General features: G+C 32.2%; 4 protein-coding genes and 1 long non-coding RNA gene across 7 annotated transcripts; 1 reads left to right on the forward strand and 4 right to left on the reverse strand.

Moving 5' to 3' along the window:
* Positions 1-3,563: 3,563 nt before the first annotated feature.
* LOC134721513 (SNF-related serine/threonine-protein kinase-like) lies at positions 3,564-41,429 on the reverse strand. 3 transcript variants are annotated; one of them, XM_063584588.1, is made up of 6 exons: positions 40,700-41,429; positions 34,741-34,882; positions 26,911-27,120; positions 26,160-26,330; positions 22,125-22,190; positions 3,564-10,972 (listed from the first exon to the last, which is right to left on the reverse strand). In XM_063584588.1, the coding sequence occupies exons 1-6, from the start codon at positions 41,292-41,294 to the stop codon at positions 9,712-9,714; spliced, it is 2,445 nt and encodes an 814-aa protein (XP_063440658.1). In that variant the 5' UTR covers positions 41,295-41,429; the 3' UTR covers positions 3,564-9,711. The 3 variants fall into 3 exon arrangements, with proteins under 3 accessions (XP_063440658.1, XP_063440657.1, XP_063440659.1); XM_063584587.1 differs by lacking the exon at positions 22,125-22,190 and adding an exon at positions 23,514-23,969; XM_063584589.1 differs by lacking the exon at positions 22,125-22,190.
* A 1,365-nt stretch (positions 41,430-42,794) lies between these two features.
* On the forward strand, positions 42,795-51,532 carry LOC134722796 (zinc finger SWIM domain-containing protein 3-like). Its single transcript, XM_063586422.1, has 11 exons — positions 42,795-43,076; positions 44,135-44,243; positions 44,910-45,141; positions 45,394-46,725; positions 47,037-47,183; positions 47,577-47,750; positions 48,043-48,252; positions 48,936-49,358; positions 49,601-49,684; positions 50,181-50,327; positions 50,761-51,532. Exons 1-11 carry the CDS (start codon positions 42,829-42,831, stop codon positions 51,126-51,128), a joined length of 3,474 nt encoding a protein of 1,157 aa, XP_063442492.1. The 5' UTR covers positions 42,795-42,828; the 3' UTR covers positions 51,129-51,532.
* A 12,748-nt stretch (positions 51,533-64,280) lies between these two features.
* Positions 64,281-75,972, reverse strand: LOC134722797 (linear primary-alkylsulfatase-like). Its single transcript, XM_063586423.1, has 7 exons — positions 75,856-75,972; positions 73,358-73,542; positions 71,208-71,414; positions 70,538-70,701; positions 69,350-69,354; positions 68,027-68,128; positions 64,281-65,604 (listed from the first exon to the last, which is right to left on the reverse strand). Coding segments are annotated over exons 1-7 (1,803 nt in total). The 5' UTR covers positions 75,857-75,972; the 3' UTR covers positions 64,281-64,465.
* Positions 68,239-70,543, reverse strand: LOC134721514 (uncharacterized). The gene is made up of 3 exons (XR_010107870.1): positions 69,859-70,543; positions 69,249-69,354; positions 68,239-69,016 (listed from the first exon to the last, which is right to left on the reverse strand). It is a non-coding gene; the product is annotated as an uncharacterized LOC134721514 (long non-coding RNA).
* A 3,160-nt stretch (positions 75,973-79,132) lies between the features above and the next one.
* LOC134721515 (DNA repair-scaffolding protein-like) lies at positions 79,133-121,569 on the reverse strand. Its single transcript, XM_063584591.1, has 20 exons — positions 121,448-121,569; positions 118,325-118,571; positions 117,048-117,271; positions 116,434-116,511; positions 115,432-115,640; positions 114,929-115,020; positions 114,235-114,433; positions 101,634-101,776; positions 98,965-99,032; positions 97,330-97,553; positions 95,995-96,150; positions 95,615-95,708; positions 87,188-87,325; positions 85,611-85,670; positions 84,864-85,029; positions 84,180-84,332; positions 82,261-82,354; positions 80,488-80,599; positions 79,868-79,921; positions 79,133-79,478 (listed from the first exon to the last, which is right to left on the reverse strand). Exons 1-20 carry the CDS (start codon positions 121,487-121,489, stop codon positions 79,371-79,373), a joined length of 2,661 nt encoding a protein of 886 aa, XP_063440661.1. The 5' UTR covers positions 121,490-121,569; the 3' UTR covers positions 79,133-79,370.
* Between the last annotated feature and the right edge of the window lie 22,610 nt (positions 121,570-144,179).

Below are 144,179 nucleotides of genomic sequence, written 5' to 3' on the forward strand. Positions count from 1 at the left end.
GGGCTTGAACTATTATTGTCCAATATCAAAATTAGGACAAGGCTAGGAGGATACATCTATAAAAGTCAGTCCAATAAACGTTTTGATTGCATTTCATACAATTGTAATGCCATATAAAAACAAAAAATCAAGCACATTCTCAAACATTTTATTCTGATCACCTCTCACACACAAATAGAGCACTGAGGTTGGTATAGACAAAGCAATCTAAGCTAAACAAGAACCACATTGTGGTTACATGTCCATTATATATATATACACTAATATCTTTGTACATATGTGTACCTCGTGTATGATGATGTGACAATTTTTAACCTTGAGTTAACTCCCTTTACAGTAACAAATTGTAGTAATATGTCTTAAAAATGTCTCAATAGTATGATTACATGATTATCTTTTTAAATTGCAAAGTTGCCAATTTCAATCATTATTTCATAAGGGAATTAAAGGTTGGCAGTATTTTTATTGATATCTAAAACAATCCAAAAGCAAAAATGGGAATTTTGATTCTCGTAAAAAATGATAGTGTATTAATGCATTACATGTTTGTTTTTTCTTCTTTAAGAAACATTTTTAAGACAAACTACATACATCAGTTACTTGTGTTTCAAAACCCTTTTGGAAAATATTCATTCACACTTATAAACAGATGTAAATAAATGTATATAGTTACTACATCCAAGTCCCCACACAATTTAAAATTTTATATATAGCATTTATTAAACACTACTGTCTGTTTATCTTTAGTCAAGTGTGAATGGAGAAATAAAAATGCTCCATATTTTTCTTATTTTTATACACTTCTGCTGTAAATTTGATACACAAACAAAAATATAAATGCTTAAGTGCCAGTTTGTCTAAGAATCAGGCAGTGGTGAAAACATGACCAAACCAGATGCTCCGCAGGGCGCAGCTTTATACGACCGCAGAGGTTGAACCCTGAACGGTTGGGGCAAGTATGGACACAACATTCAAGCTGGATTCCGCTCTAAATTTGGATTGTGATTAAATAGTTGACACAGCATAGGTTTCTGACACAGAATGAATGTATTCAAATGAACTTAAAATTTTTGTTTTCTCTTAGAGCAATTCACTATGCTGTTGAATATTAATCCTCTCAAAAAAATGTTTGAAGAAATTTTCTTTTTATTTATGAAATTTCAAATGAGAAAAATTTAATCCAATTTTTTATTCACATCCCCCTTTCCCTTATTCCAAAACTAATTTCAATTAAAATATTCTAATGGAGTTTGCAACAATTACTACTCATTTAAATACATGATGTAAAAAAACTGCTTGTTATCACTGAATGGTAAAGATTATTTAAATTTATCAGTTGGTAGTAAAAAGTGAATATACATTGTATATTGTATATAACAAAGATTTAAGTTGATTCTGGACAAAGAAAGATAACTCCAATTAAAAAAAAATTCTTGCAGATATTTCTTGCTTACTATACTGGACAAAGAAAGATAACTCTTAATTAAAAAAAAATTTGCTATTTCACAATATTGTGAAATTAGATATTTCTTGCCATTGCACAATACTGTGCAATTGAAAAGACTTGCTATTGCACAATACTTAATATAATAATTTTAGATCCTGATTTGGACCAACTTGAAAACTGGGCCCATAATCAAAAATCTAAGTACATGTTTAGATTCAGCATATCAAAGAGGCCCAAGAATTTATTTTTTGTTAAAATCAAACTTAGTTTAATTTTGGACCCTTTGCACTTTAATTTAGACCAATTTTAAAACTGGACCAAAAATTAAGAATCTGCATACACAGTTAGATTTGGCATATCAAAGAACCCCAATTATTCAATTTTTGATGAAATCAAACAATGTTTAATTTTGGACCCCGATTTGGGCCAACTTGAAAACTGGGCCAATAATCAAAAATCTAAGTACATTTTTAGATTCAGCATATCAAAGAACCCCAAGGTTTCAATTTTTGTTAAAATCAAACTAAGTTTAATTTTGGACCCTTTGGACCTTAATGTAGACCAATTTGAAAACGGGACCAAAAATTAAGAATCTACATACACAGTTAGATTCGGCATATTAAAGAACCCCAATTATTCAATTTTGATGAAATCAAACAAAGTTTAATTTTGGACCCTTTGGGCCCCTTTTTCCTTAACTGTTTAGACCAAAACTTCCAAAATCAATACCAACCTTCCTTTTATAGTCATAAACCTTGTGTTTAAATTTCATAGATTTCTATTTACTTATACTAACGCTATGGTGCGAAAACCAAGAAAAATGCTTATTTGGGTCCCTTTTTGGCCCCTAATTCATAAACTGTTGGGACCAAAACTCCCAAAATCAATACCAACCTTCCTTTTGTGGTCATAAACATTGTGTTTAAATTTCATTGATTTCTATTTACTTTAACTAAAGTTAATGTGCGAAAACCAAGAATAATGCTTATTTGGGCCCTTTTTTGGCCCCTAATTCCTAAACTGTTGAAAATAAAACTCCCAAAATCAATCCCAACCTTTATTTTGTGGTTATAAACCTTGTGTCAAAATTTCATAGATTTCTATTAACTTAAACTAAAGTTATAGTGCGAAAACCAAGAAAATGCTTATTTGGGCCCTTTTTGGCCCCTAATTCCTAAAATGTTGGGACCAAAACTCCCAAAATCAATACCAGCCTTCCTTTTATGGTCATAAACCTTGTGTTAAAATTTCATAGATTTCTATTCACTTTTACTAAAGTTAGAGTGCGAAAACTAAAAGTATTCGGACGACGACGACGACGACGACGACGCCAACGTGATAGCAATATACGACGAAAATTTTTTCAAAATTTGCGGTCGTATAAAAACCAACCCAATTTGACATTGATTTCAGTTCATAATATGTAGCTATGCACGAAAATAACATTCATTTTCGTTTTCTGTTCTGGTAATAGAAGATACAACTTGGTTGAAATGCACTAGAAATTAACGTTTTTTATTTATCTAAATTGCCTGATTCTTACAAAGACTGGCACTTAATTGTAACATGATCTCTATATTCTAAGATAATATTCCACCATATAACAGACAGAATAAAATAATATTCAAAGAAATACTTAATCATTATCAGTTAAAGTATAAAGTGAAAATCCCACTACTATAATTAAATACATATAAACTGTTATTGCTATGCATAAATACTTCTGGCTACTGACATATTTTGAGAACTTAAAAAAGAAATGAAAGAACCTGGAACATTTTAAGGCATACTTTAATACAGAATATATCTAAATAAGATTTTGAAAAAACTTTTTTTGAAATAACAAAAAAAAAAAAAAAAAAAACAATAATTTTTTTTTGAGATATGATTTTTTTTTGGATAAAAGCCTACTTTTGATCATGTCTAAAAGAAAAATTGAGTGTTTTAAACAATTTGAAAGCAAAAACTCATAGTAAAGTTAATTTGACTCTATAACTCAATACATTTGACCTAAATGTGCTTAGCACTTTAACTGGATGATGCTTCAGAAAAATAAAGGAAACTTTTATCCCTTGCTAAAACTTATTTCAAATTAACTTTTTATAATCTACATATAACAGAAGTGAATCAGTGTTTTCTTTATATTTAGGTGGTATTCAACACTTTGACTAAAATATATTTGACTCATTTGATTTGCCTAAAATTTTGAACAATATAATTTCAAGAAATTTGAAATTAACAGGATAATTTTATCCCTTATATAGAAGTTTGACATCTTATTTTTTTTCACTGTGAACCTTGATTTCTCTTTACTTATATAATGAATATAAAAATTTAAGCGTTTTTTTTAAAGAGTTAACTCCCTTAGGTGTTCTGTACCCATTTAAATAGAATACCTTTATTACAGAGTCATTCATTCCACTCACAGCCAGGTAAAAGTAATTAAGTAATACTAAGATGAAGATGAACAATTAAGTGATGATACATATTTTACATAAAGCTAACTATCTATTTACACCAAAAATCATACAACTGTTCAGCCATTTTCTAAAAACTGGTCAATTCAGTTTAATTACCGAGAGCTGTAAAAAAAAATATTGATTGGAAAATCTATTGCTTATGTAAATACAAAATTTAGTTTGCTACTTGTGCAACATAAAAATTTACATGAATTACAAACACTTGTGGTCAAAAAATTTAATTTAAGTAGTCTGATGTTGCCCAACTACACTCCTCAAAAGAAGTCTTCCTGAAATATTTTATGACACAAAACATTTAATTTTTTTTCTGTAGATTTTCCCCGTTCTAAATGTATTCTTATTCTTTTGGCATTTGTCACTTATATTTTTGACACTCCCTGTTTAAAAAAAATTCTTTTCAACAACAACAAAGATCTTTTTAAGGGTAACAAGCTTATGATGAAATTAAAACAAAATTGACCACTTGTAAGAAAATGTGCTTACAGCTGTACAGTTCTGGTTGTAATGGATGTTTTTTTTAAATATAGATACATCTTGAAGAGACCAGCTCTAAACATCCAATAATCCCTTACTATAACATTTACATATGATGCATACTCCATAGACAAAACTGTACACAGAATCTTTAGATTTGTTACTCTCCAAAAAAAGCTCTGCCTAACAAAAACACCAATGACTTCAAGCTTTGATAAGCTCTTTCCTAAATTGGAGTTATAACCTTATCTTGGGGGGAAAATAATGGGAAGAAATTCATTTACTTTATACTGTACTGGAATATTTATGGTAATCTTTGGAGAGCTTATAAACAGGAAACACAAAACTTTGTCCATTTTTTGCTGAAGAACTGCAATTGCTGTAATTTTCATTTATCTGTTCTGTTCGATTAGTATGATTATCAGAGAACCACATCTAGTCAGGTTTAATAAAAATAAATATATCAGAATATTCTTAAGGGAGAATTTGTTCACAATAAAAAAGGGCAACATGGAAAGGAAATATTTCTGGGTTATATAAATGTTTATTGATATAAACTTACAGAAGAGTGGGTCGAACCATTAGGAAATTCACAAGTAAAATTGAAACACTGTTTTATAGAGTATCTGAAATCACTTGAGTTCTGTATGATATATACAATGTCAATGTTTTATCTTACAATGAAATGATATAATCCCTGAATAACTCAAAAATGATTGATATATCACTGTTAAGCATAGAATTGTCATGGCATGGGTTTGAGGTCTCTTATTTAGTGCTAATTTTGTCAACAACTTTGTAATGTGTCACAAAATTCACTTCATTCACAAGACATGCAAAAAGTATTGTTGTAAGATGTGAATAAAAGACATTTGTACATAAAAAGTTTTCATTTTTTTTCTTAATCCAACAAGATTTTTTTTTAAACTATGGAATAGGGAACTTGTTTACATGACACAGACAAGTTGCCTTCATGATTACTCAAAAATCAATACTGTGGATTCATTATTATCCGTTGGATACCAATTTTCGTGGGTTTCGTGGGTGCATGTGAACCAGGAAATCAAATGTTCAACGAAAAACATATTTTGAATAGGCTTTGTATACAGAGATTGTTAAAACCATGAAATCAAATATCTATGAATATGCAAGTTTTTAGCAATCCATGGAAATTGATACCCACGAAAATAAATGAATCCACAGTAAGTTTCTAGTACAGCACTTTGTAAAAGTAGGTCATGGTGATCTAGATAATGTGTTGACAAATCATTCCGTAACTATTTATCTATTTAAAACTGGTATAACAATAAAATTTGAATAAGTACCAAAAAATAGGCAATAATTGCTAACTATTCCAGAAATAATTCTGAAACATCAGTTATTGTGGTAAAATATCAATGATACCTTAATTGGTTTAAGAAATATATGCACAAAACGTTTATCAGTGAAAGGTTGAATTACTGAAATATCTTACCAGATATCATATAAGAAAATTAGGCATTTTCATAAATTAAAAGTGAAGGGGTTTGGAAGACTTTTTTAGCCAAGACCCCAAAAACATACAATTTTAATTTGAAATTAAATATGTTTTAGTGTGAAAACTTGTTTTGAACCCCTATATTGAAATTCTGGAATAGCCTTTGCCAAATTGCAAATTATTATTTTAACAAAAGATACTGATGAGCATAAAAATTGTAAATCATTCATAAAATGATTTTTTTGTACTTTGATTATAATAATTTGACATCTTTAAAAAATGACATATTCAGATGCCAATGGTATGCTAAGACAATAGTTAGTAAAATGTTTTTTAAGATACATGTTATATAACAAAGTGCTACTAATAATAATGAACCGGATTAACAAAAAAGCTAAATTTTACATTGTACAATGTTGTATATGAACATATATATGACTACTGGCAGTAAAAATAGACTAAAATTCTATCAACATAAAAAAAATCATATGTACAGTCCAAAAAAATATAAAACAATAAAAACAGTGAGTCATTTTGTCCGTCAAATACAAACAAGTAAAAATAAATAAAATGGGGTTTTATACATACTGTGGGAACATAAATACTCCTCTAATTATAGTATATATGTATATATGTACAATAAAATTTAAATTTCTCATGATGTACAAGATATATTTTCTGTTCTATCTCCACAACCAGTTATATCTTAACAAAAAGATCATAATGTATATTCAATACGATAAATTCAATAATATCCACAAAATCCATTTATAACATAGGCGAAACCAATTTATTCATAGAATTTTAGGATTTTGGAAAATATACATAAAAGATGTCCTTTTAAAGACACATTGATTATTTTCTAGATTAACTTATATCTGTAACCATGCCTTCTTACATGGTTTGTTCTCCTCAAATAACAAAATGACTCATTCACATCAAATAAGATTCTTATTTTTGGTTACAGCTACAAGGACGAGTATCAATTTAATATATGATCTATTTTATATGAAGTAACAAACATGTATGTAGTATTATTATGCCATGACAGAGGGGTTACTAGTCTATTCAGTCCCTCAACTCTCATTGATAATATATATATATTTATATATAGATTATATATTAAGAATATAGATTGAACTAAATTTAGTACCATGGAATAAAGTAGCACTTTCCATGAACAATCAGAATTTGAAATCAGATGGCAGATATCTTTTTCAATATCTGACTTTTAAATCAATAATCAAATAAATCTATATTCTGCCATTGGTATCACTTTGGATTGTCAAAGCAATAATGAAGAAAATCATTACTTAAGATTTTTAAAAGTGTGTTGGTGATATGCAAAGACAATTCAATAAGCACTATCATGTAAAACATGTTCCATAAAATATTTTTAAGTATAAATTATTTCAATTATCAAGTTTTCCACAGATAGTGTAAAATATTAGCTGTGAGTCACAATGTAAAGCTTATTAGAGAGTGAACGAGATAAACAATTTCAGATTGTGACATACAGCTAATATTTCCTATTACCCATATAATAAAGAATTATTTATTTGTTTTTCTTTGTTTTCTGTCATTTAAATGCCACTGATAATAACAGTTTTTGTTGGTCGTAGAAGCAATAGTAATATCCCACCCTTCAAAAATTGTGATAAGTGTCAAATCTGATTGGTAAATAAATTTCTCTAACATCTTTGAGTTATCTTTCTTGCCCCTATAATAAAACTATGAAAGTCTGCTTATTCAGACTACTAAGTTTTTTTAAAATTTTTATCTTAATAACCTCCAAAAAATGTCTTTTAAACAATACAATTAATTCTTTCCCCATGAACAGTACTTTAAAAATCATTAGAATGGTAAAATGAAATTAATGAACTATTTTCCTTATCAATCATTTGAATTATGTCTCTAAAGTTCTTTTTGTTCATCATATATAGACTTTATATAAAGAGCTCTTAGTGTCTTACAATGTACAATGTATATGTAATTTATTTAAGTAAATTGCCTTATGTGAAGAACATCAAGAGTTTATGTAAAGTTGATCATGTTGATTTGATAAAAACCATTATTACAAAAATTTAATTATTTCAAAGATGGAAAGTACAAACTTGTATGCATTGTGGTTCTTCCACACAAACTTAAGGGACAACACCAATTCATATTTTCTTATAAGGATTACTTCCAAATTAACCTTTAAATTACACAGATCTGTATACAAATATTATTATTGGGGAAAAAAATTATCTTATAAGAGAAGTGACCTGACAAAACAGGTTTTTAGGCTTAATAAAGGTAACTTTAAAAGCAGGTTTGACTGAAAAATAGGCATTATAAATTCTAAAGAATATATCCAAATTAAAAAGAAGAAAAAAAAAAAAATTATAAGGAAACTTGCAGATTTTTTTCTTCAAACCAAACACTGAAATACTTTGTTTACAATTAAATGGTAACAGCCTGACAGACAAATCCCATACCCCCAACTTTTTGGCAAAATTTGTCAATTAAAAAATATGTGATTAATATTAGTGTGTTTTATAAGTTTCTATTTGATCATCAAGAAGTCAGACGATGATGTTTTGATTGTGTTGAACTTTTCTATAAAAACGAATTGATTTTTGTTCATACTTAGTCATTAAACACATGCTGTTACAATCTATTTTTAGTTAAATGTCAATGATGTTTTATTTCTGTAATCAAAGTGAAAATTATTGTCAGTCGTTACCTGCCGTTTAAATATCAAAAGGAGTGAAACAGGAAGTTAAATTCCATGGCAACAACATTAATTAATGTTATGTTTAAGGATGTAAAAGTATATATGTCAACTAAAACTAGTGAAATCGGTAAGGGAAATATGAAATGTTTTGATTGATATTAAAGAAATAATAAAACCATGTATTAGTTGTTTGAAAAAATAAAATTTCAATAAAAAAATCTCCGACCAAAAATAACTTGAAAAGTAACAATGCAATAGTATTGGAACATTTAGAGAGAAAAATGTCCTAATAAGGTTTGTGAAAATCACAGTTATATATTTTGGTAATTATATAATATGCAGTAAAACTGTTTAACTGTTTAACTATAACAATCATATATAACTGGAAGTACATCTTGGTATTCAAAAAGTGTCAAATTGATCACTTAAATGCTTTGAATTAAGATAACAGGTTAAATATCGTTAAATCTCATTATTAAAAATCTAACTTTTTGGTAATGGTGCAGTCACAATCTGTTTGAAGATGTACAATGTAGAAAGATCTTGTAAAAAAAATAAATCAGCGAAAACTTTCATAAACATTCAAAGTGCATATCTTACAGTAAATCAATAGAATGTTATTAGCTTCAGACTACAGAAACAGCCTTTATAAACAGGCTTACATAACAGGCTCACATTTATGTGTTCAATTTTAATCAGCAAATATGTTACCAATTTAGCCAAGTTTTCTACTGAAAAAAATATTTAGATGTCATCAAATGTACCCTCTAATATACTAGCTTAAAACAATTGTTTAGTACAAAGTTACAGAAAGCACAATTCAAGGTTTTAAATCATAAACATAAATACTGAATCTTAGTACAATTTAACAGAAAGCAACACAAATAGAAATCTTCCATTTTATATGTTTAACAGAGGAAAAGAAAATGTATGAAAAGACTAACAAACATTTTGGGAGTCTTAAAAAATAGAGTAAAATTCTCACTAAAACATTTTTCTTAAATATTGCCTAAAAATTCGACTTTTTATGTAATTTTCACAATGAAAAACAAGAGTTTAATCTACAAATCATAAAAAGCAATCAAAGTAGTGAGTATACTAGAATGATTGTTCATTAAACAACAGAACAACATTTAGTATCAGCTTTGACCGTTGGAACTTGCTGACTATGGTGTACATGACAGTAGCCATTACGATTTATATCCACTTTCATGTTGTTTAATTTACGACTTTTGACCTTCGGTGAACAGACGGAGGATGATATCAGAGTATTAGACTGAGACAAGTTCTCTTTATCAGCTAACCTAAAGAAGTCTTTATGAGGAGAATTGGTTAACGAATGAAAATCACATATTACAGGATTCTGACTACTCTGCCGTGAGCTTCCAGAATATGAACAATAGTCATTAGAACTACAGTTGTCCTCTATATCACTTTCGTTCTTCTCAACGATGTATTTTAGACTATTTTTACTACCTACACTCAAGTTAGATATTGCTGACGATATACTTAATTCACTCGTTCTCCCATTGATGATTCGTCCATTCAAGTCATTATTGACTAAATGATTCTGCTGGCGAGTTTTTCCACTTTTATTGTCCTTTGACCCGCTTCCCTTTCCACTTCCTCCTCCATCGTCTTTGTGATCTCTGTCTTTTCTCTCTTTAGGTGGCCGACCATGTCCACCATCAAATCCACTTCCTCCTCCTAGATTACCTCCCCCTGGTCCCGAGGGTCCACCATCAGTATCACTGGAATGATCACTACTGTCTCTACGACGATGCATGAACTTATGTTTCAATTTGTCCTTTCTTGATCGTCCTTCTGTGTCATCAGTGTCACTAGCATCAGAACTACTACAACTATGACCTCTTGACCCTGCACCTTTTCTTCTACGCTGTTCATATTTTCTTATCATTTCGGGAGATGCACATCGAGATCTATTTTTCATTCGTGGTGAATGAATCTTGGATGGAACGAAATCATCTTCTTCGTCCGACTCATTTTCTTCACAGATCTGTTTTAATAACTGAGGTGAACTAGCAACAGAGATCAGTGGTCTCTTTAGGTTCATATTCTCATAACCAACAGGTGATAATATCTCTGGACGATAGCTTGAATCATCAAGTAAGTTTTCAGCTGATCGAGCGTGATGTATATCTACTTCTTCAACTTCCATATCATCATCGTCATAATCTTCGGATTCCTCCTGAATGAGGCTGTATTTACGTGGTAACAGTCTATCTCGGTCAGGGGTGAAGGACATGGACTGACCTGGAGATGGATGTGTACCGGGAGGTGACACGAGGGACTGTACTATACTAATCTTTGGCATTGTCAGTTCATCTTTCTGGTCATTGTCCTTTGTCTGGATACTGAAAAGAGACAGAGAAAAGTTATTGTCTAAAACCCATATACAGAATCAGGAATGTACAATTGATCTCAAAGTGATTAGATTAAATATATCTGTTGTAATTCCCTGTTCAAAGGTTATACATGGAAGCTAATCGGTCATGGATTACAGGTCTAAACTGAAATCTCTTTTATAATTAAAACATGAATGAAATCACAAAATACAAAATACATAGTCAATAGCCCTACAATATTGTGCATTGTGTTTATTGTTGTATGTAAATTCCTTGCTTTTCAATTAATGTTTTTTTACAATGAGATTTTTAACAATAGGATAGACAACATATCTGCATGCCCATTTGCTACAATAAATCATCAAATAAATTCAGCATTTACTAATATCAGTTTTATTACAGCATGATTCTGTAGTACAAAATATTCATATTAGCCTGAAAACAACATTCATTCGTACTCTGTGTGGGATGAAAATTGGTGAAATTTTATCTAGACAATGTCATTGACAAGATCTGACATTCTAACATCATATCGATAGAGTACAGCAAATTTAAAATTGTTATCTGATCCTGCACAGCATATGGTCTGACATCTAATCCAGGAAGTTCAATACAAACCAATAGTAATCGAATAAAAACATCCAATAGATCACAAAATGACACAACAAAAACATGGACTCTTGAAATTAGAAATGGTTACAAATGCTAATGTGATTTTTCCCTGGAAGAAATATCCATTACCTGTCAAAGCTGTAACAAATGACAAAGTCCATGTTTCATATTCGGGTAAATGAAAAACATATACTTTTGTTTCCTGCGTTAACCCGAATAATTCAGTCGTTATATTCCCCTGATCTATGATAACTTCATGAACATGGCAAGTCATGCAAGTAGGTGAGATTGATAACTGGGAGGGACTGAATTATTGGAGTTAGTTTCTTGCCTCCATATCTACCCTAAATGTGAAATGCCTTCCCTATCACATATCATTTGCAATCTTGGTTAAGGACCATTTAATACTGTTCTTTCCTCAATAAAGTCTAAAAAAAATAATTGAATAAAAAAAAATCATTAACTATCTATCTACCCTACTTTTTGCTGCCTGAGAAACCTGAGGTATATATTTTGTTTTCCCTAATGATATGTATAAAATTATGGTGAACTTGAAAATGATGTGCAAATAGCTCCTGTCATTAACAGTTAATTCTAATTCTGGACAAGAGCTGAGAATATAGACTGTATAAGGCTTGCATTAAACCATACGTTATCACTGTTGGATATGAAAACCACTCAAAACTTGAGTGATTTATAAATGAAATAGGAAGTGGAACTCTATACTTCCTTTAGAAAAATCTATCCATACTGATACACAATTGGTTTTTAAAAAGTTGTTTCAAGAGATAGACATCTCTATTAAAAAAAGTCTACATCCTTGATGCACTTGTCCCTTGTTTTATGTGACAAACATGAGCGAAATTTTTGACAGGTTGCTGTTTATGAACACAGGGCCATATGATCCCCAACCATAACAAGAAAATTAATTAGAGAGTCAATCATAATATTCCAACTTGATTGCATCAACTTTGAGACATCTCATCTTGAGTGGCCAAAATTGTACAATTTTTCATCATTTTTCACAAAACTATATTAAGGTAACCTTTATCAAACCTTATTATCTGTCATCTAATAAACAGAATCACACAAAGTTTTTCCCCATTAAACATCAATCTCAGGAACTAATATCCCTTTCCATACCACAAACTTCACACATAATTGATTTACTTTACTGATTAACACAATCAAGTAGACCTAATTTGAAAGTATACATTATTTATATCAGACAACCAGAAATAGTTAATACTCCCACCATAGAATCCATATAGTTATTACTTTGACCAGAATATGAAAAGTACATTTTTTTGTAAATAAAAAGTTATTAGTTCCAGGAGAAATTTAATTGTCAAAACGATTCATATTCATTTTTGTGTTAGGGTCATTCCTTAAACCCTTAATCAGTCAAACACCATGCACCTCACCCACATCTGACAGAATTATTTTAGTTAAATGTACTTGCAGCAAGGTATCGCATGTGACAGTAAGAGGACAGGTGTTAATCATATACTCTTGGGTTAACATACTGTAAAAGCAGAAATTTTTCGTGGAGGATTTAATTTCGTTTATTTCGTGGAAAGAATATAATATATCCACAAATTTAAAACCTCCACAAAAATTTAACCTACATGTGCATATCATATCACTGCCATTTACTGGAAACCACGAAATAAAATTCCAATGAAATCTTATAGAGAGACAAAACCATAAAATTTTAACCCCACGATAATTAATGTTTCTACAGTAATAGAAATAATTGAGGCTTGCTTTTATTTCCAGTGTCACTATTTCATTCATATACAGGACCATTAAGGTGCCTATTTACTAATGCTTTTATGTTCCAGACTGTCCCTGTATCTTAATAGTTGTTAGTGCTCTTGCTTTACCTCTTAATTGTTATACTCCTATCGAATCATTTCTAAAATAAACTATTCATCACAACACATCAATAGCAGTTTAACCTTACTTTCTAAGAAATTAATTGAAAAACACAATAATGCTGATGCCGTCTGCATAATAAACATGGAGTCTGACAGAGAAACAAACTTTTATACTTGATTATCTAAATGTAAATAAGTTGTCTGAATCAATACTCTATTCAAGGTCTCAACATTTTAAGGGCTATCGTCCATTAAAACAGTTAAAGGAAGGTTGGAAGAGAATTCTTAAATCTTCTGTAAAGCAATGTTCTTCCTTTGAGTAATTAAGCATACATGAAACATACATTTGTACAAGAAATCTTTAAAACCAATGACCTACGTATGAAAAATGAAACTTTCCCAATTCGTATCCCCTTACTTTCATTTCAAAACAATATCCCTTATCTGAACTGAATCTGAACTCCCCATATAGAGAAAGAAATTTGATTATATCTTCTGCTTTTAAGCTTGCAATGACAAAAATTAGAATTACATTAACTTCATTTGATTCAAAGCATTTCTTGATAAGATCTATAGAAAATTTATATACTATACAGTCAATAGAATATTATAACCTTAGTATATTGGTTATGATATACTTCCTAGCAGATTTTAAATGACTTTTTAACCATTCCTCCATTTGATTTCAATCAATATCGTTTTAATTACCAAGAATACTAGAAGTTTAACTAGTGTCATCATCTGAAACAGTAAGAACCAAGGTAATTTTTCAATCAAATTGACCACAAGTACTTTACAACCAATTAGATGCACCGAAAAATGCTAAGATGGTGTAATGACCAAGTAAAATACAGGACACAACAGGAATTTAAGCTGTCAAAGGTCACATCCAAGTTCATTTTTTTTTTAAGTTTCTCAACACTAAATTAGTTTCTATTTTAAAACCTTGATCAAAACTTGGAATTATTAAGGATTCTGCAAAAAAACTGATTGGGGGTCAAAAGATTTTGAAAAGTTTAAACATGGCTTTTTGTGTCCATTTTTTTTTTTAACTGGAATAAGCCTGAATGAATGGTTTAGTTTGGATTTATACATCATAATAGCATTTTGTTAACAGTTCAGTATGTAATCTGAAGAAATTTTAAACATTTAAAACTACATGTAGTTTAATACTTTACTTTCAGTTTCACACTGCTTACAAATCAGCTTGTATATTATTATTGATGATCCTTTTTTAAAAGACCATGCACAGCAGTAGCAACTTTCAAAATTATATCTAAGACCAGGAACAAACTTTTATTATTTTTCAAAAAAAGTCGCTGTCAATAATGAACTTTCATTTACAAAATGTAGCTCCTCTCTCAATAAAATATCTAAATAAAGCTACCTATGAACACACTGCATGTCATAAATCCTTGTTTTTTATGATCTGACATTAATGTGCAATCAGAAACCTAATCAGGAATTCTCATTGAATTATTGACATTCTCCAATACACAATTATCAGGTAATTAATTGAATATCACTAAGGGCATAAAAGGTATTAAATGTGATGTAACCTCATTTTAAAAATAGTTACTTCAATCAATTAATAATTAAATCTGATTATATCATGGTGTGTTAACATGAGCAAGGTTCAATTACATAGAAAAATCTGTTAATCGAATCTGAAGCTAATTGGTGAAGGAAATGTTTTGGCAGAATATCGTTATGATATATTAACGCATTTTTCGCTGTGTTAGAGTGATCTTTTTGGTTTCTTTGACCTTTAATTTTCATTCAAAAACTTTACAATTCAATTATTACCTATCTGGAAATCTTTTCAAGATAAATTTGATAAAATAGAAGTCCTTTTCAACTCCCCCTCTTTGTTCTTATTTACGGAATAGACATAGACCTACATGATAGAATTCAAAAAGAAGTCTTGTCCTTTCCTCAAAAATGCTAGTTGAAAAGTTTGAAACCCTTAAATTTATGATTTCTAGCTTTTTCAAGGTCCACAGCAAAGAAGTAATAAAACTGAACAAATAGTCACTACCTATATAACTTACAAGGACACTTCAATATTGATTGGGGAATCCTACTAATAGAGGTCGGTCATTTAAAGACGTATCAACCGTATCATATACGTTGACGTATCCGCATCTGCAGATATACCAAAAAATAGTATATGATCCCGAGCTTTAATTTTATGTACTTTCAATAATCCAAATGGGCGACTGAATAATTTCTAATGCAGAAATTTACAAAACAATTAGGAAATGTCGCGATTTTGTGGAATATGGAACCCGACTTTTAAAGATAGTCCGGATAGTTGGAACAGGTTGCAAGTTTGTGTATGAACTTGTTCTCACGTATAACCAAATTGTTAGTTGACAAATAGAGTGATACTCAGTACATTTTGTACTTTTCTATTACCTTTTATGACAAAATCACAAATGAACAATATTCAAAGTTCCTTACGTGTATATAAGAAGTAGATTTGTTAATTGACAAATAGAGTGATACTCAGTACTTTTCTATTACCTTTTATGACAAAATCACAAATGAACAATATTCAAGTTCCTTACGTGTGTATAAGAAGTAGATTTGAGTTTTTTGGTGTTTATTCATATAAGATCTTGAAATATTTGTTTAACTAGATTATCAAGGGTTTATGTACGATATTCATGTACCTGCCCTTACATTGGCTCCTTTTGAAGGACAGGTAAAAGTAGTTGATAAATCTCATTATTTATTTTTTAAAACACCACTATCACAAAGATTTAAAGTGTATGTTTGATTGTTTCGAAGAGATTCTAATTAGGTGAGTTTTTTTAAATGTAGCATGTCTTATTAATAAGCTCGGGATCACATAATATTTTTTGATATATCTGCAGATGCGGATTCGTTAACGTATACGATATGGTTGATACGTTTGTAAATGACCGACCTCTATTAAAGATATAAATATTATAGCTATGTGATGGACTTAAAGTTTTATTTCCCTTGCTGTACATAATGAATCATCTCTTTCATTTACATTACAATGCTAATTCACTAAATATAATTCTCTTTGAAATATACAACTCCTATCTTATACCTATCAGAAATCTATTATATGATAACAGAATTTTATTTTTAGTCAAGGTTAATGCTGTTTTAAGCCTAAGTTATATTGTTTTGATTTGTTTTACAAGCCAATAATTATTCCATTAAATCCTCAACACAGCAAGGCATGTGAAAGAGGCTCTACTTCATTATAAAGTGCTATAAGAAACATGCAATTTTGAATCAAAACTATTGCAATCTTTTTTCCTATATAAAAATCTGTAATATGCAACTCTCAGTTTTCTCGCAGCAACTGAACATCCAGATTTGCACTGACCAAATGAGAGTCTAGCAACATCTTATCTCTTATCAAAGGTTATCAAGTGGGTGTAATTATAAAAACACAATTTATCTCTTGAAAGGTATGTACTTAACACATGAAAATTCCTTCCAACCATAGTAAACAACAGCTTCTCTTTTTTCCAAAAAATGCAAAGACTAAAAAAAATGATTTCTCAGATTATTCTTTCACATGTCACAGAGATCTTTAAGTTATGAAATAAAACGTAAAAGTTTTCAATTTATTTAATCTTACACATGTTACTGTGAACTTTTAGTTCATTCTTACACATGTAACTCAGTGATCTTTTAGTTTATTCATACACATTTCCATTCTCAATTTTACATGTGTTAATTGCATTTATTCTTATATATATAGTATAATCTTTCAATTTATTCTTAGACTACTGTTACTTTAACATGCATTTAACTGTGATCTCTCAGTTTATTTTTTACCATAGATGTTTATACATCTATGTTCTTACACATGTAAAGGGTTACCTTTAAGGTCATTCAGTTAATTTCTACTTACAAATAAATCATTATAATGAGGAAATATTTCTCAACCTAAATTAAAATATTGTATAATTGATTTTCCTTTCAAGTCAAAAACTGATAATTTTCTAATAATAAACTTGATTTTTTTCAAATTCTTTTTCTACATGGATGGGAATCTTAGAACAGACATAGTGTATTTGTTTTGGACACTCAATTCCTACAAGAATTTGACCAGAACATTAGCAAAAAGCAGCATTTAACTCCACATAGTATTAAAGCTGTGACAACTGACTGCAAGATAAGCATCAATCCTACCACTGGTTTGAGAAAAATGATCTATATATTTGAATAACATTACAGTTGCAATCTTAATCAATTGTTCATGAAAAACACTGATACAAGGTCGGGAAATTGTGAAATATTAAAAGAGAGAAAATACACAATTATGTATGCATTTTGAATATATTAAGTCTTTGATACAATTAGGCCTGGCTTTCTTCTGCATAATTAATGCAAGGAGATAAACTAGTATGTCAAAGGAACAGCAATAAACCTATTCTTCATCTGAATGGTCTTTAATCATAAAGAGCTAACCCCTTTCATGCACATCAAGTTCCCCCCAGGTTCTAGTTTTAAAAAAGTGTTTGCAATCAAGCTGTTATATCCTACAAAATTCCATTTTTCTCCAATTCAACTAAAAAATTGAAATTGAAATCTTTTTCCAAAAAATAAAATCTTAAGTTAACAACTGAACAATATAGTTTCTGTACATTCTGGACAGACATGCTGGTAAAAGCTCACAAATTGCAGGGTTGTTTTAGTCATCTCAATGTTTATAGTTTAAAACTACACTTTAATGTAACATTTTTAAAAGTGAAAGTAAACAAGTTGTTTACATTTTGGCAAATAATTGCGTCAGTTGCAATCATACCCCATCTTCCTATCATTATAAATTCTGCAAGCAGTTAAATTTTGTTTTGGGTAAACAGTTAGGTCTAACCCAAAGTGTTGAATTCAATGATACAGACTGGTTACATGGTGTGATAATTCGCCCTTTCCTAGTTTTATGACGTAAAATATCATATTACTACATCTTGTGGTGTTACATCTCATTTCCAATCATTAGTTTATAAGTGGCACAGACAGCATAATAAGCAATACAATTCCAATGAATTTCCTCAACAACAAATAAATAATACCTTGGAGATTAATGACACAATATTAGTGTTATCATGGATAAAGCTAGTTCATCAACTTAGTAACCACAAGATATCTTTCAGGATTTTTAAATTTGAAATGTATCAATATTAGTTGACAAGCTTGAATAGCAATAAAATAAGGATTTCTGGTCTTTCATATTGTGGATAAAGAGGAGGTTGGGGTGGGGAGGGGGAGGGGGACAAAACCCATACTGCTTGGAGCTGAGATATAAAGGACCTCAAATTGTTATTATCAAATTACTAAGATTCAAATACTAATTTAAAAAAAATATATTTCTCTGGATGACCACTGCAATATATAATCTCACCTAACTTTTACTTCTTGAGGGCCTTTAGCAAAATGTTTAGGTTTTAGTATTAAAAGGTGAAAGAAGTATTACATCTAGTCTTGTACAATGTAGTTACATTGATGTACAGTTATAAAATACCATACAGTGAATAGAAAACCCAAAACATTCCTGTGTACATGTGAATATGCATTCTTTAGATCTTTGTTGTCACATCACATTAGCTTCCTGTCCTGGCATGGCTTTCTATAGCATTGATTTATCAATATCTGACAAACTACTGCTTGCAACAGGTTTCTATATTGTATACAAATTTCTGTCAATTATGTGAGGAATACAAAAGACTTATCAGATTAAGCCTGTCTAAAGAAATCAAGCTTATATACTTGTCCATTGTAAAAATAAAAAATCAAATATCAAACTTGCAGTACATTTGTAGGTTGCCCTCTTTTCCTAAACATTTGAACACCCAGGGTTTCATGAACTTTCATGTTGACTGATATTTATCCTATCTGTAGGAGGTTACTGTTTACAACCTTTCAAATATATTCCATGGATACATTTAAATATTAAAATTCCTAAATACAAGCAGCACTTATTTGAATAGGGTAAAAGTATCAGTTACCACCTGAACTTATCAATATGATTTGCCTGTACACCCCTAAGGAACACATTTTATATCCATTGTCTTTTACATGTATGATAGCTAATAGAAGTGACATTTAGGGAGCATGTATTTTTTCTCAAACATAACACTACAGATTTTTTCCTCTCTTACTTTTCTCATTTCATTATCAGTCTCCCCCTCCCTAACCCCACTCTCTTTACTATTGTCTTTCATGACCTAAACTTAACCATTTATCAGGTATAAACTTCTTTTTTATGCTTAACAAATAACAATTCATTGATGTTATTGTGAATGTCAAACTCACAGAAACAAGACAATCTATTTTTAACTTTTCCTCCTTTTTTTCAGCTAGAAATCATAATAAAAAGTTAACTTCCTACATAGGAATCTTATTTATGAATACAAATTTATGTATACAAAAAGAATGTATGAGGATCCTAGTGGAGGAGCTATTGACACATCTAATGGTTTTACAAAGATCTCTCTCAGTATATTATAAGTTGCTATTTACCCTCTTGCATTATTTCAACTTGCCCCTTTGCCTATGGCAAATCAAATTTGGCAATGGCAAAACAAATTTGGCAATGGCAAATCAAATTTGGCAATGGCAACTCTTCAGACATTTCAATTGACAAAAGAAGGTTTAAAGTTTAAACACCAATCCTCATTTGTAAAAGCTAATTCAATAATTAAGTCCTCTTATTATTTTATAAGAGTACACCATCATTATAGCTGAATCATTTTCTGTAGAGAAAAATCGTGACAGAAAAAATAGCAAATTCTTTTTACACGAATCAAAGATCAATAATATATAGCCAAATATAGCTTCACAGTTCCATTATAACAATTTGATACCATAATGACATGCAGCTTACAGACAGAAATTTGATCTAACTACTGACAATAATGACACATATTATAATCTTCACAATTACTGTTTTAAACATAATTTCATTTTATTGGGAAAAGGGCAAGGGGGGTATTTCCAAGAAGTAGCTTGGTTCTTGAGAGAACAAATCAAATTTCTTTATGCTATTTTCAATACTAGTACTAGCCAAAATCTTTTGAAAGGCTATAAAATTATGCACAACATGTGTCAAGGCCATAATAAATAATAGGTTTGTTTGCCCAAACGCTACCTACCCAGAAAAAAGCTGCCTACTCAAATTCTTTTATTGTCCTAATTTTAAGAAGTTTTTTTTAATCAAATAGGCATGAAGACTAATAAACATTTGATACTTCAATTTCTTTTTTTTTTCAAAAAAAGAAATTGAAGTATCTACCTACCCACTGTCTCAACCTTTGGGTAGGGTTTGGGCAAACCAAAATTTTTTTAAGTGTGGCCCAATCAAGAACAGATTTTTTTCTATCTTGAAGATAACTTTCTGGTCAACATTGTAAGGAACAATAAGAGGCAATTTGCTGCAAATTTAAGAATTAAACTCAGGAAAATAAGAAATTATATGTTTGCTGATAAGTTGTTGATTCTGTGACTTCTAAGCATCAATAAAACCTACAACTCCTACATGATCCTGAACTTTTCACTTGGCTAATATAATTTTATATTTACAACAATTTCTACTTAATATTTACTATTATCAATAATTATGTCAATAAACATAGATGCTCCTGATGTAGTTTTCACTCAATTAATCACCATAACTCTGTTATTATCAGACTGGACAAATCGTTACGCAAAGAGGTTGATCATTAGAGGTCGTCTGATCAATTTTATCCAAAGTCACATGTATCAAATTGCCATGTGTACGATTTTAATAATTACCTTTATAACAATGTGATAAATAATAGAAATTATGAGTCAAATTAAGAATATTTTTAGTTTATAAACGAGGAAAGGTTTTCGCTCATATTTTTAACATTAGATTTTAACTTGTACAAATAAACAGACAAAGTGAACCTTCAATCCTATCTATTCAATCAAATGTTTCTTTAGTGCTGGCATCAGTATACTGAAGAGTACTTTTGGCAGTCTAAACAGTCTTCCAGAAATAACAAACAATCATTTATCACGAAAAACACATAAATACCAGTACATGTAATTCTCAAAAATTCTTCACAAAATTTTGTTTTCAGTTAAAATGATAAAAGAAGCATTTTGTTTGTTTAGTTTGATCCCAGACATTGTAGGTTAAAATTCAAACAATGTTTACCCTTAAAGGTTAGAGCTTGATAATGTAAGCCAACCAAGAGGATTTTTTCATGAAGGAGCTCAAAGAATCTTTATATGGAAACCAAGCATTTTCACATCCTGAGCTGCAGTAGGCAACAATATTTAGTGCACCTTGTGTGTACTGTGGACTTTCATTTTTTCCAATTATAATAGTATCATGTTAAACATTTTATATATATTAAAAACATGAACATGTAGTATGTATTAGTATATTCTATCTACAGCACTGCACAAACTATAATTACAGGGTACATCTTTAGTGAGGACATGACATTAAATACGTTTAAAATTACATTTCCAATGGACACAACTAAGCTTATGAAAATGTGCTGAAAGCAGTTAATACTATTTGTTCTTTCTTCTTGCATAATGTCAACAAATGAAGCAACATTAGTGGTGAGACATGAAAACCCTCAACCAATTCTACTTCCTTTTTAAGCAACATGACAAGGAAAGCTACATGAAGTTGTCATTACCAATCATATTTGATATTTCCACAAGCTGAATGATTTTCTTGGCAACTAACACTACGTGCTTTGGTCCTTTAAGAATAATAGAATAGGAAAAAAAGAGCCATTATATCCAAATGTATAACAAATTTAAAGAAGTATATATATATACAATACTGAAAGAGAAATGCTGAAAAGGAGTTCTATTCAATTATCTTCTCGAAAAAATATGAACTGAAAACTAAAATAAAAGACAATTAGCATAACCTTTTTATGAGTTCTGAGAGCTTCTTCTTACCCAATTTGACCAAAAATACTGAAATATCAAAATTAATAATAAGTTTTTTAATGGCATTCTGGAGATTAGGTTTCCCCTTTTTCAGTCACTGCTGAAAGAGAAAATTTTAGGTCAGTTTCTGTTTTGCCTTGAAAACGAATGAATATAATTTATTAGTAACATTGCTCAGTTAATACTTGGAACAAAATCCTACAATTGCATATTTATGAGATGTATTTACATGTCTAGATTTAACCAGGTTTGTTTTTTGTCAGGGTAAAAATTCACTGAACATCATTGATCAGTATTGGGTATGAAATCCAACAGCAAGAAATATGTTTTAAAGCTTGTCTACAAAACCAAATAACACATTTATAGCTTAGCAAATTGTTAATTGTATAAATATGCATTGGAATCTTATTCAAAGTTACACATACCAGATCATCTTTGAAATTGAAAATTGTATTCAGCTTTTTTTTTCTACTTCATTATAAGCGATGAATTTTAATTTACAAAAATGTTTAAGTTGCATGAGTACATCTTTTTGTTATTTTAAAAAAGTCATGCCTTCATGAAAAATTGCTAAATATTAGAAAACAAATTTCACTCGACAATGCATCATTAATTTGCAACATTTGCAAATTACTACTTCTTCTTTCATTTCAATTGATTAACAGACACAGTCATGACAGTAACAATTTTATGTTTTTTTATTCTTTCTGTAGGTGTAATTGTAGAAGACTTTGACAAATAAGCCATACCCTATTAGCAAGAACAACGTAATTTTAGTAAAAACACTTGATTACCAATGATGAAGTCAACTGTGATCAAATGATCCATGCAAACGAAGCAGGCAGGTTGAGGAAGAAATAAAAGCCATTCCTTGTTATCTAGAGCCATAACAAGATTGATATCTGATTCAGTAGGAAGTAAACAAAGCTATTAAATCATGCTTTAATCATTCACCTAAACACGATGGAGAGGCTTAATCTCAAAATAATAATCTTCCTTCCAAAAATAAACCAAATACACTGACCCATGACATGCTGGTTATTGTGAAAAGCCTTAAAATAAAACCCAAAAATGAATCGCAATCAATTTTGACACTAAAAAAACGTAGCATGCCAAAAGATATTTACTCTGAACTTGGCTTCTTTGAAGAGGTGACCTGTTTAAACAGATTCGTCCTTTTTTCAGCAGTGGACGTTTTTCCAACAAGTTCGGCCACCTTTCTCTCAAAGAAATGCTTAAGAATCTGAATTTTCGTCAATGGTTGCTGACCCTTTTTTCCAACTCCTTTAGTGACTAGGGATTCCTCAGACTGAGAAAGTCCTGCATCATGAATAGTTCCCAAGGTTGGCTGGAAGTTGCGAAAAATACTCCTGGGACTTGGGCTCCTTTGTGATCGATTAGATCCTTGAGGCTTAATTTTAATCTTTCTTTTAGAGGACTTTCTATCAAGAGTCATAGTTCCTGACAAACTTTTGACGAAAGGATTTTGATTTGAATCTGACTGGGGTGAACTACATGGCTCTTCAAAGGTTGGACTTAAAAGACAGTTCAACAGTCTATTCCCTGGTACATGTATCTCCGGTCTTTGAAAAAGTGGAAAAAGTAAAAAAAAATATAAAGCAAGTATGAAAATGAGATACAATATGAATGAGTGTGAAAATCTGAATGAAATAGAAACATGTCAAATTCACATTATCGAAAGAAGCCTGTAAAGGCAACTAATTTATTTTTTTATTTATCGTTGTCTGTTTTAAACTAAATATAGATTGAGTTACTGCACTGCATGAAACATTAGCAAAAAGTTCTTTAATAACTGGAAGTTTTTCTAAAAAGTAATTAATTGCAAAACCAAAATTCTATTTGTAACAGTTTTAATCAACTTTGACATAATTCAACAACCAAGAGAATATATAAATTTTGTCTGACTGAAGTAATTTGATTTATAACATGTATAATGTATTGGGGTTTCAGTGTCAGTCACAACAAGATTATGTGATTTGCATACGTCTATTTCATTGAATGGTGATAAACAAACAGAATTCCTAGCACCAAAGTCATACCAAAGCTAGAAGAAAACTGAAATAATTAATAGCACTGCTAAATGGCTCAAAAATTATAATAAAAATATGTAAATAGTTTATACTTTGTGCAATCGTGACTATTTGTGCAAAATAAAAAAAATCTTACAAGATAAAATACCTAAGTCATCTATTAAAAGGTGGTAAAAATTATTTCATAAGATGCAAATATCCACCAAAACAATAAACATTACTTAATTATTTAGTTGTTTTTTGTTTTAATTTTTTTTATGTGTATACATTTAGCCAGTGTTGAAAGATATACAGTATATGTAATATTAATACTTGTAATAATATCTGGAATAATAATTGTCAGACCAAAGGTAGTTCCATTAACACATACATGGGACCCTGAAAGACCACTTAAATTGTCCACACATTTTATATGTGTGTGTGAAAAATCATGTTGTACAAGCTTAAAATGTATGCAGGTCTCAAAAATTGATTCAATATAAGTGGTGACCCTATTTTAACAGTCGTTTCCTAGGTAACATGTATGTTTTAATGGAAACTCCCAAGAACAATATATATGTATATAATATGGTTGGCTATATGGGTATTCCATCAAGCAGATACCTTAAGAAAGAAAGGAACAATATTGTCTGCAGTCCTACAAACACAAAATGCACAGAACGATGTTTGAAAGGACAATGGTCATATGTTGGTTAATTATTGACTTTATTGAAAACTTTGGACTATTTGCATGGTCAACCTCCTATTTAAATATAATCATCGTTTATTGACTTGTCAGCGCCTTAAATGGATATTTTCTTATTAGTCAACATCTGCAGATATTTTCCAATCATTTGCTCTTCTACTATAAGAATTACTATGTATTGTAAAATGTCTGTGTCAGCAGTATAGATGAAAGTCTTAATAATATTCTAGCCACAATTTCAATCAAATTATTTTCTTCAGACCAAGGACACTAGTTATTGAATTCTCATTTTCCCTCATGATACAAGAGAACTAGAATTGCACTAGATTTAAATGTCAATATTTCTCAATATTGAGTATTTACATCCTTCTTAAAGACAAATTGTCTTATTCCAGCTTTATCTATTACTAAATACTCATACGCAGAAAGATTATTCCAAATGTAAAATGAGTTCTAAGTTATCAAAACAGAAAACAGCAGATGTATTATATTTACAAACCATGTTATACTACACATTCATATTAAAATGAAGCAATCGCATATACTTTGAGCTTACATGTTATTTAAGCGTCTTCTAATACTTTGCTGATTTGACGTGGCATAAATTTTGATTTACCTCTGAAATTCAACAAATTTTCCAATTAAAAGTGTTCGGTTTTTGTTAAAATCTGTTGGATACACTGAAAAAGAGTGACCAATAATCTCACTCAAAAATTGCTGTGGCAAAGGTTCAAAATTCAGCAGGACATACAATATTTGGCAATGCATTTTCATTAAACTAAAACCAAAGGATATTTCTTTTTCCATGACATTTTGTGTTTGCAGACCGATTTATTTATGACAGACACAAAAATTTATAGTGTTTATCTACTGGTATTCAATATAAACATATTTCTTTTACTATATAGCCTTATTGATTTGGTCACTAAGAAAGAGAAACTACTTTAAAACTAGCTTTTCTACAGAAAAGTAAGGATAAAACAACATTTCACAATATAAAACCAAAGAAATCACGAACTATATGCAAATACACATACCGAGGTGAAAGAGCAAGGGGTTCCAAATGTGGTTTACCACTAGATGGAGCTGAGTGTTTCCTTATTTGTGACAGCGAGTTCTGTAGTTCTTGACGATGTTGTTTTAACTTTCTCTCCGCCAACAGGTAGTATGTTGCTGTTATATGACTATACTCATCTTTTTCTATAGACCTACAAAGAGAAATTTGATTTTACTCATACTATAATTCCTTAAGCGTCTCCATTAACTAATTCAACCTCCTTCTAAACTGCAGCTACTCTCTGTACTTAAAAAGTAGATCAAATACTAGTTACATAATCTTTTATAACTATCAATATATATGGTGCAAATTTTGGTAGGTATAAAGTTGTCCAAGTGAAGTGAATTTAAGCGCTAAGCAAAAATATAAATTTCCTAAGGCTTGTATGTAGAAATTGTTGATACCAAATCATTAAATGCAACGTTAACAGGTGCCCATTTTTCCATGGAAAGTCAAACAATGCACATGTATTATAGAATCTTTTAATTCTAGATTATCTTATGTTGTAAAATTACAAGGACAATTTACAATATTTACAATTTAGTTGGAACTAAAAACATTTGGAAAGCAATTTATACTTCTAACATGTCTAATCAATTCTCATTTTCTATCATACATGTATGAATGACTGATCGGTATATAGACAAGATTATTTTTTTTGAGCAAAGAACCTGATTTTTTACAATCTTTTACATTATATTTCTAAAATACCACGATACAATGTAGCATACTTTAATATTTCCTCTTTTGTTCCTATTTCTCCCTCCACCATTTTTTCCACTAAATAATTATGATCTTCTTCCGACAGATGTTCACGTGATATGAGTGGCAATGCAGGTGGTGGCATATCCTCCATTTGCATGTGTAACCAATCATGACATAAAATCTCTTCTAAACTTGCTCTTTCTGATGGCTCTCTTTTTAACATAATGCTAACCAAACTGAAATAGAATTAAAAAGAAATAATCAATTTGTACTCAATATATTATAAAAGTGGCTGTAGTTACCTTAAAGAAAATATTTTAAACTCTTAGTTTTAAGTTTTAATTTCTGTAAAATTGATTGATTGCTACTGACATGACTGAACGTCCAGTGACAAATATTTTTATCACAGCAAACATATTTTGATTGAATTCAATGTCACAGATACCACTGGCGGATCCAGAACTTTTCATAAGGGGGGGACCGCTCACTGACCTAAAGAGGGTGGCGGCTCCAGTCATGCTTCCTATTTTACACATTTTGGTAAGGTAAAATGGATCAAGCAACTACAGTCAATTGAACAAAGTGTGCAAGTGTATGAAAAGATGATTTGAATTAATATTATATCAAATAAGATGGGAGTTTGTATCTGACAGCATCAATTACAAATGATCACCAATACACAACCACTAGAACAGCTTGACCTATAAAATTTGTTGAATATTTATCCGAATTTGTTGGACTGAAAAATAGGACTTTATCAAAAAATGTTAAAGTATCAGTTAGGTGTTGAATGTTAAAATTAGAATTTCAAATAAACTTTCATTTAAACCCATTGAAATACTTAATCGATCAACTCTTACATTTAATAATTGTAGATCTCTATCACATTAAAACTGCCTACAACGTTTGACAAAAGCTTACACACTGTAAATAATGAAACGAACGAACTATGACCACTTCGTTAAAATCAGATATGACATTCTATGTAACAACTGAAGACATCCTGCCATTCAATTCAAACAAATAATCGATTTATAACATTCATTTCTGAAATGTACTGTTCCACTACAGAAAACTTAATTTCTCATCTTCAAAAACTGCAGGAACTCAGGCCAGGAAAGCACTGGATTAAACATATCAAACAGTCCAATGTACTAGTATGAATGACATATTTATTTGAACTGTACTAACAGTCACATTCAATAGTAAATCAATTCGATGTATATTTCATTTGGATTTATATATATAATAAATGAACAGTTTCAAACTCATCAGAATTCTTCTAAAAAAAAAAAAAAAAAACATCTTTTGCATTTAAAGCATTAATTTGCATAACAAATAAAATATTAAGAGCAAAAAAGTCCCATTAATTCCAGATCTAATATTCTCAAGTTGTAAATTTCAATAAAATTGGATTGACAAATTTTATTTCAAATTAAAAACCCAATCTGACAGAAAGAATTGATCACTTAAAACAATTGGTGTGATATTGAATTTTGCAACTTGCATCCATTAGAGAAAATCCATGCAAACCTCTATCTTAAAAGTCTTTTTAATTAAGCTGCATCCAATTGAAAATTACAATGAGTTATGGAAACATGTCTGAAACATTTTCCTTTTAATCTATATCTTTCACCGGAAAATACATATTGATTTTGGAAAATATGTCTTCAGTTTCAAAGACTTATTCTTCTATAAATCTCCCAGCATTTAAGTGTTGCAGCCATAAAAGTGTTAAATTATGATTACGTGAAAGTTTAAAAGGTTGTTCTTTATGAATCCATGACATGAACATGTACATCTCAATCAAACATATATTGTACAACAAAGTTATATATATATATCAAGTGTCTATAAGACATGAATGCTTCATCTTTAACCAACTATTTCAACTACATTGATATCAGATATACATGTAGGAAGATGTGGTATGAGTGCAAATGAATCAACTTTCCATCCAAATAACATTTTATAAAAGTATTAACCATTATAGGTCAAGTTATGGCCTTCAACATGGGGCCTTGGTGTTACATGATTGATTGTTGGTGTTTATCATGGCCTTCAACATGGAGCCTTGGTTGATGGTGTTTAAAATCACTTTTTTAAAACTTGGCAATATCATTGACATTGTGATCAGCTTTTATTAATTGAGGAAGCCACAGTACTAGTACTCTGCAGGAAAATTGGTAAATCTTAAGTCAATAAAAATCATAAGGGGGTTCAGACTCACAACTTCATGCTGTGTTGACATGTAAGTAGTAGATCATTGTAGATGAACGTCTTAGACTACGTAATAAACCATTGAGGTCCAGTCTACTTGATAAACTTTCAAATCTACAGATTCAGACCTCAGTAGATTTAAACAGAGTAAGACCCGTAAGAAATTTTAGAAACATCGGCTGCGGGGCCATAATATATGGCTTAGAATAAAGACTGGCAGTTCCTTCACTGCATTAAAATGATGTTAAATTACACAGGAAAACAGTAATTGTGAAGAAATATCATCAATTATATACAATTACAGAAATTAAATAGTAAGTCCCTGACAAGCATTGTCTAGTTTGAAAAGTAGTCTCAGAAGCAGTTAAATGTGTTGTTGCACAATGTTATTTGACACACAAAAAATCAAGTGTTCTTATACATGTAGGTTCTGATCAGAGCACCATATGCATCAGCTTTCAGTTGTTACTTTATACTATAAAGTTATAAATTATAGATTTTATAAGATAATTTGTATTATGATAAAAGTGTTGAAATTCTATGGTGACATTTCATATCAGAAGAACCCCCAATTCATGGTGACGGATATATGACCACTTTTTGACCTATCCCCAGTAAAACTTATAAACACAGGTCCTACCAATCTAAATCTGAAATGTAGGTCAAAGTGATCCAAAATTTGGTAAATTAAGTTTTATGTTGACACTAACAGTGAATAATGTAACATAAACATGTATAAAGTGTGAAGACAGCTATCAAATCATTACATTTAGTACCTAGAGTTCTTACAAATAAGGTATTCAATGAATAGTTTGTATAATGAGAAAAATTATTTTGCCTTTCTAAGTAAAATGTCTGGGAAAATCTTTGCAGAATGATTGATATGTTGTCGAACATAAAATCAACCTAAGTAAACTATTACTATTCCCAACTTGCATTACTAGTTTCTTTTGAGCAAACTTTGTGAATCAATAACTGTAGATTATCATACTATCCTAGTAACAGTTTGTCTGCTTGTCTCAAATCAATTATCAGTCACCAGGAAATGTCTTTTGTCCCTATCATTAGTAATGGAAATCAACAATAAATAGGAAAGAGCTTCTAGGTAAATGTCAAACTACTGACCATATATTACCAAGTTCCCAAGACAGCAGAACAAACACAATTAGGTTTTTATTGAATCATTGTCAATCAAAAATACATCAGGAAGTCTCATTAGTAGTACTTCAATAGTAACATTTCTCTTGGAAAAAAAAGAAAGAAGAATAAAGTTTCTTACATTCACTTCATTTAGACTCTGGTGGATAGTTCTATCATTGGCAATACATACCACATCTTCTTATTTTTATTTTCGTATAGACATGATAGAAATCATTGACTCAAAGTTGTCATATCAGGAATTCAAGGTCAATTGAAAATGACACATTTTTACGAATCAAATATTTTGTTTCAAGCCATACCCGTAGCCAGGGGAGTTCGGACGAAACCCCCATTGAAAACAAATAAGCACTGTTAAAGTCAATGTTCTGTTGGAATTGTGACTGTTAAAGTCGAGTTTGTGAGTCCAACAAACCCCCCTGTGGAAAATCCTGGCTACAGGCCTGTTTCAAGCACTTATATTATCAGGCTGATCTTACATGTACATTTGTACAAGAACAAGGATTTCATATAAGTGCCTGTAACTACTGAGTGTGCTAGTGTTATGCAATGAAGGGGTTTGCAAATTAGTTTGCCAGAGCTAGATATAATTATGCATTTTTCGAATGTTTAGGAGACATATATTGAACTGTCACCTATTGATGATCTTTATTGTGTGACAAAATTTCTGCATGTCAGTCTGTCATAAACTTTTAATGTTGCACCACTTATAATGCTTATAGAGGGATATAGACATGTCTCCATGAAAACCACTTTAGTTGTTTACCTCTCATAGATTAGGAAATTGTAAGAGCTTTTCACATGCTTTTTATTATCACAATGTTAACTTAGTTCTGATTCACTGCTTTAATTTGAACAACATCATAAAAAATATTTTGTCTTATTATTACATGCAAGTTGTCTGCAAATAAATTGTTAAAATGATTGCATAACAAAAAGATTATATTTGCCAATTTTCCACAAGATAAGAATCATGATATTAACTGAGAATTTCAATTCTAGTTTTATTTCATTCATTCATCAGGTATCATGGTTGATATCAATGATATGAACATTATGTATGAACTAGAGGGAGATGTGTAGAGTCTGTTCACCTGGGTTTCAATCTGTTGGTAGATGCTAAGCATCAAGTGACACATCTTTATTACATGTATATGATTGATTGATTGTTGGTTGCTTAAAATCCAGTGGCAAATATTTCATGCATATTCAGGACGACATGTATATGAAGGAGGACAATTTCGTAACGACATAACCACCTTGTTGGGCTTAAGTACCATTTCACCTCCACTGCAGGAAGTTGAGGGTTTGATGTCTTTGATCCCCAGTGGGTGTCATTAATCAAAGATTTTAACATCAATGTTTAGTACTTTCCACTAAGCATGCATGGGCAACATATAAAGAAGTAAGAGCAAAGAACATGGTGCTGAGTCCTGACTCCTTATATATATAAAAAGTTTATACATATTTACACACACTTCAGGTGTTTATAATCTAAATGCGGATGTCATTCTACGCACTCTAAAAGTAATACTACCAATGAAAGAATGAATAACAATCTAAAAACTAAGTTATCAAGAATATAAAATTTGTACTCAAGATATAATAATCCCTGAAGTACAACTGAACATAATCTCCAAGTACCGGCTATATCAATAGGAATCACTCCATGTCAGGACAGAGATCAGTTTTGATCTGAATCAACTATTAGGAGAGAGATCACATATCAGCTTAAATTTCTGAAATTCATCATCAAATTGATGTTGTACTATTATCCTGGGAATTATCATGATTATTGTTTAGATGGAAAATAATTTGATCTTTGAAAAGTTGTTACAGTGTTTGGCCTGAATAATTATGTAAATAGCAGTATACATGTACTGAAAATAACTGTGTCAGTTCATGCAATTATATATAATGTTTGTTGTCATTGAATTTATAAATATACAATATCTGTTAATGATCTGGAAAATTAAACCCTTTAAATTCATAATCAATTTCATATATACATGATATATATCCATATATACATGTATGGGTAACTCCCTTCATCTTGGACTTTATACATTTGTTATTTATCGAAATATATCGTTTTTTCAGTCAAAGCTGGGAAATAATTTTATGATCATATACATACATTATACATATATGTAGTGAAAACTGGGTAAAATTTGGTTCAATGAAATACAAAAAAAACCTCATAAAACTGTTGATGGTGACTGTAACATCATGCACTCTTTAAAAATGTATGCCATTGAATTGATTTACCATGAGGGGTTGTCTCAAAATGACCTAATCACAATTGCAAAGGTTAACAAATTGTTGACACTGCCACCATGAATTTTGTTGTGAATGGTCATCATGGTGACAGGTCATTGGCTAGATATGAAACATTTGAATTTCTCTTCAAAATTCAGATTTGAGTTTCTGACATTTATGTTCATTCCAAAGTTCAAATATTTTTTTTCATGTTTAGTACGTATACATATAATCAAAAGGGATGGGGACTTTTTAATATGTCCTATTCCAATCTTCACTCGTCACAGCTATATCTAAAACATCAGTGGTAGATATATGTATACATGTAGGTGTGACATAAAAATATACCGATCTATTTGTCTAATTGAAAATACATGTATAAAATGAAAGGCATGTCAGTTACTTCCAATGTTAGATCATGAAGTGACTAAATGATACATGTACATGTACAACATTGAAATGTCCTGGACATGTTTTAACACCAGTCTATTTCAGGCTTTCAATGATTCATCCAGTATAGTTCTGTACATATACTACATGTAAATGATATATTACATACTGAGGGCAACGGAATATTCAACTAATTCAAAATTTTCAATTAGAACAAGCATTCTGAGAGTATCACATGGCAAAACCTTTAACTTAGTTTAAGTCCCCAACCAGTTAAAATTCATTATACTGGAACAAATTGCTAACATTATTATATATAATCTATAACTTGTCATGACGTAAACTACATATACATGTAACAAATATCAAGTCAATATTTCCAAGCGTGGCAAAAAAGTGTGAAAAACTGATTATTTGTGTGATTTTTTTTTCTAATATATAGGACCATTATAACCCTGCACAAAATCATCAGACCAGATTGTCATCAGAACAAAAATTTGAACTTGTCCTGTAATTACTTGTCATGGTAAAACTATGTACCAAATATCAAATTAACATCTTCAAGCATGAAGAAACAAGTGTGGAAACTGATTTGCCAGACTGGGGTATGAACAGTCAGACAGATGGATGGATTGCCTATCTAAAGCCCCCTTCATCAGTGTAGGGGACAAATAACATGAATAAGATAAGATACAGAGAACAAATGTATAGAAGTAAATGAAACAGCAATCCTAATAGACTTATCAATGGCCAAAAGAAATCTAGTGAGTAACACAGTCTTTCTTTAAAAAAAAAACAATCAGTAGTTGATATTTAGTGGTAATTATGCCATGTGTCACAAACTTCATGAAAACTTATTTTTCAAATACTTTATTTATAGGTTGAAATTTATATTCATTAAATCGTCAATCAAACAAAACAAGTTCGGGTACTGCCAACAATGACCAAAGTGCAAAACAACTGTTGAAGATAAACAAGTATACACATAATTAGTATATATTACAAATAGTCCTGAAAGCATTCATAGTTGAACAATGTTGTAACATGTGTAATTGAATTCCTATATCAAATTTATAATAATATGTATCTAGTTTATCATTGGATTTGAATACATATAACAATTCATTCTCAAAATAGCCCTGTAAATAGCATGACACATTCACTATCAAATGGTTTCAGTATGCATACATTGTACATGTACTGGATAAATTTTCTGTACAGGATTGTTCGCAGAATTTTGAAAAACCAATATCAAATATGCACAAAAATACCAATTTTCCACAATCCACAAAAATTGGTAACCCATCAGAATACATTAGTCCAGATATATAATATTTGTATGCAATTAAAGAGTACTTTTGTGAGCAAAACCCATATGGAGTACAGCACTTAATTTGATCCCTACACTTCATACAGTACAGTATATATCTACATGTTGTCGACTTATTACATCACAGCAAGTTTTATTGTTCAGTGGTGACCCCCCTTTAAAGTTGTATGGAGTTAGTATATTGCATAGCCATAGGTAGTTCATGACATCATGTCTAACATTCATGGGTACATGTATGTCATCTGTTTATATTATTGTATTTCATTATTTATTTTTTTACAAAAGTTGGCAGGAAAAGTCCTCCGTGCAATAAATGTATTAAACAGTTCACTATTAACCCTCCATGAATGGATCAGTTGGGCTCAGTAGCAAACCATATAACTTATATTATGACCTTGGTTGACAAAGGTTTCTACCCTTTTCAAAATCTAAACCTTCACTTAGAACAGACAGACAAAATAGAGAATAGACCAATAGTATGAGTGTTTTTGTGACTTACTCTTTACATTCTTGTGATACATGTGCTGGCATTTTGTATTTACAATCCAGTATCATGGTTAATGTTTCACTATCATTGGCTTCTTGGAATGGTGGCTCTCCACAACACAACATAAACAGAATTACTCCTAAACTCCATACATCTGAAAAAAAAATAATATGAATGTATAAAACATACTTATATCTTACTCCATGAGTGAGCACACGCTAGTTGCATTATATTGTGTCAGGTATGTCAATATGAGGGAAAAGTGAAAATAGGAATATGAAATGTACAAATGTATATATACAATGTAGCAATTACAACATCAAACATGTCCCCCCCTTAAAAAAATAAAGAACACCTGCATGTTCACACTCGGGATTAAAATAAATGTAAATTGCAAATGTTAAAATTTATGTGTTCTAGTTTATCAGTAAATGTTGTGAGTGCAATTCCAAAGGTTATTCACTTATTGCACATTTATTATAAATGATTTATTAGTTTGACCTGACTAACTTTTGTTGGATGTATCAGATTTTATTATAGAAAGTGTCAGATCTTAGTAAAAGCGCTTTCACACATATTTTGGTATTTATACATGTACATGTATCATTTTCCACATGCCATTAACCTGCAGTCTACAATGTACATGTAACTCCATCTGATGATCAGTTAAGGTGCAGATCTGACATTAAAGACTCTTGCTGCATAAAGATTTTAATGGAATGCAGAGATCTGTCAGTTCACCATGTAAACCAAGTTTATTTATAATATTTTATACAATGTAAATGATTGCAGCGGAAGTAAACCTTGTGCAACTTATCAGTTATCAACAAATCCAACTCATCCGATTGGCAAACCAGAATCTTCATCAAAACAAAAGCATAACAAGATCTTAATCATGTTGATAATCTAGAAAAATTTCAATCCTGTAATCGTAGTTATGTAGATCATTTGGTTTGTCTATTAACCACACAGCTTACAGTTGATATATTTTTATACTTTTCATTCTCAAAATAACAAAATGTTGGACAGGTTTCAAACAAGGCTTCTGTAAGACTATGAATGTTTTTCTATGTTTATTTTTAAAGTGCATACACATTTATTGTTGCATTTTGTAATACAATAAGATTAGGATTAGTTTTATTTAATCTGTACATGAACTTAAAAGAACTCCCATGAAGACATATCAATTATTATTTGAAGTGTCTTTATATAAATGTTAACATGACTCCTCCAGGGTCTAAATAAAATAGACAGATTTTAAATGATGTTATTATTTATAAGCTACATGTACATTTGAAACCCTGGTTTTTAGTTAATCATGAATTTGAAGGTTCCTTTTAATTTAAAGTTCCTTTTTTAATGTACATGTCCATCCATTCATTTCTGTAACTCTAGATCTGTACTCTGTACATACTGTCAGGGTTCTCGCTAAGGATTTTTGAAGGCGAGTCCAGGGACTCGTCATTAAAAAAAAGAAAATATTATATTGCATTATAATGTAATATTTTAGTCTCCATTTCCTAAAAGAGTAATGAAATGACATTATTAAAATTAGACCACTTTTAAACTTTTGCTATAAAATGCTGATATTTGTGTTTAACTGTGTTCAGTTTATACAAAATATTTCAATCTTGATGCATCTGTGGACTCCACAGTTTTGAAAATGGTAAGTCCAGACAGATTTTGATGAGTCCAGGACTCATGGACTCGCCTTAGTGAGAACCCTGACTGTTGAAGTACATGTACCATATATACATTGTAGATGTACATGTAGCTCCATAAGAGTGGCTAGCTGTCCCTTCCCCATCTACGGTAGACTGTGCCAACTTTAAAGTAAAACTGTATACATACCAAGGGATAGATGGAGGTATACAAAGGGATAGACAGAGAAGATATTTACATGATTGAACATTTACTTTTACAATGTACATGTATATCATATTTCAAATATAGTTAAAAGACAGATTGACAAACACTTATTCTTCTTTAGGATAAAATGTGCATGCATTATCATATTATGATTTCATGTACTAATATTACATGTATTAATTAAATTTAACATGTGTACATGTGACTTTAAGTATGAGATTTCTTTGAAGTTACCATCTTGCATAAGTTGACATATTTGGGTCAAAGCATGTAATTACATTGCACATGTAATGTACTTATGACCATGACATCTGAAAACTAAATGCTTAAGGTGAATTAAGAGGTTCATGTTTATATATGGTATGTGTACATTGTACATGTATGTATACTTACTTATTCTATATGGATTAACAAGATTAACCTGCTGTAATTGATTAACCTGGGGCAATCACCAGGTGTCATAAATATGTAATTAAACTTTCTGATAAAAAATGAATTACACAGAAGGCAACATTACAAGTACATGTACAATGTACATTGCCAAAATTGAACAGGGCAGAAGATGCAGCGACTGAGGGCACTCTGACTCAGGACACCATACCCTTCTACATTTTGTATTTTGGGCTAACGAAACCACTGTACATAGCTGTCGCATTTAAAAAAAAATTAAATAGATTTTAAATATTAACATGAAGCAAGAAACACCAGTAATGGTGTTCATTTATGTCTTTTGAAATATATTGTGCAAAATAAAGAAAATAACAATTGGTTTCCTGTTAAGTTTCTTGTCACGTAAACGGTGAATCAAAATGTATTATTTTTTTCTCGAAAAACTCAATTGTTCCATTAATACTACTCTAACACCAACACAACCCACAGAATAAAAGTTAAAGTTTAAGAACTTATAAAAAAGGATACAAAAAGAAACCAAAGGCCGAATACCAAATTATGGTCCTTTATGCATCTTGTTATACAAGTACAAACAAATGTTTCCTTTTCATTCAACTGTAAAAACAGGAAAGCAAAAGTTTAAAAGATATTTACTCTTTTAAATGACATTTGTGAAGCTGAAGTTTTGTTTTAACCCAAATAATAAATAATGCAACTTTAATGTTACCCTTACATTTATCATGTTCATACATGTCAGTGGCCTGGTGGATCCAGAACTTTCCATACATGCCATAAGGGGGAGCCCACTCCAGTCATGTTTCAGTGATTCCCTACGTGTACATTTTGTATATAACCAACCAACTATTTCCCCACAAAAGGGGGGGGGGGGGGGGGGGGGGATCCAGGCCCCAGGAACCGCCTATGCATGTATCGTTTTTTTTGTGTGTTTTAAAATTTGGTTTGAATTAGATTTAAACTTACAAAAATATGTTCATAGAAACAATGAAAAATACATGATAATTAACTATCCTTTTATTTACAATTATGTAAAAATAAACATTTGATAAAGAGAATAATAAACATGTCATGAATGTTGCTAAAAACATGATGTGATGAATTAAGTTATTAAAGGCTGAAAGTCATAGGATAGTTAACAGGGAAATTTTGGATGCTGGTGTAAAACGCTACAATATATTTCTAGCTACAATGTACATGTACATGATGATGTAGAATAATACACAGAAGTAATAAAGGAAGCACACTACTTTCTACAAAAGTCACTCCATGATTTACAGCAATCAAGTTAAATGGTACTGTATGTACCATTGTGAAGTTTTAACATTGCAAACAGTACCAACTTGCTCCATAATTTAAAAGCAGACATGAGTTACAAACGTTATTCCTGCTGAAATTAGACCTGCCATACTACATGTACTAGTGATCATTTTGATTGGGAATAGTGCATAAATTGCGAGCTGGTTTAAGCTTCAATATAATGTAAATGTATCTTTAACTCATGGCAAATTAAATTGGTGACCGTGTGATGTCTTGGCATTTCTTTTATACATGTAGGTATTAGATGACTGAACTAAGTCTTTGATCATGACAATGACAATATCTTAATTTTTCATTTTATCAAATTAATCCTCAAAACACTTATTAAGAAAACCCTTTAAGCTTTTAGAATGTATGTACAAAATGTAGGTCTATCTTTCTCTTTTTTATAGTTCTTTGAAAGGTTGCTAACTTGTACATGTGTAGGGTGTCATGGTTGTGAATGTGGTTTTTGGTGAACAGAGTTTGGAATTAAACTCCTATTCACCATGTTCACTAGTGGGGGGTGTTCATATTAATGGTGTTGGTGGGCCTTCTTTCATATTGATTTAATAACATGATTAAGCTAGGATTTTGAGGGCTTTATTCACTTTTGCGCGCTATGAAAATCAACATGTTTTTGTGTAATAGCAAGGGACCAAGGATGTATGTTACTACATGTAGCTTCATATTTGACCGTGTCAGAATTTAAAGAACTTGTAGGCATGATTGGCAGTCAGTATTGTATGATCATGGTGATTAAACTGGAATTATAGTTATCCCGTACCATTGTAAACTCGTACCAACGTCAACTCGTACCACTTTACAAAAACTCGTACCAATGCAAACTCGTACCACTGCTAACTCGTACCAACTGATTTAAATGGTGTTTAATGATGTATATAATTTACTTTCACTCAATACCTCTCAAGTCTGTAAAATGTATATAATTTGAAAGTACAGTGACCAATTTGTAGCTTATCTTCCCTGTCTGTTAGATCGAAAATACTGTGGCAGATTTGATTTGTTGTCTCCCGCCTTTGAATAAACTTCTTTTTAAACTTTTACTGATAATTATTGAATTTAATTTTTAATCATTGCAAATTAATTTTCCATGAATAAATCCTAACAGTTAATCAAAATGATTTCCAAAATCAAATTCTTACTTTTTAGAAATAACAAGTTACAATGAAATGTAACTGTTTCCTGTTCCCGAATTTTCCCGCCAAAAAAGCACATGGCTTTCAACAATTGTAAACATAGCATTTAATTTGTGATCATGGATTACAGCATTAATTAATTTAATTTGGATATAGATATTCAACTTAAGGTACAGTTAAAACAATGTTTTTACTTTCTTCTGGATTATACCTACTTTGAAAGATCAGCTTAAAAAATAAAGCTTTTAGAAAAACATTCGTATTTTTGTCTATTAAAATCCAGTATAAAATTCAAGTAATTCAACATTAGTTTTTAAGTTTACCAAAAAATACTATAAAATATTCGTAAGTTTTAATATATTTTTGATGGTACGAGTTTACAGAGGTACGACTTCCCAGTGGTACGAGTTAACTTTTTTGGTACGAGTTAACATGGTACGAGTTTTCGTTGGTACGAGTTAACTTGCTTCCATTAAACTGTATTGGCCCTTATAACATGTATAATGAAAGATTCTGACATGGGATGTGGAAACTTTAATTCACAATTTCTCTTCAGATAAAGATAGTTTATTCCAGAGGACATTCCTGATCAACAAAAGATAGATTCATTTTTTTAAACATGGAATCACAGCAGAAATTAACTTGCAATGATTATACAATGTATCACTGCATAATCATTATCCTTAATAGAGGTCTAAATAGATTTCTGGAAATCATTTCTATTAAGTTGGAACTGTAAAAAATCCTTTTTGAGCGAGTATAACGACTGAAAGGAGGTTGTAAACAAATCAAGAATAGACAATGTTTAATTACTACTTTCCGTTTTAAAATGAAACGAAACCGGAAGTGATACATGTACGTGGATAGTGAATTCAAAATGAGTTCGTATTCATTAGGAAATCATAATTTTTCTGTTTTAATTCCTTTAGTAAGCATGGGATTTTGGAATCAGGACACCCCCCCCCCCCCCCCCCAACACCCCTAATGTAAATGTATGAGAACAATTAGGACCTTTATCAGGTCTATACAGGATTGGGTGTTTTAACCTCTGGATTTCAGGATTGACCCTTTCGCGATCAGGGAATGCTTTTTTTGAATTTCTAGATTTAAATTCATTTAAAATCGGGACCTCAGGATTCGTGTTTGTAAGCACGGGATTTGGGGATCAGAACAGCTCCTACCCCCCTCATTTACGCATGCTGATTTGCAACATAATCATGTTCATTGTTAATACTCACCTACTGCTGGGGGGTCATAAGAATCTCCTAGTAAAATCTCTGGTGCTGAGTATGCTAAAGATCCACAGGCAGTTTCAAGTTTTTCACTTGGCTTAAACATATTACTGAAACCAAAATCTGTCAATTTTACTATTCCTTGTTTCTCGAAGAACACAACATTTTCAGGTTTCAAATCTCTGTGTACAACATGTAATTTATGACAGTAAGAAATTGCTTCTACAATTTGCCTAAAATATTTCCGTGCTGAATCTTCGCCTAGACCTTGTTCATGTTTCATAATATAATCATACAAATCTCCCCCATCTCCAAGTTCTAAAATTAGGTACAGTTTAGTTTGAGTATCTATCACTTCGTAAAGACGTACTACATTTGGGTGCTGAACTAATTTCATACACCGAACCTCCTGAAATAAATGTGATTTAGATATTTCATCAAGTTTCGTCTTATCGATAACTTTGACTGCAACCCTTTCACCAGTAAAAACATGTCTTGCAAGTTTGACAACTGCAAAATGCCCCTTGCCTATCGTCTTATCCAGATCATATAGACCAGCGATCTTTCCATCTAATGTTCCTTTCGATTTCCTCTGTGCCATGTCTGCTTTCTTAACTTATAAAATATTATTATGGAGGCCTAGATAACTCCAAAAGTTTACACATTTCGTCGTTTCAATGACAATATCAACACTCCATTACAATATGTAAACAGTGCGCATAACTTTGCGCAAGACGTCACACGAAGAAATATGAATGAAAATGGATATGAAGAAAATTCCGGATTTGCATACTATATGTACAAAGGGGAATAAACTGGAATCGGCTTGTATTACGCTACACTCAAAGAATACACAATTAGCTTCACTTTGAAGCAGAAAAAAGTGTAGTAGTCAGCCGAAAACCAGCTTAAGTAAAATATAATATGACAACGCTATATAAAAGAAAAATACAAACAACAGTACAAAAAAAACATGATATAGAAAACTAAAGACTGAGCAGCACGACTCGAAACCACCTGAAAAACTTGGGGTAGTCTTAAATGCTCCGAAAAAAAGCAGATCCTCATGCCATCCTTGTTTTGCTTATTTTAATACAAACCCGATAAAGTTTAATTCCGGTACCGCACATTAATGCATTAATGGAAAGGGGGACCCGTCAATGTGGATTGTAGTTAACATATAAATCATACGGTCAATTTCGTTCGATGATGGCGACCGCAGACTAACCAAGGGATGACTTAATTCAACTTCACCACTTCTTTAAATAGCTTCGTTGTGAGGAAAAGTCCTCTAGCAAGGAAATCATGACGACGGAAATGCAACTGCCGCCTGGGAGATATATCATACTCCGTATCGGCAGTGGCTGCTAGTTTAGAAATGGAAAGTTCACAATTTCACAAAATATTTTGGCCACGCCGAGCATCACTGAAGAGACATGTATTGTCGAAATGCGCATCTGGAGCAAGCAAATTGGTACCGTTAATTTTATTACTACCACTGGGTCGATGCCTCTGCTGGTGGACTATTAGTCCCCGAGGTTATCACCAGCCCAGTAGCCAGTACTCCGGTACTGGCATGAATATACGGATTTTTTTGTTTTATTAAAATTTGCTTTTACAAAATGATAGAAATTATTATAAATTAAGGAATGTATTCCCTCATGCAAAGCTATGATTCCTTTGACGAATTTGGCTATACTTTTTGGAACTTTTGGATTATAGCTCTTCATCTTTTATATAAGCTTTGGATTTCAAACATTTTGGCCACGAGCATCACTGAAGAGACATGTATTGTCGAAATGCGCATCTGGTGCAAAAAAAATGGTACCGTTAGTTTTATTGCAATCTGAAATAAAATCCCTTTTGTCGTCAATATTAGTTTTTTAACCGCGACCCTCTTATTTAGTTTCTAGGTGTAAATCAAGATACGAGAAGACTTTACTGTAACTTCTGTACATGTCTTATCCGTTATTTCAACGGAGTGTCTATTCGTCCGGCTAGCCGGACAAATAGACAAAAATGTCTATTCGTCCGGCAATCAAATATGCGCGTGCGCGAAGATTTGATATCAGCAGCAGTATCATGCGGCGATTAAGTCCCCGGATGAAGTATCGGATTGCAAACGCGCGTACGCGATGGATGTTTTCAGAAATGGAGACCGTTTTTATGATTTTGAAGATGTTTTGAAGAAAATAAGGGAATACGAAATAGCTACCAATACTAATTTTTATCGGAGAGACTCAAGAACTATAGCAGCTGCACGAAAAAGAGGAATAAAACGGAATATTAAGCCAGAATTGCTATTTTACTCTATTACCTTTGCATGTATACAAGGAGGTAAAACGCATAAAAATTGTTCCTCGGGAAAAAGACCAAATCAAAGGTAATTAAAGTTGTTTTTTTAAGAATTGTTAATGGTTTTAAATGAGACCGACTAATTTTATTTTTATATTTTCATCATATTTTAACCCCCCCCCCCCCCCCCCCCCCACCAAAAAAACAAAACAAGCCTGAATATAGTTCGTAATTTGTCTGAAATGAGCATACATATAATACCCCAAAGATAAATTTACGGAACAGAACGTGTTTGCATCCGTAGTTGATTAAAGTTTTTAAGAAACTAACGATATCCGCCAGCAAAATAATGTTGTTTACATATTCTGAGAGATGCAAAAGCATATTTAGGAGGGGACCCAGGAAACGATCCCCTTTATGGAGCTTTCATAATGGTTTTGCATACTTTTATGGTACTTAACATGTTTTATACCAAACGAAAAGAAGGAAAGGGGGATGGGGTGCTCAAACTTACCGGCTGGAACGTTTGGTATTGAACATTTTAATATGAGAATTAAATCTAACTTTATAAATGTATGAACTTCTTCATTTACATGTACATCTGTATATAAAAAATACATTCAGGTACAGAATTACAAATATGAAATATGAACGAGGGGGGTGGGGGGTGGGGGGGGGGGGGGGTAGGATCTTTATCAGGACTCCGGGATCAGCTGTTTTTAAGCTTGGGATTTCGAGATTGACCCTTTCAGGATCCTGGAATTCTTTATTTCGGGATGTCGGGATTTACTTTATTTAATTTCGGAACCTCCTGATGTAGTGCTTTTAAGCCTGGGATTTCGAGGATCAGGACCCCTCCTATCCCCCATCATAAATGTGCATGGTTCTGTGCAAAAAATTATTCAGTGTCGCAGGGCTTTTCATCTGCATTGGCAGATCCAGGGGGGTTGGAACCCCCCTTTTTTACGATCAATGCATTTGAATGGAATAATGTAGTTGGAGGAACACCCCCCCCCCCCCCTTTTTACTCTGTGCTTGGACCCCCTTTTAAAATGGCTGCATCCGACTGTGATCTGCATGCATTGTTTAATTTCAAATGAATATTTTCCATGATCATTTCTAATCCTTTGCTGCTTATCATTTCAGGACATTTAGGCAGCATTGCTCATCTAGCATCAGTTTCCTGTTGTCAAGTGATGGACACTACCTAGAATTGAAGTCTATTAACAATGAACATAATCATGACACTTCTGAGGTAAACATATTAATGTTACAATTGTTTACGGTCTAATGTTAATCCACTTTCTTTTGAACTTATAATGTAAATGCCAATCTTAATTGACTAGGTTTACATGTATATCTAAAAAGATGTGGTATGACATGTATGATTGCAAATGAGATAACTCTCCACAAAAGACAAAATGATACAGAAATTTACAACTATAGGTCACTGTATCGACTTCAACAATGAGGAAGTTCATACCGCATAGTCAGCTATAAAAGGCCCCAAAATGACAATGTAAAACAATTCAAAGGAGTAAAATCTGACGGCCTAATTTATGTACAAAAAAAATGAATGAAAAAAATAATATATTACACATAAACGAACAACAACAACTGCATTACAAGCTCCTGACTCAAGTGACCTTCAACCCCAATCAATCAATCAATATAATGTACATGGAAAATTGTCTTCTTAGCAATCATTCCATATCTCTAAATTTATTCGTAAATGTCACAATAAGATAAACATGTATATATATATCTTTAGTCTAACAGGTTTAGTTTGAAGAGAAGAAATATATTTAAGTTCACTAAAGTAGTTCAACATAAGTTTTTAATCATAGCATGCAATGTATGATGCAGAAATAGTTTGAAAATGTGGTGGTAAAAATACATGGTGTGGTTTTATTTATTTCAGGCTCTGTTTAAACAACTGCCAAGAGAAAGAAGACTTCCAAAGGAAATGACTAAGGAGGCAGAGTCCTTGATCTCTCTCAAAGTAAACAAGAAGCTGTTGAGAGACCATCTTGAACAGAAGACTGGGAAAAAAGTATCACTCAAAGATATCACCAATTTGCAAACAATTATCAAAAACAGATCAAAATGTCATGATGTTGCTAGCTTGGTAAAGAAACTCCTCATTGACCATGGTAACTATTTAAAAGTGACATTAATTGAATTATCATGACCCATTTTATTTTTCAAAATCAAAATTTTAGCCTAATTTTCATAGTTAACTGATTGATAATGTCTGTTACCTTTTTGCTTATAAAGGAAGACAACATGAAACAGTACCAGTATACATGTATGATGACTCTGCCAATTTTCAGTTTTATTTATTTGGTCAATATACAGTTTAATACCAGCATACATGTAATATCACTGTTTTATATCTATTTCAGGAACAATAGTTGAATTGTTTGCATCAGAGGATAATGTTTTGCAAGGTTTGTTTTACCAGGACAAGGAAATGCTGCAAAACTTTGAAAATTACCCAGAAATTCTCTTCATTGATTCTACATTTAAGGTGAATAATCTAAGAATGCCTTTATATGTCTTTCTTGTTGAAGACAGTATGGGACAGTCAGAAATTGCTGGACTTTGTTTCTTAGCAGCTGAAGAACAACAGCTTGTTGATCACATGGGGAACCTATTCAAAAAATTTAATCCATCATATCAGAAAATGAAAATGATAATGGCTGATAAAGACTTTATTGAAAGAGAGACATTCAGATCAGTTTTTCCTCATAGTTCTCTACTAATTTGTAGATTTCATGTACTGAAAATATTTCGACGTGAAATAACAGTAGAAAAGATGGGAATAACTTCTTCACAAAGAAATGCTGCACTAGAACTAATCCAGAAACTTGTTTACAGTAGAACTGAGGACGACTATCAGGAGGTGTACAAGGAAATAGAAGAGGTGTGTCCTTCAGCAGTCATTGGATACATTAAAAGCAACTGGCATGGAATTAGAAAAGAATGGGTGTCAGGTATGCAATTAGATGAAGGAACCTTTTTAAATGCTACCAATAACAGACTAGAAAGCTTTAACCAGAAGTTAAAATCTGTTGTGTGTACCAATGCAACCCTAGATGACTTTTTTGACAAGTTTCGACCTCTCATTAGAACATTAAGAAATGAAAGGGACCTTGCAGGAGCAGTTGAACTGCAAAAAGCACGTGTTTGTCAGTTTGAAGACGACTCCCCTGAGAAAAAGTACATCACCTATTTGACAGATTATGCTGCAAAATTTGTTTTGATAAATATCAAAAAGTGTCAAAAAATGCAAATTAGTACAGAAGAAGACACTGGAATTCTGTATTATGAGGATTCTTATGGAAAAATTGCATTGAATGACAAAAAATGTTCCTGTATATTTAACAGATCAATGTCACTTCCTTGTGAACATATCCTTGTTACAAGGTTATTTTTGGGCCTAGATTTGTTTGATGCATCGCTCTGCAGCATGAGATGGACACTTTCTTATTATAGACAAAAAATGAGATTGCTGTCAACAGACAAAAGTGTGGAAGGACATGTTATCTGTTCTACTGTGAAGGAGAAAAATGGGCCATTGTCAGAACATCAAAAGTACAGAAAAGCATCAGTTATAACAAACCAGCTTGCATCCTTGTGTGCTGAAGTATCAATGGTAGAATATAAGAAGAGAATAGAGCAGTTAAATCAACTACTGACAAGCTGGAGATCAATAGGCAATAGTATAATATCAGGTAAATGTTTATATATTTTACATGTACATTTATCTGTACTTTTATAAGAACAGCCTATATTTTTTTATAGAATAACAATCAGAATGAGAAAAATTATTCAAAGTTTTCCCTACATGTACATTTAATACTGCATATCTGATAACATAAATCTTTTTCAAAATTTAAAAGTATAGTATCGTGATCAGTGCCATGCATGTTCTGATGGTAGCTTTTTTCAATTTTTATTTTCATGCAATATTGGTATTTATGTTTTTAAACTAACTTTCTAAAATAATACCTGCTGCTACATGTACTATTATTTTCATTTTTAGATATTTCAATCAGTGAAGATGTTTTACATGTTTTAAGTGGATGTGACCAACCAGGGTTTTCAAACAGGACAGCAGATAACAGTACAGCATATAGCAGTACAGCAGATATCAGTACACCAATTTCTGGGAATGTTATGCACGAACAAGGTTTTTACTTTTTTTAAACTGTTTTTGGTATATATCAATAATCATAAAGGTGTGCTTCATTGTCAGTGGTTACTACATGTTTTTTCTTTTGCTAACAAATATAATGTTTAAACATATTTTATTTGCAAAAGTAGCAAAAGGGATTGGACACAAGTTATAACAACATTAGAGATGTCCTCTCCCAATATAATGAGATAAGGGTCTACTGCAGAAAAGTTTTTATATATTTTATTCATACATCTATACTTCTATTATTTCTCATCCAGAATGTTCATAACTGCCATTGAACATTAAGCAAGCAACAATAAATATACATGGTCTAAAATAGCAACAATCTTTTCTAACTTCTACGACATTATGAAATTATGCATATATGCATGCTATTATTTTCAGATAATCATGAGGCAGATCCAATTAATAGCAGGAAAGATGGACAGTATGCTGGTAAAAGTACTAACTCTACAACAGTTTTACTGCAAGGACAAACAGATCCAATATGTTTGCCTTCAACAAGTAGGATAAATAATGAAGGGGATTCAGATGCACCTGATGCAACCGTCATTCAAGGTATTGAATATAAAGGAAAATTAATTCAAGTTAAATATGATACTTATTGCCTCTGAGGATTAAGACATTATTGTTAATATAATTTTATTGAATATACTATTCCTTATGGTCATTTAAAAGATTCTTGATAGTAACTGTAATTCAAAACAAATAAAAAACAATCAAAAATAGAAATCCTATGAAATATTACTTTCATGTTGATCTTAGTGTCTTAATTTTTTGTTTTTTAAAATAAATGCATTCTGAATAACTCTATTGTTTGTGTATAAATAGATAATTTTGATATTTTCAGATTTTTTATTCAAAATAGCAGACAAAGCTGCAGTTATAAGAGCAGAAAGAGGTTCATCAAAGATCGATGAAGATGAGGTTCAAGTTATATGGCAAGATTTACTACCATATGCAGAATCAATTTTAAACCTGACTACTCAAGTCCATGCTAAACAATATTTCACATATGAGGGCTGGTTAACTGTTGAAAGCACCATAAGAATCTTAGAAGGTAGGAAACATAGTCTCCAGTCTAACTTTAATTTTAATTTTTAAAATTAGTGTGCAAAATTTTTCTGAGCTTTTCCCAATATTTTTTCTTCTTTTACCATCCGTGGATGAGTTGTTTGAAATATACCATCAAGTAGATACTACTTGTATTTGTTAGTCAAATTGTTATTGATATTTCAGCGTCACTTTGAACTCCCTTCTGTCTAAAAAGCGTATAAAAGCACAAGAATTCCCTCCTCTGATATCTTCTAAAAAAGGAGAAGGTAAGTTTGTTTTATATGTTATCTGTATTTTTAGATTTTAAACATTTCACTATTACTGTATCAGTGCATTTATATAATAAGATTTATGATAAGATTTAGGTGACAATTTTGTTGATTTGTCTTCTGGTATTTTTTGTTGTTGGTTTCTGTCTCATTGACATTAGTTCATACATAACCTTTCATGAATATATATTATTATATACCTCACAACCAAGTATAAGGACAAACTTCAAAGCTTGAATATTTTTTCATGGGGTTCTAATACTAATTAATGTTAATTATAAAACTGATTACAATGGGCATATAGATGCAAAAATACTACAAAGTAAACAATTTGTTTGTTCGAGCTTCCATAATTTAATGACTTTTATTTTTTAGGCAAAACATCAAAGAATAATCAAAACAATTCAAATATGAAGAGAAAGAATAGTGATACCTCAAATCCTAACTGTGAAAAATAAACAAACAAAGAAGCCTAGAATAGATGAAATTTCCAATCATGGCTTAAATCTTGTTGAAAAAAATGGTGATGATTTGTTGAAGTTTACAGAAGAAGAATTTGAGAAAATATTAATCAAAACACAAAATATGGAGAAAGAAATTAAAGACTTCATAATCAGAGGTGGACATAAAAAATCTTTACCTAAAATTGGAAACCCAGTTTCAGCTGTGGAAGATTATATAGATAAAACAAGAAAGTTGACTGAAAAACAACGTACAATATTTGCTACATTTCTATGCAACTCGTACAAAGAAATAAGTTTTAGAACACCTGATGTAGCTAGCTTGATACACAATATAATAACATTTGTTCTGGAATACAAGGAAACTGATATTGCAGAAGGTTTGTATTTGCCCACTTTTCATATTTTTAGACAGTCTATTACAAGCTAATGCTTAAAAAAATGAATAAACTTATTTTTGATAAACATAGAGTTCTAATATATGTAGTTAAATAATAAATGATGCCAAATACAGATTGTGTGGGGAAAATTAAGCTCAGTTTTTATGTGTTTTAAATTATTTTCAACATACCTTTATCTTAAAAAAAGAGACATCATATAAATCCAGGATTTTTTTTTTTAGAGAGAATACATCTTGAAGTAGATTCAGAGAACGTAAGAAAAACATGTTTATCTGATGATGGTACAGAAAACTTTGAACCTATTGGTAAGTAATGCAAGAATGCAAAAATAAGTATGTGTCTTGTAAGTAATAATTTTATAAGAATTTGGCAAGAGCCATCAAAAATAACTGTTTAGCTTTTCCTTCTCTTACTTAACATTAATTTATTTCTGCTCTCACTATTAAATCATAGACTGTAGTTACAGTGTATTAGGTTAAGAGGTTATAAATACAGTTTTACATACATAACGAATCTAGAAACTGTTTATGAAGATTTTAACCAAGAGGAGAAGATATGAAGTTTTTTTATGTGCTATAATATTTTATAAATATGAAACAAATCTGTCCCCATATTCATTTTACCAACCTAATTGTGAAGTTGCCTTTTGACTGAAAATAAGATAATTGGTTGTAAAATTAATTGGTGACATTTAGATTATAGATAGTTGTCTCATTGGCATCATACCACATTCTTAATTATGTCTAAGCACTTGTAAGTCAAATTGTCACATGTTATAGTATTTGTTGCATAATATTTCAGTACTCAGTGACATAAAGTATCCACCAAAGTTATCCAGGAAAGGACGACCAAAAGGCAGTGAGAAAACCGTTATTGGTATAACAAAGAAATCAAAGAGACATCACCTTCAGCCTTTCTTCAAGAAAAGTAGTGGGATAAAAGAATTAGGTAATGTTTGCTCTAATTCAAATTATGAAAGGGTAATTTCAAAAAAAAATATTTAGACATTTTTTTAAATGTACGTGTATGTCTATTCAATATGAGATAAGTGTTTGGTTTAAGGTAGTTTGACAGATTATGGTTCTGGTTAAAGCTAGTCTCATAAAATGGATGTGTGCTCACATAAACAAGTGACTAACATAAACAATTCCATAATGACGTAAGCTTTAAAAGTATATTCCTAATAATGTTTTTTATCTAAAGTTTTGAAAAATGAAAATGTGAGCTGGTCTTTCTATTGAAGCATTTCATGTTGTTTATGAAAAGCAATATTTTGTTTTAGATGAAATAAAGTGTATGTCTTGAATGTATAAAGAATATTGGCTTTGATATTCTTTGACATTTAAAAACTAAATATTACATGTTTTATTTTCTTTTACAGCAATATTACAGTGGATTTTGGGAGATGAAAAAGGAAAAACAGTTTTTGAGAATAAAGAAAAAGTTTTTCAAAATGAAGTACAGGACCTTGCTTTTTCAAGTGCTCTTGTTGATGAGAGTGTAGACCTATTAATCGTTGAAAAGTTTTTTACAAAAGAAGCAATGATTGATGTCATGAGTGTAGTTATGAGAAACAAAGAAAACTCATTTCATAAATGTGGTTCATGCACTATGGATTTGACTTTGACCACTAATGTTGTTAAGTGCTCATCATGTCTAGGATGGAATCACTTGCCATGTGTATTTTTGAAAACTGTTCCAAAAGCTAAACATTGGTATTGTAAAAGATGTAAGCAAATCAATAAATAAAGATTCATCAAAATTATATTCAATAGCATATACATGTATCATATTGTTCCTCATTATGTCTGCCATTATTTGCTGAAATGGTATCAGTTTAGTTCAGACAATTGTATTTTTATTTGATAAAGTAAAGAACAATGAATACTACTAGAAAACGTCATTTGTAATTTATGGTTAGTAAAGCCTGTCTTCCAAATATTTGTGCAGACGCTTGTGATGACAAAGGATCTTTGTATTTTTTCCCAATTAAGTATGTATTGCCATAATTGTATAGCTACTGTTTCAATAAAATTGATAAGTTTCTTCTTAATGATTTAAAACATTGTGGTCCTTTACAGCTTTCCATTTTTTTTGTGTATTTGTATTTTTATCACTTCTTACTATTATTTGATCTTGTATACATGTATATACTATATATGCTGCTATTTATAACATATGATAAGTGATTGTTTAATATGATGTTTGATGTTAATTTTATTGATAGTATTTTTATTTTCTTTGAATTTAACTACTTCATATAAAATAAATTTACAGGTCTTGAAATAAATTGTTATGGTTTCCCTATGCAAGCAAAGTTTTTTTTATGGTATTATAGGAATCTTTCTGTCAATCTATATAAAAATAAGGAGATGTGGTATAATTGCCAAAGAGCCAACATCCATTTGTCTGTCCATGATCTTCATGTGTTCCTAGTTTGCATACACCAAAAACAAAGCTTTATATGATCAGTGACTGTATAAAGCACAATTAATAGGTCATGTGCATTGTAAATGTACACCGAGTCAATCTGGACCAAACTGTCAAAATCCTTCTTTTGGATGTATGTATTGCCTCACATGTGTAGAGTCACATTATGTGAGACAAGTAGATGCTTATCAAGTGGCAACAGCTTAAGCTGTTTGTTTTGAGATGTATATTACAGAAAGTATAAGACTTTTGATACCTCATTTTATATCCTGCATACAGATGCCTTAAAGTGGTAAATTATTGTTCATTGTCCTTTTTCAAAATTTTCAGACACCAACCTCCAGTTGCCCATTTAATAGATTTTCATATATATATATAAAATTGAAAATGGAAATGGGGAATGTGTCAAAGAGACAACAACCCGACCAAATAAAAAAACAACAGCAGAAGGTCACCAACAGGTCTTCATTGCAGCGAGAAATTCCGGCACCCAGAGGTGTCCTTCAGCTGGCCCCTAAACAAATATACGTAATCATACGTTTTTTGATTGAGTTAAGTCTGCCAATTGATATTTTATCGTATGTTTTTCTATGTTGTGATGTTATGCTATTGTTACAGAAAAAGGGAGAAGGTTTGGGCCCATTAAAACGTTTAATCCCACTGCAAATGTTTGCACCTGTCCTAAGTCAGGAATCTGATGTACAGTAGTTGTCGTTTGTTTATGTAATATATACGTGTTTCTCGTTTCTCGTTTTGTTTATATAGATTAGACCGTTGGTTTTCCCGTTTGAATGGTTTTACACTAGTAATTTTGGGGCCCTTTATAGCTTGTTGTTCGGTGTGAGCCAAGGCTTCGTGTTGAAGGCCGTACTTTAACCTATAATGGTTTAATTTTTAAATTGTTATTTGGATGGAGAGTTGCCTCATTGGCACTCACACCACATCTTCCTATATCTATATACTAGTTCAGTGACAATGAACGCCATACTAATTTCCTAATGTACACAAGAAACTAAAATTAAAATAATACAAGACTAACAAAGGCCAGAGGCTCCTGGCATATACATGTATGTTTAATACTATGTGTTAATACATGTACACTTTTCCTAGAAAATACTGAACAGAATGACTTCATATTTCTTTCCCATTTGACCTTTGTCAGATGAATTGGTAGGCATTTTAGGCATGCTTCCTTTCTGGTTTATCTAGCAAGAATATGGTTTCGGAGTGGACATAAGATAAATTATTTAAACATGAAGGTCAAGTTAAGAGGTAATCTTAAATGCCATGGAACTCCTCGTTCTGAGTTGTAGCATCCATGAGATAAATATTAAAAGCCTACAATAAGAATTTGTAACGTCTCTATATACAAATCCTTACATAAACAAATCAAATATTTTGATCGTGCCGTCTTTGGTCAAGATAAATATGATATGTCATACATGGATACTGCTATACATCATCTTGTCATGCCAATATGATAAGTCAGTCTAAAGACAAAAACAAATTTGGCCCAGGCATTGAAGCTTTTATTAGAAAAACTTTGAGAAAAATTGATTAAAACTAAAGGGATTGCATTGCTGAAAAGGCACCAACCATGAACATGATGAAATCTCTATGTTTATGAGGAAAAGTTTCGAATATAAAACATTAAATGGTTATGAATCGGAAGGGGTTGAACTACCAAAAAAACCATGACGTGTTAATATTCTCTACCACCTATAGTCATACAGTGTCCAATGTTGTCATGTTTCACTTACTTTAAATTCCTTTCAAACTTTATTAAAAAAAATAAGGAGATGTGGTATGATTGCCAATGAGGACAGTCCACCAAAGTTCTAAAGTAAATGTCAGCAATTATTGACAACCGTTTAGCCTTCAACAATGAGAACAACCCAGACGGTATGGTTGGCTATATCTGACATCAACTTGAAAAATATGAAGAAGACATAAACTAACGACAACCACTGAACAACAGGCTCCTAACTTAGACAGACACATGAAAAAAGTGGCGAAATTAAACATGTTCAAGAGTGCTCAATGTGTATACATATCTTTATTTGCATATAACACACAAACGGATATAATTGGAGAGGTAATTGAGGTTCCGATTTCCCTAAAAGTCCTAGATATTATAACAATTAAGCTGTATATTCTAAAGAAAGTTCATTGGCATTCAATGGTTTGTAGCTTGTAATTGAGAAAATTAAATGAAAGTGCATGCACCCGAGATTTAAAATTAGATATAAATAACGTTATTTTCTTTTCCTGCCATATTGACACATTTTTAAATTCTGTTTATCTGTGTAATCTTATTTGGACACTACGCTATCGCTATTCGGCAAGAACCAGTTTTAGACAGTAACGCCGTCTAATTTTGATAGAATATGTACTGTTTAATTCCATTGGTAACTTTAACATGCTTTTCAGAACTTTACCATGACATGTTATGAGCATGAACTAGACTTTCGAGCTCAGTCTGTATAAATATGAATATAAAAGTCCGATAGGTGATCAAATCAACCGTTCAATGTGTTCTTTTTCATCATGAAAACTCTGTTAGACTTTATTTCTCCGAACTTATCACCCTTTACTTATCTCCTTAAAAATAACTTCATTATAAAAATTGTTCCTATCCTTGGCCGGACAAATAGCAAAATACCGTATAAATGCTATTTGTCCGGCTTGCCGGACGAATAGACATTTTTGCCTATTTGTCCGGCTAGCCGGACGAATAGACATTTTTGACTATTTGTCCGGCTAGCCGGACGAATAGCCACTGCCTTATTTCAATATGTCTCAGGCATATGATAGCCTGATGTATTAAACACAGACTAGTCCAACATGTATATATAATAGATTTATTGTAAGGACATCACAAAAGTCAAAGAAAAACATGACCTTGTGCAATGCCACTGTTACATCTGAAAACTGGAACTGGTAATGCTTACATGTAAAGTGTAGAAAAGTCAAACGTTTTAATTTGCAAGATGAAAGAGACTTAGATTGTATACTCTAAAAGATCATTGGATTTTTTTAGTATCCACACTAGTCTGATTCACGCCACCTCTGAAACAGGTAGCTCCTCGGGTAGCTCACAATAACTTTGAAGTCCGGCTTTGATTGGTGATCATTTTTAAATTAATGTTAATAATTAAGAAAGAGGATTTTATGAGCACTAAGAAGACCCAGCAATATGTTGTGTATTCTAATCTTTAACTACATTGTATAATCTTAGCTCTGGACATATTCTTACACTTTTAAAACTAATTAATGATCGAGTTGCAAAAATGGTTCTTAATTCCTTGAAAACAAAATAATGAATGAATATCGATGTAAAATTTAATTGGTGCATACATTTTGGTAACCTATTGAATAGATTTTCCCAGAAGCGGATTTAGTCTTTTGTTGGAAACATTTGGGTGATTATATAGGAAATCACTTAAGCATGACTGGAGATCCCTCTTATGAAATTTTATGGATCCGCCCCTGGGTGCATTCTTTCAAAATAGGCCTCTTTTTGTAATGAAAGCTAATAAATCAGCGGAAAAATTTCTGAAATTTGTCTTCAAATCATCATTTTAAAAAGAAATCCACATTTTTTTCATTTAAAAAATGTATGCTGTGGATACATAAATACGTTCTCATGATAAACACTAATCATATGGACACCCTCACCAATTTCGTTTTTTGTTTGTTTTGACAAATCTGTTACCTTCACTGATTGTGAAAGGTGTCAAAAATCGAATTAAAGTTTCGCTTATTTCGACGTTTTGTGGTATGTTTTCAGTAAGAACACCACTTTTATTTGGATGCTGGATACCGTTAAAACTGTTTTAAACTTGATGAGCATATTGCTAATATCGATTTTTTTTTATTTCTATACAAGGGCATGTTCATTTTTTTGAAAATTTTACCAAAATCTGTGAAATAGCACCGTAACATTAACTGTTACTTTACCGTAAAGAACCAATTCTTTTAACATTGTAACATTGCATCTAATTTCAGAATCCCGGACCACACTGTTGGCGAGTTATATATATTTTATGATATTATATGAAAGGGAAACTAAACAACAAATACAACGAAACTGAATTTCAATAACCTAAATATACATTAGAGTCACTTTATCTTTCTCGCTATAATTTTGTTTGAATTGATATAATAACCGTAATTCTACTTAAAATTCAATAATTGTTATTGTTGAGTTACAAGGAAATATTTTGCCGAAACCTGATATTTGATTTTGTCAAAGTAACTATAATTTGTTAATGGGAAGTTCCGAACGTATTGTTTGTTTTACTACATGTATGATTATTTGTTAAATGAACGATATTTTGATAACCTATCAGACGATAACAATATAAAAAAAATGTCCTCCTCGTTAAAATATTTTAATTTCGCGTAATCTTCTGCCCCGACCCTTGTGCACACAAGATTACACCAACTCTACTTTTAACCAGAATTTAATATTGTGTCTGGGTGTCAGATAATAAAAAGCTTTTGGATAAGCGACCCTCTTTACAAAAAACAAACAAACTCGGATATTATACATCGTAAGTGTAACTTTATGTGTTTTTTGTTGTGAGGGATGTATACTGAGTGCCAATGAAAACGCAACACTTTTGTTTTTCAAAAAAATCTTATAATTTTTATTTTATTTATATTAGAACTTTGTATAGTTGGTTTAAAATGACTTTTAAGACAATTGACGGCAACTTTACGGTTGAGTGTTTTTTGGAACAAATGCGAAGTAAGGGTTATTTTGAACGGACATAAACCGAGTTTATCGCTTTTCACGATTTTGTCATTTAAAGCTTGGCTTATGTCATGAATTTTCCCACCCTTATTGTAAGGAAACTGCAATAAACATCTTGAGTAAATGCCAGGACTTTCTGACAACCAGCAACATGCAGTTTTGGGCATGACCCAATGGAGCCTTTCACTGCATACAATTACGAGAAGACTGAAGTTGTAGCCTCTACAATAACCTAAATCATCCACAAATTCAACCAAAATGAATCATTTAATGATAAGCGACATCCCGGGGTACAAAAAGCAAGAAACGCTCAGCCTGACCGATACATTTGGTCTGAAACATATTCGATACTGACTCTGATGGGTGTACAAAGGTCACGAGAGTTCAATGGTGGCCACGGTAGATCCTTTGGAGCAATTTCAGTAAAGCATTATTTGCGCAGAAATTGTTTAAGAGCACCAAAGTCTTTCCTTATTGACATCTAAACGACCGTAAGGCGTAAATATTGAATTTTGTAGACCAAAAATCATTCATTGTGTACCAAAAACCATCAGTGGTGGTTATATAGACATTTGACACCAACTTGGCCAAAAGTCATGTGTTTCGCCCGATTTTGGTCCGATCGGGCAAATTTTGCATCAGATTGGACATGTTTTAGACGATGAAAAACACCACCAATATCATAAAGTCAACTTGAGTTTGATATGCGGGACAAGTGGAACAACATTCTTCGAGATCACATTAAACGTCCGGGATGATTAGTTTCACGGCGCTGTCGGGATTGCGCTGCACAACGGGGTTGTAACATGTTTTGTTAGGACTGTGAGTTGATGATTCGACATTGGATATTTCGTTTACCAGATGACAATGAAACATTTTTGTTTGATATCGATCTATCGTTAGAATTGTTAATTTTCAAGAGCAATTTATTTTGAAAGATTATCATTTCTAATATAAATTTTATTTTTGAAAAACCAAGTGTTGCGTTTTCATTGGCACTCAGTATATAAACACATAGCCGCGTCAAGTCTGTTGTTTTATTATTTTTTCTGCTTTGTATAGATAGTAAACCTTTTTTAGCTGATCTTTACAATTTGTACTCCTGTCTTCTGGAATGTTACACCACTGATTAGACCCAGACTAGACGGGGGGGGGGGGGGGGGGGGGGGGGGGGGCTTCAAACATGTTTAACTCCGCCATATATGTGCCTATTCTAAGTCAGGAGCCTGCGTTTGTTTATTTCGGTTCTTTTGCTGTGCCAATACATCATAACTCAAGGTAAGCGGGTTATTGTCGCCTTCGAACATGTTTAACCTCGCCACATTCTTTATGTAACTGTCCCAAGTCAGGAGCTTGCCGAGTGTATATAAAAATGAGGCGATTTGGTATGATTGACAATGAGGCAACTATTCACCAAAGTTCAAATGAGGTGGATGTAAGCAATTAAAAGCAACCGTGCGGCCTTCAACAATGATAAAAACACATATCGTATGGTGGGCTATAAAAAGACACCAATATGGAAAATATGGAACGATTCGATTGAGAAAACAAACGGCCTAATTTATAACAACAATTTATGTAAACAAATATGCGGACACGAACCAACTACAATTAATCTCTGAACGACAGGCTCTTGTTTTGGGACAGGCTCGCAAAGGATGCGGCGGGGTTACTGAAACATGTTTGTGAGCGCTCAACTCACCCCTAACTTGGGACAGTGATTTAACAGTACAACACTTACATGTAAGAACAAACTATAAAAATCAGTCGAAAAAGGCTTAATGTAGTGCAGTGGTTTTCGGTCGTCATGGTTGGGCCATATATGTCATATTTTTTTTTGTAAATTGGTTTGTTTAGCCATTTATTTTCTCAATTAAATTGATTTATATCTTTCAATTCAAGGCTTTTTTATAGTCGACACAAGGTATGGGGTTATCTCATTGTTGAAGGCTGTATAGTTCCCTATAATTTCTTACATTCATCCAATACATTGTAAATTTGGTGGATGAATGTCTCAATGGCAATCATACCACATCTCCTTATTTTGATATAACCAGATTAAAATTATTAATATTTTTTCTCGGAAGATATTTATAAAGGGAGTCGCAGCCAACCCTTACAGATCTCAGTTTAATAATGTTTATATCAGTTTACTGCCTACACATTTATAATTTGATAACACACATGGCCAATTGACCATTTGTAAGGGTTCCGCGGAACCCAGTGTCGCGCCTACTTTTACTGTTAATCACAGGCTAAACAAAAATGAGAAAAAAATCAATTAAACTATATTCCTGTTGATACTAACTTTTCATCGTAAAAAGCTTCTGTCCAAGTTTAATAAAAATCCAAGATAGTTTATAAATCCAAGGAATTGTATATTTAAATATTCAATTCCTTGATGAATCTAATAAATGTTTTAAAAACTTTAACTGCAGACTGTATCATGTGTATGTAATGTTAACTGGAAGAAAAACTAAGTCCATTTATAAGTAAAAAGCAGATCCACAGGTACAAAAAAAGCTTCTGTCCAAGTTAAATACAAATCCAAAATGGTACAGGAAAGTTATCGGTTTATTCCCGATTGTCCCACTTTTTAAAATTTTAGAGTTCTGATTGTCCCACATGAAAAGTTCTGATTGTCCCACATTATTTTATGTAGTAAAATGTTCTTAAATAAACAAGGAAACTGTTGTTTGTTTTGCTAAATAAACAAGAATTAATTATTGCACATTTAACATTAATTTTATAAAAGTATAAAAAAAAATGTTTTTTAAATCATTAGATTGATACACTTTTGATTAAAAAAATATAATATTTCTGATTTATGAAATAGATCTTTTAAGGTCTTGTATTAAACTTTTATTCTGAACCTGATTTTGGGGTTTATATATGACTCTAGAAAAATAATTGGTGACGAAAATGAGATGGTGGTGCACTTATTTTTGCTGCAGCCATTTGAAAGTACCCAATTCTGAAAATTTTCTCAGTTTTCATCAAATGTTATCCATTTTTGGGCTATTATCATGAAAAAAAATCACAGTTTCACAATTAAACTTTACTTTTTTTCATACTTTCAATAAAGATAGAGTGGACAAATCTGAATAGATCTAACTTTTAAAAAAAACCACTAGAAGTAGGTGTTAATTTAAGAAAGTTTTATAAAATTTTATTGCTTTTTTGTGTCAAATTGACCATTCTGTCAATTTGTCAATTTTGGAATTTTCTCTTTTTTGTGAACACAAATCTAATTATTTCAACCTCTTTGTTATAATTCATTGAAAAAATACATATTTGAGAAATTTTGAAAGATTTTTTTTGTATATGGGATGCACATGCTTCTGGTAAAATCATTTCTTGTACCCCCATCTACTTTCTCTAAATTTGCTGCTGTCTAGAATTTTTCCAGATCAGCCTTTCCAAGAATCACTATTAAAGGTTGTTTTTCCAATTTTCCCATTGTTTTTGCAGTCAACAGGACTCTTCACCAATTATAAAGAAGAGCCAAACTTCCATAAGAAATAAGAAGATGTGGTATGATTGTCAATGAGACAACTCTCTCAAAGAGACCAAATGACACAGCAATTAACAACTATAGGTCACCATACGGCCTTCAGCAATGAGCAAATCCCATACCACATAGCTTCAAAAGGCCCCAAAACGACTAATGTAAAACGAGAAAACTAATGGCATAATTCATGTACAAAATAATGAACGAAAAACAAATATGTTACACGGCAACAAACCACAACCACTGACTGACAGGCTCTTGGCTTGGGACATCACCACAATAAAGACACTAAGTACAGATCTGAGAGTACTCGCAGTACTGACTAAAAAACATTTTTTTTTTAAAAGACTTCATTTAATATTATATGATACTTCAATTGTACCTACTATGAGCAAAATAAAATATGTAAATATTATTATTTGTTCTTATTTTGTTCATATTTTATAAGTTACATTGATTAGTAACCTTTGATTAACTGCAACACGCTATAAAAACAAATTAATCATTATAAAAACAGTTCCCAATTGTCCCACATTTAAACTTCCCAATTGTCCCACAAACATATTCCCGATTGTCCCACAAAATTTCATTACCTTTTTACCTGTAATTTCAAAAAGTGGGACAATCGGGAAGACACCAAGTTATCAAACTGTGAAAATTTAAAACTTTAACCACAGAGTGAATGTGTTGTTTCCTGGCAGAAAATCTAAGTCCATTAAAAAGTAAAATACTGATAAAATTGAAACTTATTTTTACAAAATTTACTTCTGGATACTATGTTATGATCATAAACAAGCTTCTGTACAAGTTTGGTAGAAATCAAGTAAAGCTTAAGAAAGATATTTTTCAAAAGCTTTAACCACAGAGTCCCGGCAGAAAAACTAAGTCCATTGATAAGTAAAATACAGAAAAAATGGAAACTTATTTTTACAAAATTTACCTCTGGATACTATCTTATGATCATAAACAAGCTTCTGTCCAAATTTGGTACAAACCCAGGATAGTTTAAGAAAGTTATTCAAATTTTAAAAAATTTAACCAGAGTGAATATTATGTTTCCCGGCAGAAAAAGTAAGTCCATTTGTAAGTAAAATACTAAAAAAATGAAATTTCGTTTTTACAAAATTAACATCCGCATGGATACTTTCTTATGATCATAAACAAGCTTCTACCAAGTTTGGTAGAAATCCAGTACAGTTTAAGAAAGTTATTACAGTTAATTTCCTAATGCATGTAAAGCAAAAATTTGGTTGGCTTGCTTGCTTTGTTTGTATAATTGTTTATACAAGCTTTGAAAATAAGATTGACATCTTTAAACAAATATATAGACATAGTGTAACCTGTATATATAATATTTGAATTTTATTGGGTTTTATCATAATGTATGTTCAATATAAACAAAAAGCAAGCAAGCTAACTAAAGTCTTGCTCTACATGCTTTTGGAAATTAGCCGCTGTAAAATTAAAAAAAACTTTAACCACAGAGTGAATATTTGTGGAAGCCGCCGACGACACCGATGACGACGGAATGAAGGATCGCTATGTCTCGCTTTTTCGACTTAAGTCGAAGGCTCGACAAAAATCGAATCGTGCAAAAACTCGGTACACATGGGTTTTATTCTTTTAATATTTTTTTATGAATAATGTTCGATTGCAAATAATATTGTGTGTATGTTTTATACGTGTTAAGGTATTCAATGCATTGTATATGTTACAGGCATTTTCTAAATTTAGACATTTTGTAAAATGACTGAATTTTCAGGCAATTTAGAAAATTCCTAAACTTGACAAGCATTATACAAAATGAAGCAAAATTCCACAAATTGCCTGTTGAGTTTCAGGCAATTTGTAGAAGGAGGATATTATTGAGATCCATATGGCAAGAGTTGAAAAAAAACCCAATATCTTACAAAGAAAATAACTAATGGTTCGGTAGAACTAATTTATTCTCCAAAAATTTGTAAGGGTTCCGCGGAACCCAGTGTCTCGCCTATTTTTGCTGTAAATCGCAGGCTAAACAACACTGAGGAAAAAAATCAATAAAAATATTCCTCTTGTTATTATTTTATGATTGTAAGAAAATCTAAGTCCATTTAAAAGTAAATTACAGAAAAAACGGAGTAATCATTTTACAAACTTTACTTCTGGATACAATCTTATGATCATAAATAAGCTTCTGTCCAAGTTTGGTACAAACCCAGGATAGTTTAAGAAAGTTATTAAAATTTTAAAAACTTTAAACACAGAGTGAATGTAATGGTTCCCCTCAGAAAATCTAAATCCATTTAAAAGTAAATTACAGAAAAAACGGAATCATCTTTTTACAAACTTTACTTCTGGATACAATCTAATGATCATAAATAAGCTTCTGTCCAAGTTTGGTACAAACCCAGGATAGTTTAAGAAATTTATTAAAATTTTAAAAACTTTAAACACAGAGTGAATGTAATGGTTCCCCGCAGAAAAACTAAGTCCATTTAAAAGTAAAATATGGAAAAAATGAATTTATTTATTTACAAAATTTACTTCTGGATTCTATCTTATAATCATAAACAAGCTTCTGTCCAAGTTTGGTACAAACCCAGGATAGTTTAAGAAAGTTATTAAAATTCTAAAAACTTTAACCACAGAGTGAATGTAATGTTTCTCCGCAGAAAAAAACTAAGTCCATTTATAGTAAAATACGGAAAAAATGGAATTTTATTTTTACAAAATTTACTTCTGGATACTATCTTATGATCATAAACAAGCTTCTGTCCAAGTTTGGTACAAACCCAGGATAGTTGGAGAAAGTTATTAAAATTCTAAAAACTTTAACCACAGAGTGAATGTTTTGTTTCCCCGCAGAAAAAACTAAGTCCATTTATAGTAAAATACGGAAAAAATGGAATTTTATTTTTACAAAATTTACTTCTGGATACTATCTTATGATCATAAACAAGCTTCTGTCAAAGTTTGGTAGAAATCCAGTATAGTTTGAGAAAGTTATTAAAATTTCAAAAACTTTAACCACAGAGTGAATATTTGTTGACGCCGCCGACGACGACGGAATGTAGGATCGCTTAGTCTCGCTTTTTCGACTAAAGTCGAAGGCTCGACAAAAAACAGATCGGAAGTTGCAAAGAAATTAACTAATGGTTCGGATGAACTAATTTATTCTCCAAAAACCAGATCGGAAGTTTTTTATGACATATGATATGTATGTTCTTTTTAGTGAAACTACGTTAAGTACGTACTCACTCTGAATTTATTTTGTCAAAAGAAAAATATTACAATTACATTTTTAGAAAACTCACTTGATTCCTGGCTAGGAGAGCTAAAAATCGACAAAGAAAAGAAAAATAACAGTACTTTGACAAGAGAATCGTTTCCTGCTAAAGAGGGGTCATCCGTCATGGACAGATCTGCCGGCTTGAGTCCGTTCAAAGCTATATGTCTAAAGATGCGGATAAACCAATCATGAGAATATACTCTGATTTTTTTTGGGGGAACATATGAAATAAAGATATGCATGTGTGACGTGTGTGCTTATTGAGAAACCTTATGTTGCCTAACGTTTAGTATTTTATCAATACAGGTAATGAAAGAGTTAAAAGCGTGATGATCTATATTTCTCCAAATGAGGGCGGATTGCTAAATCAGATTTTACGCCAAACAGTATATTTTGCTAAAAATCATGACAAATATTGTGTACAGTTCTGTCGTGCAAAAATTTTGAGAAATTAAAAAAAAAAATCCAAGTTCTGTGCTTGTGTGAATTGTAATAATTCAGTAAAATGTATTCTTGATTATTTAAGCTCTTGGTTTTTTTTAATTCGGCAATCATCATAAATAAAACAGCTCTGGTGTTCAAAGATTTCAATTGTTTTTCTTAACAATTTATTCTATAAAATAATTTCAGGCATTTTGTAAAATGCCTTTCAATTTTTCCAACTTTAGTCATTATGTGTAATGACTGTATCTGGCAGGCATTTCAGAAAATGACTAAATAAAGTTTTCAGGCATTTTACAAAATGCCTAAATTAAGAAAATACCTGTAACATATACATACTATCGGACAGTCCATCTTTAGTAGACCTCCGAGTGATATTAGAAGTCCATGACTAAACTTCTGATATTATTAATATTCATGTATTGCTTTCAAAGTTGATTCGATGGGGGAAAATACACAATGGACGAATTACAGCCAAGGATTCAATAATTTGTCAATAGTAAAATGAATTTTATTGTCAATCACAAACAGTTTATTTTATGAAGAATGTGATGTCATGATAACTTGTTATATAAAACTGATTTCCAATGATAGGTTCAAACAATGACATTTGCTTAACCTGTAATATTTTGTTTTGTATATAATATATTGTTATTCTAATTTTACGTTGCTGTTTATGGCAAAAGAAGTTGGAAATCCTCTTCGAAACAATTCATATAATTTTTAAACTTGACTATACCGCCATCTATATTAAGGTCTTTTGTAAAGTCTCCCTTTCCATCAAGTCTCGTTATAAACGCTGCCTTAAGTTTTGCCTCTGTTGTTTTTACAGTTACATCCGCATTCTTTGCTCTTCCATTCTCCTCAATAATAGCGACGCCATTTCGAATTCTTAATACCACAAAACTATTGGTATCTGAAAAGATAAACTGGACGACTCCTTCGGTTGTTTCACAAACGCCAACTTCCGGCGTGAACATAGTACTAAATATCTGGAACAACTGTTTTAGTGGCAGCTTTTCAATAATCTGCCACTCGTTTTTCCTAGTTGACTCATCTTCGAGGTTCACAATGCCTTCTGTCTCGAGTGCGCATGTGATGTAATAATTAGCAGCAATAGAATTGATCTGTCTGCTGCCCAATAAGTTGAGAGCATCAGCTTTTAGTTTCTTAGCATCTTTGTTATTTTTATCTTGTATGAGAACATATGAAGCAAGCTCAAGAGACCACTGTATATCATCCTCATTCCAGGCTTTAATAGCTTCAGATATAGTGTTATCAACTCCTCCTGCTAACGAAATGACACGTGATGCTTTTTCTGGTGTTGATAAGGGGAACAGATCAACTGGGTCGCCACTAAACCATCCAAGATACAACTGAAACACCCCTTTCACTGACCATGGGACTGTGCCATAAAATTCTCTCAAGTAAGGATGTTTCTCTAATTTTTCTGGCAATCTCACACGCTTTGCAATTTCATCGGGTGTCAAACCTTTATTGATAAATCTTAGTGCTTGGTCGTGAACGAACTGAATTCCATCTCTGTAAGGAATTAGTACATTCCGAATGTCGATTTTCCCAATGAGCGGCCGATGATGACTAGGAACAAGATAATCAGGATCCAGATCTAGCATTTTCTGAACAGATGTATACCAGTCTACCGGATCTCTAGCTGGGGCTCCGCGTATGGTGTAAATGTTCGGGAAAGCTCTGTAGACATCATCACCGCTGAGGAATGCTTTCCAGGACGGAATCCATACACCAATTTGGTCTGATGTTTCCCCTGGAATATGATGGATGTGTACATCTAGTCCTGGAAACGAGAATATATATCAGTTAAAACAGTACATCAAGTCAACAAGAAATATAAACTAGAGACTCTCAAGAGCCTGTGTCGCTCACTTGTGTCTACTGTGGTGTTTGGAAATCATGTAAAATAAGGTTAAAATCATATTGAATAATATTATATACCCAAATAATGATTGATACCAAGTTTGGTTTAATTTGGTCCAGTTGTTAAATTAAAAGCAGGCAATCCGATGGAAGTCTTTCAATAGTTACTGAATACCCCTTATACAATGTAATTATTTAATTTATATTAATATTATTTATCTATATTCTATTGTTAGCCATGGCGGTCATGTTGGTTGGATGACAGGGTGGTCGTATACATTTTTCAATCAAGACTTCCTACTAGAAATTGTGGCTAAGTTTAATTCTATTTGGTCTAGTAGATTAAGCGGAGAAGATTTTTGTGAAAGATTACAAAACAATACCAAAAAACTTGGTAAAAGTTTACTTTAAAGGGCAAGAACTCCTTAAAGGGGTCATTTGACCTATAAGCCCATGAGGATTTATCTATAAAACTTACTTTGATGAACATTACTGATGTTTACAATTTATCTATATCTGTAATAATTATCAAGATAACAATGATAACCAAAACCTGCAAAATTTTCTTAAAATTACCAATTCGGACACAGCAACCCAACAACAGGTGACGGTCAGATTTGTCTGAAATTTTCATGGCAGATAGATCTTAACCTGATGAACACTTTGCCTTTTGTCAGATTTTCTTTAGTTTCAGAGTTATATGTTAAAAAACTGCATTTTACCACTATGTTCTATTTTAGCAATGTCGGCCATGTTGGTTGGCAGTCAGGATCATTGGGCACATTTTTTAACTAGATACCCTAATGATGACAAAAACTTAAAAAAAAAAAAAACATAAAAAAAAAACACTTTAATATTCAAGATATTTTAAACCACCAATAATGTGTCCCTAGTACACAGATGCCCGATCAGCACTATCATTTTATATGTTCAGTGGACCGTGAAAATGGGACAAAAACTCTAATTTGCATGGCATTAAAACTAGAAAGATCATATCACAGGGAACAAGTGTTCTAAGTTTGAAGTTGATTGGACTGAACTTCTTCAAAAACAACCTCGACCAAAAACTTTAACATGAAGCGGGACAGACGGACGAACACACGGACGAACGAAATTACAGACGAATGAACGAACGGACCAGTAAACATAATGTCATAAATAGGACATAAAAACTGCAAAATGTCCTTAAAATTATTAATGTAGGAACAACAAGTACCAAGCCAAATAGCGGGCTGTCCGGTTCGTCTGACAATTACAGGATAGGTAGAACTAAACCTGATGTATAGCCCCTATCCCCAACCTTCATGTCAAATTTACTCTTAATGCTTTAGTTTCAGAGATATAAGCCAAACACTGCATTTACCCTCTTATGTCTATTTTTAGCAATGGTGGCCATGGTGGTTAGCATACGGGGTCGTCGGACACTACGACGACGAACGACGGATGACAAGCAATGAGAAAAGCTCACTTGACCTTTTAGCGAAAACGAAATGTTATGGTTCGCACCTCGAAACCCGCAGGTAAATCCCAATACAAATTAAGTTAAGTCCACATGTACATATAAAATGATATTCGGATTCATAAAGATTGCTTTCGTGATTTTAAGTAGAAACACGTTAGTTTTTTGTTTATTTTAATTATTTTTTTTTGGGGGGGGGGGGGGGTGCATGGATTTTTTTTTGTAACGTCAACTTAAGATAAATAAATAAATAAACACATACAAATATATAGGTGTATCATTTTGATATGAAAGGGAAAGTTTCGGTGTGATAAGAACACATATTAAGATCTTACAAATAATAACAGCTGGGTTTTCAAGGTATCATTCACTTTAATCATATTTTAGTGGTTGTTAATCTCATTGAAAATGCATATTTAATTTATACATTTAAAGTTTTCGTACAAACTGCTTTTCTTCCTGCTTTTCTTCCGTTATTTTATTAATTCGATTATTAGATTATTTATTAAAACACAATGTTAATGATAAAACACTAACCAGTGTTGGATCGTGGGAGCGTAGATAATGTACCCCTATTTGATCACAAAAAGAATCATGTTGTAAATTGTTTTTTTCACAAATTTTTGTAAACGATATTTATTCCTTTTTCTATAGTTAGTTTTTACACCCTTTTTTATCGATATTTAAATGAAAGGAAATTGGTAGTATTACATTTTATTTTTTTCATAACTCAAAGATATCCAATACAATTCTTCAAAAAATCTGTTGGGTAAATTGAGATGATGCATGAAAATGTGAGCTTGAAATAAACTTACAACCGCTATTATTTTATATAATTATCACGATTGATGGGCTCTTAAATAAAAGTTTACCATATACTTGCCTGCAATTTTAGCAAATGTGACTTTCTCAGTTACCAATTTGGAAGGGGGAATGAACCCATGCGAATCATATCGCAAGCTAATACCTAAACCACACTGTAAATCTAAGTGTTAATAAATAGAACACTGCTTAAACGCTTTTTTGTAACACTTTTTGAACGTGTAATGGTGTTCCAAATGTTTACACTAGTGTTCATCAATTAATTGTGTGGTGTTCAGTTTTTAATGCCTTTGTGTTTCATTTTTGAACACTTGATGTTAAAGACCTTAACATTAGTGTTCAACGATTTAACGTGTCCGAATGTTCAAAATCTTAATACGTCGACGCGTTCAACAGCCATGTAACACTTTTTGAACACACCGAACATGTTCAAAACCCAAAATGTTAAGATTCAGAACACCAGACGTTAACATTCAGAACAGTTGACATAGGTGTTCAAATTGATGGTGTTCAAATGTGGAACATGTTCTATTGTTAAGCGTACATAATTTTCCATAAGTACTAAACTTAATTAAACTGTTATAAAAACTATATTGAATCAGGCAAAATACAACAATAAAACATATTTTAACAAGTAATTATTTATATAATCAAATGAGCATATATGTAAGAAAAGTGCACAAGAATACCTTATGATATTACAAGTAACAGTCAATGAAATCACATATATAATGTTTTTAAACCGACTTAAATATATCACAAATAATTATTTTCTTCTACATGACAAGATATAGTTGCTATATCATGTGTATCCTAACCAAAAAAGCATGTCAATGTGATAAGTAGATAGTTAATGATATAGATATTTGTCACAATGAAAGTTTAAAAGTTTGCAAATTCCAACAGTTCTTGTACGATCACACACAATGTACGCTCAACTTTTCAGTGCATCTTCACTTAAAGCTATCAACTGGATGGCATTCTACGTGTTATCATCCACTTCCAACGTCAAAATCCTCTACAATAAGTACTGTCTATCAGCCTATATATCCTGCACAATAAAAGTTAAAATTAATAGAAGAGAGGTTTTCATAAAGCATCAAATTATGCAATAGTTGTTGTGCTTTAATTTCGATATATACTAGAGTACAAATTGATATTCTGTGGCAGCGAATTGGAAGTTTTGACATTATAAATTACATAAGTCGATTTCTTGACCTAAAGTATACAGATATAGAAATGATACACCTACATAAGCTATTAATATACATATATTGTCATACCTTAATGACATCTTTCTTTTTTCCAACACTTTATAGCATGCTGAAATGACCTTCGTGGGCTTATTGGCTACCGGTTTCTTATTCAAACATTTCAATCTAACGATTCCTGCAAATCAAATAAAAATGCATTTTCTAAGTCAAAAATGGTGTTCCCTATGTTTACACTAGTGTTCAGCAATTGAATATGTGGTGTTTAGTTTTTAATGCCTTTGTGTTTCATTTTTGAACGCTTGATGTTAGAGTTCTTAACACTTAGTGTTCATCAATTGAATGTGTGGTGTTCATTTTTTAATGCCTTTGTGTTTTATTTTTGAACACTTGATGCTAGAGTTCTTAACACTTAGTGTTCAGCTAATATACGTGTCAATCTATTCTGTATTAAACAGACAGACGATCACAGACTGGTTATTCATCAGTTTATAAAATCACCATAACAAAGCTTACAGTTATTTACGTGAAATACTGTTCTTTAATTCGTCTTTTATGTTTAATATAGAAAATTTGGATATAACAGTTATGAATATTTGACAATATATATATCTGACATGAGAAAATAACAAGGAAGCCATCGAACTACTACCTATGGAGATTATCCTAACTTGTTACTCACTTCTTTCGTGTTCATGTGAGATAGAAGTCCCTTCTCCAGTGCTCTTCAATCCTTATATGTATCCATTCTTCGTTTAACCGCCTAAATCACCAGCCGATATCTGTTTCCGGTATTTGGTACCCTGGTATATTTTTTTTAACGCGTGGTGTTCAAAATTTCAAGCGATTTGAACACCGATTGAACATGTAATGTTAATAAACTGAACGGATCATGAAATAAGATAAACATCGACATATTTGTACTACGATATTATCATAACAGGCCTCATTGATATGCATAATTATGTCACTTATAAGTAAAACTAGTAATAATAATAAAATAAGTTCATAAACTTTACATATATGCCAGCTTGGAAGTTTAATTTTTCACAATTACAAAATTATTTGTCAAAAATTCACAAGATCATCATCCTGCATGTACATGCATATTTTTAAAAGGATATTCTTTGTAAATTTGTCAATTAGAAGGATAGAAAACCGGACCAACATAGTATCCTCTTTTCAGATCAAAATTTGAACACCGGTGTACACTGTGTCTGAACACACATGTTAATATTTTTAACACAAACGTTAAAACTTTGAACACGTCTCTAAGCATGAACATATGACGTTACAATATTGAACAATCGGTGTACAAATTTTGAACGCGTCCGGACGCGTCAGGCGTCAGGTAGATTTACAGTGCAGCATTAATCTTGCGTGATTCTGGTACCATTACACCAAACTGTCGTGATGATCGTCTAATTTTAGCTCCATATGATGTAATGAAGAAACTAGCGACTTCGTGTGGTAGTTTATGATGAGACCAGACTTCTGGCAATGCAACACCCTTTTCTAAGAATCCCTGAAATAGACAAAAAGAAACTCTAATCCAGCAGGATTTTTCTAGCTTCAATGTTAGTTTACTTGTTTGTTCCGTATTATCATTTCCAACATTGGTAATAGCTGATTGTTTTTTTCCGGACTTTCAGTACTTTCCGATTTGTATATTTGTATGGACTTGGTCGCTTTTCAATTTTTACAATGATCATTATATATATTTATATACCGTCTGTGCTTTTAATATTTTTCAATACTAATTGTATGTTGTAATCATTGAACCTTTTGCTGTTGTTCGAAATATTTTTCTATGCTTGTTTGTAGTAGGCATTTTGTATACTTGTTATAGCTTGCCTATGGCATAAGGGGGAGAGGGGTTAATGTTTTTCGGTCAGTTAGTCCGTCTCGTTTAAACCAAATTAAGGTTTGATCCATATTTCACTATTAATGTACATTAAAGATACGAAAATAGTGCCAGTGAAACACGGTCTCCTATGTACATTTCTTTCGTAATATTATATATTTATTTACCTGTGCTCCTCCTACATGGTCTGTATGATGGTGAGTGTAAAGAATAGCTTTGATCGGTTTATTTGTGATCTTCCTAAACTCTTTGAGAATTTCTGTAGCTGCTGTAACACTTTCAGTCACATCAACAATAATAAGACCTTCCGGTGCGATCACCATGATAGAGTTCCCTAAAGCAAAACCAATGGCTACATAGATGTTATCCGTAACCTGAAAAAATAATCCTGCATGATTTTATGATCTTTCAGAAACTAGAAACATTTTCAGTGATTTTTTATAGAAAACTATTTTCTTGATTTCGTATATAGTAGCGCTATAGTTAAATTAGAACACTATGTATACATTTTATATGTCATATTTGCATGCTTTCGCGTTACAATACTAGTAGTGATAAACATTAGTTCTTTTGTTCAGTTTCCCAATATTTTCTGTTTGAATATACATAGATTTCTTACTTATTGTTTTCGCTAACAACTGAAACTGGTGAATGCTAGGTTTGCTGATTATACATTCAAGTTTCAGGGATAATCATAAATGATCAGACTTAGTCATCTTTTTAGTCATGGATAATTACCAAAACTTCAATGAGAAGAACTTCATGGCAAACAAAAAAGATCGTAAGCATACACATTTTTTTCGTATAGCTAGATTGCAAAATAATTAAATAGGCTATATGAAATATTTTCAGTGCCGTATTAGGGCTTTTGGTGGGAAATGTTGTATATATATATATATATATATAGGGTTCGAATCCCGGCGAGGGAAGAACCAAAAATTTGCGAAAGCAAATTTACAGATCTAACATTGTTGGGTTGATGTTTAGACGAGTTGTATATATATATATATATATATTGGGACGGCTGCAGTGCAGGCGATTTGGTGTCACGATTTCACAGTAGCATGGGTTCGAATCCCGGCGAGGGAAGAATCAAAAATTTGCGAAAGCAAATTTACAGATCTAACATTGTTGGGTTGATGTTTAGACGAGTTGTATATACATTATGTACACAGCCATGTATCCCATCATTGATGGCGATCCGATGGATACATCTGTTGTAGGGTTGTCACTGACTCAGACGTACTTATGAATATAATTATTTTCTGTGACTGTATCTTACATTAATTTGTAGGATCCTTTACTATAGATAATTTAGCTGATCTGTAACAATAACATCTTCATGCCTTATATATCATGTACTGTAGTACGCCGCTAGATAAGAACTGACGTGGAAAGGTAACACATGGCCAGCGAAAGCTCTTTTTTTGAGAGCCCAGGTGGTCGTGTGGTCTAGCGGGACGGCTGCAGTGCAGGCGATTTGGTGTCACGATTTCACAGTAGCATGGGTTCGAATCCCGGCGAGGGAAGAACCAAAAATTTGCGAAAGCAAATTTACAGATCTAACATTGTTGGGTTGATGTTTAGACGAGTTGTATATACATTATGTACACAGCCATGTATCCCATCATTGATGGCGATCCGATGGATACATCTGTTGTAGGGTTGTCACTGACTCAGACGTACTTATGAATATAATTATTTTCTGTGACTGTATCTTACATTAATTTGTAGGATCCTTTACTATATATAATTTAGCTGATCTGTAACAATAACATCTTCATGCCTTATATATCATGTACTGTAGTACGCCGCTAGATAAGAACTGACGTGGAAAGGTAACACATGGCCAGCGAAAGCTCTTTTTTTGAGAGCCCAGGTGGTCGTGTGGTCTAGCGGGACGGCTGCAGTGCAGGCGATTTGGTGTCACGATTTCACAGTAGCATGGGTTCGAATCCCGGCGAGGGAAGAACCAAAAATTTGCGAAAGCAAATTTACAGATCTAACATTGTTGGGTTGATGTTTAGACGAGTTATATATATATATATATATATATGTAAAAGACACGTACAAAGTGTTGCATTCCATTACTGTGGATTCATTTATTTTCGTTGATTCAGCAAAACATGAGTATTTGATTGCGGTGTTTCCAAAAGTCTGCATTTAATCATACAGCAAATTTGCTTTTCGTTGAACATTTTTAAAAATTTGTGGTTTCCATAAAGCCACGAAACCCACAAAAATTGGTACTCAACGAATAATAATTAATCCGCGATTATATATGAAGAGGTAAAACGTTCCCAAATGATACATGTACCTTTAAAACTTCCTTCTTGTTGAATATATCAGAGTGTTTGACAAACTCCTCATTTGGAATGAGCTCTCTTTTAACTTGCTCCGCCATCGTTGGCGCTTTATTTACTGACCATACTTGGTGGCCAAAATAAGCAACCACAGCAAGACCTGTGGCTAGGAACGCCGCATAAACTGACAGCATGGCCACTGAAAAAGTAAGACTGAGTTAACTGCATTTTCTTTAACTTATAAATAAGGCAAGTATATTGCAAAACTTTCGTACTCAAAATTAATATCACAATTAAGTATAGGTGGTACACAAGTTGATAACTTTGAAGAACAAAACCACTTTGGCGCTATATATTTTCTCTTTCGAATTTCAACAATGTCAACACATTCAAATGTTGCAATTACTATGCACACTTTAGATGTCATAGTTAAAATTATGATTAAATAGTTTAGTTCTCACTTTTCTTCCGTCTAATTTTCAATGGCAGTAACTCTTCACCTTAAAATGAACAACTTGAAGGGTTTTGAAGATAATGTTCGTTTCATATTACTATATGACTTTTGTGTATTGACAAAGTATCTGACAAATAGAAATGCGGAGAATCTTTATAATAAATAGAACTGAAAAACTTTATAATAATTAGAAATATGAACGGAGTGCATTGCAAGGAGACCCACAAAGTCTCTGTTTGGCTTTTAGAAACCATAACTTTAACCGGCCAACACGCGACTTTAGAATCTGAGTTGCCATGTTCTAACATACCAAGTTATAAATTTTATGTTATACTGTTTAAATAAGTTGTATTTTAGTTAAATAATTTATCACATATATACTTGTTTAGCCCTAGTTCTATGGCAATAACGATTTGTCTGTCACTCTGTTCATTAATAAAATGTTCGTTATAAAACGATATCCTCTCTGAGACGTTAACATTACTTTAAAAAAAAACCTGATACCAACCAACTAAGATTAGATTACTGTAACACTGTGTTATATCATATAACCTCCTTGGTTATACAATGTTATAGTAATCTCAGTAACAAACGAGATCCAAGGACAAAGCGCTCAAGAAACCGTTAAAAGTTGTAAACTTTGGTCGACATTGTTTACTCAGAATCTGTTTGTTATTCTCGATTCATGTAATAAATGTACAGTAACAAGTTCACACAAATCTATCATGTACGTAATACGTAGTCAAGTATAATGGACACCGCTGGAGGCTTCTCATAGACTGACCTTTAAACCTTATTTACTAAGTACTAAAGCTAACATCTTTTTAAATATTGAAACACAACTTCACAATCAATGTCGGTACGGTCATAGCATTCCGTTGATATATATTTTAGAAATCATTAAGAAACTACATGTACCAGAAAAAGCTTTAAACAAAAAAAGTCACCATATATATTAAAGTATGTACAATTTCGGACTTTCTAATAACTGCGGCCTTTTGATAACATGTATGTCAAGGTAAAGAATATCATATTCTGATATAATACATACATATCATTATTTTGTTCTCATAAAACACAAATGAGTAGGTCCAGTAAGACCCCTTTTTGGCCCCAAAATATAGCAGTTTTACAAAATTGTTAAAATATAATCTTTTAGTTACTTATTGGACAGTAGAATGCTTCTGCTACATAAATATTGGCTGTTTTTGACATTACAATGCACATATATCAGGTACAAGCAACTTTAAGTCATGCTAAATTACTGAAATCTTCACAATTCTAGCATTTTAGTTAATTTTTAGACGGTTTCCGTGAAAGAAAGTGGCCGCATTCGTGTTCATCCAAAATATTGAAATGTAAGTTGTATTTCATGATAATATACAAGATATATAAAGGCTGAGGATGACCACAGATGCGGTCACTTTCATTTTTTACCAAAACCATCTGAAAAGTGACATTTTTCGGCATATTTAGTAGATTTTTCATATTTGAGCTTGAAACGGATCGTTTTGAATGACAAAATCTTTCACATAAACTAATTGAATCAAATGAAATAGACACAAAAAGTGGTCAAAATCTTTCGTCAGATTAACCTGAAATTTGAGGCCAAAATCGGTCCTTACCGGACCTACTCCTTTGAATAATACGTCTAACAAAGTATTATATCAAATAACTGATGACTTTTAAATTAGTATTCTGGAAATTGCTTCCTTTACTATTCAAATTAGGAATATCGATACAACTGTCCCCTCTCCGACGGGGATTCTGGCAGGTTAGATTCGCCACAAACAAACCACCCCATCCCACAAACTTATACCTAAATATCTACCAAATGATGTGCTCTTAAAACGATTGTTAGTTGGAGTTTTCCGCTTCTCAAATCTGTCCCCATTTTTTGCCTATTCGCTTGAAATTTGCCCTGTCCTAAACGTCTGAGCCTTTTTAGGAAGCAAGTATACTAATTATGCAATTAGCATAACTGTACACATTTTAAAAAAGAAAAGAAAAACATTATGCTTTTCGTAATTTGACTGGTAAACATGGCTATATACTTACTCCTTATGAATGTATCCTTGAATATCCAATATTGTTTACTAACAATGCATACGAGTAGTCTTACTTAATCCTACCTGTTACAGGTGACTGAATCTAATAAATTAATACTATATGGTCATTGTGTGGTCATCCTCCGATAGGTTATTAACTTATTATCAAAAGCCCAAGGTCAATTTTGCCACGGTATTTGATTTAGATATAATTTCTTGTTAGCAAACAGATGAGTATGCTTCTAAACCAAAAGCTACCTAGCTCAAATTTACAAAGAGTTCAGAGAGCATATGCGTACATAGAAAAGCAATTAAGGTTCATCTTAAAATTGAGAATGAACTGAAATGGGGAATGTGTCAAGGAGACAATAACCCGACCATAGAGTAGACGACAGCCGACGGGCAACTATGTCGTATTTTCACCACAAACACTCCAGAGCACAAACAAACATGTGCACCGTCACCTGAAACAGTTTAGAAGCATTCTAGATATATAATATTCAAATTCATTTTATAAGATTTCGAATATAAGTGGCAGGGATTGTCTTTTGTATTTCTTAAATCTGGAGAGAGAAAAAGCCTCTGTGGTCTAAAGATTCATAATTGCCTTAAGCTTGTGGAAAGATGGTAGTTGATTCAATGCCCACCTCAGTCAAACTATATTCAAAAGGGAGACTTCCTCTTAATACAAGCGTAGAAAGACGAACATGGCTGATGCAGCAGGAGTTGTGTTTTTCAACTGTTGAAATACAAACCATTTTTGAAACGTAAATCAAAAATTTATTGGACAGAGGCTTCACATATTTAACCTATCCTCTTATTAGGCTAGTCATACATGTATACATCTAAAACATTGGATCTTAAATATACTATTCATAATTCTTAATTGGAAAGTGGCTACAAGCTACTGAAGCTACTGAAGCAGAAAATAGTTTCAATAAGTTTAAGGTAGGTTTATTGGAACACACTTTGTGCACTTAATGATATCATGTATCAAAATCAAATATCTATCAGGTTTGGGTTCTGAAACCCAAAATGTTTCTTTCAGTTGAAATCATAAGAAGTATTTGTAAACAAGAGGCTCAAAAGATCATGATGTATCATTCACTTGTTTTGTTATATAATGCATGCTATTGACACAAATCACAATGATGATTTGCTTTATGATGATTTTTTTTGTTTGAGAACTTTTTTCATGTATATTTTGAATAGATATATAAATTATAAATATAGGGGGGGGGGGGGGTCATAAAAACTGACAAAATCAAACACTAGACTTATATCAACAAATGGAACCAGTTGCAAACAACTATCATATTCCTGACTTGGTTCTGAAATCTTCTAAGGAAAATGGTGGGCTAATAGAAATAAGATGTAGTATGGGTGCAAATGACACAACTCTCCATCCAAATCACAATGTGTTAAAAGTAAACTATTATAGGTCAAAGTGCAGCCTTCAAAATGGAGCGTTTGCTCACACCAAACAACAAGCTATACATGGCCCTAAAAAAGACTAATTTGATATCGAGCTCCCACTCCAGTTGTTTGTAGTTCAGTAATATTGACAAAATTGGGTGAGCAACCCAAAATTTGATAATCATGTTGCAATTTTTCAAATCTTTTTATGTTTGGTTGCTGGCTTTCATTAACGTTAATTCACCTTAGTGACAGTAAGTTTGAGAATTTTAGTGCTGTTACAGAGATTTTTCCCGATTACATTTCAGTAGTTTTGAAACTTACACTTGTGTAATCTATAAATGTTCTAATAAATAACTAGCTAAAAAAAAGGAGAATAAAGTTTAAGCTCACTATGTCCTACTATGTGTAATCCAGTGACAATTAAAGGAGGCTCAAGGATACAAAAATTTCAGCAAACATTTGCTCCCTTTGATGCAAAAAAGCCATTTTTTTGCATTAAAATTGAAATATCTTTTTTAATTCATCCGTGACCTATTTTTTTAATAATTTTTTTCTAAAACTAAACAATTATTAAATTTAAGGGATTTCTGTAATATAGTTCTTTTTTATGCATGCTTCTTTCAGAAACAGATTGTGATTTTGAATAACAGTGACCCCATTTTTTTCTTTTTCTATCAAGTATATGATAAAGTTCATTTACCAAAAAAAAGTGAAACATGTATTAAAAAATAGATGGATTTATACCCTAAAATTGAGAATGGAAACAGGGAATGTGGACAACCAAAAGAAAAGGCAGCTGTGTTGGTTAATTTATTTTTCATCACCAGATACAATGTATTCCACTTTAGGTTTCATTTAGAAACAGTTTCAGAGGAGTAAATTAAAAAGGAAAAATATGACAAACGAATGACAGACACAAAAGAACGGAAAAAACTTGGCCTAGTATACTATAATCACCTCACCTCACCTGGATGTTCATTACCTTCAGTAACATACTAATTTGCATCTTATCAAGGAATGATTTGCTATTTGTTCTGAAAGTTTGTGATGTGGAGTTGTTCTGTGAGTATGCAAGTAATTTTCGTTTTTTATTTTCTCTCGAGTAGTCTAATCCTGTTAAAAAATGATTTGAATACTATCTAACCCACTAAGCATTTTTTTCAAATTATTTTAAAGTTTTTAATTACATGTACTTAGCCTCTGTACTGAGGAATTAATCAGAACTTTTGATAAGTTGTTCTGTGTACACCCTTTTGTAGCTTTTATAATTTTTTTACTAAACTGTTTACTAAACTTTGAATTTTTAAAAAAACTAAGGATTTTCTTATTCCAGGCATAGATTACCCAAGACGTATTTGACACAAATTTTTAGAATTTTGGATCCTCAATGCTCTTCAACTTTGTACTTGTTTGGCTTTATAATTATTTTGATTTGAGCGTCACTGGTGAGTCTTATGTAGACGAAATGCGTGTCTGGCGTACTAAATTATAATCCTGGTACCTTTGATAACTATTCTGCATAAGGAAGGATTTGATGTTTGGCCTGGAATTTTATAATTTCGAGTTACACCATGTTAGAGATTATCAGATCATTTTCTATTTTGAAAGAAAAACCAAACTTTTATTTCATCCCATTACGGCAATGAGTATGAAACTTTTCATCAAACAAATGTTGACCTCACCTTCAACTCTTTTGTTTTTAATCAGCACAATTGAGAAATGAAAAAACAATAAAATCAATTTTCTTAGTTTATTGGAATGTATTTCAATAACAACAATATATAATGTTCCTAACAAACACAAAACACATAAAACAGATATTGATTACCCTAATACATTTGTATGTGCATTGTATCAATCTAATGGATTTCAAGATTTGTCAGCACCATGGTGTTCCTTAGCATAAGTTTAACAGTGTTTTCTGCCTTTAAAATGCTAAGGCTTAAACATGCTACTGTTATTCAAAAAGTTAATCTGGAATGTTTTTTAAAGTGTAAATACAATAACTTCAAACATTTCACAAAAGACCTCTTCTACAGGTTGCAATAAAGTATATAAAAAAACTTCACACTGTCAGAGGAAAAAGTAAAGAAATGAAACTCTTCATCAAGATTTTCTAATTTCTTTTAAAAATATTTCATTATTGTTCTTCTTCATGACAACACAGGTAATGGGTCCAACTGTTGAATTCAGCACACTACAAATGTCATAACCCTGTAACAGAAGAAATCAGGTGTGGTAAATAAATAAATAATACTCAACTTGTATAATAACATAAACAGTACTAATGTTTTGTACCAAATGTGCATTTCAACAATCATTGTGTCTTCAGTGATGCTCAAGCTAAAAAATATTTGAAAATCCAAAGCTTACTAAAAGGATGAAGAGCTATAAACATACACAAAATAGATTCAAATCTGTACAGTCCGAGTCATATGTAAAGACGTGGCCAAGCAGAGTTGAAATATTCCCTAAGTCATGTCAGAGCCGGTTCCTAATGATATTAACCATTAATGCAATATAAATTATACCAATATGATATTTTATCTAGTATATAAGTCTATAAGAAAACTTCATCTTAAAGCAAATAGCGTAAAATTTACCTCTTCTTCATTTTCATCTTGTGGTAATAATGACTGTATTGTGTCTTCTAAAAGCTGAAAATTACAAGATTGGATTTTAAATTGTATCCACTATTTAATTTTATTATGAACATTTTAACTATTATACTAATACATTTTTAAACATTCATTCAAAAGTAGAGATAAAGTTTGGAAAATTGATAACTATCAAGCCAGCCAGAGTCAGGGTTTTGATTGCATGAATGCAATCTTTGCCCTATAAAATGGATATAACATATACAAAAACTTTTTTAGTTTTTAGTCTTTGTTTCACTACATATTCCTAATTTGCAGAATTTTTTTTAACGTTTTATCTTTTTGTATGTATTTGTACAATTTGCAATCACAAGGCACAGCATATCTGGTAAGTATAGCACCTAAACTCACTTTTCATATGTAAAAATGAGAATTTAATTAGAAAAAATTTTATTTAAAAGAAACACAAGAACTTCACCTTTATGTCGCTTTGAACAGTATTTCTGTCTGTTTAAATATTTTTTTTCAGTTAAGAAAAATCTTAAGTTACCTCAACATGTGAATTTCACAGCCATTTTTCAAATTACACTACATAACATGTACTTCAGGTTAAATGAAAAACTTACATCTATTTTGATTTTGTTTGATTTAAGATTAGTAACTGAAGCATAAATTTCCATCTTCATTTTGGTAACAGGATGCTTAACCACTCTCTTACAACCTAGGCAGACAAGTTCTCTAAAGAAAGGAAGAAAACATTGAGTAAATTTAAATATGCAAGATAGTTTAATAAAACGTCAAATGAATCAAGACTATCTCTGAGATTGCCTTGAAGAGTTAAGACACTTTGCATTTATAGAACATAGTCAGTTTCATGGTGTTGACTTAGAAATTACACAAATCAAATACTAAGTGCTCCTTGTCAGACCTGTTTGTTGTTATTTTTATATTTTAACTTCTTTAGGACATTTCAAATAATTTGTTTATTCCTAAAACCTCATCCACAAAAAACAGTATGGTCAGTTGGGATTCCAGTTATTGTAGATAAAAGATTATTAACCACAGCTTTTAAAAAAAATGTATATTTTGTATTTCAGAGATGGGTCCGATTACTTTCAATGTAATTGATTACATTACAATTACTTTGTCATTTGCACGATTAAATTAAATTAATGATTACATCATTTCTGAAAGTGTCTGATTAAATTAATGATTACATTGGCAAAGTAATCATGATTACATGTGATTACAATGAATTAAAAAAAAACATTTTGCATGATGTGAATGAATAAACCTTTAATATATAACTAGCATTTTTTAGAAAGTATTGTGTTTGCTATTATATAAACTGATAACTTCAAACTTAATCTATTTAATAAACCTCAAAAGTTCACTTCATACATACATGAACATTGTGTCACTGGTTATGTCGACCCATTGAAATTTATCATCATTAATCTCTGAATTATTTTGATTTCAATTGAATATTGCTTTTTAAAAAGGGTTTGCTGTTTGCCTTTTGACATATTCTAAACTGTATATATTTATATTTGTTTCAAGGTGCAGTTTATGGGAGTTAATATATGGATGAAATAAAGTTAACAGTTTAATAAAATAGTAAACAATATACAAGTGCTTAAAATCATTGCATTTTACATGTCCAGTCTTAATACATACAAAAATTTGCTTATTTTAAACAAGATATTTATCCAACTTTCAATAAATTTTGTGCTAATTAGTATATGATCACAAGTCTGATTTATCTTTTACCATAAATATTGTCCTACAGCTATACTCAGTTGGTAATTGCAATAAAAACAAACCTTAATTGGTTTCCTACCTGTCAATTCAAAGTTGACAAAAATCACAACATTAACAAAAGATTATAATTAAGGGTAAAAAGAAAAGTATTACTTGAATAAAACAGTTATTATCAAATATATATGTACATCTTTAATTGTGAATATATGTACAATATCTTTTACTAAGGCCAGAAACATATATATAATTGTAATATACAATGTATGTGCCTTTTTTAGGCTATTGATGACAGTAACAGTTTACTTTTTACTGAAGTTTACAAATTTATCAACATGCTTGATAAAAAAAAGTAAACTAAACTATCTTTCACATGTTCAATATAAATTGACTAAGAATATCAAAAAAAATCCTTTATTGAACATAAACACAGTTTAAGATTTTTTTCATTGTAATCAGAATGTAATCATAAAGTAATCAGGATTACAGGGTATTTTGAAAAGTAATTGATTAAATTAAATTACATGTAATCAGATTTTTGGCTGATTAATGATTACAATGATTACTTGAAAAATTGTAATCAATTACAGCTGATTAACGATTACAATTACAATAACCCCAACTCTGTTGTATTTACATACTTAGTGTTTGCTTTCTCAGCTAACTTGTCTAAACCACACTGATCACATACATCCCAGGAATAGGCAGAACTCTCATCTATTTCATTTATTATACCTACAATATACAAAATATGTTGTAAACAAAATATAAAGGACAACAAATTCTGCATCTTTGAGTTGCATTTTCTTCCAATCTTTTTTAAATTTCATTACCAGCACAATAGAAAATGTTTATCAGTTAAATATTTTTGCAGAGTTTTGTGTAAAATTGTTTAAAATTACCACATTTCACATTGACAACTTGAATTGTTCCCCTGATATTGTATCACTAAAATAACATTTTGTAATCCATCAATAAATTGCCTTGATTGTCTCCCTTTAAACAACAATCTTCGTTTTTTTGCTTAATTGGGATTTTCAACAGTGTAATCAGCAATGGTTTTAAGCACAGGCACTCGTCTCAGATCTTTTTTTCCCTATATACCTTTATATAACACCAGGTACTTAACTCGCAATTTAGAAAAATATCAGCCAGTGGCGAAATTCTGTTATATGCCAATTTCTTGGCTGTCAACCCCACTCTGCAAGCTTGTTATGTAGTAAATCTAAATAGATTTATCTTCACAATGGTGTATAACACGCCTTCTTTTGTTGTCGAAATCATCCGTAGCAACCCTACCCAAGTATGGCAATCGTAATTATTTTGTCTACCGATGAAGGATTGGTAACGTGTCACGTCTGTTTATATATCTCGGTTTCTAATTGGTCAATTTTATGGGAAAGTCTAAATGATTCTCAGAGTTATCTGATCTTGTTTCATTTCATATCTAAAGTCAAGAGAGAGTCTGAATGACATTGACGTCATGGGAAAATTTGTGTCCAACAAGAATGTGTCCCCAGTACACAAATGGCCCACTCACTCTATCATTTTCTATGTTCAGTGGACCGTGACATTGGGTTAAAAACTCTAATTTGGCATTAAAGATCATATCATAGGGAACATGCATACTAAGTTTGAAGTCGATTGGACTTCAACTTCATCAAAAATTTCCTTGACTAAAAACTTTAACTTGAAGCCGGACAGACGAACGAACAAACAGACTCACAGACCAGAAAACATAATACCCTCTTATATCGTAGGTGGGGCATCAAAAGAAAACTCTTATTAAACATACCACAAATAACACTTATCAGATTTTTTTTCAGGGTATCTTATACAATTTCACTGACTGGGTGATAAGTTCTATTCAGACAAAAACTAATATTAATCATTTACTGCGAGACATTTATTTCCAATTGTGTGTCGGTAGACGAAATAATAACAATTGACATACATGTGAAGGATTGCTACAGATGATTCCGACAACAAAAGTAGGCGTGTTATACACCATTGTGAAGATAAATCAATTTAGATTTACAAAATAACAAGCTTGAGTGGGGTTGGCAGCTGAGAAATCGGCATAAAAGGGAATTTTACCACTGTCTAAATTGCGAATTAAGTACCTTGTGTTGTATAAAGGTATATAGGGGGAAAAAATTCTGAGACGAGTGCCTGTGGTTTTGAGCTGAAGTTTTGCCAGAGATCTTCATACTCAACTTATTGAGATATTTTCTGGATGCTCTGACTTTCAGTTACAAGACAAGATCAGACAAAAATCCCTAGCAGTATATCATTAGAAACATCCTTAAAAGAAAATTTGTGCTGCAAATTTTTTTTATGGCTTCAACAAATTCATCAGATTTTGATTCATCCTTATATCAAGGCAATTTTTTATCCATTTTAAAAATACATAAGCTTGTGTAATTGTTTCATATAAATACAAGATTATGTATAATGCTGGAGAGTAAGAAATGTATAAAATACATGATCAACATCTAATACTGTATGCCACAAGGCTTCCCAAATTGTATCCTGATTTCATGTCAAATGGAAGGCTTACCTTTAACCTTACACAAATCATATAGTTTGGAATCTTTATCTAGGTCAGCTGGTGAAAATGGATAGGTTATGTTTTCTGTAGATAAATCAAAACCTATTTTCTGTAGGGAACTACTTGGCAATATTTGGCTGTAGCAGTCACATATTAAATTGCCTAAAAAACAAAACAAAAATATGCCCAAGTTCATTAAATAATGTAAAAAAATATCATAATTCCATAAATACTGGTTTACTAGATGGGTGTAGACATCAATGTTTCTCTTGATGATATAGTGCATAAACTGTCATTGGATTAATCTTTTATAGAACAAGACTGCTAAACTCTCGTTCCTCTACATAAAAATTTGAAAAAATGTTTAAATCATCAAATTTAAATACATCCTGTTAACTTTTTTAGTCACAAAATGTTTTTAAAAATATCAAAAACTGTTTTTTTTTATTTGATATTCATTTCTATATTTTATCTACTGTATAAATGGCTTATCTTTGATTGTTTCTGTTCACTTAATTCACAACTTTCACAAACCCAGAATGGATTAGCACTTAACGTATGTTATGGACACATGTCTATTGATAAACACAATATGTTGCCATCAAGATATCTTATGATTTTTTTTTAGGTTGCTATCTCATTGGTGAATACCTCACTCTCCTTTATACATATATATATATATTTGTGAATTACCATTTGAATGAAGAACGTCTTTAGTTACAATTGTACCACCAATAGGTTGCTGTATATGACATTTATCTTTGACTTTTATAATTCTGTAATCTGTATGGTCCAAACTGTCGTCTGTTATGTACAGCAAATACCTAAAATCTACTGATGTGGAACTGGATAAATCTGACTGAAAATAATAAAGATAAAAATATACATGTTATTGTGATTTGCAGTTGAGTTTATCTTATCTTAAAAAGTCTTTTCAACAAATGATAATAGCATAATGGCATTACTGTTTCTGATACAAACTTTAAAAGCAAGAATATTAAGCTAGACACTCTCACGGTCATAAAACTTTCGAGCATGATTTTTGTACTCAGACTTGAAAATCAACCAATCAAATTGCTGGATTTCATGTTTCAAGCATGACTTTGTGCTCCGAGCACTGAGCAAAGTTTTATGCCTTCAAGGCCTGGACAGTAGTATAAAAAAATAAAATGTCATTATTCTTTTTATCAGCAATTTGTCTTAACTGTATGTTTTTGTTCGTTTGAAGTATGAAGTTGAAATAGTAAGTAAAACTACTTTTATGTGTATAAAGTTTTGGGATAGTTGTTTGGTTTAATGCTGAATTCATATTTATCAATTTGATATATATAGGAACTAAAATCCAAACTGTTGAACAAGTATAATGAAGATCTGTGAGGTTGATACAAAGTGATGGCATACACCAATATGAAGTTGAGGATACAAATAAAATGTACATACATTACTTAACTTTGACAGCAACTTTGCTTTCATGGTTAATCTACAGATCTCATCTTTCTTCTGTAAAAAAAAAAATTATGTTAAAGAACCATCTGAATCAATACATTACTATTTTATTGATCATAGATACATTTAACCTTAATACATCCATGATAACTGTTTACATGAACCCTATACCCTGATATAACCTTTTGATTTAAAAAAAAAAAAGGACAACAAATGAAGGCAAAGTTTGCAAGATTATTTTACCACAAACGAATGGAAGTTTTTAACGACCTTGACTGGCTATACAGCCCTTGCACGGTCGGGATATTTTACCAGTCTTTACTTGATAGTTCTTATACATCAATTTGCTAGTGATGTTACAACTTATGTAGTAGGGATAAATGACTTTGATCAATGAAATATATGGTAGAATATCTATACATTGATTATAATTAATACATTAAAGATGTGTGTAATATGTAATTTTTTTTGCAGATGTTTTTATTTTAAAAATGTAGTAACATAATTTTTACGCAGCAGCATTTGAATTTCAATACATGTAATACACAAAAATAATTCTTATATGATTTGCATATCTATAGATACTCGAATTGGATTGGTCAATAAGAATTTTTCTCTAAGTTTACATTTCGATAAACCATGTTTACAAAACTACTTTTGTAATCTATTCATGCGCGATACACAAGCTTGCAGTGATCCCGGGATTTTCCACAAATTGAGATTTAAAAACAATTGCATAACAGTTGTGACTATTCTAGTGCATATATAACAAAAAAGAAATAAATTTAATGCACTAAAGCTTAGAAAATGTGTAAAAATAAAATTAAAAAAAATTCCGCAAAATTTTATGATGGTTGGTGAATCTACGCCATGGTAAAACATGACATCATACGAAAGGAACTTTTCAAGGGAAAAATTATTTCCTCCGATAAAATTAAATTAAAAGAAGTTTTTTGAGGTAGGTGCTATTTCATTTAAGATTCCGTTGTATTTGTCGGACATTTATGGTTTTTAGAAAGTTAAGATGGCGGCGTTCTCCTTTATAGTAACGACTTTGATGGTAAATATACAAAGTAGCCATCAACAAAAAAATGTTTATTAAATATCACAAATGTTTGGCTGAAGAATTATAAGGATTAAACACATTTTTTTTACAGGTTATTGATGTGTAAACTGGGGCTCTTACTCACAAACTCAACATAAAAGTCCTTCAGACTTTTATTCAGTTTGTGAGTTAATCACCCCTGTTTACACATCAATAACCTCTTGAAAAAATGTGTTTAATCCTATAATGATTGCCCATACCACAGCATCCACACTCATTAAGGGTCAATGTTCAGTGAACCATGAAATTAGGTATATTGTTATTTGGTACATGTATAAAAAAAAATTAAAAAGCTGACTAATAGGAAAATAATTATCTTTATCTTTCATACAATGACCATATGTTCTAAGTTTCAAATAGGCTGAACTACAATTTGATGGTCATAACAGCAAACATAATGCCTTCTTACTACTTTCTCCAGGACAAAACCTAAATTCCTATTTGAGTAAATGATTTACAATTTCACCTGTCTAAGATCATCCAATGAAACCATTTGTATCTTTTTGAAACCAGTAATTACTGTTGCTAGCTCTGTAATCTTTAAATCAGTATCATCATGTTCTACCATACTATAACAAAATCCTGGGGGCAACCTTTGAGATATCTGTAAAATTAAAAAGATTTTTGAAAAATAATTCTTTTCTACATTCTGAAAACAAAAAGTCCATGCCAGTACTGCCTATATGGGAACTGTCCTTAGAACACGGTGTATTTTCATAACGCTTCCTTTCCGATAGAATCGCCGTTTTTGCTTCCTTTCCGATACTTTAACTCTTCCTTTCAGAGTTTCGATGACGACATCGCACAGGATCACGATATTAAAATGAATAATGCTGCCGTCAAGAGGTAAGTTAAATAAAACTATGTAGCTCACGGAATATTTGAATGTTTTGTCTTAATTTATACCAAGTTGATTTCATTAAGAAAATAATATAAACCAGTTCAAACAGTTCCACAATCTCAGCGTTGTTGACGATGACAGATAAAAAATACATTTGTTTGCTCAGAAACTATTTTAAAAAGCATACAGCATATTGATTCGCAAGCTTTTCATTATATTTTAACTTATCAAATGGTTTTACTTTGTGCCGCTAACCTGAAACATCCGTATAACTCTTTTTGCTTTAAAATCCAGGAAACACTTCCTTTCCAATAAATCAGTCCCAGCGTCAATTTTGGAAACGCTTACTTTCGGAGTCTAAGGAAACGACTCCTTTCAGATTCACGTAAAAGTAATGTTATTTTCAAATAAAAATGTAGCTGTGCGCACAGGCTAGGAAATAAGCACGACTTTAGCTTATTGTTTTACGATATAAAAAGTATAAGATATAGAATTTATAACATTGAGACAACATTTCATTAATATTGAACATGATAAAAGGTCACCGTAAATGATCATATTTTCGGTAAGGGCTGCATCTCCCATGTCCTTTCTTTTACATCAGCAACATCGTTAGGCACAACTTTGTATTATGGCATTATTTAAAGAACAAGGGCAGATTATCAATGAAACCTATCACGTGGCATTTAATAGTTAGAGTCAGTGGCGGATCCAGAAATTTTCATAAGTGGAGGCCCACTGACTGACCTAAGAGAGGGCCCGCTCTAGTCACACTTCGAGATTTCTTATATAAGCAAAGCAAAAATCCAAAAAATGGGGGTCCGGGCCCCCTGTCCCCCCCCCCCCCCCCCCTGAATCCGCTTCTGAGAGCCACCGCCATATCCAACTATAGCAATCATCACCTGACTTTGGTGACGTCACACATCACCCAAATCAAGCCCAAGTAAAATGATAGAAATGCATAGGGGCTTTCTGGAATCGATGAAATACATTACTTTAAGTTCATGATACTAAAAGTGTGGGTCTATATAGTTATTCCTCATATATTTAGAAATATAAATATTCTTTTTGGAATAGGGAATAGTTTAAATTTTGATCTTCTCCCTTCCAAATGCTTTTGAAAATTTGTCTTGTTGCCTCCATAGTTCACACTGTTCAATCATACAACTACGATAAATATTGGATTTTCTGACGTCTTTAACCTTAAATTGCGATTTAAACAAAACAGATGGAATAATTGTGGGTCTTTCTGCTTATTATCATATTCATAAATATTTGAAATATCGTATATAGAATAGTTTAATTTTCTATTATGTCCCTTCCAAATTGATTTGAAAATAAGCTATTTTCAGAAAATCTGCTATTAATTTTCAAGATGGCGACCAGATTGACAGCATGGGGCGACATGGTAAAAATATAATTTGTACGATTTTTACAATGAAAATTGAATATATAAATGTTGGATGCTCGCGTTTTCAGTCATTGTCTTACCTTAAAGCAGCATGTAATCGAACATTGGTTCCTTTTTATCAAGCTTAAACATGCTGTTGTTATTTTTATAAAATTTTGAAAAATGGCGAACAAATAATTTTCAAACGTAGAGGATGTTCGACACTTATTTTGTTAATGCACATAATTCAATTTATTTTCACTGTTTATATTGCAATTAAATATGACACGTTATTGTAACTATAAGAATAGCCTTAGACATAACTATATTAAGGAGATATTAATTAAGTCATAACATCATCGTGATCAAAGAAAACAAACATGGCACCTAATCACGATGTAAGTTTTGACAATACCCATGTAGATGCATGTTTTGACAATACCTATGTCGGTTAGTGTTGTCTGATTATCAATGAAATTCTTTGCAGTATTATTTTATATTCATAAAAGAAGACATCGAATGGATATAAACCGAAGTGAACTAAATATATTTTTCAATTTTCTTTAAATAATTCATCAGGTAACCAGTAAAATAATCCTAATTGAACCAGTCACATGCAGAGCTATCGAACGTTATTATGACTGTAATAGTTGCATATAGTAAAAGACTAGTCGACCCACGGGGTCTGAATAATGTGTTCGACGTAAGTTGACATGTCTATTATTCGAACTGTTACCTTGTGAGATAGCACGTTGAAATTACGGCCTAGAACAAAGCGGGGTTCATAGTCATTTCTCATTATCATGTTTTCGTCCTGAATATGCAACTGACTTACTTTAGTTCAAACATATTTATTTATAGTGCACTGGGAAACAAGCTATTGCTATGTATATTTAAAATCCCTCTTCACTTTGCATCATACTTGCCACTGGACGTTAAATAAACCTCCATATATTGTCTTCCGGAGACTCGTCATTGAAGGTCTAATCGAAAAGTTAAAAAACGTTTTTAATACATGACATGGGTAACATCTCTTTGTTCTTACTGTGCTATAATCTGGATAATGCACATCTAAGGTGTGCATGATAGCTACATCAGATATACTGCACAGTTCAAATCTATTTTTACCTTTAGGAGCGGTTCCTGGATTTCAGTGAAAGGGGCGTTATTCTATAGAATTAAAATAATATCGCCGAGTGTAGCGAGACTTAAAACAATATTGACGATTTTTGCTAAACACGATATTTTGTCCAATCCAATGGTGAACCACCTATTCGCTCCTACCCCCGAATTCGCCATCGGCCTTGAAATTACGACAAAGTTGAACTTTGTACAAAACATCGTAGTTTCAAAATAGGAAAAAAGAAAGATTTCTCATTCCGTTTTTTTTTAACCTAAGCTGGGACAATTACAATTGTAATTACAACAACTTTTGGTATGCCCTGTTTTTAAACTGAATAAAACAATATCTTTTTTTTTTACAGGAACCATATTTTCGACAGTTTTTTGTGGAAACGAAAGACACAAAGACAGGCTAAAAAATCGGATAGTTCAAAGTCTCAAGAAGTGACTCGTGTATCATAAATGTGATGAGAGTAAAATTCTTCTCACAACAAGACTTGTGTGGCTCTCTTTGAAAATTATTTCCGGTACCCAAGCATATTATAAACAAGAATTAGATGGATGCTATGACTACAAAATAGAAAAGAACGAAAAGGGGAAATTAGACAAAAACAAACCCTCTCCTATTAATTAATTTGTTCAGTTGGAACACAAATTTTAGAAATGGTGATTGTGGTATAAAGATAAGACAGCTTTCTAATGGACACTTTGTATACAGAATAACAATTAATTTCTATAATTTCTAAATTTATGCAGATCATATAACAATGTGAAAGTACTAATACATTGAAAAGCCATGTATTTAATACGCAAACGCTAGAACCTATAGTATCTACCCTTGGTGACTTCTGCATATAGGATATTAGAATAGTCATTTAGCTTTTTGTATATTTTTTTCTCCTGAACAACAGGTATATATTAAAAAGAAGATGTTGTATGATTGCCAATAAGACAACTCTCCACAAGAGACCAAATTGACAGTCACACAGACATTAACAACTATAGGTCACCGTACGGCCTTCAACAATGATCAAAGCCCATACCGCATAGTCAGATATAAAAGTCCCCGATAAAAAATTCAAACGAGAAAAAAACCGGCATTATTTAGATAAAAAAAAGGAACGAAAAAACATATGTAACACAAAAACAAACAACAACCACTGAATTACAGGCTCCTGACTTGGGACAGGCACATACATAAATAATGTGGCGGGGTTAAACATTTTAGCGGGACCCCCCCTAACCTGGAACAGTTGTGAAACAGTACAGCTTACGAACGAAGTTATAAAAATAAGTTGAAAAAGGCTTACTCATATAGTTTTCATATTCGGAAATAGGATGAGAGTTGGACCTATATTTTATTTTATTGTATTTTATACATGTATATATATCTGTTTTTTTTTTCTCTCACATGATAAGTAATTTATAAACTTGTCAATGTAGAGACTATATCATTTGAGAGATCAACTGTACAATGTATCAGACATTTTAAAAGAAAACATATCTCAATTTATCTACAATTATCAAATGTATTCTCACAATGTAGTCTTTCGGAATTTCCATGTTATTTTATATGAGGACAATAAATGGTCACTACAACTTGTAGATTGTATTCATTATTCTTGTATACAATATACGGAATGGCTGTTCTTTTGGCTAGCCGAGAAGACAACAAAAATGGAACAACAACGCTAAAATTGTTGTTTTTGATCTTGAAAAGTTTGATGTCTTTATATCAAGATTAATTTAATAAATTCATTTGGTCCAGGCGCTTCAGAGAAGTGTAAAAATTTATGGACAACGGACACCACTATGCATTATTTCCCGCCAAGCACTATTTAAATTGGTATTTAAACTTAATATGAGAACAATCCGACTCCACGAAGAGAGAAAGAAACAGAAGAGGAAAATAATCTTGGTCTTTGTTTTTTTATAGAAATTCTCATAGATTTTATACACGGAATTTCAGTCAGACTAGTAGAGGCAAGTAGAATTTCTAAGACGTGTTTCAGAATAATGTTACTTTATATTTTTAGTTCCCTACCAACGAAGTTGAAGGGGGCTTAAGGTTTGCACTCTGTCTGTCCGTCCGTATGTCTGCATGTCAGTCAGTCCGGAAAATCAGCTTTCCACACGTTTTTGTCATGCTTGAATATCTTGGTTTAATATTCGGATTATTTGAAGGTGTAGGACTACCAATTAATGCACCAATTCAATTAAGAACGTATGTGAAAGTAGTACTACCCTGTGAAAAACAGCACTTTTGATGTTATTTTTTGATTAATCTAACATACACATATGCAGAAACTGGGTCGGCCTATTCTAGGGCTTCTAAAGAAAAATAATAAGGGGTGTCACGGGCTTTGACTAAAGGTCTTATAGAGAAGAAACAGACGCTTCTTTTGCGCAAGGTATCGATGGCCATAGCTATGTTCAAAAATCTGAAACTAGATCTCAAAATTTGAAAAAAATGTAAAAAAAAAACAGGGGGCCTATTTCAGGGCTTCTACAGAAAAATAATGAGGGGTGTCATGGGGTATTACTATATACTAGGTCTTCAAGAGGAGAAATAGGCGCTTCTTTTGCGCAAGCTCACGAAGGACGCTTTGTTCAAAAATCTGAAACTAGAGCTCAAATTTGAAGAAAAAAAAATATTTCACGTATTTTCATGTTTTGACGTTTCATTTATCGTTTTCTCGTGTTTGCCTCAATATGCGTGCTTCGTGTTTCCCCTTATTTATTTTCCGTGTTTCGTGTCGGGGCTCTTTATTTATTCTCATGCATGTACCGCATTTGATAAAAAAAAGTCAGTGTGTTATGATACTTTATGTAACTGGTGTTATCTAAAAGAAAGTGATGTATCTTGTTACCATTCTACTTTTGCAATATGTAGGGTATAAATGAAGTCCATCAAATCACTATGGAAAATATTCATTTTTTAAATAAGATGCAAGTATAAGGGGCACTAAGAGCTAGAAGACCGCAAGGTCTTCATGTCTATTTATAATAGCTGCATAATCTCCAATTACGGCTCTGGTACTTTTTCCCTGATATTTACGATTTTATTTCTTGTGTTTCGTTTTACCCGATTTTTATTTTTTGTGCAACGTTTTTGCGATTTTTATTTCACGTGTTTCCGTGTTCAGTACCGCCCTTCACCATAATCTTAAAATGTTTAAAATAGTTTTACAACATAAAGCTGTAAAATCAATGCTGAACAATGCTTGTGTGAGATCTATCGTTTTCACTTTAAATAATACGCCCCGGAACATCAAAATGTTTAGACATAGTTGCATCTATCCACAGTCTGACCGTTGGTATAAGGCAGATTTTACAGTATTGTGTTCTGTCTCCTACTTTCATGTTGCTAATGTGACGGAGACAAAAATGAGTAACGTTAGCGACATTTGGACATGTCACATGAGCAACAACTTCTTTAAAAGTTAAAATGTATGCACACAGTGATGTTTAATATATGCCTGGAGTAATAAAATTGTACAGTCTGGTTTAGAATTTCTAAATATACAGAATGTCATTTGCAGGTGTACTTTATATCAAAGGAATACACAAGAAACCAATTTGTAATAGTAACATTAGCAACATCTACTATCATGACATTACGTTTTGTTGCTAACGTCTTTTTGATGGACGGAATACATTTAAGGTCCTCTTGTAACAATATTACATACAACTTACCTTCTTTGCTTCCCCATCATGTGAAGGAACTGACTCCGAATCTATTTCTGCAAAGGGCGATATCGTAACTCCTATACAGGAGAGTTACAGATCTAAATATATGTTGCTCATGTGACACTGATTTGGACGGAAACCTCGAGCAGTAACGTTCGCAAAAATTAAAACAGCCAATGATATTGATTCCTCAAGTCCTTTGACCCCCTTACGTCATCCAAATTTAATATGATTGCTATTTTCAATTATTTAAAAAACCCGGGGTAAAAATAACTACAATGGGCTGTCTGAGAACCAAAAAGAAAATTGCGATCGTGACATATCACAATGGACGGAAAAGACGTGACGTTAGCAACAATATTATTAAATTACCTTTTTTAGCCTTTACCAATAAAAATCTGCCTTAAAGTAATGATTAAAACACAAAAGAAGACTTTTTCTTAAAATATAAGTCCATGTTATTAGGCTCCACTTATAAATAATGCTTCAAAATTCCACTCCAAATAAGCTGGATGTCAGTAAAGTAGGTCATGATGTCTATTCCATGTCCAATATTTTGAAATTGAAAACCCTCTAATTCTAACATAAAACACAAACACAGCGTAATTTTTATGTTTATTTACTCAGAAAGACACATTTTATTCATTAACATAATGCATTAGTCCATTACACAGTCTGTTTCACAGTTTCAGCAATTGCTTTTTTGATGGATACAAAAAAACAATAATTCCTTCTTATTGTAAAATCTGCCATAAACATTTTTAATTTATCTGAAAGGATGCGTTTCCTAGTAAACTTTAATCTTAAAGGAAGCGTTTCCAAACTCTGAAAGGAGGCGTTTTGGTCGATGTTCAGAAAAAACTCAGTTATTGCATGCATTGAAAGGTTAGGAATCTTACAATATATACAAAATGAAAACTCCGAATTTATTTTATAATCTAATTAATTGTATATTGTGTTAAACGGTCAATTGTTCTTGCATTCATGACTTTTATTTTTGATAAACTTGTTGTACTCGTCGACGCTGTTGTAGTGTAAACCCGCATGCCTTCTGTAATCGATTGTAGACATTAGCAAATCTTATTTTGGATACTTGTTTATGTACTTTGTTCCGTCATCTATCAATTCTTTCAAGAATATTAGTATTTCATTGGTAAATTGGCCTAAAAGGACACTACCATTCAATCGATGTAATCATTTCCTGTGTACAGTATAGGAAAGGGTGCGTTTTCTGACTCGGAAAGGAAGCAAAAACGCCAATTTCATCGGAAAGGAAGCGTTATGAATATACACCGTGTAGAATAGATGAATAATATAAAATGATGCATTTTGGGAACAGAACTGGAATTTTATTGTCTTATGTATTATATTGACTAAATAATGTAAGGATTCATAACTAAAAGTATTTTTTATAGATTTGCATCTTTACCCCAAATGCAAATACCAATCACTACATATATCATAAAAAAAAGTTCATTCGTTATGTAATAAAATAAGGCACTGAATAGAATCCTTCTTGGAACTGGCATCTTACTACAGTGTGTATGTGTAAGCAAACCCTATTGAACCTTGATTTTCTTTCTAGTTCTGAGAACACTATACTGTTGTTTTTTTTATAATTGCCAAAAATGCATCAATATTGTACATACATTAAATTTCATGATGGGAAGAAATTGAAAAACAGATGAGATGAAAAGGTCATTTTAGATTTATTTCACTTGCTATTTATTGGGAAATTTTTACAATCTCACGTTTTTTATTAGTTACTAACTTACTAACTAAAGTAATCCAATAATTTCATACAGATAGATGCATAATAAAACAGCTGCAACCTTTTTGTATAAACTTACAGAAGAGCATGATGCTATTTCACTTTCTTCACTGACAGCTATTGCAGTCATACCAGACCATACAGTATCTATCATACTGAAAAGGGCAGGATCTCTGAAAAATAGTCAACAACATCTACATTAACATACAGTATCCATCATACTGAATAGGGCAGGATCTCTGAAAAATAGTCAACAACATCTACATTAACAAACAGTATCTATCATACTAAATAGGGCTGGATCTCTGAAAAATAGACAACAACATCTACATTAACATACAGTATCTATCATACTAATTAGAGCTGGATCTCTAAAATGTACACAACATCTAAAACTAATTTTGTCGTTTTAAACTACATATATAGTTATGCTACACAAATAAAGAAGTTAAGAATTACCTGTCTCTTGTTGTTCTAGCCAGCACCTTAAGTCCAGTAAATATGTAAGAGCTGCTTTCACCATTGTGTATCACCTCACCATACAAATGTTCACAATTATCTGGCATCTGTATCTCACACATAATACCATGACCATCCTCTACTAACAGACTATATCTGAAATGCAAATGTATAATTTATTTTTTCTTTAAAAAAATCAATTTTTTTTAATTACCTAAGAATCATGACACTTTATTCTGTTTTACATCTGATGTGTCTTCTTATTAGTTATCTCAAACTTTTACTCAAAAGATACCATATGTGGTGCAGGATCTACATACCTTTCTGAAGCACATGAGATCACCCTTCAGGGTTGTGGTGGGGTTGGTGTTGCTCTGTCTTAAGTCTTTTATGTTGTGTTTTGTAAATCATTGTTCATGTTAAGAATGTTTTCATGCTTTTTTTCATGACATTGTCAATTTTATTTTGACGTGTATTCAAATATCACTTTTTTGTTTTTAATCTCTCTTTAATAGGTTCATCATCCTTATAAAACTTTTAAATAAAATGATAAATGGTTGATGATCTATGCATAACAGATGCCTTCCATTTGTAATTTTTGTGATTGTTTTTGTATAAATTTTATATAAACTCTGCAATATGAATGATGTACCTAGACAATAAAATGTCTAAATAATAGATTCTTCATTATGCCATAATAAAATGCAGGACAGCAAAGTCATGCTTTTTAACAAAATTCATGACAATTAAAAAATCTAGACAACTGCTGGATTTTGAAATGGTGGAATTTAAGATTGATTTATTGACAAATGTTCATGATTAAGAGTATATACCATAACTAATGAGCCACAGGTACTAGAAAATGGTTGTCTATTAAAATTTAAATTGGTTTGGAAAAAACTCAGAGAAAAATTTGTACAGTTGAAACAGCGGACACAATTATGACATGTGAAACTTGTCTTATTATCTTAAAACAATTAACCACAAAGATGAATAAAATAGAATGTGTCTAAGGACATTGAATGCCCCTGCTCAAGCTTTGCAATTGTCCAAGTTATAAAGGTATAAACCCACTCTGTATGCTAGTCTTGGTTCTTAGTATTGTGTATGAGTTTCATAAATTTTGGAAGTGGCAAAATTGAGTTAAGAGAGTGGAAATTATAAGGGGACAGACTGACACAGATGAGCAGACGTCTGTCAAGGGTAACACAAAATGCTTCTGTTGCCCTCAGCATGGGCACAAAAGTGAGTGAACATGTGAAAAGATCCTTCTGTAATTTCATATATTCCCCTACATATCAAATCCCCAAGAAATCCACCATATAAAGACTGTACCTTTTTGTATTTGAATTTGGAACAGCTTTGCACAACACTCTATGGACCAATGCACTGAAGCATACCCCTGCCTGTTTAGAAGATTTATCTATACTTTCTAAAATAGAGTCTGATACAGTTGGTGTCCCAGTTGACGCCTGAGTAGCTTGTATCATATACAATGACTGTTCATGGTCAGGAAGTCCAGATATATGTGTACTACTTTTCTCTCTGATGTCTTTACACTGAAATGTAAGTAAAATTTCAGTAAAGCATTTTGTTTGTATAATTCACTAACACAATGTACAACCATCCCTAATCATTTTGATTATGACCTGATGATATGATCATGCATGCCTGTTACCAAACAGTAAAAGGTTGGAATTGTTGTATTTCTATTGTTACTTCTTTGCTTCTTCAATGAAAATAAAATTGAGAAAGGAAATGGTGAATATGTCAAAGCGACAACCACCCGACCATAGAGCAAACAACAGCCGAAGGCAACCAATGGGTCTTCAATGTAGCGAGAATTCCCGCACCCGTAGGTGTCCTTCAGCTGGCCCCTAAAATATGCATAATAGTACAGTGATAATGGACGTCATACTAAACTCCGAATTATACACAAGAAACTAAAATTTAAAATCATACAAGAGTAACAAAGGCCAGAGGCTCCTGACTTGGGACAGGCGCAAAAATGCGGCGGGGTTAAACATGTTTATGAGATCTCAACCCTCCCCCTATACCTTTAGCCAATGTAGAAAAGTAAAAGAATAACAATACGCACATTAAAATTCAGTTCAAGAGAAGTCCAAGTCCGATGTAAAAAAAAAGACTGTTAATAGGTTCAGTTTGATTATAACTATAAGAATGCTTATTTAGGGTTTTGATCAAAATGTCTACTTATTCTCAGTCTGCAATAATCATTGAGGTTTTAATATAAATATTAACTGATAAAAATATATGAAACAAGAATGTGTCCATAGTACAGGGATGCATGCACTTTCATTTTTCTATGTTTAGTGGACCATGAAATTGGGATCAAAACTTTAATTTGGTATTAAAATTAGAATATAATATCATAGCAAAACATGTGTACTAAGTTTCAAGTTAATTGAACTCAAACTTTACCAAAAACTACCTTGATCAAAAATTTTAACCTGAAATAGGACAGGCGGACAAACAGATGAATGAACCAACAGACGCACAGACCAAAAAACCTAATGCCCTTAAGTGGGACATAACAATAATCCATAGTTATTTAAAATATATGATACTTAAAGGACTATAATTTAAACAGTTATCAGATTTGGAATTAATCAAAATTACGATTTCACTAGGTTCAACCCCCTGTTGATGCAATATTTTACTGAATGGTCCGTAAATAAAAGGATACTGTCATGATGAATGAAAAGCCGGACAATTTTTGCTTATTGTTAAAGAGAGTAATTAATGCTAGCTTCTTTTCATTTTTCCTAAGAAGCTCACGCATGTAAACATTCACAGTGATTCACCTTAACTTCAAACTTTTTTGTGTTAAAGTTGCAAACCCAAAATTATATGTCCGCTTCAGACGTACAGCAGAGAGTCAAAAATTAAATTTGAAGGCCATGACTGGAAAATATTCCTGTTTTGGAAGCAATGATTCATCTATTATACCTGAAGCATTATGCCTGGCAGACATGGGAACTGGAAAGCTGGACACTGTTTATAGTCCTTTACTAACCCTGAAATAGATATGCATACAATAATATCATATTGAAAATAAGGACACACAAGAAAATGAGACCTTAGGACACCCTAGTATGTCCAGCTTGTTCTACCATTTCTAAATTTAGTGAATCATGAAATCATGGTCTAATCCGTAATTTTGCATTTATTCTTAACACTTTTTAGCACACATGTGTTTATTTTTAGTTAATGTGTCCACAACTTGTCAATGATTGATCAGAAAGTAAAATAACAAAAATTTTGAAATCGAAGGAAAATCAAAACATAAAATCCTTCATCAAGAGGCAAAAACAAAAGCTAAAACATATCAATCCTTGATTGTGTCTACCCAGTGATACAAATAAGATGTTTTGATAACTTATAAAGTATGGTTATCTACGGCATTTCAGCAGTTATAAGTTATATGTTGATACAAATTGAATTAAATTTAGAAGTTTGATCAATCTGAGAGGCCTCTTTAGGTGTAATACCACCAAATCATGATACGCCACATCTGGTTGCATACGAAAGTAGGTCTAAAAAAATATTCCCTGGAATTTGACAGTTGTAGAAAATTAACCATGCATTTCAATGCACTTAAATTTTTCTGAGTCATAAACATGTATGTTGGGTGTCTGAAAGCATCATTCTTTTTTTTATTTGATGGTCTTATAAAATATTTTGGAAAGTTAAGGTTACAGAGTTACCGAAGCAGGAAACCAGTAAATAACAGTGTAAAAATTTGGTTGTTTACTTCCGGTGCAGGTTACTTTCTTATATGCAATGAAATGTAGTGTGAAATTTTCACTGTAGCACTGGAAAGGATTAAACTTTATTCATGCAAAGTATTTCTTTGGTTGAAATAAAGGTAAATACTGTACAATTTTTATAAAAGTGCCAATTTAACAAAGCCTAATAGGGAAAAATCAATGGTGGTATTACACCTATTTAGGGAAACAACACGTGCACTCGTGACCTTATTGTACTTTCATTTTTAAAAATTATTACTTAACTAGTTCATACGTTGTAAAAATGGACTATTCGGAATGGATTGAGACACAGAAAGCAGGTTTGAGGGAAAATTGAAATTGAAATGGGGGTTTACGGATGTTTGCTAAGTCAAATTGGTGGACAGACAAGGCTGTATTCAGTGTATAGTGTTAGGTTTCCTTGCGACAGAAAAAAAAGAACCTTGTATGGTCACAGATTTGCATACATGTTGCACACTGAGAAATTTGACCTATCAGATGAATTTGATGTGTCTCATCTTTGTCATCAGAAGAGATGCACTAACCCTGAGCACTTGTCTTTCGAGCCGCCTCATATTAACCAAGACCGCCAAGTTTGTCGTGGTACACACCCAACAAGGTGTCAAAAACACAAATCCTACAAAGACTGTTTGATTTAAAATGGTAAAACAATAATGATTTAAAAGAGAAGTCGTATTTTTCTTCATATGATATAATTTATGAAATACACTTTTGAATCAACATACATATATATATTACATTGAGACTTTTCTTATAGCTTGCCATGCTAATTCCCATTTTACGTGAGCCTCTGTCAAATTTTAAATCACCCTTACAGTTTTGTTTATACAACATGTGATTTTTCATTTCAGTGTTAACCATGATGTGACAAGCATTCTGTTGAAAAATCTTATATGTGAACTGGTCTGCAGATGACACTTTAGCATTGAGGTATGTATCAACTAATGTCTTTTTTTTTTTGGCCGCAAAAGTTTACAATTTGCCATTGTGCCGTCTGTATTTTACACCGACAGAATATCACCTATACACTTGCCTTTGATTTATACATATCAGAATCCAGTCTCACATACTTAAATTTTATAATTCTTACCAATTTATTTTTTGACCAGCATTCAAAGGGACATAACCCTTTTTTAAACCATTTTGATGTATTTTTTATTATTCTTTCTCCTCTTTCTCTAATGTAAAATACAAGAAGGTGGACTTTTTTTGACTTAGACTAAAATCGCCATAAGATATGACCTTACATTATAGTGATTTTCTCTGAAACTATAGATCTGACTGAGACAAAACTTGGCAGTTATGCTTGAAATAACTTGCAATTGGAAGGAACAAAATTACATTAAGTTTATTTGAAATTTAGGTGTTCTTAAGGTGTAATACCACCAAATCATGATACGCCACATCCGGTTGCATATGAAAGTAGGTCTAAAAAAATATTCTCTTGAATTTGACAGTTGTAGAAAATAAACCTGCATTTCAATGCACTTAAATTTTTCTGAGTCATAAACATGTATGTTGGGTGTCTGAAAGCATCATTCTTTTTTTATTTGATGGTCTTATAAAATATTTTGGAAAGTTAAGGTTACATAGTTACCAAAGCAGGTAACCAGTAAATAACAGTGTAAAAATTTGGTTGTTTACTTCCGGTGCAGGTTACTTTCTTATATACAATGAAATGTAGTGTGAAATTTTCACTGTAGCACTGGAAAGGATTAAACTTTATTCATGCAAAGTATTTCTTTGGTTGAAATAAAGGTAAATACTGTACAATTTTTTTAAAGGTGCCAATTTAACAAAGACTAATAGGGAAAAATCAATGGTGGTATTACACCTTTAGGGTTTTACCTGTAACACAGGGACATGTCCATTCCATGGTAATTGTTGCCGATTCAGGATTTTGATGCATAACATCTACACTGCCCTCTACTCTGATAAAATTGGTACATAGTAAAACTGATCTATCCATTGACTGTAATAAAAGTTTTTGCCTGAAATAATAGATAAAAATATTTAGAACAAGAGGCTACCATGAGTTAGCAGTACTCACAATATGGCTTCAATATAATGGAATACTTAAAACTGGGCGCGAACATGTAGGGTGCGAAAGTGAAAGGGGGCGAACATGAGTGGGTGCGAAAGTGAATGGGTGCAAACAGACCCAGATTCACTATATTCGTAGACAATGAAAACCAAAGGACTATAACTGTGTCCTTGGACCATGAGCCTACTTAGTCTTTAGCAATAATTTTTTGAAATCACTCTTTTGTGCTGTGCTGGGCAGGGAACTTTCAATTACTAAAATGGGGATAGATTTTAGGAACACTGAAGTGTTCTTTAACAAAAAATAATATTATTATAAATAGAGAGCTGCACAGTGGTTGCTCATTTAACCCATATTAAATTTATGTTTTCAATTAAATGCTACAAATAAAAGTCCATATAAGCAAAGTCTGGCATAAATATCACAGTAATTGATTCAATACATGATCTCAAACATCTAAAATAGTGATTAAAATTCTTTATAAATTTTCTTTTAATTATTTAACTTTAAGTAAGGCTTTTTTATGTGTTTTCCTGTCTACAAGAATTAAGGGGAGATAACAAATAGATTTCAACTACCTACAGATTTGTGAGGGGCTATGATTTTTGGGTTATTTGTATCATTCACAGTTTTATTTCCTGCAAACTAATCAGCTAATAGAACATTTTGTGAATCATGATCATCAATATTGAATATAGTAATTAAGTTTAAATGCTTGATTTAACATAAATGACCAAATGACACAAATAAAAATTCAATCAGATTCAATTTTCTAAATTTCTTTTTGCATTGTGTTTAGGCACCAGACATATCCATATATAATTACATTAGATGTATGTTTCATTATAAAACGTTATTCTGATTGGCTAATTGCACATCACATGTTATTCCGTTAACAATTGCATGAGACAATAACATTTCATTCATGATGACACGAGGTCCCACAATAAAGTGCACAGGTGAATTTAAAAATTAAACTTAATGAAAATCGTGTTTTTATAATCCTAGCTAAAAAATGTAATTATAAGTATTGAATGCTTCTTTTTGTAACTTTATAGGGTTGTAAAAGCGTTGACCGTGCGTACATTTTTAGAATGAAGCGCTTCCGCGCTTCATACAAAATGTACTTCGGTCAACGCTTTTACACCCCAATAAATTTACAAAAAGAAAAAATCAATTCTTAAATAACACCAATGCCTATACTTATATTTAATATTCAAATCATTCCTGATAAAGGTGTGCAATATTCAAGATATAGAGTGAATAAATCGTCAATATAATACAATATTTACCCTTATATTCATTAAAGTATGTAAAAGGACAAACTTGCGTTGACAAAATTCTTGCAACTTTTACTGTAATGTACTTAAAATATGCAATGTACAGGCGCACGTACAATCTATTAATAGACCACTTTCGAGTTCATCCGTCACCGGCAAAAACTCGTCAATTATGCACGCCTTTATGACGTCATTTACCAGATAGAGGGGCTCGCCTGTATCCCTGCACTATTTACGTTCATCAAGCATCTTAGTGATCGTCTTTGTGCAGGATAAACTAGAAATAATGGTTGCTCTGTAGGTACTTACTGACAATTCCCTAATGACAGCAGTGTTGATTGTCAATTTTGAGAAATCAATTTGCCGATTAATTCGTATAATATAGAATAATAGTTTTCCAACCACTCGCTCAACATTGGAAGGGAATTGTGACGACGCCCCTAAACGCACAAATGACGACGCCCCTAAACGCACAAATGACGGTGATAAGGCGCGTATAATTGATGAGTTTTTTCCGGTGACGGATGAACTCGAAAGTGGTCTATTCAGGGTACATGGAAACCACTTTCAAAAAGGTGTAGAGCCGACTTTTTTCAGAGTGCAGTCAAAAGTGAGAGAAATTTGTAGGGTTGACAATCTTGGATATGCACTGACAGCACTACTAATCTCATGTTTGTATCATAGAAATTTAATTTTAAGATTTGAATACTTTCTTTTTCTGAAAATTGTTTTTTAAGCCAAAATTATTCTTTCATATATATTAATAGTACTTTAAATGTATAGAAAAGTTACAAAAAGCAATACCACATGAGTATAAAATGGTCTTGGGCTATGTAGTACTGAGAATTATTTAGAGAAAAAAAATCAACACACAAAAAAAAATGTAGTCAGAAATTCACTTTATTTAGAAACAAGTCAATTTAACGAAGTTATAGCAATACACTAACCAAAACATGATAAAGAGTTATTCAACACAAAATAAACATTGATAGAATCTCACTTTATTTTAAAAGGATTATTTTTTTTTTAACACTACACTGTCCAAAACATGACAAAGATTTTTTCAACACAAAAAAAATGCTGTCTCACTTTATTTTGAGACAATGACAACAAATATACTTATAAGAATACACTTGCCAAAACTTGATTACAAAGTTATTAAACACAAAACCGATAAAAATTGGGCGCGAACATGTAGGGTGCGAAAGTGAAAGGGGGCGAACATGAATGGGCGCGAACGGACCCAGATTCACTATATTCGTAGACAATGAAAACCAAAGGACTATAACTGTGTCCTTGGACCATGAGCCTCCTCAGTCTCTAGCAATAATTTTTCAAATCACTCTTCTGTGCTGTGCTGGGCAAGGAACTTTCAATTACTTAAACAAGGATAGATTTTAGGAACACTGAAGTGTTCTATAACAAAAAATAATATTATTATAAATAGAGAGCTGCTCATTGGTTGCTCATTTTCCCCATATTAAATTTATTTTTTCAAATAAATGCTATAAATAAAAGTCCATATAAGCAAAGTCTGGCATAAATATCACAGTAATTGATTCAATACATGATCTTAAATATTTTAAAATAGTGATTTAAATTCTTTATAAATTATTTATTTAACTTTAAGTAAGGCTTTTTTATGTGTTTTCCTTTCTACAAGAATTAAGGGGAGATAACAAATAGATATCAACTACCTACAGACTTGTGAGGGGCTATAATTTTTGGGTTATTTGTATCATTCAGAGTTTTATTTCCTGCAAACTAATCAGCTAATAGAACAGTTTGTGAATCATGATCATCAATATTGAATATAGTAATTAAGTTTAAATGCTTGATTTAACATAAATGACCAAATGACACAAATAAAATTTCAATCAGATTCAATTTTTCTAAATTTCTTTTTGCATTGTGTTTAGGCACCAGACATATCCATATAGAACACCAATGCCTATACTAATATTTAATATTCAAATCATTCCTGATAAAGGTGTGCAATATTCAAGATATAGAGTGAATAAATCTCCAATATAATACAATATTATACCCTTATATTCATGATCAAAGTATGTAAAAGGACAAACTCGTGTTGACAAAATTCTTGCAACTTTCACTGTAATGTACTTAAAATACGTAATGCGCAGGCACATGTACAATCTATTAATCCAGGGTACATGGAAACCACTTTCAAGAAGGTGTAGAGCCGACTTTTTTCAGAATGCAGTCAAAAGTGAGAGAAATTTGTAGGGTTGACAATCTTGGATATGCACTGGCAGCACTACTAATCTCATGTTTGTATCATAGAAATTTAATTTAAAGATTTGAATACTTTCTTTTTCTGAAAATTGTTTTTTTAAGCCAAAATTATTCTTTCATATATATTAATAGTACTTTAAATTTATAGAAAAGTTACAAAAAGCAATACCACATGAGTATAAAATGGTCTTGGGCTATGTAGTACTGAGAATTATTTAGAAAAAACAATCAACAAACCAAAAAAAAATAGTCAGAAATTCTCTTCATTTTGAAACAAGTCAATTTAACAAAGTTATAGCAATACACTAACCAAAACATGATAAAGAGTTATTCAAGACAAAATAAAACGTTGATAGAATCTCACTTTATTTTAAAAGGATTTTTTTTTTTTAACACTACACTATCCAAAACATGACAAAGATTTATTCAACACAAAAAAAATGCTGTCTCACTTTATTTTGAGACAATGACAACAAATATACTTATAAGAATACACTTGCCAAAACTTGATTACAAAGTTATTAAACACAAAACCGATTAAAATTGGACATGAACATGTAGGGTGCAAAAGTGAAAGGGGGCGAACATGAGTGGGTGCGAACGGACCCAGATTCACTTTATTCGTAGACAATGAAAACCAAAGGACAGTAACTGTTGTCTTTGGACCATGAGCCTCCTCAGTCTCTAGCAATAATTTTTCAAATCACTCTTCTGTGCTGTGCTGGGCAGGGGACTTTCAATTACTCAACTGAGGATAGATTTTAGGAACACATACTCAAATGAGGATAGATTTTAGGAACACAGAAGTGTTCTATAACAAAAAATAATATTATTATAAATAGAGAGCTGCACAAATGTTGCTCATTTACCCCATATTAAATTTATGTTTTTAATTAAATGCTATAAATAAAAGTCCATATAAGCAAAGTCTGGCATAAATTTCAAAGTAATTGATTAAATACATGATTTTAAACATTTAAAATAGTGATTAAAATTCTTTATAAATTTTCTTTTAATTATTTAACTTTAAGAAAGGCTTTTTTATGTTTTTTCTTTTCTACAAGAATTAAGGGGAGATAACAAATAGATATCAACTACCTACAGACTTGTGAGGGGCTATAATTTTTGGATTATTTGTATTATTCACAGTTTTATTTCCTGCAAACAAATCAGCTAATAGAACATTTTGTGAATCATGATCATCAATATCGAATATAGTAATTAAGTTTAAATGCTTGATTTAACATAAATGACCAAATGACACAAATAAAAATTCAATCAGATTCAATTTTCTAAATATAAATTATACTGCAAATTTCTGTTTGCATTGTGTTTAGGCACCAGACATATCCATATAGAACACCAATGCCTATACAAATATTTAAAATTCAAATCATTCCTGATAAAGGTGTGCAATATTCAAGATATAGAGTGAATAAATCGTCAATATAATACAATATTATACCCTTATATTCATGAAGTATGTAAAAGGACAAACTTGCGTTGACAAAATTCTTGCAACTTTTACTGTAATGTACTTAAAATATGCAATGCGCAGGCGCACATACAATCTATTAATCCAGGGTACATGGAAACCACTTTCAAGAAGGTGTGGAGCCGACTTTTTTTCAGAGTGCAGTCAAAAGTGAGAGAAATTTGTAGGGTTGACAATCTTGGATATGCACTGGCGGCACTTCTAATCTCATGTTTGTATCATAGAAATTTAATTTTAAGATTTGAATACTTTCTTTTTCTAAAAATTGTTTTTTTAGGCCAAAATTATTCTTTCATATATATATTAATAGTACTTTAAATTTATAGAAAAGTTACAAAAAGCATACCACATGAGTATAAAATGGTCTTGGGCTATGTAGTACTGAGAATTATTTAGAAAAAAAATCAACACACCAAAAAAAAAACGTAGTCAGAAATTCACTTCATTTTGAAACAAGTCAATTTAACAAAGTTATAGCAATACACTAACCAAGACATGATAAAGAGTTATTCAAGACAAAATAAAACGTTGATAGAATCTCACTTTATTTTAAAAGGATTAATTTTTTTTAACACTACACTATCCAAAACATGACAAAGATTTATTCAACACAAAAAAAATGCTGTCTTACTTTATTTTGAGACTGACAAAACAAATATACTTAAAAGAATACACTTGCCAAAACTTGATTACAAAGTTATTAAACACAAAACCGATTTAAATTGGGCGCGAACATGTAGGGTGCAAAAGTGAAAGGGGGGCGAACATGAGTGGGTGCGAACGTGAATGGACGTGAACTGACCCAGAGTCACTATATTTGTAGACAATGAAAACCAAAGGACGCTAACTGTGTCTTTGGACCATGAGCCTCCTCAGTCTCTAGCAATTATTTTTCAAATAACTCTTCTGTGCTGTGCTGGGCAGGGAACTTTCAATTATTTTAATTAGGATAGTTTTTAGGAACACTGAAGTGTTCTATGACAAAAAATAATATTATTATAAATAGAGAGCTGTACACAGGTTGCTCATTTTTCCCATATTAAATTTATGTTTTCAATTAAATGCTATAAATAAAAATCCATATAAGCAAAGTCTGGCATTAATATCACAGTAATTGATTAAATACATGATCTTAAATATTTAAAATAGTGATTGAAATTCTTTATAAATTTTTTTTTAATTATTCAACTTTAAGTAAGGCTTTTTTGTGTGTTTTCCTTTCTACAAGAATTAAGGGGAGATAACAATTAGATATCAACTACCTACAGACTTGTGAGGGGCTATAATTTTTGGGTTATTAATATTTGTATTATTCACAGTTTTATATTCTGCAAACTAATCAGCTAATAGAACAGTTTGTGAATCATGATCATCAATATTGAATATAGTAATTAAGTTTAAATGCTTGATTTAAAGGGGCACTAGCTGTCAAATTCATGGTCACCAATTTGACTAAAATTCTCATATTTGATTAATAACAATGTAAAACATTTATTCAATCTATCAAACGTTTAAAATAAACAGTTTACAGAGCATGGGGTAGATGATATGTAGGTTCGTTTCGTGTGTATTTAAATCCAGATGCCATCTAATTAACTATCGATTTGACCTCAGATGACCATATAAGCGATGTAAACACAAATAAAGATATGAATAGGTTAAACCAGCACGTGCAATTGGTTTTTATAGGTCTGTTTGATTTTAATTTAAAGATTAAAAATATAAGTTTCTCATTGTTTTTTAACCGTATAAGAATGATTTATGTGGATCGAATTAGTAATCAAATGATTTACCGTAGTTTCACTTTCATTGTTGACATTTTTCTTCTTTAAATAACCAGTTCACGTACAATGCATGCGTTGTCAGTCTCTAGCTAGGGGGTTAAATTGAAGTTCACATGAATACCGGTTAGAATGATGATGACGTTTTTACTTGCAAGTGAATCAGTCAAAAATTATGTATAATCGCTTATTTCAACAAAATTGAAGCAAATTGATTGCTAAAAGCAAATTATTATTTCATTATTCTAATTTAATTAATGATTAATCTAAAAAAAATCATACTTTATTTTTTTATATATTTTTTTATATATATCGTAGCTAGTGCTCCTTTAACATAAATGACCAAATGACACAAATAAAAATTCAATCAGATTCAATTTTCTAAATTTCTTTTTGCATTGTGTTTAGGCACCAGACATATCCATATAGAACACCAATGCCTATACTTATATTTAATATTCAAATCATTCCTGGATAAAGGTGTGCAATATTCAAGATATAGAGTGGAATAAATCGTCAATATAATACAATATTATACCCTTATATTCATGAAGTACATAAAAGGACAAACTTGCGTTGACAAAATTCTTGCAACTTTTACTGTTATGAACTTAAAATAGGCAATGCGCAGGTGCACGTACAATCTATTAATCCAGGGTACATGGAAACCACTTTCAAGAAGGTGTAGAGCCGACTTTTTTCAGAATGCAGTCAAAAGTGAGAGAAATTTGTAGGGTTGACAATCTTGGATATGCACTGGCGGCACTTCTAATCTCATGTTTGTATCATAGAAATTTAATTTTAAGATTTGAATACTTTCTTTTTCTGAAATTTGTTTTCAAATCAGTGATCATGCACATATTTTTAATATGTAGCCATCATAAGTTTCATAAAAAAAAAGTGCTTTGGTCAACACTTTTACACGTTAACTAAATGGCAAATAAAAGAAATGCAATTCTCAAAGGAAAATACACTAATAAATATATTGCAAATTTTTGCACCTGTCCTAAGTCAGGAATCTGATGTACAGTAGCTGTCATTTGTTTATGTAATTAAAACATGTTTCTCGTTTCTCGTTTTTTTATATATATATTAGACCGTTTGTTTTCCCATTTGAATGGTTTTACACTAGTAATTTTGGGGCCCTTTATAGCTTGTTGTTCGGTGTGAGTTAAGGCTCCCTGTTGAAGGCCGTACATTGACCTATAATGGTTTACTTTTTTTTAAATTGTTATTTGGATGGAGATCTAGAGTTGTCTCATTGGCACTCACACCACAGCTTCCTATATATATCTATTTATAGATATTTGATATTTGTACTAGCTAAGCGTACTGACATGATTTCATAGAAGATTACAGCAAATAAGAGTGTGATTATAGATAATTGTTGATCATCAACAAAGATTGATTTTCTCACTTGAGCCGGTATGGGATAAGTGAGAAAAGTAATTGAGTTGAGATAGCCAATGATAATCTGTTTATCAAAATATTTTACCTATGATGACTTTGGTAATTTAATTTCTTGAACAATGAGTGTCCTCAGTTTCTAGCAATAATTTTTCATAACACTCTACAGGGCTGAGCAAGTAATTTTTCAATCAGTATCATTTCTTTTATATTGATAGATATTAGGAACACTGAGGTGTTCTATGGCAACAAATAATACTATTATAGATAGAGAGCTGCACACATGTTTATCATTTAACCCACATCATATCTATGTTTTCAATTAAATGCTATAAATAAAAGTCCATATCAGCAAATTCTGGCATTAATATCAAGAGTAGTTGTTTAAATACCTGATCTTAAACATTCAAAATTGCCATTCTAATTTTTTATAATGTTTTTTTTGATTATTTGACTTTAAATTTAGTTTTTTAAATGTGTTTTCCTTCCTACAAGAATTAAGGGGAGATAACAAATAAATGTCAACTACTTGCAAATTTACAAATGATATTTACCTTCCCATTTATTCATGCATTTGTAAATATGTTTGTTCATGCATTATATCTTATTTGTTATATTGTTGTACTATCATGCCTCATGTGAGGCCTTTAGTGAAATAAAATGTTTGGAGGGGCTATAATTTTTTGGTAATTTTTTCCTTGGTAATCCTGATAATTTGTGTCTGTCATGAGCATCATGCATGATTTGTTTTTTTCTTGGATTTATAACCTGTGACTCATACTTTATGAAGATTTTTTAAAAATGGTTGTTTTTAGGTGAACAGTTTTGTGGTAGTCCTGAAAACTGACCATCAAATTGAACATTTTGTGAACCATGATTAGCTTGAGGTATAGCCATTTGTTGCACTAATTTAATTTAAAAATACCTGCTACCTTATGTTATTGGAACCAGTGTGAAGAAATCTATGAAACCAGAAGTCTTAACTCATCTCCCTTATTTCAAGCAAAAGTATTTAAAAGATATATATTTTTTAATATCAGGGTAATGTATTAAGCTGTCATCTGACATTGACCCAAAATTAATAATTTCCTATCAAGATAAGTGCATTTCAGTTGTTAAGATCATCAACTATTTTCTTAACAATTGGTTTTCAATTCTTTTAAAAAAACTAGAGGCTCTAAAGAGTCTGTGTCGCTCACCTTGGTCTATGTGAATATTAAACAAAGGAAGCAGATGGATTCATGACATGCGGCTCTTGGGCTGATATTGAACGAGGGCTGATAATACATGCGATATGAAAAATGACATGTTATGATCTTTTTATCATATGCTTCAACAGTAAAGAAAATTAACAAATTCAAATATAATTGATCCTTTTTAGAAAAGAAGTTCAAAGAGTGAAAAGTTCACGGACGTCGGACCCAAATTTTTGTACATTCGATATGAATCTTTTTATTATATGCCTCAACAGAAAAAAAAACCCATTTTAACATGGACGAATCGACAAAAAAAAATAATTCAACAATATACATAATGAACATTGTTTGGAAAAGTCAACCTTTTTTAAAGTAGCTTTCTAAATTATGTTTGAAACTTTTAAAAAATGCATTTATTGAATAATTTTTTTTTAATTTTTTTTTTGTTTATTTTTTATATTATTTTACACAATACACTTTCCAGTATCCAAATAATTGTTTTATGCACTATACTTTTTAATGTTTTTCACTGAAAACGTAGTATTGAGGTGTATTTTCCGGAATTTGCCGAGTATTACCGGAATGCCATGTGATAATGTTACGGAAAGGCATGTGATAACAATCGAAGCATGTGATAAACTTTTCATATCAGCCCGCTAAGCACCAATTCGAAAAAATATGGAATATACGTTAATTCTATGCTATTATCATACGGTAAAAATCAAATGTTATTTAGTCTAAGTATATGATAAGTTTGTACATCTTACTTTACTGAACATTCTTGCTGCTTACAATTATCACTATCTAAAATGAACTTGGCCCAGTAAATTCTGTGGAAAATGTTACCGTTAGTAAAAATTTACAAATTTTATGAAAATTGTTTAAAATTGACTATAAAGGACAATAACTCCTTAGGGGGTCAATTGACCATTTTGGTCATGTAGACTTATTTGTAAATCTTACTTTGTTGAACATTATTGCTGTTTACAGTTTATCTCTATCTATAATAATATTCAAGATAATAACCAAAAACAGCAAAATTTCCTTAAAATTACCAATTCAGGAATAGCAACCCAACAACGGGTTCTCGGATTCATCTGAAAATTTCAGGGCCCATAGATCTTGACCTGATAAACAATATTACCCCATGTCAGATTTGCTCCCAATGCTTTGGTTTTTGAGTTATAAGCCAAAAACTGCGTTTAACCTCTATGTTCTATTTTTAGCCATGGTGGCCATCTTGGTTGGTCTGGGGGGTCACGCCACACATTTTTTAAACTAGATACCCCAAAGATGATTGTAGCCAAGTCTGGATTAATTTGGCCCAGCAGTTTCAGAGAAGAAGAATTTTGTAAAAGATATATAAAATTTACGAAAAATGGTTGAAAATTGACTTAAAAGGGCAATAACTCCTAAAGGGGTCAACTGACCATTTTGGTCATGTTGACTTATTTGTAAATCTAACTTTGCTGAACATTATTGCTGTTTACAGTTTATCTCTATCTATAATAATATTCAAAATAATAACCAAAAACAGCAAAATTTCCCTAAAATTACCAATTCAGTGGCAGCAACCCAACAACAGGTTGTCCGATTCATCTGAAAATTTCAGGGCAGATAGATCTTGACCTTATAAACAATTTTACTTCATGTCAGATTTGCTCTGAATGCTTTGGTTTTTGAGTTATAAGTACAAAACTGTGTTTTACCCCTTTGTTCTATTTTTAGCCATGGCGGCCATCTTGGTTTGTTTGGCGGGTCACGCCACACATTTTATAAACTAGATACCCCAATGATGATTGTGGCCAAGTTTGGTTTAATTTGGCCCAGAAGTTTCAGAGGAGAAGATTTTTGTAAAAGATATATAAAATTTTCGAAAAATGGTTAAAAATTGACTTTAAAGGGTAATAACTCCTAAATGGGGTCAACTGACCATTTTGGTTATGTTGCCTTATTTGTAAATCTTACTTTGCTTAACATTAATGCTGTTTACAGTTTATCTCTATCTAATATATTCAAAATAATAACCAAAAACAGCAAAATTTCCCTAAAATTACCAATTCAGTGGCAGCAACCCAACAACAGGTTGTCCGATTCATCTGAAAATTTCAGGGCAGATAGATCTTGACCTTATAAACAATTTTACTTCATGTCAGATTTGCTCTGAATGCTTTGGTTTTTGAGTTATAATTACAAAACTGCGTTTTACCCCTTTGTTCTATTTTTAGCCATGGCGGCCATCTTGGTTTGTTTGGCGGGTCACGCCACACATTTTATAAACTAGATACCCCAATGATGATTGTGGCCAAGTTTGGTTTAATTTGGCCCAGAAGTTTCAGAGGAGAAGATTTTTGTAAAAGATATATAAAATTTTCGAAAAATGGTTAAAAATTGACTTTAAAGGGCAATTACTCCTAAATGGGGTCAACTGACCATTTTTGTCATGTTGCCTTATTTGTAAATCTTACTTTGCTTAACATTAATGCTGTTTACAGTTTATCTTTATCTATAATAATATTCAAGATAATAACCAAAAACAGCAAAATTTCCCTAAAATTAACAATTCAGTGGCAGCAACCCAACAACGGGTTGTCCGATTCATCTGAAAATTTCAGGGCCGATAGATCTTGACCTGATAAACAATTTTACACAATTCAGATTTGCTCTAAATGCTTTGGTTTTTGAGTTATAAGCCAAAAACTGCATTTTACCCCTATGTTCTATTTTTAGCCATGGTGGCCATCTTGGTTTGTTTGGCGGGTCACGCCACACATTTTATAAACTAGATACCACAATGATGATTGTGGCCAAGTTTAATTCAATTTGGCCCAGTAGTTTCAGAGGAGAAGATTTTTTTGTAAAAGTTAAAGACGACGGACAACGACGACGGACGACGGACGCCAAGTGATGAGAAAAGCTCACTTGGCCCTTCGGGCCAGGTGAGCTAAAAATCTTATTAAATTCATCACACATTGAGTACCCAATCTTACCAAGGTGGACAAAATCTGACAATAGTTCCAATAGTAATCTTCATTTCTTCAGTCATTTCTGATGTGAATAGAACATAAAACTCCTTCTCCTCTTTAATGCTGCCCCCTTCTGTCTTTATTAGGTCTTCACATTTAGCTAACTGTAAAGAATACAGCATCTCATAGTCCAGGACTTTAACTACTATTGACTTGGAAGACACTGTCAAATCAAAATAAATATAGAAGTAAATACTTGTGTACAATTTTAAGCCATTATGAAATTAAATATCAAACTTTTTTCAAATTGGGCTGGGTAAGGGGATAAGAATATCTGTATTTAGTTTTTTTTATCATTTTTGGTGAACAAGTCTAGTCAAGTAAAAAAACCAAAATCGCTAGAAATCCTGTTATTCTATTTTAAGCTTTGATAAAACGAGGAAATAGGGATAGGAATCTATGATTTTTTTTTGTATGGCCTTATCATAAAAAAAAACATAAATTTTATTTGCAACTGTCATCTTTTCATTTCAGTGCATCCTAAAATCTAATCTTTAAGGTGTATTAAAAGGAAAAAATAAAATGGCAGTTAAATATTTATGTATTTTAAACATCAAGCCATAAATGAATTGGGATTTTACAGAAAACTGGATTCACAGCTAGCAGCACAATATTCTTCTTCATATTAAGATTGTAAATACATATGATTTTATATTACCTTTTTCTTCTGTAACAGTCTGATGGTTCCACACTCTAACAGCTGATCGTTCTCTTATTTGTAACTTATATAACTGGTCAGCTAGACCATTTCTGTAATTAAAAATTATCATATGACATATATTGCAAACTACTATTTATCTTGCTGTATTGACTTGTATGGATTTTACAGAGTGTTAAACTTTCAAATTTATTTCCCTATGAAGTCAAATTTATCATTGAATCAAGAACCAAGAACATATGATCAAACATTTAAAAAAAAAAGAATCAATGAAGAATCAATGAATCAATGAATCAAAGAATCAATGAATCCATTATTGTGAGAAGATCTGGCATCCAGTGTTCTGCCTTCAGCTGGCCCCTAAACAATAATATATACTAGTTTAGAAAAATAGACCAAACTGAACTCTGAAACAAACAAGCGAATCTAGCCAATGAGGAATAATTAAACACGCAAATAAACATCACTTTATCTCAGTTATCCACACAAATAGAAATAGATACCTTGTAAATTTCTTTTTCTTTTTGGCAGAATCTTCCTTTAACAACACTTTAGGACTAGGAGATTGCTTTGTTGGGGTTTTCATATCAAGGGACTTAAGCCATTCACTGGCTTTTACTTTTGTCTTTTGGCTGGGACTAACAGATGTTGCTGATGTTTCAGTGCTGGTAGGAATTTCAATACTTTCAATGCTATCTTGAATATCTGCATCCTAGAAAATGGCCATCAATTTATAATTAATATCTACAAGACACCAACATAGGTAAAAAGCAAAAAAGATTCTACCTAAAAAGTTTTTCTATAGAAAAAAGAGTTTTTTATTTTCTTAAAAAACATAATTTAAATTTTATAAATGCATCAGATATTGTCAAATGTAGTTAACTCTCTATGAAATGTTGTCCATTCGTTTTATTTGATTTTGCCATGTGATTAGAGACATCCCATATTGATTTTCCTCTGAGTTCAGTATTTTTGTGATTTTACTTTTTACTGTTTAATTTTAAATTTCAAGTATTTAACTATGTCGTCACATACATTGCAACGTAACAAATGATAAGAAAAATCAAGTGAACTGAAGCAAGTTGGTTTATTTTCATTATTTTGACAAGTCTATGAAAAAGGTCAGAGCCAAAACGTAAAACATTATTATTAAACATTTGATTTTAAATTCAATTTATTTTCCTTTAATTTATCATTTTTTTATTGGTTCGCACGAGAGGGTGACATTCAAAATAATTGTCTCTTGCATAGCCATTGGATAGAGTAAATTGCCTCCTCAGCATTAGCTAATAAAAATCTGGCATTTTAACTTAAAGTATAATGATTAACATCGTAATTGATATAATGTGCATATGAATAGTGAATGTACATGGTATTGTATAAAGTTATTATAGGTGACTTATAGGTCCAATGGGCTGGGTGTAAGGTTGACTATACAAACTCTGTGATGGTATTATATATATTGATAAATGCACACAAGTCTCTTACTATAGTTGACTAATTACCTTGTCTGACTTTGTGTTTGATCCACTCAGTGAAAAAGAAGATCTTGAGTCTGCATCTTCAATTAAGTCTGCTTCATTCTAATAAAAACAAATTGTACAATCAAATATGAAACTAAATGTTTTTTTTTTTTATATAAACCATCATTCAGAATCAGACTAAATTCATTGAAAACATTTTGAGTAAAAAATTAAACAATAAATGTCAAGCCATTCATAGGGACTGTTTTCATCTTACTGTATGAGTTTGAAAACCTTTTAAAATAATTTGTTTAACAAGGAATAATAACACTCTACTCTCCAAGGAAGAAAATTACTAGCCCTACATACTGTAAACCAACTTATTTTTGCGTTTTACCCTTTCTTGACCACTTCGCGGCTATTTAATTTCCTGATTTTCTGATTTACTTGATGAAGTTTAATAAGGAAAGATCCAAGGTTTACATATTCACGACGATTTATATTTGTGTTATTTTTCTACTCGCGAAAGTAAGTTGGTTTACAGTAACCTTACTTGAATAATTCTGCGCCCGATTAGACAGAGATAGGTGGAATATAACAACATTATTTAGGTTATACATAACCTGTATTTTTTCTTATAAAATATAGTTGTATACCTGCGCTGTATTCCTACAACTATTAGAACTTCCTTCAGCCTCAGTTTCATTATCAGAATTTTCAAAATCTATTTTACTCTGCTGTGGAATGTCTGTTTGCTTTATCTTCTTTCTTTCGGTATTCTGACATTTTGATTCTTTTTTAATTACTGTTGAATTTTCTTCTATATCTGATACAGGTGATAAATCGTCCTCACTTGAACTCCATTTAATTGTATTTTCAACTGCAATAAGAAACTGTTACATTCAGGATTTCTAAGTGAAAAAAGTCACAATCTTTAAAATCTACAGGTTGCACTTTGTAAATACAACTGTTGCTCAAAACACACCTCTTTTGGGGAGAAATTGAATATTCATAACAAATTAATTTTGTTTACATACTGGTTCCCAGTTATGCTCACTTTGTTCAATATCGCTTGGGAATGTTACCAGTAAATAAACACGTGCATATTGTTTACATTGAAATCTGTGGTAACCTTTAATTCGAGGTAGGGGTAGTTAAGAAAATTATTGTAAGTTTAAACTCTGAGACTTTCAGGGCATATAAATGTTGAAAATATGCCGCACAGCCCTATATTTTGACCTTTGAAGAAAATTGTGGTGCATATGAACTTTCAATTCTAGATAAGATTTTTTTCAAAACTTCATAGTAAAAGTGGTACAGTTTAAGCCGTAAAAGGAGTTCCTATGGGAAATTGCATTGTCAATATTTACAAAAATGCAACCTACAGCGTTAAACATGATCCAGAAGAAGGGTTGATGTATGTCTTAAATTACCACTTACTGACTGAAAGACCTTTAACAAACATGACTATAAAGACCTTTAACAAACATGACTATCCTTAAGACTCTTTTTGGTTGTCATTTCATTTCATGATTTTATGTAAAACATCTAAAAGGAGTATACCATTTCTCTAAAACTTGTATCTGAGGAGAATACAATGTATTGAAAAAATTTGAATATCAGATTGCCAAAAAAGTAAGATGATAAATAAAACAAACATGCAACAATATCCTCCTAGAGCTCATCATATTATAAATCTGTCTTTTGTTTACCACTTTTTTTAGAAAAAGGACTGATTTCCTGTGGAGTGTCTTCTCATTGGTAATCATACTGCTACTTTTTTTTATAGGAGCTATTGATATAATATCCAGTTATGGAACACAAATGCACATTTGAAAATCAGTGACTAAATCATGATATGAGATTACCTTAAGACAGCGGACCATTTGCATGAAATGCACATGAATGATTTGTTATGTAAAATAAACTTTACCTTCTAACTCTGCCTCTGATTCTGAATCACAAGGCATGCATATTCTATATTTCTGGGGTTGTCTTGCAGGCAAACTTCTCCTTTTAGTTGGCCTACTATTGTCACATTCTGTAAATCCAGAGAACCCTTCTGTTGCTCTCTGCCATTCTGAAACTTTACTGGTCTTTGTTACATTGCTATTTTTAAAAATGTTGGTTTTTGTTGTCAATTTTTGGTCATGATATATTTTCTTCCTGGAATAATCAAGCTGGAAATAGAAATAGAAATGTAAAAGAACACAAGATCCTAATGATTACAGTGAGTATTATACATGTTTAATTTGTTATCGACCATTGTAATGAAAATTTTTACCTTTCAGCATATTTGTTAATTCAATTTAACAAACTCAATAAAGCATCCTAAATTTTATTGTGTTGTTGTTAACCGAGCATAGAAATTTAGATGTGATTGGAGTAGATCCTTTAAATAAACTTATTCTAGGTCCAATGGCATTTCATTAGAAAAAGAAATGCAGGTATGGGTAGCATATGGATGGCGATTTGACTTCTCGTCCCTGCATACACACAGACACTGCCGTATAAAAATCATGACCATGCCGGATGAATGCGCACTTGCAGTTAATCAATATATGTCAAATCAGGCTTTTATAAAAGTTGCAGACTTCCTATTGGCTTCTAGTAAACAGGGATGGAGAACAGGAACAGAAAGTGCAAGTATTCCTAATGTTTCCGCAAGTCCATTTTGTTAGATTTGCCCTATCAGTGCATTAACACAAAGTTTGTCTGTAGTTCTGGTAAATGTGGTGTTATTGGAAATGGAAATTTAAATTAAATTTATTCCATAAGTCAAATTATATGGGAACAAAGTCCCCAATTACAGTAGAAAAATAAAAAAAAAAAAAAATCCCAAATTTTTCATTCTACTAATGAACTCAAAATCATTACCTTTTTTCAGATCTACTTCTGTTTCCTGTATGTTGGCATTAGACTTTCAATAAAATGTTCATTTATCAACACATCAACAAATATAGGAAGTAATTCAACACCCAATCATTTTTAATAATTGTTTGATACAATGTATGAAAAAAACGTTACCTGATAACAGCCTTTCTTTGTTTGCATGTACATTGAATATGACGTCCTAACTTAAATAACATAACAAATTAAATCCTGAACAGCAGAACCAATATCAGAAAGGTTACGGTATTTCCATTTCTTTTACCAACATGTTAGAATTAAAACGAAAAATTAATACAGACTTCGTCCCCATTTACAGGTAATGCCTGCCTCATATTATATAATATGGGGACGAAGTCCCCAATTAAGGTAGAAAAATCAGAAGAAAAAAAATCGGGAAAATTTCCCAAATTTTTCATTCTACTAATGAACTCAAAATCGTTAACTTTTTTTCTTCAGATTTTCATGTTTTCAGTTTGGTGTACAAAATAATGGATTACGTATGAGAGTACATTCAGATCAAGGACTTGAGAATTTAAAAATAGCCGAGTACATGTTGACAGCTTGTGGAATTGGAAACAAATCTAGTATGCTAGTTGGAAAAAGCACACATAATCAAAGAATTGAAAGGTTATGGAGAGACATACTGTAGGTGTGCTTTCGTTTTTTTATGATCTGTTTTACTTTATGGAGGAACAACATATCGTCGCTGTTATGCAAAAACCTCGTATCTCAATTTTTTGCGGAAATCTTTTTATCGATTATTAAGAATTAAATATGTATGTTCCACTGAATGCGAAAATATCTGATCTTCTAACCAATCATTAACCCGAATTCTGACAAGTGATGAAAAAGTGTAGTCGGATTGGTGAGACATTTTGTTGTGCGAAAATATCATATCTCAAAAGAAAAAAAAGATGGCACTAGCAGCTGAGATTAAAACAGGTACAGTTTTGTCAATTTTTTGTCTAATATATTATGTATAGCTTAGAAATAATGAAAAGCTTTGAAAAATACAATATAGGTGCAGAAATTTTTGCTCGCCTTGGTAATTGATTGGTTAGAAGATACGATATTTTTGCATACATTGGAACATAAATATTTAATTCTAAATAATCGATAAAAAAAAATCAGTTTTTATTGCCTGGTGTAAAATTATGAAAACCTTAGATACGAGGTTTTTGCATAACAGCGACGATATACTTGACCTTCTAAATGTCAGTCATATACTTGCGCTGCATCTGTCCACATTGGGTACCACGATTTCCCAAGAACTACGAGAACAACATAATATCCCGAAAACAAGATTATATATCCTGAGAACAAGATTTTTTATGGTGTTATATGTGTTTTTTGCTTAAATAAGTGTAACAGCATACAATGATTAAGGTTTATGGCGTTCATAATTAATAAAAGTACACGCAATCTTCAGAAAATAGATTTGTATGAGGCAAATTCCTTATTCCTTAAAACAATATGGCGGACGTTATATTTTGTCAGTTTTTATATGAATTTTTTAACATTTTTTTTAATAAAATCTATTCTTTCAGTACATTTGATACTTTTCTTTTCTGTCAGTTCTTCTAAGATCTTCTAATACTTTGATTTTCTTAAGTTGTCTACCTTAAGAATGTCCGCCATATTGTGTTCAACAAGGATTTTGCATACAAGACATAGAAATCGAATTTTTGACCTAAAATTGCATTTTTATTGAATAAAAACGAGTCTTATCTCTTATTAGTATTCTTTATTATTGTAAAAAGTAGTAAAAACACAATAAAAACACCTATAACACAATTAAAAATCTTGTTCTCGGGATACATAATCTTGTTTTCGGGATATTATGTTGTTCTCGTAGTTCTCGGGAAATCGTGGTACCGGTCCACATTTTCAAATGGGCGTTTAGTTTGCTCATAATCATATACACGTAATGCAGCGCAAGTATATGACTGACATTTAGAGGGTCAAGTATATGTTGTCCCCATTTACAGGTTATGCCTGCTTCATATTAAAACAACAGTGGCAAGTCTTTCTATTATAGACGTATTTACACTTGTATTATTGTATCATTATATTTTTTTGTAAACCGTTTTAACTTTTGTTCAGTGACCTTTACCTCATCTTGTGGAATATAAAAAATATTTCTATGATAAAAAAAACCAAAAACCTTTCTTTTTCTTGAATCTACATCAAAATTGCTTTGAAACATTTAAATAATTTCTTTTTGCTGCTTTTAACAAAATACTGTCTGCTTTCCCGCAATCCCTTTTCTGTCTTCTTTTAAAAGAGTATCCTACCCTTAACATAAAGTGTTCATTTAAGTTTCCTGACGACAACAGTATGTTTCAATATAAAATTAGTTATACAAGGGTTCCTATAAATACAAAGATATTTAATCATTTCCTGGCAGACTTGTTTTAAAGATAGTATAAAGGGATGATACAACAAATCAATAAGACTACATGGCTGTCTATATCGGTATAATATATGCATATGTCATGTTTTTCTCTGACTGTTTATGACGTCTTTAAACTGAATCCAATTGGTGTTGGATGTGTACTGATTGATATTTTTGTCTTAGATGCATGTATTTTTCAATATTTTTTTTTAAGAATAGGGTTTACATTTGCCTGTCTATACAGTCTGTTGGTACGTCCTTCAAGAAGGATGCAACAGTCATAAAAGAAAGTGAGTTGTGGTGTAAGGGGACGACCATTTGATATTCTGGGGGGGGGGGGGGGGACAGGAGGATTTGTTTTTGATCGGTTATTTATTTTTGTAAACTGAGAGGACAGATTATTCATTTTCTGCACTATTGAAGCAAGATTTTTCATTTTCATTAAAGCAAGGGACTGATTATTCTTTTTCACAACTATATTTATGATAGTCGAAAACATACATTTTTTTAAATATTTGTTAATTATGAATAATACATGTATAGTCAAGTCATTATGTACCATTGAATCAGAAAAGATCAGTATCCCCTGCAGAAATTTTAAGATTCAAGATTTATTTCATAACCTCAGACACATACTTGCATGACTTGTGTACAAGAGGACAATATATATACAAATATACTAAGATAATACATAGCGAGACAGGACTAACGAAACACAAATACATAGTAATAAGTATATTATAAAAGACAATTGGTATAATTAGATTAAGTATTTTATAATTTTCTTCACGAAATGAATCATTTATATTCCCAAGAAATATACATGTATTGCATACAACATACATACGTAGTATTAAAGTTAATTTAGTTTGGTTTTATCTAGCCTTTTTCAAAAGTATTGTTAAACATATTTTGCCGAGCGGAGCGAGGCAAACAAAAATTGAAGGGTTTTGATACCGCTGAAGGCACAAGAAGCTATAGACCTGCTTAGTTATTTATTTTCAATACATTGCAAGTCAGGTTATTTATTTTCAAACTACCACAGAACAAACCATTTATTTTTGTGATTATCAAGGCTGAGTTATTTATTTTCAAAATCCTCCTGCCCCCCCCCCCCCCCCCCCCCCCCAGAATATCAAATGGTCGTCCCCTAAGTTCTGATGCAAATTGTTTTAGAATGCGTGCTGGTATTTCATCTGGACCTGTAGCTTAAGATGGATCAAGATTTATTAGGATTTTTTCTATGTCATTTTTGTGTTACATATGTTTTTCTGCCAGCGATGGATAGTTGTCTGAAAGAGTTGGTATTTGTTCTTTATCATTTTCAATGTTTCAGCTGTAAAAACGTGAAAGTAGTATTGTTTATTGAGTATTGCAGCTTTTTAGTTTTATGTCATCTATCAGCATGCCCTCAGATCTTAATGGTGCAACTCCTGAACTGTCTTTTCTGGTTGCCCTAATATACTTCCATTTTTTTCTTCTGTTTGCAGTAATCTTTCATAGTAACAAATGATGTTTTCCAGATATAACCAACAAGCTTTTCTTGTCTCTTTCTGAATTAGTTTCTTTGTGTCCCTGTACTGTTTATACGTTTCATTGTGCGAGTTTGTTTTAACTTTTTTGAACACTATATTCCTTTTTTTCTAATCAGTGATTTTATGGTAGTTTCTGTTTTGCGTCATTTATCATTTTAGTAGGAATTGACTCTTCCATGTTTTTTTTTTAAATACCTTTGTTTTGAAATTATCCCAAAGTTCATCCATTGTAAGTTTTCCTGGGTTCGTAATATCGTTAAGGTTTATGTTATTTAGCTTTTCTTCAATTTGTTCAGTATTTGCTTTGTTGCATAGGAAAACTTTAAAATCTAGGTGTTGTTTTTTTTTCTTTTCTAGGTTTTAAGTTTGATTCATCAGTTTTATCTTCTACGGTTGGAGCTAATATAAGTAAAAAAGAGTTCAAGTATGGACTGTGATGTTTCTATGTAATGTGTTGGTTTTGTTACGACTTGTTCCAAATAGTTGTCTCGGCATATGTCTATAAGTTGTTGACATTGTTTTGAGTTGTATGCCTTTTGTTTTATAGAGTAATATTTCAATCAATTCCACCAAGGATTCCACTTTCCCAGGATAGGATGGAGGGTTTTGTCGTGAATATAGGCCAAGATTTTAGATCATGTTCTTGTGTAATTGTTTTCCTTACTTTCGCGCACACTATTGTTAATGTAACGTAACGTTATTGTTACGTATATCTTTTATCTTACGATCATAAAGCATCTAAACTAGCAAGACGTTATTTTCCCTCCACAACAAAAGTTTATAACCCTCAAGATATTGGTGCCGTGACCAGGATTTGGTAAAGCACTCGTCAGCGAACAATCTTTGACAACAATACTCACTGAGATTGAAACGCATATAAACAATCGCCCACTTACATATATATCTTCAGATATAAGAGATCCAGAATCCTTGACGCCATCTCGTCTTTTACACGGGAGGATTATTACGACCACAGAGATGCACTACTAGTCCATCAGCTAGTTCTCAAAAGCGCTCTAGTTAAGGAGTTTGTGTTACACCCCAGGGTACCGCGATTTTTTTTGATAGAATTCAACTTCATTATCTTGTTGATAAAATACAAGGTGTTAGACTAAAAAAAAAGTGTCCAAAAGAGGATTAAAAACGTCCCTTCCAATGGTCCCCTCATTTAGCAATCATGACTAAGTAATTTGTAATTATTTTTTTTAATATAAAGCGATTAAAAAAAATAAAGTATAGGTTTAAACAACTAAAAGAGATACAAAACTTATCATATTAAATGTAACTCGGAAGATTTTTTGTTTAAAATGAAATGTTTTTTTCATTACAAACAATCCGATTTTTTGGGTTCAGATTAAGGCATATTTTCACCTTTCATAAAGAAATTCGTTATACAATTACCCGTTTTAGCTAATTAAACTTGAGAATTAACCATTATGCAATGTTTAAATCATTTGCAGTATTTATATATCGTCTAAATTATGAATTATTTAATAAAGTATATGTACGTGCAAATACTCGTGAAATACCGGAAATGACCAAATTACCGTCTTTGATTCAGTATACAACATGTACAATGTATTAACACATAAGCTTTATCAATTTGCAACTGAAAACAAACATTTAATTGTCGATTTATGATGTTTTTGTGAGACAAATTATTTTATAAAGTGAATGTGTAACGAAATATTTATGAAAAAAATACAAATTAAGTTGACTTTGTTAGCGTTCAGAAAAGGTGCGCTCTATCGAACTCAATAAAGGTGTGCTTGATAACATTTTGTGTTGTAGCTATGAAGTGATTGACTTAATATTGTTAATTAAGGGCATACGATACAGTTTTGATCCTGTATTTACAAGTTCATGAAAATTTGCATATAGGCTATTTTTTACCTGATTAAATCAAATATGTAATAAAAAAAAAAACCTTCATGTGCTACTTTTTGCGTAAAATGAGGTCGAAATTTTGTATATTTGCTCGAAATTCAGATTTGTGGCCGTAATTTCTTTTTCGAAAGAAAGACATAACTTTTTTGTTACAAAAGATAAAAACAAATTGATTTTTGTTAAATAATCGGTAATTTCTGTATTTTATAAATATCTTTAAAAATATGCATTTTTTTTATTCAGAAATGACTCATATTTATCAAATGTTCATGAATTGAGGTAACAACGTAATTTTTTACTGCATGTTTATCACAATTAAAAAAAATCCTCTATTTACAGTTATATACAATTTAGGTCACATAATCTCCCTGCAAAATAAAACCAAATGCCGTTTTGTAAAATAGGGGTCCATGAACTCGTTTTCAAATTAAATCAGTTTGAATGATAAAAATCAGTCGAAAAATGCAACTTTTCCCGATATGTCACAGTTTGACGTCGCGAAAATAACAAATTACGTTAGCAACGTCATTACCTTCCCTGTAACTGTATCGTATGCCCTTTACTCTCTAATGTTTCTTAGAGATACAAAAAAAATGGCTTTGTTGGTTTCAGTTTAAATAAAGATTCTGATAAACGTTGGTTGCTAAATGCACATGAAAGAGCTTCAATGTCATTAAAATGTCGAGACTTGGTAGGAATGGTTTACCCTGAAACATCGGCCCCAAAAAAACTCAGAAAAACTCGAATGAAGCGAGACGAATCAGATGTTTTGAAATTGTTTCAGACACTGCAGAGCTGGCCAATTCCATTATAACATCTGAGCAGTAAAATGGCTTGTTCTCGGGTTCTGTTGCTTCTTCGGAATTAATGTGCGACCTTCTTAATGCGTATGAAAAGGGAAAATTTGCTTCACAAATTTTCATTACGGAACGGCTTATTCAAATGTCAACCGATATCTTCAAAACACTCAAAAGAAAATCATTGCTTACATTTAAAAAAAAGGAAATAAAAGGCAAGCAGTTAATGGCTGATAAGAACAACAAAACATTGAGAGCAGATGAAAAAAATGTCGCCTGCTTGTCATAGCCCAGACAAGATAGTTGGTTATGCGATAGGTTCTCCAGTTTGATTTAGGTCCTCTTCCAATGTCCTCTTCCAATGTCTCTTGCAAACATTGATTGTACACATGTAATGAAAAATTAAAACCTGTCCTGAGTGGTCTTTTTGAAAAAGGCTCATTTCTTAGGAAAGCATGTGGATATTTGATGACATGGCAGTTTTTCAAACAATTACTAGGATACCAAGCACTTTTTTCGATTTGGCAATTGTCATTTTAAAAACCATCCTTTTAGTTTCAAAAAGTGGTCCCGCATTGATTTTGTCACTGAATAGTATCGGACAATATTCATAACGAAATTAAAACGACAGGTCCTTGGGAGGGCAAATCATTACGATAAGTTCTAAACCATCAGTTACAATCGTGTTCTTGGGAATGGAAGAAATTTTTGTTAGTTGGGGGAAACAAAGTTGCTTTTGTTGAATTCTTTTGTTTTAAAAGAGTAAAGCATCCTATGGATTTACACTTGAATGTATTGATTTATTTGTATCACATGGAAGTATGTGCCACAAAATATATGTTGAAAATGAAATAGCATAAATGGTTTATGCTTATTATCAAACAGGAAGAAGACGATAAAAAAATGTTTGTTAATAAAATGCAAAAACATGCAGCTGACAAAGGTTACGACTCCATTGCTATTAAACCTTCTGACATTGTTGTGGAAGTATTGGCTTACTATTTTTACAGTTGCATATCAATTCTAACATTGTAAGTCTGACATATACATCCTCCAAATGCAGATTATTAAATGTACAATCAATGTGTGCAAACTTGGTGAGAATATTTGTAGAAAACTGCCAGGATTTCGCGCCAATACAGGTTGTGATTCAGTAAGTGTTTTGTCTGGTAAAGAAAAAAAGCAAAGCATTCGGCTTTTTGACACGTTATGTGGAGTTTTGAGAAGGTCTATTCCATCTTGGTAAAACCTTGGATGAGGTTGGCGAAAAGTTGTCAAAACACTCGAGAGGTTTTCGTGTTCTATATATGGCTACGAAATTAAAAATATCGATAAATAAAGATCAGAACGTTTTGTAATGCAAAAGATGCAATGTTAAAGCACATTAAACAAGCCAACTTTCAGACGAAGACTTGGAAATCTGCTCTTAAACACAACACTGGTCTGCTGCCAAACAACTATGATTGGATTGTTTAGAGCTCTATGATCAGTATCAATTTGCTAGACCAACCACCAGCGTTAGATGCTTTGGTAATTCTGATGTGCTGTTCGTGTAAAGCTGGTTGTGCCAAAAAAAGATGTTCATGTGTTCAACAAGGTTTATCCTGAACAGATAGCTGCATGTTAATGCTCGAAAGCTTGTAGATATAAGCATTATCAAATCGTTGATATTGCTAACGATGACGACGAAGATGATGGAAAAGATGATAATTCGGTAGATGCAGGTGACCAAACTGATGATGATTCTATCGATTGACCTTCTGTGTGACCTTAACATGTGGGGATGCGGTTGTTAAATTAAAAAAGAAAAAAAAAAGAAACTTAGAAACCCTGACAGTTTTGTGTGTTTTAATATGTGAGTTAATTCATGAATGTGATGTATGAATTTGTGATAGAATCGTGCATTTCTGGTTGCTTATGTTTGTGTTTGTCGTTGATTCTCGTTGTTTTTGTTTCTTATCTTTTATTTTTTTTCTTCAACAGCCTTTATATACTTTATGCTGTATGTTTCAATGTGAAACAATATACATTTTATCAAGAAAATTAGTACGTATGCTTCTTTTCATTCAAAATCATGACTTATGGAAATTGACCCTCCCCCTTTTTTTCTTGGTCCTGTACGATTTAAAAAATAATTAAAAATTAGCCTGCATTTTAATAAGATATGATGTGTTCCATTTAATAAAAAGTAAAGTACTGAATACTTGGTTATTTTTACATTTTTCTGTAATAGTGTGCAAAACAAAATTTTTCATATACCCTGAAATAAGTCCCCTTTTAACCCCTTTTGGACACTTTTTCAAAAGTCTAACACCTCTTAAAATATTCTTCAGATATTACTCTTTATATTTATACAAAAAAATTGCGGTACCCTGGGGTGTAACACAGAACTGAATTTTTGCCCTACCAGCTGATGGACTATACGACAAACACAACGCGAATATTCAAGAACTTGATACGATCACAGCAAACAAAATATTTGAGAGAAAATGACTCTTATTAGACCATTTCGCAAAACGCTGGTCTAATGGAAATCTTACCGGATTACGTGAATATCATCGAGCCTCTGGAAAACATACTGGACAAGTTAACATCGGTGATGTAGTTCAACTAGGATGTGAATCGCCACGACTTTTATGGAAATTAGGAACAATAGAAGACGTCATCAAAGGAGGAGATGGACTTATTCGAGCAGCAAAAGTACGGACTTTTAGAGGACTAGTTACCACACGACCAATTGTGAAGTCATATCCATTAGAACTATAGTAACTGTTAAAGAACTTTTGTGAAGGACAGTTAACGTAAAGTGAACCGTTACAAAAAAAAAAACGTTCAATGTGATCTATCTATAGAACTTTAAAGTTTTGATAATTTATCATTTAAAATAATTTTATTTCTTATGCATTTTGAGGCCCCAAGAATGTCGTGAATATAGGCCAAGAAACTTTATATCATTTTCTTATGTAATTGTTTCACGCACTTTCGCGCACAGTATTGTTAATGTAACGTAACGTTATTGTTACGTATATCTTTTATCTTACGATCATAAAGCATCTAAACTAGCAAGACGTTATTTTCCCTCCACAACAAAAGTGAATAACCCTCGAAATAGGTTTGGCGCCAATTCACCACATTCTATATGTGCCTGTTCCAAGTCAGGAGCCGCTTTTAATATGTTCAGTGGTTTTTTACGACTTGTGTCAAATAGTTGTCTTTGCATATGTCTATTAGTTGTTGACATTGTTTTGAGTTGTATGCCTTTTGTTTTATAGAGTAATATTTCTATCAATTCCTTTAAGAGTTCAACTTTCACAGGATAGGTGGAGGTTTTGGTGCCAATTTGCGGAATCGTGGCTCACACCAAACATCAAACTATAAAGGGCACCAAAATTGTATAGTGTTAAACTATTCAAACGGACAAACAAAAAGTCTAGTCTATATGAAAAACGAGAAAGGAAAAAAAATAATCCTGTGAACCACATCAACAAACTTCAACTACTGAACATCAGATTCCTGAATTATGACAGTTGCAAACAAGTACAACGGGTTTAAACATTTTAATAGATACCAACCTTGGCTTCATCCTACTCTGACACAATAGTGTATCATCACAACATAGAAAGACACATTATAAATTATCAATTCAAATGGCTTAAATCAATTAAAAGACATATTAACGCAAATGAACATACACGGAACGAATAAGTTTGACCTATGAGGCTATGAAACAATGTAAATACCCATTCAATAAAATAAGGGGCGAAAACATACAGGTAATACTATTACACTGCTGTGAGGGTTAAAGTTAGCATCATGGTTAGAGTAATATACAGCAATTAGGGTTACAGTTATTGACAACATAACAGATTTAGGGTCATCAACAGTTTTAGGTTCAGAGTTATAGACAGCATTTCGGACTTTTATATAAGGGTTATAAACATCGTTTAGGGTTAGGATTATAGACGAACTTACGGTTAGAATTAAAGTCAGCATAAGGGTTAGACTTAAAGACAGCATTGGGGTGAGGGTCATAGACAGACTTGGGGTAGGGATATGGACAGACTAAGGGTTTTGGTAATAGACAGACTTAAGGTTGGGGTTATAGACAGCATTAGGGTTTAGGATTATAGACAGCATAAGGGTTAGAAATATAAACCCAATTAGAATTAGGGGTAGAGGGTTTTGAACAGTCTGTCTATAATCCTAACCCTAATGCCGTCTGCAACCCTAGACCTTAATGTGTTTTATATACCTATATGGAGTTATTTTCTTTTAGAGCAACAGGTAATTCTTTTTCAGAATCAACCCGGACGATACCATGTTTCAATGAAATATGCTCAAAGGCATAAAACAATGACCTGTGTGAGGTCATTATTTTCCTTGATAAAAATGCAATCTATAATTTACTTCAGAATTTTATTCTTCTGATAGTTTTTTGTTGCTGATTAGGAAATGTATACTTTAAAGTTCAATCAATGATAGATGTAAAAGAAACCTTCATTGCCCGCATTTTAATTTTAGAAACAAATAACGTGAAGTTTTGTTAATTTATCGCTACAATAAATAAACATTATCATATATGTGAGATGAATTTTGATATAGACTTTTATTAATAATAAGCCAGATTTAACATATTCGTGTGTTAGATTTTGAAAATCTTATTGAGTCACACTGAATAGGCTGGTTGATTGTTGGTTGCTTGCTTAACGTCCAGTGGCAAATATATCATGCGTGTCATTAAAATGTATTGCTATTCAAAAGACAATCTTTCTGAATTTTCTATTCGATTCAATTAAACTTGTTAAAAGAATAGCCACTTTTCCGCGATAGAAATGACATTACAAATAGAAACAAGAGTGCAAACACTGAAATGTCTCGCCTTCTTTACTAATCATTGATATTATGTTGATAGTCCTAATAATAAAGCTTTATTACAAGTGTCACATACACTAAACATAAATCAGGAAAACTAAATATTGACCTTTGAACCATGAAAATGAGGTCAAGGTCAGATCAACCATGCCAGGTAGGATTGTACAGCTAACAATTCTTCCATACAACAACAAAAAATTGACTTATGGTTATAGTTTAAGAAAAAAACAGACCAAAACACTGAGCAATGAACCGTAAAAATGAGGTCAAGGTCAAATAAAACCTGCGCGACTGACATGTAGATCATGAAATATTTCTATACACCAAATATAGTTGACCTATTGCATATAGTATTAGAAAAAAAGGCCAAAACTCAAAAACTTAACTTTGACCACTGAACCATGAAAATGAGGTCAAGGTCATATGGCACCTGCCAGGTAGACCTGTACACCTTACAACCATTCCATACACAAAATATAGTTGATCTATTGCATACAGTATAAGAAAAACAGACCAAAACACAAAAACTTAACTATAACCACTGAACCATGAAAATGAGGTCAAGGTCAGATGACACCTGCCAGTTGGACATGTACACCTTACAGTGCTTCCATACACCGAATATCCTAAACCTATTGCTTATAGTATCTCAGATATGGACTTGACCACCAAAACTTAACCTTGTTCACTGATCCATGAAATGTGGTCGAGGTCAAGTGAAAACTGTCTGACAGGCAAGAGGACCTTGCTAGGTACGCACATACCAAATATAGTTATCCTATTACTTTAACATTACAAAAAATCTTAACTTTTTTTTCAAGTAGTCACTGAACCATGAAAATGAGGTCAAGGACATTGGACATGTGACTGACGGAAACTTCGTAACATGAGGCATCCATATACAAAGTATGAAGCATCCATGTCTTCCACCTTCTAAAATACAAAGCTTTTAAGAAGTGAGCTAACACCGCCGCCGCCGCCGGATCACTATCCCTAAGTCGAGCTTTCTGCGACAAAAGTCGCAGGCTCGACAAAAAAACATACCCCTCCCCTTTTTCCATAAACTAAGTGGTACAATAAATTACTTACAATGTGTCTTGTATTTGTCATACACCGTTATCGGATGGTAACAATACATACACTATACATTTGTGTCTTACTTCATGCAGTTACAGTAATATTGTTATTGTGTATGGATAATATTTTTTAAAAGGTTTACATCTAGATTGATTAGTGAGTTTTATTTCACATTCTAAATGAGCTGTAGGGGGTATTAAAACCTGAACGCATTAGAAAGGAATATCTCACTTAAGTGTTGTCGGTAAAAAAGGATGCCAAATTTTGCAAATCTTTATAAAAAAAAAATATTTTTTTGACGGTATATGTTATAGATAATGCATATTTTAAGGTTTTTCTTGTCGTAGAAATAATACTCACTAAATAATTTAGATATAAACCTTTTAAAAATATTATTTATACACAATAAAAATATTATTTAACAGCATGAAGTAAGACACAAATGTAATGTTACCATCCGATAACGTTGTATGACAAATACAACACACATTGTAAGTACTTTATTTTACCACTTAGCTCATGGAAAAGGTGGAGGGGGTATGCTTTTTTTCTATTTGTTATGAGTAAGTTCTATCGCGGAAAAGTTGTTATTTTTTTTTAACAATTTTACTTGAATCGAATGAAAAATTCAGAAAATTTGTCTTTTGAATAGCAATACATTTTATTAAAAGATAATCAGGATATAATTTAATACCCTCCGAACCCGACCCTTTCGTGAGTCACGTTAATGTTATTCAATAGAATATAAGATTATCTTATTAGTTGATCATTTGAGAGAGTAAAAAGTATACATAAATTTAAAAAAAAGTTAAGGAACTGACATGAAGACTAATATAAATACATGTAGGTCACAGTTTGATTTCCTCTTCAATGTGTATCGTTCTGAACATGCATGAAATATTTGCCACTGGACGTTAAGCAAGCATTCAGTTTGACTCAATAAGATTTTCAAAATCTTACACACGAATATGTTAAATATAAATCTGGATTTATTTTATGAAAGTCTATAATAAAATTCATCTGACATATATGATAATGTTTCTTTATTGTAGCGATAAATTATCGAAACTTCACGTTATTTGTCTCTAAAATTCAAATGCGGGACTATAATGACGGTTTCTTTTACACCTTTTGAACTTTAAAAAATAATTTCAAAATCGGCAACAAAAAACTATTAGACGAATAAAGTTTTGAAGTTAATCATAGATTGCACGTTTATCAAGGAAAATAATGACCTCACACAGGTCATTATTCTATGCCTTGGAGCATATATCATTGAAACATGGTATCGTCCTGGTTGATTCTGAAAAAGAATGACCTATCGTTCTGAAAGAAAATAACTCCATATAGGTATATAAAAGTCAGATAATGCATATTTTAAGGTTTTTCTTGTCGTAGAACACACTTCGGGTTGTCAGGAATGCTCACAGAAAGACCTCCCTACGGTCGGTCTTTCATTTGATCAATCCTGACACCCCTCAAAACCTTAAAATATGCATTATCTATAAAAGAGGGACGAACGATACCAAAGGGACAGTCAAACTCATAAATCCAAAACAAACTGACAACGCCATGGTTAAAAATGAAAAAAACAAACAGAAAAAACAATAGTACACATAACACAACATAGAAAACTAAAGAATAAACAACACGAACCCACCAAAAACTAGGGGTGATCAAAGGTGCTCCGGAAGGGTAAGCAGATCCTGCTCCACATGCGGTATAACTTAACCCCTATAACCTCAATACTGTATACAGCCCTAACCCTTATGTAGTCTATAACCCTAACCCTTATGCAGTCTATAACCCTAACCCAAATGCAGTCTATGCCAATAACCTTTATGCTGTCTATAACACTAATCCTAATGCAGTCTATAAACCTAACCCCAATCCTGTCTATAATACTAAACCTAATGCTGTCTATAACCCTTACCCTAATGCTGTCTAAAATCCTAACCGTAATGCTGCCTATAACCCTAACCATAAGTCTGTATAAACCCCTAACTCTAGTGCTGCCTATAACCTTAACCCTAATGCCGTCGATAACCCTAGCCTTAATGCTGTCTATAGCTTTTATCCTAATGCTGTCTATTAACTCTAACACTATAATGCTGTCTATAACCCTAACCCTAAGGTGTTTTGACCCTAACCCTAATTATGTTTATAAACCTAACCCCAATCCTGTCTATAATCCTAAACCTAATACTTTCTTAAACCCTAACCGCAAGTCTGTATTTAACACTTACCCCAATTCTGTTAATAACCCTAACCCTAATGATGTTTATAACACTAACCCTAATGCTGTCTTTTACCTGAACCCTAATACTGTCTTAAACCCTAACCACAAGTCTGTATTTAACCCTAACCCTAATTCTGTCTATAACCCTTACCCTAAATCTGTTTATAACCCTAACCCTAATGATGTTAATTATCCTAACCCTAATGATGTTTATTACCCTAACCCTAATGCTGTCTTCAAGCCTAAATTTAATGCTGTCTATAACCTTAACCCTAATGATGTTTATAACCCTAACCCTAATGCTGTCTAAAACCCTAACCCTACCAATAACCCTAAACCTAACCCTAACCCTATAACCCTAACCCTAAGTATTTCTATAACCCTAAGCCTAATACTGTATATAACCCTAACCCTAATGCCTTATATAACCCTAACCCTAATGATGTCTAAAACCATAACCGCAAGTCTGTATTCAACACTAACCCTAATTCTGTATATAACCCTAACCCTAATTCTGTATATAACCCTAACCCTAATGATGTTTATAATCCTAACCCTAATGCTGTCTTTTACCCTAAGCCTAATGCTGTCTATAACCCTAAACCTAATGCTGTCTATAACCCTATAACCCTAATGTTGTTTAAAACCCGAACCCTAATGCTGTCTTTAACCCTAAGCCTAATGCTGTCTATAACCCTAAACCTAATGCAGTCTTAAACCCTTACCCTAATACTGTCTTAAACCCTAACCTATATGATGTCTATACCCATAACCCTAATGCTGACTATTACCCTAACCCTAAGTCTGTCTATAACCCTAACCCTAATGGTGTCTATAGCCCTAACCCTTATGTTGTCTATAACCCTAACCCTAATGCTGTCTATAACCCTAACCCTAATGTTGTCTATAACCCTAACCCTAACCCTAACCCTAACCTCAACCCTAACCCTAACCCTATAACCCTAACCCTTACAAGTCTTTCTATAACACTAAGCCTAATGCTGTCTATAGCCCTAACCCTAATGCTGTATATAACCCTAACCCTAAAGTTGTCTAAAACCCTAACCGCAAGTCTGTATTAAACCCTAACCCTAACTCTGTTTTGAACCCTAACCCTAATGCTGTCTATAACCCTAACCCAAATGCTGTCTTAAACGCACGTCTGGCGTATAAAATCATAATCCTGGTACTTTTGATAACTAATTAAACCCTAATCAAAATGCTGTCTTAAACCCTAACCTATATACTGTCTATACAAATAACCCTAAGCTGATTATAACCCTAACCCTAAGTCTGTCTATAACCATAACCCTAATGCTGTCTATAACCCTAACCCTTATGTTGTCTATAACCCTAACCCTAATGTTGACTATAAACCTAACCCTAATGCTGTCTATAACCCTAACCGCCAATCCTGACTATAACCCTAACCCTAAGTATTTCTTTAACCCTAAGCCTAATTCTGTCTATAACCCTAACCCTAATGCTGTATATAACCCTTAACCTAATGCTGTCTAAAACCCTAACAGCAAGTCTGTATTTAACCCTAACCCTAGTTCTGTCTATAACCCTAACCCTAATGCTGTCAAAAACCCTAACCCTAATACTGTCTTGAAACCAAACCTTAATGCTGTCTTAAACCCTAACCTATATGCTGTCTATACCCATAACCATCATGCTGACTATAACCCTAACCCTAATGCTGTCTATAACCCTAACCCAAATGCTGTCTTAAACGCACGTCTGGCGTATAAAATCATAATCCTGGTACTTTTGATAACTAATTAAACCCTAATCAAAATGCTGTCTTAAACCCTAACCTATATACTGTCTATACAAATAACCCTAAGCTGATTATAACCCTAACCCTAAGTCTGTTTATAACCATAACCCTAATGCTGTCTATAACCCTAAACCTTATGTTGTCTATAACCCTAACCCTAATGTTGACTATAAACCTAACCCTAATGCTGTCTATAACCCTAACCCCAATCCTGACTATAACCCTAACCCTAAGTATTTCTTTAACCCTAAGCCTAATTCTGTCTATAACCCTAACCCTAATGCTGTATATAACCCTTAACTTAATGCTGTCTAAAACCCTAACAGCAAGTCTGTATTTAACCCTAACCCTAGTTCTGTCTATAACCCTAACCCTAATGCTGTCAAAAACCCTAACCCTAATACTGTCTTAAAACCAAACCTTAATGCTGTCTTAAACCCTAACCTATATGCTGTCTATACCCATAACCATCATGCTGACTATAACCCTAACCCTAATGCTGTCTATAACCCTAACCCTAATGGTGTCAATAACCCTAACCCTAATGCTGTCTATAACCGTAACCTTAATGCTATCTATTACACTCATCCTTATGCTGTCTAAAACCCCAACCCTTATGCTGTCTATAACCCTAACCTATATGGTGTCTATAACCCTAACCCTTATGTTGTCTATAACCCTAACCCTTATGTTGACTATAACCCTAACCCTAATGCTGTCTATAACCCTAGCCCCAATCCTGACTATAACCCTAACCCTAAGTCTTTCTTTAACCCTAAGCCTAATTCTGTCTATAACCTTGACCCTAATGCTGTATATAACCCTAAACCTAATGCTGTCGAAAACCCTAACAGCAAGTCTGTATTCAACCCTAACCCTAGTTCTGTCTATTACCCTAACCATTATGCTGTCAAAGACTTTAACCCTGATACTGTCTTAAACCCTAACCCTAATGCTGTCTTAAACCAAAACCTATATGCTGTCTATACCCATAACCATAATGCTGACTATAACCCTAACCCTAATGCTGTCTATAACCTTAACCCTAATGATGTTTATAACCCTAACCCTAATGCTGTCTAAAACCCTTACCCTACCCATAACCCTAAACCTAACCCTAACCCTATAACCCTAACCCTAAGTATTTCTATAACCCTAAGCCTAATACTGTATATAACCCTAACCCTAATGCCTTATATATAACGCTAACCCTAATGATGTCTAAAACCATAACCGCAAGTCTGTATTCAACACTAACCCTAATTCTGTATATAACCCTAACCCTAATTCTGTATATAACCCTAACCCTAAAGATGTTTATAATCCGAACCCTAATGCTGTCTTTTACCCTAAGCCTAATGCTGTCTTTAACCCTAAACCTAATGCTGTCTATAACCCTAACCCTAATGCTGTTTAAAACCCGAACCCTAATGCTGTCTATAACCCTAAGCCTAATGCTGTCTATAACCCTAACCCTAATGCAGTCTTAAACCCTAACCCTAATACTGTCTTAAACCCTAACCTATATGATGTCTATACCCATAACCCTAATGCTGACTATTACCCTAACCCTAAGTCTGTCTATAACCCTAACCCTAATGGTGTCTATAACCCTAACCCTTATGTTGTCTATAACCCTAACCCTAATGCTGTCTATAACCCTAACCCTAATGCTGTCTATAACCCTAACCCTAACCCTAACCTTAACCCTAACCCTAACCCTATAACCCTAACCCTTATAAGTCTTTCTATAACACTAAGCCTAATGCTGTCTATAGCCCTAACCCTAATGCTGTATATAACCCGAACCCTAATGTTGTCTAAAACCCTAACCGCAAGTCTGTATTAAACCCTAACCCTAACTCTGTTTTGAACCCTAACCTAATGCTGTCTATAACCCTAACCCTAATGCTGTCTTAAACGCACGTCTGGCGTATAAAATTATAATCCTGGTACTTTTGATAACTAATTAACCCTAACCCTAACCCTAACCCTAACCCTAACCCTAACCCTAACCCTAACCCTAATTCTGTATATAACCCTAACCCTAATGATGTTTATAATCCTAACCCTAATGCTGTCTTTTACCCTAAGCCTAATGCTGTCTATAACCCTAAACCTAATGCTGTCTATAACCCTATAACCCTAATGCTGTTTAAAACCCGAACCCTAATGCTGTCTTTAACCCTAAGCCTAATGCTGTCTATAACCCTAAACCTAATGCAGTCTTATACCCTAACCCTAATACTGTCTTAAACCCTAACCTATATGATGTCTATACCCATAACCCTAATGCTGACTATTACCCTAACCCTAAGTCTGTCTATAACCCTAACCCTAATGGTGTCTATAACCCTAACCCTTATGTTGTCTATAACCCTAACCCTAATGCTGTCTATAACCCTAACCCTAATGCTGTCTATAACCCTAACCCTAACCCTAACCCTAACCTTAACCCTAACCCTAACCCTATAACCCTTACCCTTACAAGTCTTTCTATAACACTAAGCCTAATGCTGTCTATAGCCCTAACCCTAATGCTGTATATAACCCTAACCCTAAAGTTGTCTAAAACCCTAACCGCAAGTCTGTATTAAACCCTAACCCTAACTCTGTTTTGAACCCTAACCCTAATGCTGTCTATATCGTGAAGGAAACAAAAGTTCTAATGTGTATATTTGTATTGCAGTAGCCACATTCATGTATAAAGTAACAACAACAAAAGAATGACGTTACAATGTAAGTTCCTTACCGACGTCCGGAGGACGTCACGCTAAAGTTCGTGGGTTTCTCAACATTCTCCGGGGCCGCAGAAAGTGTCTCAAATATACTGAATGAACTTTTACGAATAAATGAAATGAAATATTCCTTTTAAAATTAATGTCTGATATAAATTAAATAATTTAAATTTACTGTCACTTCACTTGAATATAATTGAAAAATGTCACTTTAAACACTCTCTGATTTTCTCTACGGCATCTGTCTTGGCTCTTCGTTGATATATTTGCGTCTGTGTTGTAATTGAGTCGGATTCACAAATCTCCAAAGGATATAACTTTACAATTGGTCTGTTTAGTTTAGATTTAGATGTTCGGACCGTCGCAGATCGCACAAGGTTATCGTTTCCATAGGTAAGTTCTTCAATTACACCGAGTTTCCATGTCGTACGTGGAGAATTATCATCATATATCTGGACTACATCTCCTAGTTTTACACTTTGATTGTTATTTCCAGACACTCGGTGAAATTCACGTAAGGAGGTCAAATACTCATGTTTCCATCTTGCTAAAAATTGTTCAATAAGACGGAATCTCCTTTTCGCTTGATTATTCATAGTTTCATGATTGGTTGTTAAATCGGCACTATAACAGTCTGTTTCATCTGTATATAACGGATACGGGAAAGATTTAATTTGTCTTCCATACAATAGATGCGACGGGGTAAGCGGTTCTGGATCGGCAATGTCCGACGATATATAGGTAAGCGGTCTATTGTTAAGGTTAGCTTCAATTTCCACAACTAATGTCTGTAACAGAGGTAAATCTATACATGCGCGTCCAAGAATCTTTTTTAGACAGTTTTTAGTTAGTCCAACCAGTCTTTCCCAAAATCCGCCGTACCATGGGGCACGTTTTGGTATGAATTTCCATGTGGTTCCAAATTGGCACAATTTGTCATGTAAAGATTTAGAGTCCGTTAACTTTCGTATTTCCTCCGCGGCGGCAACAAATGTTGTAGCATTGTCCGATATCATAACTCTTGGTATTGATTTCCTGCTTATGAATCTACGAAAAGCTAGCATGAACGATTTTTCAGTCATATCTGGAACTATTTCAAGATGAATAGCTCGAGTATTGGCACATGTAAACAAACATATATACACTTTTCGAAGTAGTCCATCGTCTCCTTTGATGTTAAGCGCACCACTGAAATCGACGCCTGATATAGTAAATGGTTCTTCGGACGATAATCTATCTTTTGGTAGAGGTGGAGGATCTGGTGCTTTGTATGCAACTCCTGTTACTTTTCTACAACTTACACATTTTCGAATTACGCATCCAACTTCTTGTCGTGCTGAAGGTATCCAATATTTTTGCCTCAAATAAGTTACGGTAGCTCCTATGCCGGAATGTAAATTTTCAATGTGAATATCATTTATAAGTAGTTTTGTTAATCTATGCTTTGTTGGTATTAAATACGGGAATTTTGCATTCTCTGGAAGTGGTGCGTTATTAATGCGTCCACCACATCGTATTAATCCGTCTTTGTCCAGATATAAACGTAATTGACGTATCAAACTATGCGTTGACTTTGAACATAAGCTTTCAAATGGTGAGGGATATAATGCGCATGTTCTGTGCTTGTTGTTGGGTTGTCTATGCGTTCAATAAAACCTCTCTTTTCCTGGTCGTTTATAATCTCACCATATTTTCTAAGTAAAAACGGATCGTTGCTGAGTCTTCGTACTACATTTTCTGTTCTTCGTCTAGCTATGTCGATGTTGGACGGAAGTGGTTCATGGTCGTCTTTCCATGGAAGTTTTGCTGTGTATTTACAAGTATTGGCATCGTACGATATATTTGTAGATATGAAGTTTTCCAAATATTCTGCGTTTGATTTCTCCTTATTCTGTGGTGTTATTCCTAATGACTCGATTTTCCAGAAGTTTTCTAAATCATATTCCTCTTCTTTGTGTCCAATTAAAATGTTCATCATTGAAGTAGTTCCTTCTGTTGATTTCTGTGTCGGGCCGGATAGCAAATACCCTATTCTTGACTTGACTGCAGTTGGACCGTTGCCTCGTATTATCTTATCTTCCATGAAATCCCAATAATGGTCAGCGCCTATCAATAAATTTACGGAGAAAACGTCATGTCCTGAAAGCGGGTGTGCCAATTTTAATCCGCGCAAGTAAGGTAAGTTAGTTGTCTCGGTAGTATGTATCCGTATCGGTGAAGCTATTTCAGGAACAATGAGTATATTCAGCTGTATGCGGCTTCCGTCTTCCGTGAGTACAAATATGTCAGCGGTTTTCAAATGGCGTATTGATCCGTTACCTCCTCCAAATCCAGAAATTGATATGGCTTCTGTTCCGTTTTGTTTTAGTTCTAATTGCTCCGCTAGACTTTCTGTGATAAACGAGCGCTGAGCCCCTTCGTCGAATAGTATGTTTGCGTCCATACTGACTTGTGCGTTTGAGTGCACCGTAGCTATCGCGGTCTTGAGAAGTACTTGTGAATATGTAGTACAGTGCATTGCTGATGCGGTTTCGGCTATATCTTGCTTATCTGATGAAGCGGGTTTATTATCTTTATTGTTATGATTCGAAATACTGTTGCTAGAAAACGAAGACTGACTCTTATTTAAACAAATACTGGTATGATGTTTTCGTCCACATTGTTTACAAGTTCCTTTAGACTTACAATCTGTAACTCGGTGGTTGCCAAGACAATTAAAACAAGCTTTCTTTTGTTTAAGGATTTCTAGACGGGCTTTTTGGTCAACAATTTTCATACATGTATTAGGGCTATGAGACTCACCGCAATAAATACATGGTTTCCGCGTGTGAATGGCTACCTCACTTCTCTGTGGCTTTCTGTTATTGTTATTGTAGTTATTTTTTGTGTCAGTTTTTGCAAGGTATACTGTGCTATGCAATGTTTCATCTGATTCTAAATTAACTCTTTGTCCGGCTTCTAATATACTTATCTCATTAAATAAGTGTTGTCTGAGTTCATCAAGCGACCACTGTTTTAAACCATGTTCACGGGTTATATTCTCCTTAATTCTACTTGGTAATTTGTTGAGCATAATAGGTATGAGTAATGCACCATATGATTCCTGACTTTGACCTAGTGATTCTAGTCCTCTTATGAGCGTTTCTGACTTGTCATAAAATCTGCGGCATGATTGAACTGTACTATCGGGTGCGGGTAGAGCTAACAAAGTCTGCATGTACGTGTGCGTGATTCTTTGAGTCTGTCCAAATCGCTGGTGTAACAAATCTTTGTGAGCGTAAAACCCGAAACTGTAGTCAAAGCCTCGTTTTGAAGTAGTGTTTTCAAATAGTTGAATTTCTGGGCGTCTGTTAATGAGGGATTACTGTGAATTGCTGTGTCGTAAGATTCCCAGAATGCTTGCCAATTAAGAATGTTGCCGTCGAATTTAGAAAGTTCTAACTTTGGTAATTTGTGAAATTGGTTGTTGCTGTTTGACATATGAGGAGCGTACATAAGTTGCGAATTGAACGATGCTGTTTGGTTTCTATTGACATCAAAACTCTGAGCTAAGGGGTTAAGTGAACTATCTGTTACTGGGAGTGAATAGCTACGGGCGCTAAAGTTCGTGGGTTTCTCAACAGTCTATAACCCTAACCCAAATGCTGTCTTAAACGCACGTCTGGCGTATAAAATCATAATCCTGGTACTTTTGATAACTAATTAAACCCTAATCAAAATGCTGTCTTAAACCCTAACCTATATACTGTCTATACAAATAACCCTTAGGCTGATTATAACCCTAACCCTAAGTCTGTCTATAACCATAACCCTAATGCTGTCTATAACCCTAACCCTTATGTTGTCTATAACCCTAACCCTAATGTTGACTATAACCCTAACCCTAATGCTGTCTATAACCCTAACCCCAATCCTGACTATAACCCTAACCCTAAGTATTTCTTTAACCCTAAGCCTAATTCTGTCTATAACCCTAACCCTAATGCTGTATATAACCCTTAACCTAATGCTGTCTAAAACCCTAACAGCAAGTCTGTATTTAACCCTAACCCTAGTTCTGTCTATAACCCTAACCCTAATGCTGTCAAAAACCCTAACCCTAATACTGTCTTAAAACCAAACCTTAATGCTGTCTTAAACCCTAACCTATATGCTGTCTATACCCATAACCATCATGCTGACTATAACCCTAACCCTAATGCTGTCTATAACCCTAACCCTAATGGTGTCAATAACCCTAACCCTAATGCTGTCTATAACCGTAACCTTAATGCTATCTATTACACTAATCCTTATGCTGTCTAAAACCCCAACCCTTATGCTGTCTATAACCCTAACCTATATGGTGTCTATAACCCTAACCCTTATGTTGTCTTTAACCCTAACCCTAATGTTGACTATAACCCTAACCCTAATGCTGTCTATAACCCTAACCCCAATCCTGACTATAACCCTAACCCTAAGTCTTTCTTTAACCCTAAGCCTAATTCTGTCTATAACCTTGACCCTAATGCTGTATATAACCCTAAACCTAATGCTGTCGAAAACCCTAACAGCAAGTCTGTATTCAACCCTAACCCTAGTTCTGTCTATTACCCTAACCATTATGCTGTCAAAGACTTTAACCCTGATACTGTCTTAAACCCTAACCTTAATGCTGTCTTAAACCAAAACCTATATGCTGTCTATACCCATAACCATAATGCTGACTATAACCCTAACCCTAATGCTGTCTATAACCTTAACCCTAATGATGTTTATAACCCTAACCCTAATGCTGTCTAAAACCCTAACCCTACCCATAACCCTAAACCTAACCCTAACCCTATAACCCTAACCCTAAGTATTTCTATAACCCTAAGCCTAATACTGTATATAACCCTAACCCTAATGCCTTATATATAACGCTAACCCTAATGATGTCTAAAACCATAACCGCAAGTCTGTATTCAACACTAACCCTAATTCTGTATATAACCCTAACCCTAATTCTGTATATAACCCTAACCCTAATGATGTTTATAATCCGAACCCTAATGCTGTCTTTTACCCTAAGCCTAATGCTGTCTTTAACCCTAAACCTAATGCTGTCTATAACCCTAACCCTAATGCTGTTTAAAACCCGAACCCTAATGCTGTCTATAACCCTAAGCCTAATGCTGTTTATAACCCTAACCCTAATGCAGTCTTAAACCCTAACCCTAATACTGTCTTAAACCCTAACCTATATGATGTCTATATCCATAACCCTAATGCTGACTATTACCCTAACCCTAAGTCTGTCTATAACCCTAACCCTAATGGTGTCTATAACCCTAACCCTTATGTTGTCTATAACCCTAACCCTAATGCTGTCTATAACCCTAACCCTAATGCTGTCTATAACCCTAACCCTAACCCTAACCTTAACCCTAACCCTAACCCTATAACCCTAACCCTTATAAGTCTTTCTATAACACTAAGCCTAATGCTGTCTATAGCCCTAACCCTAATGCTGTATATAACCCTAACCCTAAAGTTGTCTAAAACCCTAACCGCAAGTCTGTATTAAACCCTAACCCTAACTCTGTTTT

The sequence above is a fragment of the Mytilus trossulus genome, chromosome 6 (genome assembly GCF_036588685.1).
Source record: "Mytilus trossulus isolate FHL-02 chromosome 6, PNRI_Mtr1.1.1.hap1, whole genome shotgun sequence".
NCBI lineage: Eukaryota > Metazoa > Mollusca > Bivalvia > Mytilida > Mytilidae > Mytilus > Mytilus trossulus.

Coding starts and splice junctions, on each gene's coding strand:
- LOC134721513 (XM_063584587.1), bottom strand. CDS start 41,294: ATGGCACAGAGGAAATCGAAAGGAACATTAGATGGAAAGATCGCTGGT. Junction 26,331..26,910: donor ACAAAAGAGGAAATATTAAA/GTATGCTACATT, acceptor TTCTCTTTGTAG/GTCTATAGAAAAAGATGAGT. Junction 10,973..23,513: donor TCAAAGAAGCCAAGTTCAGA/GTAAATATCTTT, acceptor GTCTCTTTTCAG/TATCCAGACAAAGGACAATG.
- LOC134722796 (XM_063586422.1), top strand. CDS start 42,829: ATGGATGTTTTCAGAAATGGAGACCGTTTTTATGATTTTGAAGATGTT. Junction 43,077..44,134: donor GGAAAAAGACCAAATCAAAG/GTAATTAAAGTT, acceptor TTATCATTTCAG/GACATTTAGGCAGCATTGCT. Junction 47,751..48,042: donor TGATGCAACCGTCATTCAAG/GTATTGAATATA, acceptor TGATATTTTCAG/ATTTTTTATTCAAAATAGCA.
- LOC134722797 (XM_063586423.1), bottom strand. Junction 71,415..73,357: donor ACAAGAAGGAAGTTTTAAAG/GTACATGTATCA, acceptor TTATTTTTTCAG/GTTACGGATAACATCTATGT. Junction 70,702..71,207: donor ACCATGTAGGAGGAGCACAG/GTAAATAAATAT, acceptor TGTCTATTTCAG/GGATTCTTAGAAAAGGGTGT.
- LOC134721515 (XM_063584591.1), bottom strand. CDS start 121,489: ATGTTTCAAAGCAATTTTGATGTAGATTCAAGAAAAAGAAAG. Junction 116,512..117,047: donor GTTGTAGGAATACAGCGCAG/GTATACAACTAT, acceptor TGTTTTTATTAG/AATGAAGCAGACTTAATTGA. Junction 96,151..97,329: donor CCAAATTCAAATACAAAAAG/GTACAGTCTTTA, acceptor TTTGCATTTCAG/ATATAGTCTGTTAGTAGAGG.